The sequence below is a fragment of the Glandiceps talaboti genome, chromosome 16, assembly GCF_964340395.1.
Source record: "Glandiceps talaboti chromosome 16, keGlaTala1.1, whole genome shotgun sequence".
Lineage (NCBI taxonomy): Eukaryota > Metazoa > Hemichordata > Enteropneusta > Spengelidae > Glandiceps > Glandiceps talaboti.
This window is the reverse complement of record NC_135564.1, coordinates 11,700,866-11,845,044: the sequence shown is the minus strand read 5'-3', so window position 1 is coordinate 11,845,044 and position 144,179 is coordinate 11,700,866. Positions and strand designations below refer to the sequence as shown.

At 35.0% G+C, this 144,179-nt stretch overlaps 8 protein-coding genes across 9 annotated transcripts in view; 5 read left to right on the top strand and 3 right to left on the bottom strand.

The window, feature by feature from the left end:
* Positions 1-3,266: 3,266 nt before the first annotated feature.
* Positions 3,267-6,550, bottom strand: LOC144447112 (carbohydrate sulfotransferase 11-like). Its single transcript, XM_078137018.1, has 3 exons — positions 6,445-6,550; positions 4,464-4,657; positions 3,267-4,082 (listed from the first exon to the last, which is right to left on the bottom strand). The coding sequence occupies exons 1-3, from the start codon at positions 6,548-6,550 to the stop codon at positions 3,267-3,269; spliced, it is 1,116 nt and encodes a 371-aa protein (XP_077993144.1).
* A 17,120-nt stretch (positions 6,551-23,670) lies between these two features.
* LOC144447111 (extracellular calcium-sensing receptor-like) lies at positions 23,671-33,149 on the top strand. The gene is made up of 4 exons (XM_078137016.1): positions 23,671-24,532; positions 29,080-30,161; positions 31,263-31,386; positions 32,014-33,149. The coding sequence occupies exons 1-4, from the start codon at positions 23,671-23,673 to the stop codon at positions 33,147-33,149; spliced, it is 3,204 nt and encodes a 1,067-aa protein (XP_077993142.1).
* A 6,749-nt stretch (positions 33,150-39,898) lies between these two features.
* On the top strand, positions 39,899-63,757 carry LOC144447110 (xanthine dehydrogenase/oxidase-like). The gene is made up of 30 exons (XM_078137015.1): positions 39,899-39,967; positions 43,191-43,248; positions 43,642-43,738; positions 44,122-44,230; positions 44,777-44,968; positions 45,207-45,338; positions 45,727-45,868; positions 46,053-46,151; positions 46,835-46,929; positions 47,363-47,459; positions 47,663-47,769; positions 48,594-48,763; positions 49,212-49,434; positions 50,833-50,935; positions 51,303-51,354; positions 51,713-51,839; positions 52,815-52,934; positions 53,934-54,155; positions 55,254-55,387; positions 55,734-55,908; positions 56,166-56,357; positions 57,237-57,323; positions 58,181-58,337; positions 58,649-58,749; positions 59,448-59,672; positions 60,782-60,856; positions 61,472-61,524; positions 62,125-62,305; positions 62,814-63,005; positions 63,575-63,757. The coding sequence occupies exons 1-30, from the start codon at positions 39,899-39,901 to the stop codon at positions 63,755-63,757; spliced, it is 3,969 nt and encodes a 1,322-aa protein (XP_077993141.1).
* A 1,580-nt stretch (positions 63,758-65,337) lies between these two features.
* LOC144447109 (monocarboxylate transporter 12-like) lies at positions 65,338-66,779 on the top strand. Its single transcript, XM_078137014.1, has 2 exons — positions 65,338-66,163; positions 66,511-66,779. Exons 1-2 carry the CDS (start codon positions 65,338-65,340, stop codon positions 66,777-66,779), a joined length of 1,095 nt encoding a protein of 364 aa, XP_077993140.1.
* A 4,436-nt stretch (positions 66,780-71,215) lies between these two features.
* LOC144447265 (uncharacterized) lies at positions 71,216-93,876 on the top strand. Of its 2 annotated transcripts, none has more exons than XM_078137178.1 (10): positions 71,216-71,326; positions 73,389-74,942; positions 82,380-82,673; positions 83,033-83,236; positions 84,466-84,542; positions 85,899-86,073; positions 89,739-89,844; positions 90,460-90,506; positions 91,212-91,737; positions 92,188-93,876. In XM_078137178.1, exons 2-10 carry the CDS (start codon positions 73,454-73,456, stop codon positions 92,462-92,464), a joined length of 3,195 nt encoding a protein of 1,064 aa, XP_077993304.1. In that variant the 5' UTR covers positions 71,216-71,326; positions 73,389-73,453; the 3' UTR covers positions 92,465-93,876. The 2 variants fall into 2 exon arrangements, with proteins under 2 accessions (XP_077993304.1, XP_077993303.1); XM_078137177.1 differs by having other exon boundaries at positions 82,377-82,673.
* An 8,526-nt stretch (positions 93,877-102,402) lies between these two features.
* LOC144447107 (kelch-like protein 24) lies at positions 102,403-106,268 on the top strand. The gene is made up of 2 exons (XM_078137013.1): positions 102,403-102,418; positions 104,467-106,268. Exons 1-2 carry the CDS (start codon positions 102,403-102,405, stop codon positions 106,266-106,268), a joined length of 1,818 nt encoding a protein of 605 aa, XP_077993139.1.
* Positions 106,269-109,630: 3,362 nt separating this feature from the next.
* On the bottom strand, positions 109,631-121,805 carry LOC144447032 (solute carrier family 35 member G1-like). The gene is made up of 2 exons (XM_078136901.1): positions 121,783-121,805; positions 109,631-110,747 (listed from the first exon to the last, which is right to left on the bottom strand). Exon 2 carries the CDS (start codon positions 110,681-110,683, stop codon positions 109,631-109,633), a length of 1,053 nt encoding a protein of 350 aa, XP_077993027.1. The 5' UTR covers positions 110,684-110,747; positions 121,783-121,805.
* A 10,812-nt stretch (positions 121,806-132,617) lies between these two features.
* The window catches only part of LOC144447744 (NAD(P)H-hydrate epimerase-like), a 103,103-nt gene continuing 91,541 nt past the window's right edge, over positions 132,618-144,179 (bottom strand). Inside the window, exons 2-4 of the mRNA XM_078137824.1 lie at positions 135,050-135,266; positions 133,977-134,235; positions 132,618-133,234 (exon numbers count right to left, since the gene is read on the bottom strand). Coding sequence (XP_077993950.1) covers positions 133,032-133,234; positions 133,977-134,235; positions 135,050-135,266 — 679 coding nt within the window. The 3' untranslated portion in view covers positions 132,618-133,031. The remainder of the gene's footprint in view (positions 133,235-133,976; positions 134,236-135,049; positions 135,267-144,179) is intronic.

Genomic DNA, 144,179 nt, shown 5'->3' with positions numbered 1-144,179 from the left:
TGCATATTTGAATCAAATTGAATACATATATGCCGGCACGCCAACTGACAGATCTTCTTTCATTCTACTATTTGTCTTATTCCGCCTCAGTCAAAGGAAAATGGTTGAAGTCAGGAAATGGTGAACTTTTTTCAATCGGGCCAACAAAAATAGGATGACCCCCATCACATTTTAAAACACAAAGACACCCCCCCCCCACATTAATCACATGCTGAATATAATTGTGACTCGGATAACAGACTGTTTGTTCCACATATGTGTAATGATAGAAGCCAGCACCATTATTATATTAGCAACAACAAATAAAAAAATTTTTGATTGATTTTCATATGTAAATACTGTTAATACTTACATTAAAGTGGCACAAGCCAGGTTTTATCATTTGTTTACTCAATGATACTCAAAATGTTTAAAATCTTACTAGTCAAAAGGCGTAATAAGACATTTTTAGTAATGCTCGCACTTTTCAGTTTCTCTGATTTATAAAGGAACAAAAAGTTACAATTAAATCTGCTCGAAGACAGTTTTCTGTTCAAGTTTGAAGAATCGTCCATTTTAAGTTTACTTTGAGATACCCAACCGTTATCATTCATATGAACGTTTGCGAAATGTTGGGAGTTATATGCCTTCGACGAAGATTTGTTCTAAAAGAGTTGTATTGAGACGTTTTAGGCCATAGTAAAGGTATAAACATCACTGAACTGAAGGGGTAGTAAGAGGTTAAAGTTCCTTGATGACGTGTGAATTTTTTCTACTGTTTATGGCTTACGAACACTTTAACATTTTGCACTGTTATTGTTTGAAATGGAAACAAAGTTAATTTAGAGAAAACAAATATAATTGTGTTTAAAAGTGGAGGTATATTTATACCTTAGCCAAAATAGAAAAACGCATTTTTTTGGTAGACAAGTATAAACGTTTCGTATGTAAGTTATAATACTAGTATGGCTAATTTTGGAATGTTATTTTCATGTAAGGGAGGTTTGGAAACACTCTCGCTCTACGATCAAACAACGAACATAGCATAAAACTCAGACATCGTCAATTATAAACGCCATACTTAAAACTTGTTGACTCCATGATGATGGTGAAACCAGTTTTAACATATACTGCTGAAACTTGGAAGAAATACAAAATACATGAGCATTGAGAGGGTACAGCTAAAATTTTGCCGAAAACTTATTGGTGTCACAGCAAACGTCACTAGTAATGCGGTGTTGGGCGAACTCGAGGAGACTGCCTCTTTTTATAGATTGTGATAAACGTTGTATAAAGTATTGATTAATGACAAAATGTTTTACAACTTGGATGAACAAGGTAAAATAACTTAGGCAAGCCATGTTCGTAGCATTTTACAAAGGCATAGTTTTAGCTGTGCAGGGATGGCTCAAGAGATTGGCAACCAAAAATAGTTTCTATCATTATTTATGTCTAGAGTCATTGAAGTAGCATAATAGGAATGGCATACAAATGTACGAGAGGGCAACACTTTAACAGTTCACAAACTTTAAGTCACTCTTACAACCACAGAAATTTCAGCTTTGGCACGAATCAGATTTTCATGTGACAGTCATCTGACATGTGTAAACGGAAGACAGTTGAATATAGAAAGAAATGAGAGCCTAATAAGGACATGGGCATTTTGTAATGAATGACGAGTTCCATTTCATTTTGACATGCTTCTTCTCTGAAGCCATTCGAAGACCGCAATATGAAATCGTTGGCCTTGCCAAATTTATTTCCAAAACCGCAAGACAGGGGAGAATAACAGTGTATTTTAAATCTTGGGTTTATAAGGGTTTTGAAATATATTGTCACGGTTGCGTACAAATTCAAACTAATTAATAAAATTATGTGACCTTTGAACCTAATCGTTTTTTAGACGAGTGATCCAGTTTATGTAACAAACTTTGATAACGTACATAGTTCATCGACAATTTGCTTTAGTAAACTTACTGGTTTACGTCAAATTCCAAAGGCATGTTTGTTCATGTTTGTACATGTCTTGCCACCGTATAAGTTTAGACAAGGGGACTGAGTCCCTTTGTGCCAAAGACAATCACTCCGAGATCTGTAGAGAAGAGAAAATGTTTTCGAACCTGTTGGCGACAGCAACAGACCACATGATTACTCCAGGTCCCCGGAGACATGGATCAACCGTTGAGGGCACTCTTCTCATCCCTTTCCACAGGAGAGGGATGATGCGGACACTCGACTCTCGGCGATGCGTTTTACTTAAGTTTAGTCTAAGGAGACACGGAAACACTTCATACATAATATTTGTAGCAAACGTACTGTGTTGAAATAGAGTGTATTTTTTATTCAAATATCACCAATGTACATATTCATTACTACAGTGGCAAAATGTTGATTTTTACCGTTTCAACCCCAATGTCACCGATTGGAAGACAATGTGAACTAATTGAAAGCAATTTGGACATAGTTAGAGTAACTTAGGGTACAACACTCGGATTCATAGGGATATGAAACCATGTTATTAAGTGCATTTTGTATCACAAAGTTATATCAAATCCAACAAATCAAAATCACTTTTTTAGAAAAAATAACGAAATTTGACTATATTATGTGCTATAAGCCTCTCGTCCGAGACAAAGCCATCTCTTTGAAAGGTGGCATATTTTTAAATCAAATCAGTATTTTCTTAGCACCTTCAAATAAATCTCAAATTCATCAAGAACAAATACACTGCGTACGATAAACAAATTCTTGAAAACAAATGAAAATAGCCACGCAGTTCAATTTTCGTGATTATGCTAATTATACTATTCCTTTAAACGATGGTCATGGTCACGTGATGAACCGACTCCCAGCATGCCAACTTTAATATGAAAGTTGACGACGCAATTGGTCAAGCAAGGTAAGTGAATAACTGACTATTCTGGGCTGGGTGGTCTCGTAGAAGAGTCCCCAGTGGTGAGAGTCTCAAATAGCGATACTAACTACTAGTAGATGTTGTTGTTGTTGGTTATTGTAATATTGTTAAATGACAGTTCTAGACGTTATTTGTCACGGTGATTAATTAACTGTTCCGACTATGTAAGGTTTGTGTTTGTTGTGAAGTGGTGGACGAAAAGGGTCACGGTTGTGACTTACGTCCGAACGTCAGGCATTCGTAAAACTTAAATACTCCAATTAATTTATCACATGGTTTAAAATCAACACCAAAGTAGCACCAACGTGTGTATAGTCCAGATTATGACACCCCCGTTCATCAAATCCCATTCTAAAAATTCTAAAAAGCTACACTACGGGATCTTGATATCCGGTCTCTTTAAGTAATCTGGAAATTCGTATCCGAAGATTTTAAAGTCCATCTCGTACACTTTGTATAAATTCATCACCTGCTGAGATGAGAGCTGGCTGAAAAATCGTTCAATTCTTGCGGTGCTTGAACTGTTGGTGGCGATCGGGTCAGATTTGGGGTAACTATAATTTGCACCCATCTTTTTCAAAATGTGTTCGGAATCTTCGACCAGTGTTTCTAAATGTCCGACATAGTCGTAATGAATCTCACACGGACAGCACATACGATACATCGGTTTGAAATGAGGATCTAATTTATCGATTTTCTCGTCACTTGAAGCAGCAGCGACAATAAAATCTACAAAATTAGGAAAATCTAATTTGTCCGGTCGTTTTCCTGTCAATTCTTCTATCTTCGTCAAATGTCTCTGGATGAAGTCTTGGTCGGGGTCGTGTTCGATTTTATCGGAGAAGCAAGAAATGACACGGGAGAATGGATGTCGGACGAACATAAAACTGGTGGTGTAAGTATTGATAATTTCGTCTCTTTCTGGTTTTGTTTTATATTGGTTGAGATGTTTATAATGGAGATCGATTTGTCTACGGAAATCCGGTGTTAATTTTCCCTTCAGAGCCATAAATGTTCTCATCCAGTTAGAACTTCCAACTTTAAAGATCTCGCAGAATAACGTTTTATGGTCTGGATCGACGAGAGTTTTGCCAAACGCATGAAAGAAGCACCGCGTCGTTGTGGAGTACGTTGCACAACCATCAGCAAGGAGCTTTCTCCTTTTCTCAAATAATTCTTCTCTTGAAATCTGCAAACAAAAATCGAGATCGACAAATTTAAATTATTGAAAAATATATTGTAGATTGTATTTGATGTGGTTACTACTCGTCACCTATAGGCCTGCATTCCGACCGTTGATGGCGCTCTAATACGCAAGCCTACTAAAACGTACAGTAAAGACTGCCACCAACGTTTCGAATTTGTACTTGGCTTATGGAACATAGCTCAGTTTGTAATATTGTTATTCAGTGGCAAACTAAATCCATGTTTTGCTGACATGTCATTTTCACTTTCTTTCTACCCTCTGTTAAACTTGTCCGTTTTCATAACTCTCAAACGTGACACCTCGCGAAAACATACCAGTAATTTAGTCAGGTCTACCCCTTCCCTTTCCTGTGATTATTCTTACCGGTATTTCACTTTTCTGTGGTGGTGGTGGTGGCGGCGGCGGTTGTTTTGGCTCTTCCTTCACTATTTTTACATCAGTTTGTGGTTTAACGTCAGATACAGTGTCAGGCTGTTTTTTAGGTTCTTCGATTGCCCTTATTTGATTGGCTCCACCAACATCTTGTGTAGATAACGATTTGGTTGTCTTTGATTCGTCTTAGTAGTCAAATAAAGAAGTAAAAGATATACTAAAATTTTCAAAAATGAAACACATGCAAGTTTAAGGTGCCCTAGCTGTAACTGGAACAATTTTTGAAAATGTTTTGGCACATAACTTATACTAGTAATGTCGCACACCAACATTGTATCATTCATGGATGAACGTATATTTGTAGCTGTATACACGATAAATCAAATCAATTTGATTGTGGGGGTCAACCCAACAATAAGCGCCCTCAACGGCGATCACGACTTCAACCTATTTCTGTACTACTTATGGATAATATCGACCACTGGTTAACATGTAAAATATTGGTAAATTATTGGTCAATTACACCAGTACAGTGTTGTCATGGTGACAGATTGAAAAGCAAGCTTTCGCTTTAACTTTTACAAACCTGTTACTACACTACCTACAGATAATATTGACCACTAATTAACAGATGCAATGCCTTTTGTACATACTTGACCATTTTTAGTGAATATATTTTGGTTCTTTGATGAAAAAATATCCCAGTTTCAGCTAGTGGTGGTTTACACCACATTGAATATTGTCCTAGACTGCAGTATGATACACAGTGTCGTTCAGCCACAATAAGTCCTTCGTTAGTTCTCATTCGTTAGTGGTCTGAGGTTACAGACTAGAGTTGTCCCTACACGAATTACAGACGGCGTACCGTCCCTTGATGATATGGTACTGTAGAACTGTATGACATCTTATCGATTCTCTATTATGTCCGAGATAATTGCAAGGACTCATCTTTACATATTGTGACGTCATAGTCAAACGGTGACGTTTAAACAGTTCAAGTTGTATTAATTATGGGAGAAATTGTCCTACTAGTATTATGAAGTATTTGTGGCGATTGGTCAAAACTTGGTCTAGCTGCCAGACTCGTGTCTATTGTCCCTCAGCTTTGTAAGGCGCACGAATTGCGCCCTGAGGGGCGAAGTCGCGAGGGACTTTAGTCGGGACTAGTCCCTCACTTCTCGCGGCTTCGCCTTACAAAGGGACGATAGTCACGAGTCTGGCAGCGAGACTAGTCAAAACCTGGCATACGCATGTCGTATCGCTCCGCCCTAACTGGCCTGAAACGTGTGAGGGCGCCCGCCACACCGTACCTTTCTGATTAGTATACATAGAACGGAAAGAAGATTTTGGGAGAATTACTTTGAAAATGCTGTCTACTCTAATCCTATTTGACTCCTCTCTGTCGGTTCTTGTTGGACACAAAATCTTAATAGTATAAAAATTGTTAATTTGACATAATATTTTGGATCGCCGATTGTCTCGAAACAATCACGGTGTTTTACACCTATAAACTTATCTAAGGTAAAAATATTCCTGTTAGTTCTCTTAACATCTTTAACAATCAAATCAGAAATGTATTTAGTATCAAAAAAGAAATTATGGTCTCAAGGTTAGGCAATACTCTCGCGTCTGTCTTTTTTTCGTGTTTGTCCAACCCATGCAGTCTGGACTGCAGATCCAGGGGAGAAACACAAAAATACCCCCCCCCCCCTACTTCAATGACGACAACAGCAGAGCCAATCATGAACAATCAAATGACATCTGTCCCACATACACACTTGCTCTAAAGTACTAAATAAAAAGAGCAGTAACTGCCATAAATACATGTAGTAGATTGAGTGACAGGTTTGTTGAGGATAAAAAAAATATAAGAAATGAAAAATGGCTTCGTCGCACCACTTTAGACAAAATGTCCGGACCAAAAACACTTCCCGCCTTTTTTGGCCTCGAACTAGTACTTTTATCAACTTACTGTCGTATGGCTCTGGCACAGACTTGTACACAGTCAGCACACTAACGATGGACACGGCACATATCAAGAAATACAGTTTAAGTCTTCTTTGACAAAGTTTCACCATGATTGTGTTACAGAACTTCTACTGTAACAGTAAATGCAAAAACAAAGAAACGGCTGTCAATAACCCAAGACGAACCCTGTAAAACAAACAAACGTAACAACAGAATTAAATTCTTTTATAGAGATGCATACTCCAATAGATAAAAAATGTGAAGGCATTATATGTAATTGCGATTGCTGTTAAATGTATACCAACGACATTTTGAGATGAAGACATTTCTTTCACACATTTCTAGATATAAACAAATCACAAAAGTGCAGGACACTCAATCTCAGTGTACATTACCAGGCTAACAATGTAGGTAGGTTAAAATGATTATCAAAATGACAAACTTTACCTAAAAATGATTGTGTCACAGTCGATAGGTGACGTCACAGACAAGTAAAAAATTTCCTGCTTGGGCATGTGGTTATGTAACGTATTGTATTTTCATGTGATATTCTATGTGAGGACCACAGTGGAAATAAGTTGTTAAAACTTGTTTGTGTAAATCATCCTCGGTAAAGGTATTCAGTGATGTATCTGTTGTATCTTGCATGTAAATGTGATAGCTGTATTGTATATCCTTTTCAGTGTATGGTTTCCGAATATTGTTTTGCCAAATAAAATTAACCAATCAAGCAAGCAAGAGTCGTAGAGAATAATTGAACTGTTTGCGATCAACTGTCTGTTAATGTATTCATAAATATGGACACGTTTATCATCAGTAATCATAAAAACAAAATATATACGACAAATTCAAGTTGAATGAATCCATTTACTTCTGATCACCTGACATACAAGATAAAGTTACCATTATTAACTTCAAGAACATACAAATATAATTATGCAAATAATTACATTGAGTGTGACAGGAAATAAAAATTTAGAATAAGCATGACGAATTCCCAAATTAATAAACCCGAACTGTTTTATTCTGTCTTTTTCTTTCAACAAGTAATTATTACATGGCTCTGAACCAGAACGCTAGATATGTCGCCACATGTTACAGGCCAATCCGAGCTACCGATTACAGTTCATTTCAGAAACTGTTCGGGTTCATTATTGTAACTGTCTGTATTTCTTCGGATTAAGAATCAATTAGCACTGAATGTAGCATCCTGAATTCAGATCACGTGACAACCGTTTTCGTTTCTTAAACCATGGAAGTAGAACCAACTCCCCTAATACCCCTATGCTGAAATACAGTCTACATATGATCACTAATTTGCAGAAATCAACACTTTGACGCCCGCATGTCTGCATCAGACAAAAATGTAACAATAGTCTGTGATCTTGCTGTTTTAATGCGTGTCGAATTTGCAGTCTTTTATTGGTTTATGCGAGTGAACACAACACGGAACGGGTAGTATTTATATTCAAGATAGACAAGTGACGGATAGTGATACTGATAGACAATATTTAGTTTTACAGCTTGTTTTACTATCGAATTTTTAATCAATTGGTTTACAAACGTGACTGCATTAAATTTTCTGTAAAAAATAGTTCATACAGTTTATACTTTACTACTTTATACAAGACAATCATGACGATACGATATTTTCATATGTAGAACAATTTTTCTGTGGTACGCGTACATAACAATACTGAGCAGATTGTCAATCAATTAACCATACTATGGAATGGTAGGAGTTCAACCAAACAATTCATGTTACCTATGCCACGTCAGGAGTTCATTCTGTCTTTCAATGCAGTGTCGGTGTAGTGATTATGTAACGTGAATCGACTACAAAGAAACAAGTATGGGTGCTGTTATTGTAGACCAACTTTACAAATTCAAACAATACCCGTATAGAAATATTTGATGCCATGTACTGGGAACACGGATGGTAGAAGGAAGGTCCTTCTATCGACATTTTAGCAAAAACGTTACAAAGAAAATCGTCATAGAAAAGTTGAGAGGTTGGAAGATTGTTTCATGATTTGTCTCAGATGTTTAGGAACTGAGTAATGACCGAGAAAGGAGGCTATACACACATAACATGTTCCAGCAGTATTTGGGCGTGTCTAGTCGGTAGGACCATTAGCAACATAACTCACACTGTTTACTTGTTGAGATTGTTGACGTTTTCTTGTAATTCTCTGTACATTGAGGTTAAATTCCCAAGAATGAGATTCACATAAGCACATATCGATACTTATAAATCGGCCGTAAACACGACACTCAGGTCGTTCATATATTACGTAACATTTATGTGCTTGACTATGCTCAAGGCGAAACATAAAGGCGACGCGCTGAAAATTCCGGCAAAGGGCAAAAGCCGAATGAAATGAAATCACATGTAATTATATGATCTAAGAACTAACCTGCACTTTCCTAAATGTACTATTTTACTCCTTCCTTCACTCAGTAAAACGTACTCAGCTGAGCCGACAGAACGACATCACTTCACCTACCACTCACAACAGGTGACTCTAAGTGAAAGTAGTTTGCATATCGTCGGGTCGTTATGAAAAACAACTTGATGAGGGCGCTATTCCCAACTCACCTCGTCCGTAGTGCCGTGGTGTCGAAAGTTGTGTAACGATTTTCACTGCATACTGGTATACAGAAATAGGGTTGTACCTAGCTGCAATAATTGTAGCGTTTGATGTGATTTCGAGGTTTTTTCGTCTGTTTTTGTGCGTTTTTTCGTTCCGTCAAAATCGGCAAATGTAGCAAGGCATGCAGAATTTTGAAACGGGCAGTACGTTGACCCATCGGTCTCGTCTATTTGTGTTTGCGTTAGAGGAATTGTAGCGTTTGATTCGGGTTAAACTTCGGAACGAGAAAAGGCACAAAAACAGACGAAAAAACCCTCAAAATCACATCAAACGCTACAATTATTGCAGCTAGGTTGTACCTTCACTATCCCGTAGACCATCCAGTCTATGATTATCCTCTGAATTCTGTGGAATCAGTTCCAATATTTCGCTCGGATACGGTACAATCTTTTAAACGGAAAACGTTAAAGCAATATTACCGGGTGTGATTTTTGTGCAACGAAAACTATGTAATATTATTTTAGGGACGTAATTTACATTATTGTTGTAATTTTGTTTACATTGTAATATTTTGTTTTTCACTTTTAACCACGTAAGTTGTTATTTTTTGTCAACTTATCCATTGTTTCTTCCTTTTTGAATATTGAAAAGAGCACTAGGGTCGCAGTGTAGTGCGCCTTTGTAAGAAATTATATTATTATTCATTTTCAGTGGAACGACAATACTTTGGCCAGTAAGTTTGAAAATTCTCATTCTTAATATATCATTTATTGTGCAATGCAAGCACAATATCAAAGACCATCCACTATGACAATATACATGTACTCCGTCGTATTACCAGATCTGGTATCCGAACACAGACAAGTAAGTTCCGAGCCAACTCAGTGGAACTTTTTTTTTCCAAAAATATTTTGTTAGGTACAATAAACTTATTTTTGCTCGGTAATACCATACACCGCGAACAGTATCGAATCACATGTGGATAAATGTACCGTTGTAGCTTTATGCACGATAAATCAAATTAACATATTTTTGGACCTGCACCCAACAATCAGCTCGCCCTCAGCGGCAATAACTATTTCAACCTGTAATTCTATACTGCTTATGGATAATATAAACCAATACGTTTCCAGTTCACATCTAGTAGTCAGATATGGACGTCCGGACGCATATACTACGTGAAACGGTTGGCACGAAGACTCGCATTTTTTTACCGCCACGATGTAACATTTAAGTGTAATATTCATTGACCATAGTTTTGAAAAATTAAACTGTTATCCGTGATAATGTTGAATTTTCTTCAACGTGACAAGTTTTACAGTTAAATCATCTATATAGTGCCATTTCATTAGTCTGGAAGATCATGTAAAGTACGTCGTGACGGGACGCCCTCACGTATCGGCCAATCCTTTCACCTTTCAACCCTTTTAGGAGCAAAACGAATACGGGCTGAGCGACACGACGCATATCTTACGGTCAAGTTTACAATAGTCTCCCGTACATATACTACTGGGCAAATGAACTGTACTTTCAAAAATTCAAAAGGAAACCTTGCCTAAACTTTCTTCTGAGAAGAAAACAAAAAAGTTCAGAGATAGACAGAATAAAATTGTGTAGATACTGTGACTAAAACCGACTTGATTATTACATCAATTATGAACATTCCTAGTGACGTCACTTTTACCATTTCTTAATCATGTGATGTAATAATTACAATTTGAGTTCAATATTCTTTTTATAAATTTGTACCAAACTTTCAGTTCAACGACACTTCTTCTTCAGTAAACTACTGATCATAAGGGCGTGACATTTGTATACGAAATAAATACATAATGTGTGTATACAATGGGATCTTGGCAATATACAACAGGGGAAAGCAGGCATGTGATTGATTGATCGAACGAACGAACGAACGATCACTCAATCAATCGATCGATCGATCGATCGATCGATCGATATATATATATATATATATATATATATATATATATATATATATATATATATATATATATATATATATATATATATAACTCGGTGAGTATCAATCTGCTAAGACAGTGCTCTATACCGCAGTGGCAGAGCGCAATAGTTTATAGTTTATAATATATATATATATATATATATATATATATATATATATATATATATATATATATATATATATATATATATGTTCAGGGTAGAAGAAAATCAAGTAGGGTTTTTCGTCTCTACAAGCCTGTTTCTTTTTATTAGGCCTAATGCGCTCCCGCCGATTTCCAAAGTTTAAGTGTTTACTGAGTGTTTTCATGATCGTAAAATTGGTGGTTCCAGCATTGACCGTGAGTTTGTTTGCCCGACACCAATCAAAAACCTTTTTGAAAGTTGGAATTTATCAAAGTGAGATAAATACAGTTGCCTTCCATTACTGTTAATATTTGCAAACGCCGAAACTCTGGAATTTGTAATATCGTTCATATATACATTAAAAAAATATAAAGGGATCAAAAATAGATTCTTGTGGGAAGCCATAATGGATTTACTTGCACGGGAAACTTATATATATGAATCTGTGGATGATGGTTTCCATATTACCGTATGTTAATATTTCATGAGAAGGTCGACATCCTTTGTAAATAGCAACCATATCAGATAACACTGTGTGTTGGTTCATAACTTTTGAATACACCGTATCCAAATGCCTAAGATAATATGTTTGAAATATATTCCTCAACACATAATTTGTGGCAATTGATAAATTTGATTGGTGATGACATCATCATTAAACCTGATATTTGGTATATAACAGGTACCGCTCCTATTTACATCACTGACATGCTCACACCTAGGGCTACTACTCATAATTTAAGGGGGGGGGAATAACATATTGGAAATTCCAAGAGTTCATACCACCAAATACGGCTTGCACTCTTTTTCGTATCAGGCACCAGCAATTTGGAATAAACTGAGTAATGATTTAAGGATGGCTGATAATGATCTAGCGTCTTTCAAACGTAAAATAAAGCAAGGCAATGTCTCTCAACCCATGTTTTACTTGTAATTTAGTGTTGTTGGACGACTTAATACGCAATGTGATTTCCATCATTTTATATATCAGCTCTAGGTTTTAATGTTGAATGTGTCTTTTGAGTCTTTGTTGTTGGTTTGTTTTGTTTGGTATATAAGTTATTATTGTGATGTGTATGTTATCTTCATGACGGCTTTACTGTAGTTTTTTTATTTATATTTTACATCTCGGATGTATTAGCACGTTTGTGCTACTTTTTAAACCGAGTATAAATAAAATAATAAAATTAAATTTAAAAAAAATTGACAACGAACGTTTTAGTATTGATATCATTAAGAAAATACAATGGCAAGATGACTTGATTAAAAATCATATCAAGGATAACGTTCTAGTCAATGTATTCAGGCACTTTGTCTTTAATAGTGTGCTTGTAACTGTGTGTCTTCTTTTGTATGTTCGTCATGTTTTTCTTTCCTATTTAGAAGTGAACAACCAGAAATTTGAATATGAAGTCTCAGGTGTTTCGAGGAGTTATAAAAAATGCAAGTCCAATTACCGTCATATGTCAACAGCATATTGTTGGAAACAAAATAGCTTATATATATAGTTATGCTTGTCTAGTTACTACTTCTTATATATCATACATACATACATACATACATACATACATACATACACACACACACACACACACACACACACACACACACACACACACACATACATACATACATACATACATATGAACCCAACATTATTAACATTATACATACATACATACATACATAGTCTAGGGGTGTACAACAGATTCTTACTACCTCGAAAAGGGTATTGAAAAAAAACATAGACTGACACATTGAATTGTGATTAATATCTACTGAATCTCTGACATCCAACAAATATTTGACATTGAGCTGCGTCGATCTAATAAGTCGCATGGAATTTCCGGGATTATCGCTTATTGTTATGTTTCCATGGAAATAAACAAAATATGTTAGTCATAAAGCGAGATGAATAACTCATTCTGCTGAAAACGACCGATCTTTGCAGAAAACTAATCCATTTCATTCACAAATATAGCAGCGTCCGTAGTGAACAGATCAAACGTTGGCGAGTAGCTTCACAAGACGTGATAGATGTAATGTTTTTTGTTTAATAGATGAAAGCTTTAAGAGAAGATACAAGGAAATTCTACGAATAAACACACTTTTTCTGTATTTCTGCAATAAAGGAATACATATAGTTATAAATATACGTTTAGTGTACACACTGCAGTCAAACAAGTTGTGTGCAATTTCTAGTTTCAGTAATTCAATACTTTAGAATAATTCAATTCATAAAAATAACAATTCCTGACGTCATTTTCTATACATCCTGTTATTGGTATAATGAAACTGGAAGTAAGACTGCTAGCTATGCCTATGACAAACCTAATTAATTGCTTGTTTTCTTGACTGGACCTGACCTGTTCATGTGAGTCAAACTCTTCAGGATAGTGTGATGCTGGACGCTGAAAAACACAAATATCAATTCAAGTTAGAATAGAGGCGACGATTGTACTACAAATAGCATACATTCTAAACTGTTATCTTTATAATATTTTTAGAAGCCAATCCAAATAGATTCAATCAACATTGATGTATATTCACATACTGGTTTACGCCTGCATTCTAATCTTCAATAATTCACTGGTCTCTTATTCAAGTGAGAAGACTGTTGACTAATTAATATTTTTACAAATGTTACGAAAACAAGAAGTTAACAGCATAACTTGAGATGTTTTTCTACGCTCGATAACAAATTAAACCGACTTTCATTTGAATGATCGGAGGTCAGACCTCTTTATTTTTTTAATCCGACCCTGAGAGATTATTTAGTAAATGATTGGGACAGAAAAGCTAACTTTATTAGTGGCAGTGTACTTGAGCTCGTTACAAAATAAGACAGTTATATATGACAAAGACTGACACATACTTAAACTGTCAGAACTGTGTTATATCGATATTGCAGTATTTGGTTCACATTGCTACAGTAACTGAGGCAGAACGTAATTAAAACACATATATACATGTAGAATCAATTATTTGACCGAGCTTAAGTTATAGAGTCTAATCTAGAAATAAAGTGTACGTCGACCACATTTTTTGCCTGTGTGTGTGTGTGTGTGTGTGTGTATGTGTGTGTCTGTTTGCTTATGTTTAGCCGTGTTTGCTGTATGCATGTATGTATGTATGTATGTATGTATGTATGTATGTATGTATGTATGTATGTATGTATGTATGTATATGCATGCATGCATGTGTATGTGAATGAATGAATGAATGAATGAACGAACGAACGAACGAACGAATGAATGAATGAATGAATGAATGAATGAATGAATGAATGAATGAATGAATGAATGAAAACCTTGGTATCAACGGACATGGATTCTACGAAAACAACAGAATGAACCCAAAACACTTCAAAATTAATCATAATAATTAATTTTTAGATACTAAATACATATTATAAAGTACTCACAGGACATTACCTGCTACATGTTATTAACTAATTAAATATTACACTCTTTTCCTTGTGTGTTTACCCGAGTGTCAAGTTTGTTTAAAGTGTCAAGGTTGTTTGGGAAGTATCTTATGCTATTGCCATTCAAATATGTAAACATTTGAACGTAAGACCGATCACTGTAGAATTTGACACATAATTTCAACACATAATTTTCAGCGCACCACACATATACATGTAAATACATAAATACATACATACATACATACATACATACATATATACATACATACATACATACACACATACACACACACACACACACACATACATTCATACATACATACATACATACATACATACATACATACATACATACATACACACACATAGACACACAGAGCCGGGGAAACCGTGTACAATTAATGACGTCACTATTACATATAAACCTTTTTTTGTGGGTATACGTAGGCATATTCAAATATTAAAACTTACATTACACTGTTGTAAAAGACACCTACATACAGAAACCTTGAAATTTGATGTAGAAAAACAAATGTTAGCACGACAAAAATACTGGAACACCATGTAACCGATACCATTTTTTACATATAAAATATAACACTTGTAAATATACGTAGGTGTATTCAAATACTTACACAGTTGTAAAAGACTCTATCAAATAAATACTTTGTTTTCCGTCCTTGAATTTCCCCGATTGAACAGTTGGTTGCAAAAGGAAAGCGTCACAGAAGCCTTCAAACTTGTAACAGAATAGCAAATTTCAGCTCAAAGAGTTATACATAAAAAAATATTGTAGTATAAATAGGGCAGATGTACACAAGTGACGATAACAGTTGCAATTTGATAACCTCGGCCCCACAATTATTCTCTTAGCTTTATTGTACATATGTCAAGTTATCAAATTGTGAACATGTCAATGGAAATGACTTACATTGAATTGAGGATGACTGATAGCAAATTAAGTTTGATATACGACCTTTTCATAAGATTTGTTCTAAGTATTATAGTACATACCCTAATTATGGCTAATCTTTGACATCCTGGAGAGAAAGGTCTATCCTATTGCATTTTGCACTGCGATAAACAGCATAAAGAGTGTATGCAGTGCAAGGGCATGTTTCTATATCCGTTGAACTGATTTCAACACTCCATTCTATTTAGTCAGGAAGTAATTTCTCGTTATTAGGAGTGATAAAACGATGACTTTAGCATTGAACGAAACACAATAGAATTAATATCGAAAGATTCGAAGTCATGCACATGTTATTGGTGTCTCATTTCGGACTAATGATGAATGTCACGATGGAATACTCTTTGTTATTTTCCCTTTAGTTCGCTGATATATATATATATATATATATATATATATATATATATATATATATATATATATATATATATATATATATATATATATATATATTTATACATACACACACACACACACACACACACACACACATATATATATATATATATATATATATATATATATATATATATATATATATTATATATATTGCATATATGTTCTTTATTCAAATATATTGCAATGTGACCCCTATTAAAGTGTGCTTGAAAACAGAAACAGTTGAATGGTTGAATACCTGTTAATTCTGAGGCACGAACAGCGTTAATTGGATATCCATCATATTTCCACGTTTAGCTTAACTTTGTCAAATGGCGACTACCATCAGAAGACACGTATATCAGACAGACGTGACATAATTGGCCTTTGTCATTACTTTATTACTCGCAAATCTGCTCTAGCTGCAACTGAGGCATTTTTTAAAATCAATATACCAACTACATATTCACTAAAATTGGTCAATTTCAAACATATGAAAAGTCATCGTATCTGTAAATTAGTGGTCACTGTTATCTGTAGGTAGTGTATAGTGAGAGAAAGCACGGTTTTGAATCTCTCGATTTGTTGTGTTGTGTTGTGTTGTGTTGTGTTGTGTTGTGCTGTGCTGTGCTGTGTTGTGTTGTGTTGTGTTGTGTTGTGCTGTGCTGTGCTGTGCTGTGTTGTGTTGTGCTGTGCTGTGTTGTGTTGTGTTGTGTTGTGTTGTGTTGTGTTGTGGACAAGCTTCGTGTTTAAGTAAGGAACAGATTCCATCCTAGAGATATGAAGAGTTCTTAATAGAAACCGACTACCATGCACTGTTGATGTCATTAGCTTGAATTCTAGCTCTTAGAAATACATTGTAACTGATGCAGAAATGCAGTAGACAAGAATGAAGTACTTATCATGTATAAAGGTTATACAGTAAAATAATTGTTTCCAGTATAAGGTCTCTAGCTCTTGAATCTAAATACATACTAGGCCACAACATCGAATACAGAATTAGCTTCAAATTCAAAACCCTAATCTTTAGAAACAGGGATATCACACGATCCACGAGTTTATTTATTTCTGTAAATGCAGTAATTTAATCAATTCATTATATAGCTATAAGTTGTTTACCTTTAAATTGCAACCTGTTACTGGGTAACTGGAAATGTGATGTTGCTTTCGGACTGTACACACACATATACCACGCTCACACATATATAGAATCATCTCAAGAGATAACTCGACAATAAACTCTGACGCTTCGACTTTTTGGAATAGAGTGATGCCACCTGGAAAAATATAAGTTGCGGGAGAAGAAGGTTGCAATATTCAAAACAGCCTGGCAGTCAGACTTCAGTCCTACTAAATGAGAAACCGAAGTTTTTTTTTTGTTAATTTCAAACTAAACGCAGAGCTGATTATCTTTAAAACAGAATAATGGTACGATTTCTGAAGGCGCAAAGGACATTTTCATCATTCTATGCTTGAAGCATTTTATTGTTCTTTAACTTATCGAGTTCATATGTACATGTTTTCTTGTGTGTGTTGAATATCCCTCGAGTATTATATAGTATAATGAAATATCTATGACGCTGAGAAACGAAAGATGAGAAATTTGGAAGATAACATACAAATCGTAGAAGTGAAGTAGTACTCTGATAACATCCCCAGTGAGCTGAAAGCATAACGTATTCCTGTAAATTACCTGTCATATATTCTCAATGAAATGTGAGTTTTCCTATATCTCTGCATTTCTTTTTAAACAAATGTATACGTATTGTTGACATGTATAAATGATTTATATTAATATCGTTGCTAGATACATTTACATGAAAGAAGCCCTTTCTAGATTTGAAATGTATTGACCTCGGTTTTCATTACTTCAAGAGAGTGCTATGTATAAGTATTGAGCTCATTATTAAAGCTGTGTGTTCACCAGTTTTTAGAATTCAAACGACGTATATGTATCTTATTGTTGACGTCACATTGACTCTCACTTTTGACCTAATTTCATGCATAATCAAATTTGGCGCAGAAAAGAGAATTGTTATCATTTCCCCTTTGCACCAAAAAACCCAGGAAATTTAAAGGTTGTTTATCTTTGACGTCTTCGGGATAGTAGACCAATCTATATGATTAGAATATCGATTATAGATTAAACACAACTTCTTATAAGACATCACTTCTGCACCAGCTGCAACTTGAACTTTTTTTTTAAATGTTTTGTTTTAGGTACAATGAATTACTCGTAATATCGTCCACAACGAAAAGTATTGCGTCAACTATGGGTAAACGTATTTTTTGTAGCTATATACACGATAAATAATATCAAATTGATTTTTGGGTCCGCACCCCAAAATCAGCTCCCTCAACGACAATCGCGATTTCATTTCAATCTGTTTCTGTACTGCGTCTGGATAATATCGACCATTGCTTAACATTACAATGTCTAATTATTGGTATTTTTTTCATTGAATATATTGTGGTTAATTGATTGAAAACTGATACTCCAGTTACAACTAGTAAAATATTAATATGACAGATTGAAAACCGAGCTTTCGCTTAAGATTTAACCTTGCCACTACACTACATACAGATAATATTGACCTCTTATGAACAGATACAATGCCTTTTTATAAGAACTTGACCAATTTTCAGTGAATGTATCTCAGTTATTTGATGAAAAAATATCAGTTGCAGCTAGTGCAGGTTGAAATGTTGGAAAAACCCCATTGAGACGAAGATGAACATTAGCAATTACATAACGAGACCACCAGCCATGAATAAAGGCATTCCACAATCATTAAGAAATTTAAACTAATTGCATTTGACGTTATTGTAAAGCATGTTCATAGTGATATTACCGGGTGTTCTTTACTTTAATGTATTACTTCAACGTTGGACAGGATATGGAAATAATACACAGCTCTTCTTTTTTTTAAAAATATTTAATATGATATTACTTCAACTGTCTAATTTGTCTGGCAACGAAAACTTTATAATTATCAACTGTACTCAACATATTGATATTGTGCGATAGACGCGATTGGTTTCACTCGAGACTGTGCTACTAAAACAAACGGTAACAAGTTCTCAAGCTAAATAGTACGTTTCTGCGACTTGATTACACAAACAACTGATACCACGTATGACATGGCAATTGGTTAGAATTAGCAAGACTAGGTTAATATCCCATAATATTCATCACGGGGTATGAAATACTATCAATATTTAATAAACGTTAGGTGTTTCCGTGTCCTCGAGGAAAATTATTTATTCACGCATTAGTCATTAGTGATCGATTTCTTAACGATGCCAGAACTACTAGTGGTAGTAAATGTTTCAGCATGAAACCAATTACACTGAGTGTTTTCAGATCTATTGAATTCATCACATTATGGTAAAATTGCGTTTGCAACCGGAAAAAATAACTAATTGTACGCCCTTTCTTTATTTGACTTTGAGTGTGAGGAATCATAGCAGGTCATACGACTCCTTATTAACAGAATTTAATTCCGACTATCAAAAGAACTTACCCTCTGTATGCATATCTTCTCTTCCTTTGAAAAAGAACTGATACAAGGGGAACTTAATTAAATGTGAAATGTAACAGATATAGAGAAAGAGACGAAAGCTCTCGGGATTAATAGATTAATAGGTTGGGCTTCAAGGCACCCGGCCCAAATGTAGGTGTTACAGAACAAAAAACCCAGCAACATCAAAGGGTTTATTGGTTGGGGGAAATGGTTTAATGACGTTATAAGCATACCTCTTTCAACTTTTCATACCTATTAATTCAGTTGTCATAAAAAAAGTTATTTATCACAGTCAAAATGTCAAATAGAACAATTTATTTCTTAGCCAAACATTCGTCAAATTACGTAGGTATGAATATACGTTATCAAACATTTTCATGGTATCTCTGATATTTGATGTGACATTTGACCTTTTCACCGACACAAAGTAAATATTCATGATGATTATATAATATTCCTTGATCACAGACACTCGCGTTGATTACTAAATAATTACCTATGCACCAAACAAATGCAACCTCTTAGCAATTAGTCTGCTATGATTTCTGTGAGTACAAAATGTAATCTGCAATTCGTAGGTATTTTCTCAACTTCATATCGTAGGTTTTTATCTATACGTTGATTATATAAAGTTCTGATCTTTGGGATGCAAATAGTGCCACTCTAAGACACAATACTAACCAGTATGCTAATAATGGCAATATTTACATCCCCAAGGTCAGAACTGAATAAGGCAAACAAGACTCCTTCGCGGGAGCTACTTTATGGAACAGACTGCAGCCTTATAAGAAAAGAATTTGCATCTCCATTTATATTAGCTTTTATGCTCTTAAAACTGTAACATTTTAAAGATTATAGCGTGCACGAACTTCTGTTGCATATGCTCTTTGCTTGTTTTATATGTTTTGTGTTTTGTATGTAATATTTAATTTTTCGATTGATTGTATACTTGAGAATCTTGCACGTCAAAGGTTATTGGAAGAACTCTTCTGGACACTGCACTGAATTAGTTATATATATATGATATTAGGTCCCTATGAAATGTCACTGAAGAATAGATGCGTGAGTAAATTAGATACACTTGTCCGCAAATGTGGACATGATTGAAAACTTTAGTCGTATGTTACAAAGGTTTTCTAAAATTAAACCTTTTCACCAATTCATACAATATTTAAGACACATATGATGCATTGATAAATGTGATGAAATGTCACAATATCATGTTACCTTTTGTCAAGTAATGTGTTAAGTATTAAATCGTATTTTACACTGATGGGGTAATAATGCTATCATTTACATAATTGATGCAGCATACACAACAAGGCTTGTTAATGGAAAGAAAAATACCTTGAGATAAAAACGGAAACTTGCCTTTAAAAGGTTGAACTTGTTTGTGGGGCAAATACACTTTGCTATCGTCAATGCATGCGCCGTTAAGTATATGAAATTTGAACCATGATGTATACATTGCAATGAGTCATTTGCATAACTACTAAGTTTTTGCAAATAAAATGAAAAGCTACATTAACAAGCTTAGAAGGACACTTATTGCCTAATATCATGATATGTTATTATTATGTTAATTACAAATTAAATTTAAAAAAAACAACAGCAATGAGCTTTACAGGAAAAATGTGCTTTGTTGTCTCTATGTATACACCAAGTTAAATGTAACACATGCATATAAAATATATTGCCTACTTTCTGAAAGACAGACAGACAGACAGACAGACAGACAGACAGACAGACAGACAGACAGACATATACACACATCGCCATTTAATTACCTCTCCTTACCAGAGGCAAAAAGTCCGGTCAGACGTAGTACACTTGTTACTGCTATCAAGTTGCATGTGATTTCAGAATATTTGAAATAGCACTTCGGTAATAACTCAACTTTGAAATTGTAGAGAAGCCTCACTGCACTTGATATGTGTTAAGACTTTTTGGAAATTTCCTGCAAGTGTTTTATGTGAAAACCTGTTGTGATAACATTACATTCACCAACATCTTTTTGTCTTGTAATACTTGTGGGATTGTAAGTTGACAGCAGTAATCAATACATGTGTACTGAAGGCAGAAATAAGCCTTACTGCAAATTTCCTTTAATTGCTTCCTTTAGGGCGATGCAAGCAGTACAGGCAAAGGGAAAGTGGGTTACAAGTAACTGACGTAGATTCAAAAATTGAATTGTAGGTGGGCAATTGTTTAGGGAATGAAAATTGAAAGATAAATAGCTAAACACGATGTTCATGCATAGGGTGGTTTGAATTTATGTTTACTGCGGTCCAAAAATGGACGCGAATGGTCTCAAATACATCGTACAACTATGTCATTTTTTGACTGGTAAAACCTTATTTAAATAATGATAACCTTAATGGACACCGTGTTACATTGCCCCAGGAGAGCAGATCGTTTGTGGAAATCAACATGGAAAAGCTTCTTATTATGATGAATGTCTTTTCTTCAAAGATTGATGCAGGAGTAGTGAATCTATTATTTAAAGCTGATTTATTTGAAAATAGTAGTAGTCTTGCTGTCTCTTATATGAACTTGTTTATACATTACATTGGAAAGATCAACTGATAATGACAATGGCAACTGATAAACAGATAATGACGAATATTTTATAGCACTTTATTTACAAGTTACAACACTATACTGAAAGCGCTGTGCAATTACCCTAGCATTGACCAATAATGACATAACTGTCCTTAAACTGAAAATGTGAGAAGTCCTTTGTTGTGAAATCGGTGACCTGGAGAGCGAGTTTATAAGACGACAATTGATATCACGTCTGTTGGGAAAATAACACACTCTAATTATTGTTGTGACGGATCCAAAAGATTGTGAACGTTTATTTTGTTATTATACAATGTAGAGTGGTTCTGAAGACAATTTACAGATACTATCAATAAACTGAATATAATCGATACAAAATTACTTTTGAAACATAGTGTGTGATTATAGCATATATGGGAAACATTTTGGCGCCACTAACTTTGATAATATTGATGGTCACAACATTTGTTTGCACATATGGAAATAACTTTGGAAAAGAAACATTAAACAACTAGTGAGAAAAGAGGTAGCTTGCATAAATGCTAATGAAAAGAACGAAATGTTAAAAAAGCTATTTTTTTAAAGAAAAAGCTATACGTTGTGTAATGTTTTGTACTTTTTTTAAATGCAGAATATAAATGATAATCTGAAAGCAAACAATGCCAGGTTTTACATTCGGAATATGGAAACAGTAAACTTAAGGAAGAAATTATTACATATTCTCTAAAAACAAATCGCGAAGGAGAACAGGCTTCATATTGAACACCTGGTACCTTTTTTGTCTTTGTTACCAAGGCAACTGTGTGTCTTGCATACATTTTTGTACAGGGTCATTCCTAATGTGTTCAAATTTCCAATTGGGTTCACAAGCTCATCAATAAAGTATCATACATTTACTAATTATTCCTAAGGTACATTTTGTAATATGTGTGGGTGCGATGATGAGTAAAAAAAAAATCGGTAAATTAATATAACACAACTGAACAGACATGACAGTAGTTCTTGGAATCATGTCGATGTGGTATGGGCCATATATGCAACTAGGATGAAGTACATTAAAAAACAATCATCTTATCTAAGCATTTGATTTGTATGTTTATTTATGTGTTTATTTATTTCAACTAGTCATTTATTTATCTGTTTATTTAAGTGTTTATTTTTTGTCATTGTTTTACATTCATCAAAAATGTGGATCATGCATAAAAGTAGATTCAAAATTAACATCAACATAATATGTACGGAAATATGAAATTAAAAATTCATATTCACAAAATACAAAAGAGTAATTCTGGTAGTCAGCAATGGTCTGCAATATTTTGTATGTTTTATCTATTAACCAAAGATCGACATACTACGCATGCGTAGAATTATCAAATAGATTAGTGTCATTTGAAATTATACATATCAGTAGAGTGCGTACGCCTTGTTGGTGAACAATATGATAGTATGTATAGCTTTGAATACATTGGGAGAGTACATAAGGGCAAAATGATTGACAGTCCATTCACAATCATGCCTTGTGCGATCACGAGCCTGTTTCAAGTACTTGAGATGTGTTAAAAAGGAGAGACGTTGATCTTTGCAGCAGTGCATCATCAGTCACTGATAAGTGAAGAGGATAACATACTGAAACGAGAACGTCTGAAAAACAATATTTTTCATGATGTCCAGTCGAGATTTTCGAATTCTACTGACTTTTTTATCAACTTGTTGCCTAGGTAGTTTAGTCGATGGTGAAGTTAAAATTGCACCTACTTCGAACAGACGAATCTTCAAACCAGGTGATGTCATCATTGGCGGGATGTTTCCACTGCACACTGAGTTGATACGAGCAGACGACAGTCTGACTACAGGTCCAATAGAGGACACCTGTTCAAGTTTTTTCTATGAAGGGTATCGACTAGTTGAGGCGATGATATTCGCATTGGAGGAGATCAATAATGATCCCAATTTTCTCCCTCAAGTGACGTTAGGTTATGACATACGTGATAGTTGTGGGTCGGTGGCACCGTCTGCTGAGACAGCGGTTGATCTAGTAACGCCAATGATTCTCGGTGAAGAGTCAGTCAAAGCGGTGGTTGGTGCATCTCGTTCATCCGTTTCGACCGCTGCTTGCACCGTATTCGGTATGTACAACATCGCATTCATGAGTCACGGGTCTACCAGCGTCCTGCTCAGTAATAAATTACGTTATAAATCATTCGTTCGAACAATACCCAGTGATCTATCACAATCACGGGCAATGTCAGAAATCATTCTACGCTTTGGATGGGAATGGATAGCCACAATCGCCACAGATGATGACTACGGACGACCTGGGATACAACAAGTTATTGATGACGTGGAAGAGTTTGGTGTTTGCGTCGCATTCAGCCAACTGCTTCCGACTCACCCTTCGGAGAAGAAAGTTCGTGAGATTGTTGACCATCTACGAAGAGATCCCTCTATCAAAGTTATAGCCACGTTCATCCAGGCATCGGGCATGAGACTAATTCTTCAAGAAGCTAAGAGACAGAACATCACAGGTAAGAAAGGTGACGAGGCTGAGTGTAAGCTTTGTCCGTTATCTATTGTCAAGGACGACAAACATGCCAACATCGAATTCATAAACTATGTTTTGATATAAAGATAGTTCAAACAAGATTTCGTCTATGATCAGAGGTGGCTTTTATAGACGATTGTATAATTTCCCATCTATCTAGTCCATTGATTCAAAAACTAGTGAGAATGTGATAAGTGTATGTGTACAGGTAGTACGTCGTTTAATTACGTCACATTCGATAAACCAATGTTTTGATATTAATATTAAGTGGTTTATTTACCCAATCGTACAAAATGATTACAAAATAATGGTAACAAAAATCAAAAGAGAGAAGGGTAAATGGGGAGTCAAGAAATAGCTTACAGCTAGTCTAGCCTGATCCCCGACATTGTAAATTGCGAATGAAAACAATAAGAGGGTTCAGTCATTAAGATGACTGAAAACATAACTGGGAGAAAAAAAATATATATTGAATATATAATGTGAATGATTTATAGAATGAAAACCGTTTTGATAAAAAAAAACATGAAGATCTCAATTTTAATCAAACATGCCAACATGGTGTCAATGTTTCTGTATCTCCCATTCTGTCGTACTATAACAGCTGGAAAACTTGATCTCTGAACATAAAATTGTCTCGTACCACGATACCTAAAACAGACCTGACTTGCTTTTCGATTACTGTATTAGTTACTAAGTCCTGCTTTGGCTTCAACAACGGAGAAGATTATGTGATTTAGGCCTGCTGTAGACAGCTTGTCGGCGCCATGTCACACAACCCGTGGTTTTGAACTCAGGGCAATCCAACTTCCCTACTCAAACGTCATGCCTAAGGTGAAGAACCGTCGATGTTACAGTTCATATATTTCCTGTTGTAAAGAGCAACTACTTTGTTCGCGGAAACTGAAAGATCATTGCATAAAACAGACTCATATAAACACGATATGAAAAGCATTTCAAGTGTGAAAATGTTCATACTTTCAATACACTTACGATGTAAAATGTATATGAATATCTATTTCCACAGAGCGACTGCATTATTTGTAATTAGCCATATCCGCCCAAGACAACGTTTTAAAGAAATAAGCATTCGGTCGATATGACAGGCAATTAGATGATACAGTGCAGTTGAAAGTGTTAACATTACGGTGATATTGCTAAAAACTAATAGTACAGTTCAGGATTGGTGTATAGTTTATGTCCATGCTCATGGGACAGCGTTGTGTGGGTATATTAATTGATACACGAAGGCGAAACGTAGCTAATTATCTCAAACAGGTTTAATAGATTTCACTAAGTAGATGACCAATTACATGTAGTATATCATTTAACACCTTCATTGTTCTAAAGTGCATTGCTACCGCGACACATAGGAATATTGACAGTGTTGTTAATTTGTCATCAATATTTTGTAAAACTCCACTTATCTGAATTTTAATTATCTCATTTGTTTGATGACCCGAACACGCCACACATCCCCACTACTTCAGTGTTTAGTACAACTACTATAATATTGTATAGCATAAATAACTCTTAAAAACCGGATGTACTGAAATCTTATCAGCTGTTCAGTCATACATTGTTATTTAGTTTTATAAGACTTTTGTAACAAAACATTTTTTGTGATTTCAATATCAAATACCAAGACATGTTCACGTTTTAAATAACATGAATGTGTTGATGTCATACGCAACGGCACCAATATTGTATGATGAATGGCCTAAGAATTGATGGTATAATAATTAACTAATTTTACCGCTGATCAGTCTGGCTACATTCTTCTTCGATGAATGTATTTAATCAATTTATAAAAAACGATATATCATGTTAATAGTCTATTCATTAAGTTAATTTACTACAAAATCATTAATCGACTTTCCAGTCAATTATCAGGCGTTTTACAACGGGGTATTCATCAATAGCAAATATTTCAATTTTATCATCTTTTCAAGATACAACTAAATAGATCATTATTCTATGTGCACCAATTAATGAGAACAAATATCACCTCAAACATCACCTCAGCAACCTTTTTTTCTTCTTATACATGAAAGCCATTATAACAATTTTGAACCTAATTCTTGACATCGAATTTATCAAAAGGCGAGATGATTAATCGTTTTGAATGTAAACAAACTAGCTAATATTGGCACCAAAAATTATTGTGTAAAAAAGCGTCATATTACAATAATAACTTTAACGATATTGAATGAGCAATATAATAATTGATTGAATACATATCTTAATAGAATGTTATTATACAAAGGCAGACAAACTGATGAGGTCGACTTGTCATTTTTAAACGTCTAACTGTTGCATAGACATTAGAACTGAAAAGCGTTTACAGCTTACCTAAGGTACAGGTTTCCTCTGGCAAAAGGTTCGGAGTATTGAAACATGAAATTAAGACCAGACACCCGACAAGAACGTCATCATTTTCAGCACTTCAACTGACGTCATATTTTACTGATAAATATTGGTGGAACAAGACATTTGCTTGTCTATCTATCTATCTATCTATCTATCTATCTATCTATCTATCTATCTATCTATCTATCTATCTATCTATCTATCTATCTATCTATCTATCTATCTATCTATCTATCTATCTATCTATCTATCTATCTATCTATCTATCTATCTATCTATCTATCTATCTGTAACTAACTATCTATCTATTTATCTATCTATCTATATATATATATATATATATATATCCATATCTGTCTATCTATCTGTATCTATCTATCTATCTATCTATCTATCTATCTATCTGTAACTAACTATCTATCTATCTATATATATATATATATATATATATATATCCATATCTGTCTATCTATCTATCTATCTATCTATCTATCTATCTATATATCTATCTATGTCTATCTATCTATCTATCTATCTATCGATCTATCTATCCGTATCTGTCTGTCTATCTATCTATCTATCTATCTATCTATATATCTATCTATTTATCTATCTATCTATCTATTTGTATTTGTATTTGTATTTGTATTTGTATTTGTATCTGTATCTGTATCGCTATCTGTCTTTGTGCATACGCATCTGGTTCTCTTTGTGTGTAGCATCTGTCTCAGTGTTCATGTATGTGTATTTGCAACTTACGGTGACGTCAATGAAACATCTTATTCATTCGTGTATTGTCACATTTAACCGTATACCTCTTAATTAAAAATACATTCGCTTGGTACATGGTACAGTTGCGCTTTGTCAAAGTTTAGCTTCTCATCCTTTGTAAATTATCTTGTTTAAATATTGGATGAGTATAACATTGTCAATACGGTTCCTTAATAATTCGTTGTTGCAAATTGAATATTTAAATATTTAAAGAGATTGAGTCTTTAAATATATAAAGATATATTATCTTGACCAGAAATATTCGACGTCGAATTGTGATTAGGATCTTGTCATTGCTGTGTCTCCATTAATTAGCTGACAAATGTACGTGTATTATAACTATGTTTACTTCTTGACGATTGTAATCTGGCATTAGAAATAAAGTGCTCATTTCCAGAGATTTATTGATGACGTATGTCTCTTCAAATGCATTGAAGATGTAAGAAAGGATAGTCATGAAATGAAGGAGTTTGATGATATCATCAGCGCATTGGATATACTTCAGTCACCAGAAACAAACGAGAGAGAGAGAGAGAGAGAGAGAGAGAGAGAGAGAGAGAGAGAGAGAGAGAGAGAGAGAGAGAGAGAGAGAGAGAGAGAGAGAGAGAGAGAGAGAGAGAGAGAGATTTAGCATATTCAAACCCCTTTAGGACTTACAAGTGGAGTATAATAGGGAAATGAAATAAAAACCAAATATAGATAAATACTAACACTAATTACTGCAAGGATTATAAGGGAAAATAAACAAGGAGGTAAAAATGAAATTGTGTAAACGTCTCATCGGTAGAATAGTTGTTATGCAATTCGTTCAGCTGAACAACATGAGTGCATCTCATAACACAGCACGAGTTGTGAAACCTTTTAGTGTCACATATATATATTTCGTAGTATAAATAATTGACTCGAAATGTCAAATTCATTCTGTTAGCCAAGCTATTCTGGGAAATGTTTTGTGACGTTCCATACAACTGTATGCTAATGTTTTAATGCAATAAACATTGATTTTGAAATAGTGTTTGTAGGCTGCAAATATTAGACAATACTCGGTAGCATCGTGTCAAAATGTAAAACCTGTAATAACATTAGTTCCATCACCACCTCATCTAATTATTTGTGTGAAGTTATATGTGTCTTTTGTTGAAATATAAGGAGGGTAAGAATGTTATAAAATGGACCATGTTTATAAAATGACTGTTAGAGACCCTGTACAACACAGAATTGTTGTGGTCCTGTCCGATGCAGATATTGTGACCCTGTCCAATACAAAATTGCTGTAACAGTTAAAAGAATGTCCAAGTATTAATCCTTCTGGTTCAGTAAAGTACCCGTTGTAATTTGTACATCAGATTGATATTACCACACAATACATGTTTTCTATTGTCATTTCAGATCGAATCTGGTTAGCATGTGAGACGTGGTCCGACAACAGCGACATCGCTCGTGATGTATATGACTTGGTAGATGGCACCCTGGGTATTGTACTATCTAAGGGAGAGATACCAGGATTCGCTGACTATCTTAAGACTATATCACCTTTTAAAGAAAAGCATCAAAATACATTTCTACAAGAATTATGGCAGGAAGCATTCGGATGCTTGGCACCTTTTAACGAGAACGAGTCTCGCTCAACTGTAACTACAAAGATTGATGGAAGATCGCTATCAACTGACATTACCAAGTCTAGTGTCACTACATCTACTATAAGTAGCCCCGGTGTAACTCCCCCGAGTGTCACTACCTCTGGTGTAACTACCCCCGGTTTATACGCAACCACTCCTGGCATAACTACATCTAGTGTATCTACACCTAATATAACTGTCCCTGGTGTCACTATCACTACTAAAACTAAGCCTAGTGTATCTACCCCTGGTGTAACTGTTGACACTAACACAATAACCACGTTGAATCAACAGCCGAGTGCTGAGACGACAGATGAGAAGACAAGTAATGACTCCAACGTCATTGCTTCAAGTGTCGAATTTGATCCTGACACAACGACAGATACAGCGGAAGACCTGCACACCATAGAGAGCAGTACAGCATCTTCAGATAATTTGCCCGTGTGTGCTGATAACCATAAATTCGATGAAACGCCGGCTTACAAAGCTTCCAGTTACAGAATTACGTACAACGTATACCTAGCTATCCGGGCCATATCACAGGCACTTCACAATCTCGCTAGCTGTGACGTACAACATGAAAACACAACACATTGTTTTGATATTCACAACTTTCAACCCTGGCAATTATTGAAATACATCAAAGAGGTTAATTTCACCGGAACTGACGGCCTTCACTACAATTTAGAAGATAACGAAAAGGGAAAGGGGAGATATGACATTAATAATTGGCAAAGAAGTGGGGACGGTGAAATGAAATTGATTCCTATTGGTATCTTTGACGGAGGCATTACTGGCAATGCACTGCAGATAAATGAAGATTTGATACTGTGGAATGACGGATCAAAACAGGTATGGAGATATAAAGATGGCTTCCCATTTGTCAATCTACACGAATCTAAAAGCAACTTTTGATGAGACTTACAAAATAGTGCAGTTGAATGGATTCATTCAGACTGTAGGCATCCGTGCCCTCTACTCTCAGCTATATTCTATAAAGTCCCTACGTCTATGACAGTCTCCATAAGTAAAAGTGTCGATAATTACTCCTTGTAATCACGGTGCAATTACTGGTTTTCCCTGATCAGCTGAACACCCACACAACTTTCAAGCATTCAATGTATTTGTTCCATATTCCATGACTTTGTACAAATGTCTAATTTCTTAAATTCAGACATATTTAATGTTTCATAATTTCAGAAAGCTATAAACAATGGCCTCTAGAACTTGTACACGAATCACAAAGTTGAACGAAATTCTAGATCTGACACTTTCTTCAATATTTTGAACATTTGAATCGTGTTTTATATAAAGTCTTAGGGAGCCTTCAGTAATTACAAGAGGGGAGGGCCGGGGGGATTAGGGGGGTGAATCACTTTTTAACAAATGGGTCTAGAAGTAACCACAAAAACAAAAGAGTGGGAAAATCGTTTCCCTGACAGTGTCTACAGTGTGTAGAAACACATAATTACAGGATGTTTCATTTTATCATAAGGATATCATGTAATAATCGTATTTATGCATGCCGCCCTCTCTAGTTGCCATGTGCCCGAATCGCGCCAGTTGCTCCCATGGTGGTGCACTCAATTTAACAAAACGACCTCTGACAATTGACTCGTTTCGTTGGGCAGTACCAAAATATAGAACAGAAGAAAGGGTGTGCTCTCCTTTATATAAACACTATATAGTACATGTGTCGGTTAACTGCGAAACGGCATTTTTAAAAACATCTTTATAGAGTGCCAGTTACATTTGACATCTCTAAAAAAAAGCCCGATTAAACATTCAAGTGTGCCGCAATGAACAGAACCAACACATTCCATTCGCTTGAGAATGTATGTAATTCCTTGACATAATTCCCACATATGCACCACATACACCACATACATAGAACGTGCGTCTAAATATAAACTTCATTAGGTTCTAATAATATTCACTGGAATATCTTCACAGGTTCCCGAGTCAGTATGTTCCAGGCCATGCCCACTCGGAACCAGGAAAGTAATTCTCGATGGACAGCCTCCTTGTTGTTTTGAATGCATACCTTGTGCTGACGGGGAAATATCTAATACTACAGGTATGCATACGTAGCCATGGAAACGTATCAATTACAGTAGTTCACGGATGTAGTCACTTAGAGACATTATACGAACTTATTCAAAATTAACATATCTGTAATTATAATTCCAACAAGCGTCGGCCCTGTCGTAATTGCTTTACCACTCAAGTTAAATGATTATCTTCTCGGTAAACGGTTTTTTAAATATAGACAATACATCGACCGGTAATAATGGGAATAGTTTTGTAGAGACGCTTTCAATCAATAACCATGGTAACAACAACCTTCAGAGAGAAAAAATATATGCTGGATAATTTGAGTTTCTGGGGCACGACTTTTTGTACTTTGCGAAATTGTTGATAAAAACCCGACATATTATCATCGAATTGGAGATATTCTCACTTAATTTATATCATATGTTACCATGAATTATGAATATATGAAAATATTACCCTTAGGAACCGTCAAATCAAATTTGACAAAGTTATCAAAACTGCAACGTCATACTAGTTTCTAACACACAGTCAATGAATTATGCAGCAAATATTAAGCAATTTGTATACTATAGTCAATATCAGTATGTTGGGTATTTCAAATTTAATGTACTTAGTTGATTTTTTATATTCTTTTTTTTTCTTCAATAAGGTGCTATATATTGTACGGCGTGTTCTGTGGGTTATTGGTCAAATGCCAACAACACGTTGTGCGTCAAAAAACATCGTGATTATCTGAGATGGTTGGAGCCAGCTGGAATCGTCGTCGAAGTCCTGGTGGTATGCGGAATTGCATTCACTCTGGTGTCTACTTTAGTATATATATATCATCGTAACACGCCAATTATCAAGGCATCAAACCGTGAACTAAGCTTCTTGATGCTGTTTTTTCTCATCTTATGTTATTTCGGATGTCTTGCTTATCTCGGCTTGCCAACTCAATTCCTGTGCATGATACAAAGTTTAAACGGCATTGCTTATACCGGCTGCGTCGCAATCTTGTTTGTCAAAACGTACCGCTTACTTTCAATTTTCCAGGCTCGTTTAGACTCTGCTCTCAAACGTAAACAGTTAGCTGGGATTCGTCTACAGTTATTCATGGTTTTCATATTTGTCGTCATTCACGCTGCATTAGTTACTGTCGTTCTTGTGTTAGCGCCGCCAGTGCCAGAACAAAACGATGCAATTTCAAAGACATTTACTTACATACACTGTAAGCCAACATCGATAGGTCTTGCAATAGCGTCAAGTTTGTACACGTGGTTTATGTCTGGCGTATGCCTAATTCTCGCTTTCCGGGCTCGTAAACTTCCGGACAACTTCAACGAAGCTAAATTCATTACATTTGCAATGCTTTTGTATTTCAGTGTCTGGTCTATATATTTTCCAATATCATTCTGGACTAACGGTAAACTTAAAGCTATGTCGCAATCTGTCGTTATTTTGGTGTCAAGTACAGGAATGTTGATGTGTATTTTCTTTCCGAAACTGTACGTGATTATGTTCAAACCACAGTTGAACTCTAGAGAAGCAATCCACAGAAGCACAATGAGGCACGCAGAAAAACAAACCACGCGTTCAATAGAACTCTCCAAGTCACGTCGCATAAGAGGAGTGAATCTAGCCTCGGATGACGTTATTATGAGATCCGAGTTAGTAAAGCCACCGAATGTGCAACACGAAGATTTAAAAGTGTCAAATTCAGAAAGGACAATATCAAACCTTGATGGAAATAGAAGTAGTACAGCGGTGGTACACTTAGACCAACAGATAGAATCTACCACATGAATCATATTGAAATCAGCCAGATACAGTTTCACCGGGGTGGGGGGGGGGCAGAAGAATTGGTGCATGTGTAACAGTAATACTTTATTTGTATAAGCGAGGTCTGTCATGTACACACATATATATACTACAAATCCAGAATGGGTATAGGCGGCATGATGTTTGTTACAGCTGAGATCAGACTGATAAAATATTTTTTTACGGGACTGATATTGATAGCGTGCACACATCCATCTTTGCGACAATTACTTACTTTACAATGGCGTGTCGTTTGGTAATCATGTACTATAATTTCACTCTGAATTTCTTACAGCTTGAATGTAAATTTCAAAACAAAATATGTTCACAACCGTCATTACAGAACCAGGTCGAACAAAAACCAAAAACAACATGTTAGTTCATCAGTATTGAATTGAACTTTTGCTCCAAACACAAACTTGAAAATTTTACCCGAAATTTTCGACTGCACATTTCAGTCTTTGTCAACAGAATATTCAGTACACGTGACCTTATGAACTTGTGAGCCTAATAAGGGGTCTAGGTGTGGAAGTTTATATCGCCCACCGTCTCTGTACAATGATGGCTGAAGTGCCTGGATGCACATGGCTTCCTTCTCTCCTCGTTCAAAGTAACAAGTTTAAGTGGCTAAGATTTTTACTTTGTTTATATATGTCGATGAATTTACATTTGAAGTTGTTAGTTCCTCGACCAAGAATTGGATATTTAAAAGCAATTTTATTTTTTTTTCTGGTGTACATACTGTAAACCTAGATATTTTCCCCACTAGAAATTTTTGGTATTTTACAGTCTTCAGCTGGTTCTCAAAGACTAATGTTTACTAATTACCTCAACTGGCACATTGTGTTCATGTACAAGTAAGCATTTTAGTCACTACTTATTTTGTCGTTTTTGATTTCAAGCGAAATAAGTGTAAATAAGTCTTTCGCGAAAATTTCCAGGTTTACTGCCTGAGTAGTTCAATACTTTACCACTTGAATTGAGAAATAGACCTCCGCTGTCTTCTTTCACAGGTGGCTGTCACCAACATTTTATGACAATGTTTTAGACACTCTTGTTATTAATTGTACGTGATCACACTGTACAGTTTTGTATGTCTATATCGTCTGTTTTCGTACTATCTTATACAGTGGGTGCCGGAGAAGACTGACTTTGGCCAATTGAGATATCCTCTTTAAAGAAATTTTATTGATTGATTGATTGATTGATTGATTGATTGATTGATTGATCGATCGATCGATTGATTGACTTGAATTGAAAAAAAAAAATCGTTTCAGAATGTTCATAATGTTGTCAAAATGGCCATAACTATATGGACGAGGATTAGGTATTTATTTTTGATTTTTGATTTATAAAACAATTTTGTCATGGCTTCCTCGATATGAAACAACATTGACTAAGTTTGTGTTTGAGCTTTAAAAATGTGTAAAAAGATTGTTACTGTATGTACAATAACAAACATTGTACACATTAGTATATGCTTTTGTGATGTATCGAGTTACAAATAAGGACTTGGCACAAATTGTTCCACATTGATGTTTCAAGTAGGGAGCCATGATAATGTTATTTATAAATAAAAAATGCAATTGTTGCTTGTGTCTGCCTCTCGCAAAGTTGATTTAATTTATATACACTCACTACTGTGCAGTGTTAACATTATGTACATATATTGTATGTATGTATGTATGTATGTATGTATGTATGTATGTATGTATGCATGTATGTATGTATGTATGTATGTATGTATGTATGTATGCGTATATGTGTGTGTGTGTGCGTGCGTGCGTGTGTGCATGCATGCATGCATGTATGCATGTATGGATGTATGTATGTATGTATGTATGTATGTATGTGTGTATGTATGTATGTATGTATGTATGTATGTATGTATGTGTGTGTGTATGTATGTGTGTGTGTATGTATGTATGTATGTATGTGTGTATGTATGTATGTATGTATGTATATGTATGTATGTATGTATGTATGTATGTGTGTATGTATGTATGTATGTGTGTATGTATGTATGTATGTGTGTATGTATGTATGTATGTATGTATGTATGTATGTGTGTATGTATGTATGTATGTATGTATGTATGTATGTATGTATGTATGTATGTATGTCAAACATGGCCGGTGGATGCTTCTCATGAGGGGATCATCGCCTTTACCAGCAAAGTGCAATTCTTGCAATTTCTTATCAATCTTTATCAGCTCATTACCATAACTAACTAACATAACTAAGTGTTTGCTTTTTGTAATTACATCTGATAAGCCTGAGTTGCCGCTGGTACAGGTACAATAGGTCAAGAGTGAAATGCTGTCGACCGAATGTGTGCAAGTACTATAATGAGTGTGTTACTCCGCCGCGAGGCACAACTGGCTTGGGTGAAGGTCACGATTTGGCTTGGGTGACAGGTCACGATCCGATCGCGATCATACCATTAGGATGTGGTATATGGCATCAGATATGGGAATTTGCTATTTAAGTACCTCTGTGCTTAATTTTTCAAAAAAAGTATTTAACTAACTATGGAACGAGAAAAACTGTAGTTCCGAGTGCTGGGTTACTTTCAAGGAGTGAATCGTTTGAGTCAAGGGACGTTATCAGCTGTTACAACTTTTATCATCCTATTACAGTTGACATTGCAAACAGATTTAGAGATTGTCAACAACCCAACTTGCCTATTGATTAACTCGGGTTATCCGTAGTTTGGTTTTACCATGGAAGTATAACCCACGTTAAACTTCAATGGTTTTACCGAGGCGTTTCCGACATGGCAATAGATAGAACAGCCAGACTAAGGAACAATAACCAATCAATAACGAATATTGAGTTCAAGTGCTGCCAGCATTGCGTACGATGGGATCATAAAATCTAGGTAGTTTTAGTAAGGACTACAGTTGGTATGAAGTCGACGTATATCGTGTGCATAGACTTCGGTAACAACCAATTTCTAAACAAACTTCTTCAACTATGACCTTAAACCACCATCGTTTCATCAGATAAACGATACATTCAATAACAGTGACACCCACCATCAAGTACGAAGAATTCCACGACAAGGTATGTAAATTTGTAAACTGTCGGCAGTCGCTCGCGCCTTTTTGCTACGTTTTACAGGACCGTAGCCTGACCAAATTGCCAGGGGGATAGAACTTTGTCTTGGTGCAATCATGCATTTAAAATTTAGAAAGGTGGCTAATTTACATATGTGAACTTGTGAATAAATCTACCGTCAGTCCAACTACAATATTGGTGTACCAGATAGGAGACATGGACTTGAATTTACAGGCATTTGCATGCAATTTACATAATATATATTCAGCATACGCAATTAAATATCATATGTAAGGCCAGAAAAAATAAAAAAGCTGGTCAATGGGCTACCTAACCCATCACATTGGGTAGGTAGATCGATGGCCGATTTATTTTTTCACAATGCTTGACAAGGATAAAACAAACCATATTGAAAAATATTTCAGGTCGAGTTTAGATAGAACTTATTCAGTCATCTCGATACTATCTCATGCAATTTGTCTGCATAGCTACAGTTAGGAAATGTACACAATTTACGGACCGTTAAACAAATGTTGTTGCTCCTCTCAAAAAATGTTAAGCCCCGCCAAATGAAACGCAAGCATTATTTTAGCCATCCCTTATGTCACCTGCACTACAGTGTAGATATAAAATTATATGGTACAATGATATATGAAATAAAATAATAGTGATAGCCAACTACAATAATACTCCGAACGAGATTACTTTACACAGAATGTGGATTTTGCATACATAAGGAGATGTCTCTAATTAGCTCTAACCTGTACAGGGAGGTACTTACCCAGCCACCTTCCATCTTTTTTTTGGGAGAAAGACAATTATCACCTTGATTGCTAATGTTTGGAAGAAGTCTACTCCAAAGGTGAAAAAAATTGAAAATAAGACAGTGTAGGAGTCCATTTAGAGGCATAAAATATCACAACATAATTTAAAGTCTTACAATGCTTGAATATGGTAATAAAATACCAGAATTGAAACAATTATGCTATGCATTACATATTATCTGGAAGTGTATTTTGTTGTGGCAAAGCTGAAAGATATTTTGCGGATGTGCACTTGATAAATGACTTCTCCTGAAGTTTGATTTGGTTCCAAAAAATCCCGAATAAAGAGCAAAACATTTTAAGACTTTCAGACTTTTGATGGCCCAATGACTCCCAGGGTCGTAAACTTTTGCTCAATTCTTTTTAGTGCACATTGGATATGCAACAGCTTATACTTTAATCTCAATTCATGCTTGTATGCATCATTAGAGCCAAGTAAACCACTGCATAATTAAGATATTATATAATTTGGAATAGACTCAAATGTATATTGTTAAATGTACTATTCATAAAATATAAAGAAATATCCTTAATTTTGAAACAAAGTGTGCATTTTACTGACATGCGAAGCCCGCATGATGATATATTGCCCATCACCAAAACAAATTAATATATGGGTAGACTATAGGTTGAACAACTTTTTCGTTTTTTCTGACCTAATGTCGTATCTTTCAAAGTAGTTGCCGAAAAGATGTCACATTCAAAGGAAAAAAAAACTTGAAAATAAAATAAAAATTTGGATGGTGCTTTCTCAAATAAGTAACGCAACAAACTAATCATTTTCTTTACCCAACTTCCAAAAAATTTATGGCCCTCCTTTATGTCGGAACCCAAGGTGAACTCAGTGGATTCTCATTGTTATATTATTATAATGGAAATTGAAGTTTGGATTTTGATATCGAAGGTACAGCTCTGTTTACAAATTCAAGGCCATCCTTTCCATAGCAAATTGTCGCTTCAAAATGAATTGCGGAATTAAAGCTAGTTACATTTCACCACAATAATCAATCATTCAATCGGTCAATCATTCAACCAAATAATAAATCAATCATTAAATCGATCGATCAAGCAATCAATCCGTTAATTACACGCTTGCTCCTCCCTGTGGTTAAACATAATAAACTTGGCGGGCCTATGTATGTATCTTGTCACGAGGGATTTATTTTTTAAAAGCTGACATTGATAATATATTCTTGGTTGGACAAAAAACCTGAAACTATCATTATGGCGGGAAGATGTGAGAATGCTTTGTGTTATACATAGGTCTGAAAGTTGGCAAGTAAGTAAGTTGGTAACTTCATACATGGACCTGCCATGTTCCACCTAAGGGAGCGATCAGTTTTTACGGCCGCGGGTGGGCCGGTGACTTTTTGTTCATGTTGTACTTAAAAATAGTGACCCCTGCAATTAAAGTAGCTCTTTTATTGGCACAATAAATGTATTTTAGTGCCATGCATAACAATTCTTTTCCCATTTTTCAATCTGACATTTTTAGAATTGTTTGTATTGGGGTACAAAACAGATTTCATTATAAAAGACCTTCTCTCATCACCCCCACCCCACACTAAAAGAATTTAGTTTTTACCCTACATTGAACTATTGATCTCAACCATAAATCAATTTGGGACTTCTAATGGAGATGATTGTAGTTATCATACAATAGATGTACAAAAAATATATAGGAACTAGACTAACTATATACGTGGACATTGAATATCCAATATCTAGACACAGTCTGGGTCAGGCACTTTCAGTCACAATGTTTGCCACATATTATTTCAAATTATCCTAAATTGGTTATGTTTGTGCACAATTCCACATGTTCAGATCAATGAAGGAACAGATTTTAGAGCCAGTCAATCTTAAGGTATTTCACTTCTTATGTGTTATATGTACAGCTACACAAGCAAGTTTTTCTACCACAAGATGACACAATGCAACTCATGGCATGCAATAGCGAGAAGTCATTTCTAACAAATAACTGTTGCTTTAAGGTGGCTATGGTGCAGTGTTGTGATGCCATACCGTATGCATTGGATGTATCAAGAGACAGAGTTTTTGTTATATTTGAATGTATATTTATAGCTATTTGTTTATGGTTCATTTTATGCACGTACATTTTTTGTTTAATAACTCGCACAGCGCCCGCAAGCGGCAGCATAGCGGCTCAATGACTAGTACGCATGCGTGTCCTATATACCATGCGATGTTTTTTTTGGTGGTTTTACCCAAGGATGCATTGTGGTACAATGACTACGCATGCGCGTTCTATGTACGAAGTGCAATCTCCACGCTGAGTGCGCTATCTATGATATCATCGTGAGGCAGCCGCTCACAAATGAATCTACCCAGCTGTGCGAGCTTAGGGGCTTTGGCCTAGTTATGATATTAAATGTATGAACATAAGTTAAGTACAGGAGCGTGGCTCATGATTTTGTTTAGTTGAAAACAAGGTGACCCCCTTTTATTCACTTCATAAAAATGATGACCCCCCCCCCCCTTCTTTGAGTCCCAAATTAAGGTGACCCCCCCCCCGGCCGTAAAATCTGATCGCTCCCTAAGGGACATGTACATGGGCACCTAATTACCATATCTAATTAGCAAATATTCATGTACCCCTATATTTGTGTGGGCTCCATAGCTTATCTGCCGGCGAACAGGGCAAAATAAAAATTAGGCAAGCCAGCTTTGACCTCTGTCTGACCCTTGCCTCTGGTTGGCCAATGACACACACGTGATCATTATAATTGATAGAAGGTGTCAAGCTGTTGATATATATGTTGATATAAAAATACAAAACTGTAAATATAGTATATTTACACTGATTGTACATAGGTGAAGACTACCGCCATGAATCAGAAAGGACACCATGATACAAAGAAATCATCCGGCCTTCTGTTTTTCCTGAATGGCAGGAAGGTAGGCATATTCTTTACATTCAGTAGTTCTGTATAACTGGGATTACAAAACACGTAGATGTAGCTACATTTGTTCAATTACCATTTATATGGCAGACTATAAAATGTAGCAATGGTGGTAAGATTTTCGTTGAGTGAGAAGACGTTTTGATTCAGCTTTCACGATTTTCGTTTTGCTAGTATGAAAATTTTCACTACATATTGAAAATGAAATATGTTTGGGGCAAACTGCTATTACATCAGTACTGTAGTGGTTTAATTGTATCTACTTTGGAAAGGAAGAAGTAACCATTTTGATGACTCAAAAATGTTTTATCGTAGGTCAAATGAAATGTGCATCCACTATGCATGAGATTTGCAATTATAGTACATGTAGATATAAAATCTCGAGTTGCCTATTCACTGGCCACATTTGGTTGTATCTCTAGAATTCCTGTGTTGACTGACATATGCTTATTTTGTTTCTGGTTACTGATAGGTCAGTGACAGTCTTAATCAATTGGGTAGATGCTAAAACTAAGCATCCACCAAAGTTGATCAACTCTGCCACTGACATCAGTGACCAGTAACAAAATAATCCTGTACGGCAATTTGTTGGGGCGACTATGATGAAATGGAACGTCGAGATTTCCTGGTTGTGGCGTTTGATTAACATGAACTGTAGACAATCTGATTAAAATCCGATGTGGTGAAAGCGGCTAGATGTCCTTATTTACCTCTATTCATCGTGTTGTGACGTTTGTTTTGTTCGGCGTGATCGCTTCAAGGCGGCGATCACTCCGAACAAAACAAACGTCACAACACGATGAATAGAGGTAAATAAGGACATCTAGCCGCTTTCACCACATCGGATTTTAATCAGATTGGAACTGTAGACAAAGGCATGTACTCTGCAGTGAATTGATAACCGATCATAACAAAGCGAGGTCTCCCTACCTGAAATCATTTACGCCGTGCTCTTGAAAATAACCTTGTACTTGGAAGTACATGTATTCTTTTGATTACAGAGATCATGAGGGGAATATAAAGTGATTATCATGGTATGACAAACTCCAGCCATTCCTAAATTACAATAAAGATCATGAAATATTTACTTACATTAGAATTCAACTCAATTTCTTAGGAATGCCCAAGGTAGTGCGACTAGCCTTTACAGCTTTACCTACACGAATCATTATCATATTCTGTCATTGACTCGGTTGCACTCTGTCATTGTGAAAGCATCTTTGTTGAAACCTTACATGACAATACCAAGGTTATAATAGGCGTCATTTACCGCAAACCAAACACACCTACTCAGGAATTTCTAACCAGTTTGGCAGACTGTCTTGATAATTTATGTATAAGTAACAAGAAATGTGTCTTATTAGGCGATTTCAACATTGATGCAGATAACAACAACAGTGTGTTCACTGATTACATCGCAACTCTCAATGAAAATAATTTTTACCAAGTTTTAGATACACCGACCAGGGTAACTGCTGACACCGCTACATTAATTGACCATTGCCATGTAAATTTTCGTGATTATTTCATTGAAGCTGGCACTATTCAAATTGATATAAGCGATCACTATCCCATTTTTGCTATTTTCAAGGACTTACGTCATGTATTCAATACCAAAACAGCTGATTACAAGTACGACTTTTCCTCTTTTAATTCAGCCTCGTTTAGAGCTGACATGGCCAATATTTCCTGGAACGATGTTTACAACTCAAATGATCCAAATGTTGCATACAATACTTTTTATAATTTGTTTCATGATACGGCAATTAAACATGTACCAATTAAACGCGTTTCAAGGCCTCGAAAGCGTTTACGGATAAATCACTCTATCTTGTTATCAAAACTTTATCATTATGGGATTAGAGGGTCGACTCTTAATTGGTTCAAAACTTACCTAGAAGGCCGAAAGCAATATGTTAATATAGATAATTGCACTTCAAAAGCCAAAACAATCCCTTGTGGAGTTCCACAGGGATCCATCCTAGGCCCACTTCTCTTTTTAGTTTATATCAATGACATCAGCAAATCTTCTGAACAATTCAAATTCAGGTTATTTGCTGATGACACCAATTTGTTTTATTCAGAAAAAACACATAAAATTGACATAGATACTATTAATACGGAGTTTAATAAAGTGCATACCTGGTGCAAGTCTAACAACATCATTTTTAAAACGACCAATAGAAAGTGCAACATTGAGGGCGCTTTATCTGTCGGTGATCTGCCAATACAAAATGTTCCATCAGCCGTTTATCTCGGGGTAACTCTTGACCCCTCACTAGCCTGGAAATCCCATATTGATACAGTCATTAAGAAAGTCAGCCAAAAAGTAGGCCTTATCTCATATTTACGCCATTATCTCCCTAAATCAACTATGTTACTTTTGTACAATTGCTTTATTCTTCCCCATATAATGTATTGTATTGAAATTTGGGGCAATGCATATAAAACTCACTTAGACCGCATTTTTAAATTACAAAAAAGACTCGTTAGACTGATCACCTTTTCTGATCCAAACACACCTAGTGCTCCTTTATTCCGACAACTTGGCATTCTTAACATTTATAAGCTTTGTAAATTCCAAACTTGTGTATTTGCTTTTGATTTAAAGACAGGTCATTATGCTCATTCAATAGATCGTTATGCTACCTCTATATCACATTCATATAATACACGTCTTGCCACTGGCGACAACTTCGTTATTCCAAAAGTAAATTTAAGTACAACTCAAAACAACATTTATTACTCTATCGCAAAACACTGGAACGAAACTCCAAATCTGATAAAATCAATAACCTCAAGAAATTTATTTAAAAAGTCGCTTAAAAATTATATTTTGTACACAGTATAGTGAAAATCCTGTATCATATTTTTTCTTTCTAATGTAAGTTTCAGTCTTTGTTGACACTGTAAATATATTTAATGTATATCTAATGTATATAAGATGGCAAAATTTACTGCTTTCATTTAACAAGTGTTTGTATTCAGGGCCAGAGACTCGATTAGTTCCACTAGAACTACCTCTCTGGTCCTCACCAATCATGTACATGTACATTTATTCTTGGTGAAATAAACTTATTATTATTATTGTTATGTACGACTGCATAATCACAGTCGTAAAATTGGCAACAAACACAATCACACAGAGAGATTATTTATTGGAATTAAACCTAGTCATATTTCGTCATTAACTGTCATGATTATTTATTTCTCGCCAGGTACAAGAGCGACGAGTGAATACTCAAATGAATTTAGCAACTTACATTAGAGATGTCGGTATCCTTTTATATCTGATTAGTCCAATTCAATAAATAAAACTTCTATATCTCCTATATAATATACAACTAATTTATTCATTAAACAACCAATCAACCAACCGACTGACCGACAGACCCATAGCCCACCATACCAACCAACTGGTCACCCACCACAGGTGTATGTATGTATGTATGTATGTATGTATGTATGTATGTATGTATGTATGTATGTATGTATGTATGTATGTATTCATTCATTCATTCATTCATTTCTATACATTATACACACTATTACTAAAACGTCTACGTGCACCTACACAGCCAATCATAGTCACATGCTCACAGGTACGCCGACTCAGACATGCTGACAATCGCACATATAGTAATTTGGTCATCTACTTTAATGTGTAAGCCGGTTTAACAGGTACAAAGGTCGCCTGTGGTCAAGGAGGATGTGGTGCTTGCACAGTTATGTTATCAAGATGGAATCCGTTAACTAAAGATATAACGTAAGTATATGCCATTACCCATGTATGTATGTATGTATGTATGTATGTATGTATGTATGTATTGAATTGAATTTATTTTCACCGGAAACATAAGGTAATAACATTACAGAGAGGAAAATACAAATACAGTAAAAGAAAATGCTCTGGTGAGGACCATGGAAATAGTTTACTAGAAACTAATCTAGTCCATGGTCCTTATCCTGTCAAAATATAGAAGGTAAAGATACACGGCGTACTTATGATAAATAATTAATAATAACAAATAATATAGTAATAATATAGTATGTATGTATGTATTTATTTATGTATGTATGTATGTATGTATGTATGTATGTATGTATTCATTCATTCATTTCTTTCTTTCCCTCTTTCTTTCTTTGCAGTCATTCATGTGTTTACGCGTGTTTGCTACCAATCTGCTATGTACATGGTATGGCTGTGACTACCGTTGAGGGCGTGGGTAGCACAAAAGACAGATTGCATCCAGTACAGGTAAGTATGTTTTACCTAAATACTGATGTCTTGGCAGTACAATGGGTGAAAACCTACAGATTACAATACAAATAGATAGATAGATAGATAGATAGATAGATAGATAGATAGATAGATAGATAGATAGATAGATAGATAGATAGATAGATAGATAGATAGATAGATAGATAGATAGATAGATAGATAGATAGATACGAAGAATGTAACAAGCGAATACACAAATGTTATCAATATTGATTATAAAGTCGAAAATACTATCAGAAAACGGATGAACGTGAAACACAACTTGCTTTTGGGTTTATACATTGAGCGGCAACGACTAACGCTTATACTGCACGTGCTTGAATTTTCTATAATTCTTTTATCGTTTATCATAGTTTTGGATTACTTTGCACTTTGCTGAACTGATGTGTGTTGATGTAACATACATTAACATATTCTCTCAAATACACACACACACACAAAACACTTAGCCAGTAGTATGTGCTGTGATGCAGTTTGATTAATTAAAATAACATCATACCTCTCTTTCTTGCACCTCATAAGGACTACATTGTACGTAACCATGGTATTCAATGTGGGTTTTGTACACCTGGTATGGTTATGACAATGTATACCCTGCTACGTAATATTCCCAAACCTACGCAGGAGGAAATAGAGTCGGCTCTACAAGGAGTGATATGTCGATGTACTGGATATATGTCAATACTTCAAGGATTTGAAAATCTCTGCAATAAGGTATGGAATGACGTCATTTATTATCAATCATTGGATAAAAGGGGTGGTCAAAATGACATCATCAACGGATTATTTCAGGATTTGGAGAATTTTTTTTTTCAATTCTAAAAAACAATTATTTTATGGTATTGAGGAGCCGGAAGAATCGATACTCGAAACTTTACCTTTCTCGTTATATTTTATAATACACTACTCCTTCTGTACATAATTCTTTTTACAAAAATCGAATCCATTTCAGGGAGACGGTTGCTGCAGGATAATAAAGAACACAAGTGTAGGAGAAGTCAAGGGAAAAAATACTCCCGGCTTTGATTCCATTTTATCCGTAAAAGACCCTACTCAAGAGTTAATTTTCCCGCCGGAACTTATGGTAAGTTTCAATCAATGGGGTACTTGCAAACCCGCCATACTGAATGGTGAATTATGGGAAATATGATGGCAAACAAGCAGGAATCACTGTTGTAAACAATTTTGTCACATTGTTTGCAACCCAAAATATCTTGTCATGGGTACCAATTAAGACCCTAGTTGGACGGTATCCTTCCGATTACCCCAGGTTACATATAACTGCAGATAGTCTCATAGTCTGATCATGCTGACATTGGATTACAAGTTACTCATTAAACTACTGACCTTTGAACCCCTAAATCAAACACTTTGACGCAAATTGTCGTCAAAAGTATATCATTAAATTAGAAGCTTATCTGTTACAGCATATACTAGTATATCTTTAAATTTTTTGAATATTTTTTATCGAGATTACTGAAGCCTACCAGAACGAGGAAGTTGTTTTCACCGATGACTACATGAAGTGGTTGAGACCAACAACTTTGGAACAACTAAAAACTATGATTAAGGAGTATCCAATGGCGACATTCGTTGCTGGATGCAATGCCATGGGTAAGATACTAGTACATAATGTTGGAGAAAAAAGTAAATATTTATTTGTAATTTTGTAGCAAAAACATTGAGAGTTCGAGGCTCAAACTTACTAAAACAGAAAATGTTATTACATACATAGGTTTTGGCACGGCGACTTTGTGTACGTCTTCTACTGTTCTGATCTGTTTGTCTCATGTACAAGAACTCAATCAAATGTCTATAACTGAAGATGGTGTTGCTATTGGTGCTGTTGTGTCCTTCAGTGAAGTTATCAATTTCATCAAAAAGCTGACGTTACCAGGTGAGTCACTGGTTCACACGATTCTCTCTTCGTCACGCATACTTATATTTAGTATTGTGTCACAAATATTAACACGAAATCGTTGCTATATCATCATGGTCATCGTCATCAAAATTCAAGATAGCGAGTTTGCAAAGTCGTCATCACCACCATTGCCACCACCACCACCACCACCACCACCATCATCATCATCATCATCATCAGCATCATCGTTGTCCACATTGTCGTCAACGTTTTATAACCATCGTCACCACCACCAGCACCACTGCCACCATCATAACCACCAACACAACCACCACCACCACCACCATCACTATCACCATCACCATCATCATCATCATCATAATAATAATAATAATAATAATAATAATAATAATAATAATAATAATAATAATAATAATAATAATAATACTTATGGCAGGGTCACATTCTTAAACACCACACTTAACAAGGGTAATTTGTTAAGCTGACTTCAAAAAATGTGCAGTCATTTTATTAACATCAGTTTCCATGATAAACAAACCACCATATGGTAATCAATATCACTACTGTAAAGCGCATGTGCACAGTCGGTCATTAAATAACCTATGTTCATTTGGTGCCAGTTACAATGCCCTCAAAGAAATGAAAGTTCAAGCCACCATTTAAGTGTGCTTAATATTGATTGATGTACATTTACATAGATGTTTACTTTTCAACAGAGGAGAAGACTAGAATATTCAAATCACTAGTTAACACTCTGTATGCAGTAGGTGGTATCCATACACAGAACACATCGGTAATGTATAGTCTTACTGTACATGATAATACAAGTGTTAGCATATAATTATCCCTATGTCCAACAATTACATTTAATCATTTGAACATTCAGTTTTATTCACTGTAGTGAAATGTATTTCAACTTTCAAGATAAGACACTTAATCAATTTGTTTCTAAAGTGTTTCTTTGTTCTTTTGATGTGACGAAGGGTTCAATGAAAAACAACCATGTTTTAGCCTGTTATTAGATCTACTCAGAGAGTGTGTGTGTGTTTTAAAGATTCCAAATCAATGCTTTGTCAATTGCACAACGATATTCCTTTAGTAGGATGGAAAATCCTTATCTTCAAAATAAAAAGAAACCATTTCTCTCGACTGTAAATCTTTATATTCGTCAATATTTTGGAACTCGCCATGTATGAGTTTTGAGATTAACATTTAATTAATTGCAGACATTTGGTGGTCATATTGCAACAGCAGGAGGGACTTCAGATATCATGCCACTATTAATTGCATCTGGATCTATGGTTACTATTTTAAATGCGAATGGTAAGGGTTTCACTTTTCAAAAGACTTCTTTTACATGTCACTAGCTATCAAATCCTTTTGAACATGAAACAATTTGACATGCTTAGCACACAAAATACAGCACAGAACGCATCAATAGGTGCTTCATGAACCTCACATCATAGCCGTGTACTATAATGTTATACTGAACTATGTTTTTTCCCTTTTCTATTTTACAATTTCAGGTCAGGATCGGCATGTTTCTATTGAATATTTCATGAATGGCATAAATCGTTGTACATTAGAGCCCGGTGACATCATCACGTCAGTATTTATTCCAATATCATCGGCGGTATGTTAACATTTTTGATATTATGTAAAAAAAGGTATACTCTATGCAATAGTTGGTAGGTAATTGTATAAGTAGGCGAGCGATGGTGATGATGATGATGATGATGATGATGATGATGATGATGATATTATGTAAATAAGGTATACTGTATGCATAAGTTAGTAAGTAATTGTATAAGTAGGCGAGCGATGATGATGACGACGACGACTATATATTATGTTAAAGTGAATTACTCTCACTAACCAAACAGGATGTGTATGAAGGAATTTTGAAAAATTAACTTTATCCGTCCCTATGGCATCTAACGATTATGTGCAGCAAACAATTTCATCCAAATCTAAGGTTTTGTTACATGGATATACGGTTATTCAATATTTTGTCTGCATGTCACTTCACATACCAAACTGTGTTCCTGTCCAATAGCTGTGAACATAACTTACATTTGAATGTCTTGTTTCCTAATGATAAAGCATATCGTAAGCTCTCCTGCATATCACCCAGCAAACGAATGAACAACCAAAATATTTTCCTTAGTCAAAGGAGTAGGATGGGATGTGTTTCATACACGATGACTTGTCAGCACAGTTAATTTCTTCAATCAACCGTGCAATTAATTAAATATCATAGGCTTTCGATATTTCGACAACTGACAGCTACCTTCATCTGGGATTGAAGCCATGACCCAAAGTGTCAAGACCTTAGGCCTAAGGTGGTGTAAGTGTAAGTTCATCTGGGATTGAAGCCATGACCCAAAGTGTCAAGACCTTAGGCCTAATGTGGTGTAAGTGTAAGTTCGAACATACACACTGACTTGTTTATTGTAGGAACATTTCATCCAAGGGTATCCAACTGACATTGATTGTGTTGTGAATGCTGCAATGTGTGTCAGACTACAAGATAAGACAAACTTTGTCAAGGAGCTCAAGCTCTGCTTTGGTGGAATAAGTAGAAGAACCATCGTATTAAATGAGATAACATCAGCATTTATTGGAAGGTAAATTTACTATATTGACTCACATACATATACGTTTCACACTTATCATTCTAGAATTTATCTGGCTTCTCAGAAAGTGTATGTCCAGCACAGAATTGTGAGTTAATGTGCTACAAGGCCATTGACACTTTTTTATTTTATTTTTATGAATGCATTACTTCTAGGTAATCCAACACCACAATTTGGAAATGTGTTTTGTTAATCTTGCACCATGTATACGTAAACACTTAAAAAGGCAATGTGCACTTCCACTTGAGGTTTAATTAGTCAAAGGAACACAGATCTTAATGTAGCATCTTTCAGTTGTGTTTCAGGGTTGCTAAACATTTATATTCTCTAAACATCTAACAACAGAAGCTGTTCATTTAGTAGAGTCTAGAATCAAAATGTGTATTTTAATTACAAGTTAATCATTGTGACAGTAGGGCCTACTCTTTATTCTTGACAGACTCTGGGATGAAAGTCTTTGCGAAGATATAGATAACAAACTAGACAAGTATGGTACTGACGAATTGTCTACAGAAACAGCATTCAAACTCGCTATGATGAAAGGGTTATTTTTCAAATTCTACCACACCGTGTGTGCTAATGCAGATATTGAAGGCATTTCTATCAGTACAGATCAATTACAGTTACAGAAAGAAGTAACAACTCGATTACATACATGGCAGGTATGTCAGTAGTAATAATGTCATACTGTGCTACATTCTCATTCATTCTAGCCATTTATATTGGAAATTATATCTGTTGAGAATTGTGTCCAGTTAGAGGTTTTTGAAGAATATGAAAGCTAAAATCATACAAACTTACAGTTACTTAGCAGCAGTCTTTATGATGCCGTTGTCAGTTTTTAACTCCAATGGTTACAGCTAAGAGGAAACTCTGATAAAAGGTGCCATCTGTCAGGTGTTTGTACATGTCCAGCCATTTATCTGTCAAGCAAAAATCAAACTACTTTCAAGCATGGCACAACGGTGATATACTATTATAGTTGGCATTAGGATGTTCCTCTTCCTTAATTATATCAAAAGAGACTGAATAACAGCCATATTTATCATACCTATGGACATTTTGCCCAATAGCTCAGGTCTATTATTCTGCCATAGCATGAAATTTGACCAAGACAATGAAATCGAAAATCACAGTCAAACATTTAAAAGGACGCTTATGATATATTTCTGCTGTAAAAAGCTGGTATTTCGATTTGAATTCCTGCACCTAATTGACAATCAAGTTGTTTGTCAGCGGGATGTCCCATATGATCATACAAGTGCAGTCATTATGTAGATGAACGCGTGCTGATAACATGAACACATGAGTTAAAGCGGCCATATGGATGAGGATTGGGTATCTATTTTGGATTTTTAATTTTATCATGGCTTCCTACTTGAAAAAGCAACTTCAAAGAACATATGCCAAGCCCTTAACGTTGTCTGTATCTCAGTAATTGCAAAGGATGAATAAATGTGTGAAATGTTTGTAATTGTATGTACAACAATAACAAACAATGTATTGGGATACGAACACAGACCTGGTCAATGTTTTTCCACATTGATTTTTCGAGTAGGAAGCCATCATAAAATTGTTTTATAAATTAAATATCTAAAATAAATACCCGGTCCTCATCCGTATGGCCATTTTAACGTAAACACACAAATAATACAGTTCACAGTCTCGATGTACGTAATGCATCACCAAAAATACTGCGAAAAGTACCTCTAATAAATTTTGACCGGTCAATGTGGTGACAGAAGAGGGACGGTCCTGTGTTTGTAGGGAGAGAATGGAACACTAATTATGTAAATTTGCCAACCTATTAATGTCAATTTTCATTACATCCCACTGATGAATAACCAAACTGGGCAATTGAGCGTAGGAATTTTCAAATCTTAATACCAGCTTTTGCAGCTCTAATCATAGGTGTGGTGAGAAAGATAAACGAATACCACTAGCCCGGTAAACAGGGTACGCACGTCGACAGACTTGTACTATCTGTCTTTAGAATAACGTCACCATAGGTATGACAAGTAGTTATTGACTGTAACAGTTGATGTTTTCAATTATTCTAGGATCACGTTGTTGGATATGTTGGCAAACCAATACAGAATGTTTCTGCTCAACAACATTCTACAGGTGAATCGGTATATTTGGACGACATCCCACCGAGACGAGGTACACCAATCAATTAAGTACACACTGAAATCGTATTTCTAATGAAATATGTTTATTTTTCGATCAAGAAGCTTACCACTGGATTTGTACTAACTGTTACTGCCCTCTTGGGTTCTTTTTCATTGTACTTTGTTAGCTATTCTTTTCTCAGACTCTGCCTCCTTGGAAATGACTATCACATTTGAGGAGATGAATCATTGTTTTGACCTCTATTAGATCTCAGACCACTAACTGAGATTAGATATAGAGGGCCGTCTAATAAGCAAACAAAAGGGTAGCTTTACACATGAACCTGGAATGTTAACACTGTGTAGTCGATCGACGATATGTGTTCATCAAAGTATTCTTTAACGTTTTATCTACGCAGACGAATTATTTCTCACTTTGGTAACAAGTACTCGGGCTCATGCAAAATTAAGGTAGGGTATGATTAGAGTTCTCTCTCTCTCTCTCTCTCTCTCTCTCTCTCTCTCTCTCTCTCTCTCTCTCTCTCTCTCTCTCTCTCTCTCTCTCTCTCTCTCTCTCTCTCTCTCTCTCTCTCTCGGGTTAGGAGCAGTTACAAAAGTTTTACTCCTCTTTCCCTGGATGTAGTCTATAATGCTAAACACTAACACTAAATAAATTACATTTAATTGTCCTGACAGAGACGTCTTTATTAATATATATAATTTATAGTAATAGTTTTCCAAAAGTAAAGTTTTCAAATTCTAAATTCAATTCCTGTTAAAATAACTGAGTGTCAAAATAGATTTCTTCCATTATATTTATTTCCAACAGATCCGTAGACACAGACAGAGCTCTTTCTGTAAATGGTGTTGTTGGTTTTGTCAGTGCCAAGGATGTACCGGGTAGCAATTTTATGGGAATAGCCACTCAAGACGAAGAGATCTTTGCAACAACAAAGGTATAGAACACTTTTAGCTTTTAATTACTGAATTGAAATTCAAACCAAACGACAAGGCTGTGGAGCTAACTAAGTCAAACCAAAATATTAATTAAGAAATGTAACATTAGCATGGAAAGTTTGATAATGATTAAGTCTAACCATATGTCTTTCTTAGGTATAACTAGAAAAATTAACCCATGCTTAGTATATTTATTCAGTTAAATCAAATCCAATGAAACTAAGTGTTTGCCCCTTTACATGGACATAATTACTGTTACAGTGTACAGTGAATGCCGACAGGAATGGAAAGTGTTACCATTCAACTCCAACTCGAGTAAGATGGTGTCACATTTGTTATCCTATTTTCTTACCAATCACGGTTAAATTATATATTTTACATGTATTAGCAGACAAGGAGATGGGATCGCTTTTGAAGTTTCTGAGCCACCATAGCTACCGCGGTTTGCAATTATAATCAACATTTCATATGTATACTGCTTACCAGTATTATATACTTTGATTGTTGTTTTGTACATCTTGATGTAATCATATACACGAAGTATAAATGACACTAGCTATATCAAGACACGAATTCGTGGACCAACTGGGGGTGTTTAGTCACACTAGTGAAAAGATCGTCTAGTAACAAGGATGTAAATATGAGTCAAAAATATTTCTTGGCAGCGAATCCCAAATTTTCGCTGACGTCGCGTTAGCATCATGAGGGTGTCCTGCAACTAGTAGTACATGTATGTACATAGTTATCAGAGGAATACTGGTTCGCTACTTAGTTAAATACTTAAAACCTTACGAACCGCATTCTGTTTTTTCCTGGGATTACAATGATGTAATGAACACATAAATAGTTGAATTATAAGCGCTGTGTGTGTTGTAATGTGAAATACAAGATATTTAAAAAAAATTAAAACGAACATCCAGCTCTTTTGATACAATTGTGAATAGAGTTTTGTATTGCTTTTTTATGTTACCTAGGTAAGCTGTGTTGGCCAGGTTATCGGTGGCATTCTAGCGGAAACCAAAGAAGCGTCAAAGCTTGCAGCACAACTTGTACATGTTGACTATGAAGACCTGAAACCCATTTTAACAATTGAGGTGAGAAAAGTACAATAGAGAGATTGTAAAAGATGGAAATCGAAAGGAGCAGGCAATGTATATGATAGTGTCCGAAATAAATTGCACATCAGCACTGTATCCACACAATGTAATGACTTAAATGAGATTTGTCTTATCAAATTCTTTGGAATTTGCGTTTTTTGCTTAGATTTCGCTATTGAAATTGTGATTGATTTGTTAAACTTTTGTTTTGTGAAAAAATGCCAGAGCTAACTTTAAAATAATCAACAGAAACACAAATTTTCAAGAAGAAAGATTTTTGACACAAAGAACATCAAAACTTTACAGCAAATCGTAAACATGGCACAAGCTAAATATATGGTCGCACTCATTTATAAAACAACACAACCACAATTAAATGTACCTCATTGGACAGAACATTTGTGTGTCAGAGACTTCTCTCCTCCAAAAAGAATACGTATACTGTTTTTCAGGTCCTTGTATCGGACACAAAGTCTTCTCCTGAAACCATGTTGTGAATCACTGAGTATGTTAAGATGGTTCATTATGCGGTGGTGAACTATATATGTTCTAGTAGTTTGCATGGGATTGACGCCAATGAAACGGGTCTATAAATAGCTGGATTGGATGTATCTCCCTTCTTATAGATTGGTGAGATAAATGTTAATTTTTTCCAGTCTGAAAGGAGTAAACCTGGAAGATTTTGGTAAAGATTGGTGCAATATTGTGACGCCATTCTCTAAAGTACTGTTGCTGGAATGTGACCAGGGCATGTAGCTTTGTTGACTTTAATGGATTATAACAGTTTCAAAATGCCTTCAGTATTGACTGTTATGTTGTGGATGTAGAGACTTTTGTCCAAAGGTGGAAAATGATGCCTGTTTACTATGTGGCGCTATACCAAATGTTTTGTGTCTTTTCGCTTTACTGAATTTTCAAAATGTATTGTGTAATTTAACAAAAGTACTTTAAAGTGACTAATTCTGTTTGGTTACATACTCGCTTTTCTGATTTTAGGAAGCAATCGATGCGAATATGTTTTATCAACCAGTGTTAGATCTTGACAGAGGAAACGTTGATGAAGCCTTCGTTAACTCGGACGAAATACAAGAGGGCGAGGTGAAGCTTGGAGGTCAGCAGCACTTCTATATGGAAACACAAAGAAGTTTAGTTATACCAGAAGGAGGGGATGGTAAAATGGATGTAATCTCATCAACTCAAAATCCATCTTTGATTCAGGTTGGTTGATTATGATAAGATTGACACTTTTTGTGTTTGCTTGCCTAATTTTCTTAAAACACATTCCTCAACAACATGTAACATTATTTGTGACTTTTCTGTAAATATATGTTTGCTATGCGGTGTATATCTGAAAAATATTGCATAATCCGTAAGTCGTTAACATGATGTTGGTATATATAGATATTTTATTCTTCCATCCCCATCCCATTTTAGTGCCATATACTTGACTATAATGTTTAAATAAAGCACCATCGTATCATTAAATTACAGTCACGTGAGTCAACCACACTTTAACTAATATGTGGAAGCTTGGCACTGTCTGTGTCTTATTCGGGGGGGGGGTGTGCCATAGATTATTTTTTAAAGTGGCAGTGGGGAAGGGGTAATCCTGTTTCAAAATTTTGAAGAGGGGTCGGTCATTGTGTTTTAGATTGTGATGGAGGAACATGTTACATTGTCTGAACTGTTTGTGGTATTTGCTCTTGTCGCCATTACTTATCTACGTTCGTTAATATTGGCCATGGATGACAAATGGCTATTTATTTTGGATGGTTAATTCATGAAACAACTTTACTAGGTTTTTATACTGAAATAACATATACCAAGTCCTTGTTTGTCACTCAATAAATTGCAAAACAATGTGTGAAATATTTGTTATTGTACATGCAATAACAAACTCTTTACACAGTTTTTAGCTTTTTGCAATTTATTGAGTTAAAAACATGGAACTTGGTCTATGCTATTTCACAAAAATCTAAAATGAATACCAATTTGTCGTCCACGTGGCCACTTTAATATTACTTCACCTAGAGTGACGTTGAAAAATGCTACCCACCACACCATACCTACCGAATACAAATTTGTTACTTCAATCATTGAAAATATGAATTTTACGAATAAAAATGCGGGTTGTTGTTTTGGTTTCAACTCGTGTCCTGCCATATCAGGCGTTATCTTAACAATACGCTTTCCTAATTTTATTAATTGGCACTGGCATTGATGATATCAAAAAGGCATGTGTCCTTCAAAGCTTAAAATGAATAGCTGTTAAATTTGATGAGGTATTTGAATAATTAATGACTATTTGTTTCTCAGTTTACAGTTGCTCGTACGCTTGGTATTTCTTCAAACCGCATAAAGACGAGAGTCACTCGACTTGGTGGGGGCTTTGGTGGTAAGGAATCTCGGTCCCTCATACCTGCTATTGCGTGTGCGGTTGCTGCCAACATGTACGTACATCTTTCCTAACGAATACAAATATATGAAATAGACTTTTGTGTGTGTGTGTTTTTTCAATGGTGTCAAGTGACATTGGCACTATGATTTTTACCCTTTCAATGAAGCACATACGTACACAGTTCTTGACAGCTTTGTCTCCTATACATGTAAACATGTACACACTCTGTTGGTGTTTGTGAATGTAGCCTATTAGCATAACGTTTCAAGTTCGTGTCTCACCAATTCACAACCTGAGCTGACTAAAGACTAGACTGAAGTAATAGTGTTTATCTTACAGCCCCAATTATATAGCTATTATTTCAGATAAGTTGTAAATTGTTGTTATTTATAATGTAGGATGAGAAAACCTGTACGTTGTGTTCTTGAACGTCAGATGGATATGACAATAACAGGAGGAAGACATCCAATTGTGGCCAAATATAAAGTAGGGTACAAGAAAGACGGTAGCATTATGGGACTTGCAGTGACGATCTACACTAATGCAGGGAGTAGTGAGGATTTGTCTATAGCTGTAAGTTCTAAATTCTGTTTTCAAAACTTTACCAATTTAACACTGTTCGTCTGAAATGGTTGCTCCCACAGGAAGATTAATGACAATGTGGATTGTGCAGCCCAGTTGGGTCAGAAGAAATCCCTAAACGGCTGTAATTCGCCTAAATATGGGGTCGAGACTGATGAGGACAAGTGCCATGCTAAAGATTTTTTTTCCAATCTAGTGAAAAGTATAATCGCGTTAAAAATTTTACACAAATCGCTTCCATATTCCAGGTTCTTTTCTGCATAGTTACTGCTATATGGCATGTGTACTGTATACCTGCTATTTGTATTAGAGGATATGCTTGTAAGACAAATTTGCCGTCTAACACTGCCTTCAGAGGATTTGGCAAACCGCAAGCTATGTTCATCATGGAAACCATTATCAGTAAGATTGCATCCAGGTGCGGAGTACCTGAACACCAAGTAAGTACAATAGACATCACTTTAATAATGTCACACGTCAAACATCGTCATAGAGAAAACATTACTACAGCCCATTTCATGTTACTATTTACTTGACTCTCTTTGATACAACCCCCCAGGAACCAATAAGAAACTGCAACTTCTACCGTTTAAGCGCAGACCACTACTTTGTTCTATGGAGTAAGATGGCAATATTTTGCTGAATTTTGTCTACGTTTGATGTCTGCATGATGGCAAGCTAGTTCATCTTTTTAGACCAAAAATAATCTGGGTATCTTAGTGTGTCGCATGTGCAGTGTTGCATGGGCTGTATTGATTTAGGATGAAATAAAGACATGGTGGGGGTGGGGGGGGGGGTGTTAAAGAATTTGATAAAAAAAATCATTACAGTCATGACACAATTGAACAGTTCATTATCCTAATCTTTTCCTGGTTACAATTTGACTACAGGTTGGCTGTATTGATAGGGTAAAATAAAGAAAGGGGTGTATACAAATCAGTTAAAGATAAAACGCACATTATTATGGATTGCCCTTTTTATGCACAAACTAAATACATAACTGCGGAGCCACTAAAAATAAGGGATGTGAAGAATAGACATGAAACTTTAGTAACTGGAATGCATTCATCTGACTCATTGCAGTGACAATTCAAAGACCGCAAAAGTTTTTTTTTTTGTCACAGTCTTAATGACCCAAGAAGAGCCATTCTTTATGTACCTAAAATGATCTGAAATTAGAGTAGAATTTAAAAACTGTGTGCTTGTGTGTGTGTGTGTGTGTGTGTGTGTGTGTGTGTGTGTGTGTGTGTGTGTGTGTGTGTGTGTGCGTGTAGCAAATTTGGTACTTTCCATGACATTCTCCTTCTTCGTATAAACAGGTCAGAGAAATGAACTTCCTCCGAAAAGATGTTGATCAACCGATTGACGATGGACTTGAAATCGATAAATTGATACTATGTTGGGAGGTATGCAAAGAAAAAAGTGACTTTAAAGAACGCCTACAGCAAGTATCAGAATATAACAGGCAAGTATATACAGTAGAAATCCGTTAACCTGGTCTGACTGGACCAAATTCTTCCTGATGTTGCTACATTTCACCGTTTGGCGCCACACAAATCTTGCCAACAGTGTTAATCTTCTTCGTCTGCTCTTAGACTAATTAAGTGATCAGCAAACCGAAAAAAGATAGAAATGTAACGTAGATTGTTGTCGTTATAAAACAAATGTTCGATTTTGGCGAGCTATTTGATAAAATTTAGCAATGATTTGTGAAAATGTTGTCACATGTGTCATGATATACGATAAAATGTACTGGTGGTAGCTAGTATTAAGTATTCGTCGACTCAGTCGATACTGTGTGTCAGGTTAACTGTACTATATAATATAACTATATGATCATGTTTTGTATAGTGTACATGTGTGTATTGCTTTAGATAAGTTACTGAAACAGGATGACAAATTACAGATAAGTACGATTCAGCAAACCAATGAGCCGTAATCGTTCATGGATTATAAGTTACATAATCGAATGTGAACTGCCATGTTTCAACATATTTTGTATAATGACACTTTTGTTGTTTTATCTATTACGAAAACTTTGACTACATATGTTGTAATACCGTGACCAATATGACAATGAAGACGGCTACGTGGTGGTGGGGCTGCTGCTGCTGCTGCTGCTGCTGCTGCTGATGATGATGATGATGAGGGTGGTTGTGATGGTAATGGTGGTGGTGATGATGATGATAATGTTGCTGTTGCTGCTGCTGCTGCTGCTACTGCTGATGATGATGATGATGATGATGATAATGTTGATGATGAGGGTGGTGTTGGTAGTAATGGTGGTAGTGATGGTAATGGTGGTGGTGATGATGATAATGTTGATGTTGCTGTTGATGCTGCTGCTGCTGCTGCTGATGATGATGATGATGATAATGTTGATGATGAGGGTGGTGTTGGTAGTAATGGTGGTAGTGATGGTAATGGTGGTGGTGGTGGTGGTGGTGGTGGTGGAGGTGGTGATGGTGACTGGTGATGGTTTTCGTTATGGTGCTGCTGGTAATTCATCCATCCATAAATACATATAATTAAAGTTTTCTATCCTTCCTGATAAGCATTTCAATATTTCTTTTATACTCACAGTAATGACCCTGTTGACAGGATACCAAGTGTTTAAGTTATTGCATATATTACCTTTATTAGTTTCCATGTGTACGATCTACTATCTATTAAAAGTTATTCGTTTATTCCAAATTCGAACTGTACATAATTATACACTTACAATTCTGAGTTGACTACACTTTTAGATGCTCAAGATGGAAAAAGAAGGGAATATCTATAATTCCAACAAAGTTTCCGATAGGACTGCCAGAAGCAAAATTTCTGAATCAGGTAATCAGATTATTTTGTTAACATATCTTGAGTGTGTAAGTAATGGAAAACATGTTCACTTATTTTGTGTCCAAACATCCTACCAAACCAGAGTGACTATAGAGTTTCAATTATGTAACACTGTGTTTTTCCCAACAGACACATAGTTTTTGGTTACACATTACATGTAAAAATAGAGACACTGATAGCGCGCAAGCATATAAAATGATAGTTTATCTCACAGTGAGTACAGATCGACATCAATTTTGGATGAGACAAGGAAGATTTAAACACAAAACTGTGCATGCTATCAGTGTCTTTATTTTGTTTGAATGTGTAATTGTGATAAACAGAATTGTTGCATGAGATTTATTTTTTAAAAACCATCGTGCCGCCTAATTCTACAAAACTTTATAGTCTTTCCAGTTTTGTAGTAGCATAGGTTTGTTTACAGTTGTAATTGAAATACACAGATTTGATGTATGGTGTTTCATAATAATACTCTTTTCGGTAGTAAAAATACAGTGACGTGGTTTATTAAACAAAAAGCAACTGCTCCTTTCTCTATGCGTCACTTTTAATCACGTACTTATCATCGTGGCTATCGCAAAGCTAGCTAATATGTCACGCATGTTGAGCCCAGATTGAAGAACGTTGCACCAGCAATACACAAGCTTTGAGTTCAATTGATTTAAATGCTAACACACCAATTCTTCCAGGCAGGTGCTTTGGTGAACGTCTACACTGATGGATCTGTGTCTGTCAACCATGGTGGTGTTGAAATGGGCCAGGGCTTACACACTAAAATCATACAAATTGCTAGCACAGTATTAGGAGTTCCAATGGACCGTGTCTATATTTCGGAAACAAGCACTCAAATTGTTCCAAACACAACTGCTACAAGTGCAAGTTGTTCTACAGACTACAATGGTATGGCCGTAAAGGTAACATATATATTAAAATTGATATTCAATGTGGGAAGACTGTAGTTTAGGTACACATTTATATTCAAGTTGGGATACGTTTAGGTTAATGATTGAGACGGGAATTCATAAGTGTACATGGTTTGTATCGCTTTCAATTGAATTATCTTCTATGTTTTCAAACGATGAACTGTAGCAATGCCAGTAAAATGTGTCTAGCCAGATGCATTATGACAACAATGTATCTATCTCTCTAGTCCGTCAAATACCTTAAAGGCAAGTCATTGAAATTCGTATATCTTAAATGATACAATCTGTCGTTATCCAGCAGCAAATCAACCTATCACAGATTTCCTTTATACTATCAATGTTGACTACTTTCGATTTCCAACATGGCTGCTTCCGTCACTGAATTTAACTTTTGAAGTTGTTGAAAGGTGCTTCTGTATAAAGATGATGACATATCTTGAATAGCAAAGCATTCACAATATTCTCAGTGGTAAGGACGTGTTTGTGATAAGCCCTACAGGTAGGGGAAAGTCAATTTGCTACCTCGACACAACGACGCATCCCATTTGACATTAAGTTGCTGATGGCACCCAATCAGCTTAAACCGTTTGAAGGCGATCTAAGATGTATGACTATCCTTCAAGGCGGTTGGTAGAGTGATAGATATCTTAGTCATAATGCCTTGATTAATCGAGATGGATGATGGAAAGTACCAACGTTAGCAAAATTTTGGCGATAAAAGTCAGTTACCTCAGTATGTCGTCTGACTCAACAAATATCTTACTACATTACTAGTATTGCTGCGTCTGTGGGTCTCCTGCTTAGCAGAAACCTTACTAACATTGCTACATTTATCATCTGGCACGTCAAAAAACACTACAAATTCATATTGCTACTGTAACATTGTTTTACGTGAGTTACACATCCTTATAAGAATTGGTAAAATGTAATAATTTTCTTCATCATGGTCAAGGCATACGGTAAACATACTTGTTATTACGATTTTTGTTGTGCCAGGCGACGTTCCATTCATTATGAAATGGTCTCAAGTCTAAAAGTTTCTTTTATATTGAATATGGTTCGATCCTATATTTTTTTAATGTATAATTTATTTTCCACAGAGGGCATGTGAAGAAATAGTCAGAAGACTTCAACCGTTCATGGATGAAAATCCAAATGGTTCATGGGAAGATTGGGTAGGTTCATACTTTATTTAAGCTATAACCCTAGCACGGACAATTACTGCACGTGTAGAGTACTGTAACAGTATGATGCGAATTGTGCCCAAAATCGAGTGTATGCCTGACTGATCCTGATTGTGCAGCGTTACTGCTATTATATTATAAAAAGTACATATAACATCTTTCACACTCAAAAAAAGCCTCAGAAATGAAAGAAAAATTATTTATTTTGAAAAACGTCTAAAACACTTGGCTCGGCAATTTAACATTTTGAACCTTACACACACACACACACACAATTTCATCATCATCATCATCATCATCATCATCATCATCATCATCATCATCATCATCATCATCATCATCATCTACCCTAGCCTTCCCTTAGGAAAGGTAATGCCCCATCCTGTATCACTGCAAGAACTTGTAGCTCTATGTATTCTACCATTACAATAATACATTTTACCATTTGATGTTCACAGTCATAGCAAGTGTTTTGTGAATACTTCGATAACCGGTAGTATTTCTTTTAACGAATTCAAAAGCAAAATATCGTTTGTTCACAATCAAGTTAAATGCACAAGTTAAAATCAAATATAATTAGATATATAAAACATATATATTTTACAGGTATCTTCAGCATACAAAAACCTAACCAGCCTGTCCGCTACGGGATATTATGGGTAAGTGTACTGTTGAATTTTCCGTAGGATTTTTGACGGTAAAAAAATAATAGCAATGTTTTTGTATATCCATTAGGCTGTATAGTTGTATGTCGGTCTTACTGTTACTATTACATTTTATCATGTGGCTCGACTGAAATCTTACTAACATTTTCATTTTATTTTCTTTGTATGAACTACCCGGCGTTATCTTAACAGATTGTCGCAATATCATATACGTGCTAGCAATTGTACTTCAATTTTTGAAGCACCAGCCGCAAAGATGTAGCAACGTCTTCATACGATATTTGCTGACACTTTATGTTTGTGGTATACAAAAAGCTTTTTTATTCTCAATGTGACATTTGTTAAAGATACTATTTGTATTTAGGGGTACAAAACATCCATTAAAAGTAAAATCGATTTTGTAGGATGTCAACTAAAATGGCTCAACCCCCCCCCCCCCTCATTAAAAGATGTTAGTTTTTTATTCTACACTTAACTATTGTTTAAGTGATATTCTAGCATATAATGAATCAAGATAACGGTAATTGTTTGACAATACACATTCATCGTATACATGTATGACTTACATTATCCCCACGTGTCTTCTAATCTTAGAGCTGAGAAGCTGAGCCTTGATACAAAGACTCTACAAGGACGGGCAGTCCTGTATTGTACATATGGTGCAGCGTGTTCTGAGGTTGAGATTGATTGTCTGACAGGAGAACATCGGGTTCTACGTACAGACATTGTGATGGATGTCGGTAGATCTATAAACCAAGCTATAGATATTGGACAGGTACGATAAACTCATAAATGTATTCTATGTATTAAGCTGCACTAGCCGCAACTGGAGCATGTTTTGAAAGTGTTTGTTAGATGCAATGACCTACTCCTATTACTATACACCTTGAACAGTATTGAATCACTTACTTAGCAGTGCACAGAGTATGATGCAATATATCCACTCAAATAAAAGTTTGGGTCCACACCCAAAAAACCCCAAAAATAACATTCCTGTACATGTATTTAAGATATGAAACTTCTACATTGTCGTTGACTGTAATTGTAGCAATTAATGTCACAACAACATTGAATTTCACCTTGTCTGTACGTACATGTAAAGTCTCAGTCTTTCTGACATACCATTGAAGGTGTGTAATGTACATATCCGTGTATGCTTGTAACATGTTACAAAAGTGGACTTTGAAGTTTCAATTCATGAATAAATTATGGTCTTGTGTATCAAGCAAGGCATGCAACTTCTGCTGGTAATAATGTATTAAAGCGGTCATTTCGTCTCCTAGATTGAAGGGGCCTTTCTTCAAGGGTATGGATTGTTTATGACTGAGGAGATGCGATGGTCTGATAAAGGGCAATTATTAACTTGTGGCCCTGTCTCCTACAACGTACCACGAATACGACATATTCCACGAGCATTTAATGTGAATTTACTGCCTAATTCTGAAAATCCAGAGATGATGGTGTTTTCTTCTAAGGTCAGTATGTATACATATATACTCATCAGTAACAAACTGCATATGCTACATTTTAAGATAGCAAGATTGAATGAATAAAGTTTCCTGCCATGTTTTGTTCAAATGAAATGAATTAGTGTGCCAACATGCATATATCAAATGCACACGTCCAAAAATTGGTGCCCGCATGTCTGCGTCTAGTTGTAATTTGCCATATGTACGCGATGTCAGAATTCAATAGCGTAGAAAGTCCTAATCAGAAACAAAGTTTCGTTTTTGTTTGAGTATCCTTGTTACTGGCCAGTATTTGGTATCTTGGGACCCAGAGGCGTGTATGTGAGTGAATTGAACGATTGCTCCGCTGTAATACCTGAGTTCACAGTAGCTTTTTAAACACCATTTGTCATCATATCGTCTTCAATACAGCCAAAAACATCATATGGTCTATGTACAGCAAAATGGTAAACAGTTCCTACAGTTTTGTGAATGAACAGTATATGAAACTATTATTTGAAATACTAATTTGTAATGTTTCGGATTAATATATGATGGACCAATGAATGGCACACATTCCTAATGTATTCTTACAGGGAATTGGGGAACCGCCACTATTCTTATCAGCTTCAGTGTTCTTTGCCGTCAATGAAGCAATTCGTGCTGCTCGCGCAGAGATTGGTTTGGAGGAAGATTTCAACTTGTCTTCTCCGGCAACACAGAAAAATATTAGAATTGCATGTGGTGATCAACTCAAATATTGCCATGGTGCCAAGTGACACCGTGAATCTAAAGGATTGATGAAGTTATTGAAGTTATACCAGAGGGGGCAGCGAGCGTGTAATTGGTCGATCGATCGATCGATCTATTGATTGATTGATTATTTGGAGCATGATTGATAGATTGAATGATTATTTTTTGTGGTGAAATAAAATTTACTTTTTGTGTGATATTGATCAATTGACTGATTTTTGTGGTGATGTAAAACTTTTTTCCTTCTTTCCCTGGTTAGTTTCTGAGTTCTGGGTAAATGTATAAGGCCAATAAAATTGATCTTTATGTCCACGCCCTAAACTCAGCACTCCCAATGAATGATGAAACTTGCTACTACTTCAATCTACCTCTAATTAACATATACAATGTATAATTATTCGTATTTTAACACGTTTCACTGAATATATTGTTGGTTGTCTGAGCGAAACAATAATAATCCTGTTATAAAAAAAAAATAACCAGTGCAGTTTTAACAAATAACAGTATTTGGAAATTCCTAAAAAGTCAAATTAGAGATGATAGAGAAAGATATATATCACTTCATGATTTATATCTATTGATAAAGTGCATTCATGAAAAACAACTTGTTTAGACTTGTTTGCTTAATTTTCACTTGAGGTCAATGACTCCGCTCAATTCGTAAAAGGGGCGAGATCAATAGATCAATGCAGGATAAAAAAATTAGACTTAGGCCTCAGACACCCCCCTACCCCGACCCCCTACTAACTAAATTGGCCAAAATTGAAAAACAAATTCAGAAGCACATCAGTTTCTGTAGTTAGGACTTCTATAGTACAGACACAGAAAATTTTACATCTCCTGGGAATATGTTAAATCGAGTATCCATCACTGAGTGACTATACTATGAGTACAATGTTGTCAGCAGATCATAATATTATATTTCCTTGGTATTAAAATGTATTTATTTTCAAGGCTATCATTTTGTCAGCACTATACTGGATAGTATATAGCCAGTACAGTATGAACTTAATTAGTAATCATCTAGTTCTGAAACAGCTGTAGTTTATTTTGCCATGATATGGGGACATAATATTTTAGCATTTATACCCACATACACTGACAATTAGTCAGGAAGTGTGAGTAAATATCAGTAAATGTTGGTTAATAAGACATGTAGACTGTAGTTTTTGTTTACTGATGTCTATTACAACCACCAGTAATGTATTTTTTCACAATGCTGTTGAGTTTTATTCACCTATTGACTACGCTCGTCATAGGCTACGTGCTAACCATGTCTCATTATGACGTCATAAAATCCCGTGGTCTAGGTGGGACCGGAAATACCCGAAAACTCTCGAAGTAAATCCGAAGGGAACTGACTGAAAAAAGGTCATTTTAAGGTGTTTGCAGACGCTTTTTAAAGTTTAAAAACCAGAATACGTTTCACTAACATGTCGTCTAGCAAAATAGCAATAGTCATTGTGAGCATTTTGAATCACCTTTAAGCTCTTGGAAGGGTTACTCCCAGTGCGTCAGCTATTATTACCTTTAATTTGTTGGACCCAATACATTTTATCTTAAAACGTTTTGTATTGTATGTATAGGATGTGGATATGGCCTTATCATGACACCGCAACTTGGGATCATTGCGCTTTACATACAGAAGCAATACAGTGTCGCAAATGGGCTTGCAGTATGTGGTGCTGGAATAGGAACTCTAATATTCACTCCAGTGTGGCAACTACTCATCCACTCATATGGATGGCGAGGGGCCTTTATTACATTTGCTGCCATTAATGCAAACTTGTGTGTCTGTGGAGCACTCTTCAAAACACCGGATGTGAAAATAGCAGAGGCAAACATTGACATAAGGGGGAAGAAATCTGTTGATAAAGGTTTGCCTGATACAGGTGTAAAAGAGGAACAGTCGCTTGACAAGAAATTTTCCTTGAGAAGATTGCGTAGAGTATGGGATTTCGATCTCTTCAGCACATACCCATCATTTTCAGTGCTCACATTTGGATATGTCTTTGGGATAGGTATCGGTTTTTTTGGAGCACCAGCACATATGATAGCGCGAGCATATTCTCAAAACGTTGGTTCTGAACGTGACATTGCCTTAATTGGTTCAATATTTGGCATTTTTGGGCTAATAGGCAGACTAATGCCACACATTATTTTACATTTGTCATGTCGTGCATTAACAAGTTTCAGGCTTTATGGATTGTCGCTTCTGTTCCTTGGAATAACCAATGTCATGAGTTCTTTGGCCGACTCCTACATCACAACCTGTATATATGCCTCACTGTTCGGGTTGTTTTCTGGCATGTACTTCACATTACGTCCACAGTCGATGAAAGATGTTGTGGGTTGTAGCAAGTTAACGGCTGGGTTAGCTTTAAGTTCTCCGTTTGCCAGTTTAAGCGTGTTGATTGGCCCACCACTAGCCGGTAAGTAATCTTACTAAACATTGATTGTAGCTAATTAAATGTTGTCTAAAAATGTTCATTTATGCAAATTATTAAAAACTATTTTATTATGAATCAGTCTCAAAACACTTAGCATTAAGAGGGAAATGAAGTTTACAGAAGTAGATTAGTCCTGACCACCTAGTCGCGCAACAAATTTGCAAATATTTTACATGAACAAAAATACCTTGACAAACTGAATCTGCCGTGTGAAGATCGCAAAAGCGTGAATTATTCCATCCAAGTTACGGCTTATTGCCACCTAATTTCTTGGATTAATATTATATATATGTTATATATAACTATACTCAACACATAATTCGTTGCAGGCTTGATATATGACACAACCAACGATTACAATAACTCCTTCTACTTTTATGGTGTGTGTTCATTGATTGCTGGTCTTGTCTGTCTCCCATTTGATTCAATTCTTCGACGGTACCAGACGAGAAGTGGCAGAAGTGATGATGTTGGTGTTTATGGTAAAGCAGTTGACGAAGTCTGTGTCAGTGACAAAGTAGTAAAGGTCGAAGAAGTTGAGATTGAAAACATGATTGCTGGTGGATATGACAACCCAGTAGAAGTAGAACTTGAATAGGGGTATTGCACAGATGCTTGAATATTACTTTAACTTTTGGGATAAAGTTTTAAAATTATAATCTACAATATTGCCAACATAATTAACCATCTTAACAAAGATCTTAAATCACTGATAATGTATTCATTTCAAGCATAAAACCTAGATGATTACTTGACTTTTGAAAATTAATGAAAGCTTATTAGTTTATGTTTATCTTTATTTTGTCCATAAAATTAATATTTTGAATTATTAATTCTTATAACAAGTTTGTATGTAAAATATCAATATTTTGTAATTTAGACTGACCCATGACTGTATAGCCTAGAATAAACGCCGAACCTCTGATCATGCGCCTATCAACACAAAACGAACAGCTTAGAGGGTCTAGTGACACGGTTATGGGGTCGTTCACTGTTGAAACACAAAATCAAGGATGAAATGTCATGTCACGGTATATTGTGCTGTTTGAGTATCAAAAAAGATGATGAAGTTAGAATAAACATGAGAATGATGCACAATCTTAACGTTGTCGCTATAGCTGTGAAGATTTCATGATTGCATTGAATTGTGCAAGGTTTTTATTTAATTTGATTTGACACACAGAATTTCGATGCTCATCGCGAGTCACACTTCTGTTCTTATTTTCGACATGCTATGTCTAATGTAAGCATCGAATTATCAATGTGCCTAATCTAATCATTATATTTATATTCACATGAGAGAAGTTCAACACTGCTATTCTGGGCCTGAGAGAGAATGGCATGCTACTTCAACTGTATAGCATCACCACGTCTTGATTGAGCTATTAATATTGTACACTCATACAAATATTGTTTAAACACATATACGTTATTTAGCTTATAATTGTATAAATGTTGCGCATTATAACTTATATACCATTAAGTTACACGAGTCATGATACGTAGTTGTTGATTTCCTGTTCCAAATGTTGAAATTCATTATATTTTGTTGAAATGCATAAATTAGATATGGACATTTAGCTTTGAAATTTTGTTGTTGCTTTATTTTGTTTTGTTTTGTTCCGTTTCGTTTCATTTCGTTTCGTTGTGTGTTGTTTTGTTTCGTTTTGTTTTTGTTTTGAGAGGAGCGTAGTGACCGAGAGAAGGGGGGGGGGGGGGTCCGAGAGGGTGGAGTCCATTAAAAGTAAAATCATTTTTATATGATGAGAACTAAAATGACCCCCCCCCCCACGCACAAAGTAAAATAATTTAGTTTTTTATCCTACATTGAACTATTGATCTTTCCCCTAATGTAATACTATATTAATATTGCGTAAATATTGTGCGTTTAATATTTGATGTAGTTTAACACGATTAGTTTTATAATAAAGTCTTATCGGTTTTCTTTTTCATATGTAATAGTTTGTGTTGAAAATGCTCAAAATTAAATTTGAATATTTGGTAATGAGATCTTGGATTGTATTATTCGTTTCTTTCCTGTACATTTGTCGTGTCATGCAATATACATGTGTGCAAATATTAAAGTCGACAAGAACTATTATACAGCAACGATTTGAAACTCCCAGTTTCATTGCATATATCAAATTAATTGGTATATATATGAGTAACTGTAAAAGAAAGTTGTTAGAGGAAATATAGCAAATACAATATTTAGTTTAAGGAAATGGCTAGTGTTTAATATATATTGAATCAGAAAAAAATATGACTATTGCCAAATAAATTTATCTTCAGACTGCACAAGCTGTATTTAGACGATGTTATAAATATTGACTTACTTCTCAATATTGTACAACATGAGGTGGATTGAATCATCAATAAGTACGTTTGTGTGTAGTTGTACACGTAAAGCGGCTAGAAAACATGACGAATAAGCATTTTACGGTATGTACCTTAAAATCAATGCTTCTATCGACCAGACCATGTTGAATTTCCACAGAAAACGTAATCATTTACAAATACTTCTAAGTTAAAATGTATCCAAGTCACAAGATTTATATAGCAGCTACGGGAATACAGGTTCACTACTTAACCAACAAGAATTAAACATAATATGAGGTCAGTTTGTATCTGGTTAGTTTATGTTCGGAAATATGATTCCCTATTTTTTATTATATTACAAGTGTGCTGCGCATTGCCATTGAGCTACAGAGCACACTTCCGGTCAAGTAGTTGTCAATGTCATAGAGTGTTTTCGACGATATGTGTTAACGCCAGCTAAACTTGCCTAAAGATTAAGGTGTGATACAATTACCACTAGTCTACGGATAATACTTCCATACAAAGTTAAAATGCAATCAATTACTGTAACTTCCTTTGAGGGTAATGAGATACAATATATTATTTATTTCTCAATACTCGTCTTCCTTCAGCTGATGAGGAAATGTCATTTCACAAGGGGGGGGGGGGTCTTGTCATTACAACTCAAAGATAAGTAGTGACAACACCTTTAGATCAGATTCAGAAGTATTATCTGTTGCCTGAAGATGTATTGGAGAATTGATATAATTAATAATACACCAGCACTGGTTAAATGTAATGACAGTTCTAATATACACCATATTTTGGTCATTGGAGTTCTGGCCATTTTAAATGAAGGCACCACAGATTTGGCAGCCAGGACTATTAAAATGTGGTCAAGGCTACAGATCGCATTGATACAGATGGCAATAAATGTAACCAGCATCCTGGCCTATTTGTATACAGTAAAACATACCATCCTGGCCTATTTGGTATACTGTAATATGTTTTACTGTATACCAAATGGGCCTGGATAGTAAGTCTTGATTTAGACCAAATGGGTCAGGATGGTATGTTTTACTCTATACCAAATATAGGCCAGGATGGGAAGATTGTATACCTAATGGGCCAGGATATATATATTTTCTTGCAAGTAGATATAAGTTAGCTTTGTTTGTTCATATGTTCATGAAGGAAAGAAGGCAATTTAAGAATTTTGGAAAATTAGAAGATGAGTGAAGTTATGGGGCACAAAAAGTAAATGTTGTATTCTATATTGTCATATTTTTTGCAAGAAATCACTGTGTTGTTGTAAATTTATTGAGAACTTCCAACTTCCAACTTCCAACTTCCAATTTCCGACTTCCAACTTCCGACTTCCGACTTCCAACTTCCGACTTCCAAGCATATTGATTGATTGATTGATTGCTCGATCGATCGATCGATCGATTGATTGATTAATTGGTCGATTGATTTATTGATTGATTTATTGTTTGGTTGAATGATTGATCGATTGAATGATTATTTTCTGTGGTGAAATATCATAATTCAAAATCATTATAGTATTTCCAAAATATCCAAGACTATGTAGGATTACTTCAAGCAGCGGTAAGGCACTCAAGATGCTGACCTCAATATATGTAGCGATGTTGCATAGACATGCGCATTTCAGAATACAATACGATCTATTGAATGTATTTTATCAAAGCAAACGTACACTACTTTTCCTATAATCACGGTTACTCATATCTCTACATTTCAAAGCTTATATAACAACAGTAAAAATTCTACCGATATGCTTTATCAAATTCCAATATCTCATGCAATACCGTATCAGTGTTGCACATGTGCGCCCTCAAATTATAAACGTGACAAACTGCTGATTTCGTTTTATCTTCTCATCAGATGTACAGCTATTAATTAAGATTGGAAGAACATTTTTATATTGTCTTTTTAAGTTGATGCCAGTTTCTGCATCCACTATTTTTTTGCGAGACTGCACAATTCTGCGATTTTTTTTTCTAGAATACATTAAAAAAAATTTAGGGTCAGCGTGAAAAACTAGGTGGGGTCGAGGTAACCAGAACCAAGCAATTCTTTTTTAGGTCTTAGCTTTTGTCTTTTATAGTTGTTGTTGTTGTTGTTGTTGTTGTTGTTGTTGTTGTCGTTTGTGTTGTTGTTGTTGTTGTTGTTGCTGCTGCTGCTGCTGCTGCTGCAGCTGCTTTTTGTGTGGTTGTTGTTTTTAAATTTGGTTGCGTTCGATCGGTTGCTTAGGTTAAGTTTGATACACTTAGCTTTGGTAACTTCGGAGCAATTGTATACGTACAGTTTGACGCGGTTTTTTTTTTTTTTTTTTTTTTTTTTTTTTGAGGGCTTTTCGTACGCTGTTCAAAATATATTTATTATTGATATCTCATTCTTGGTCAACATACTTAATTTTTAATTTGCAAGTATTATATTAAGCCCGCGATTTAACTCGAGCTCTTGCAGAGCTATCTATCCAGTCGGAGAACTTTAAATCGGTAATATTATACTATTTGAATATACTATATACAATATCTGTTATTTTTCTAACTTTCTTCTGAAAATGAGTGTTAACATTTATAATTCAGATAATAAGTACCCGTAATCATAATTCAATGTGTTACAGGTGTATTACAGCAATTTTCCACGGCTTGGAATTTCCCTTCTGGTATGCGAACGAGCCTATAGGCTGCCCGTTCTGACGTCATAACATGGCCGAATGATAATGAGGAAAGAGGCTGCCGTTTCGTGTTTTGACTAAAATTTTCGATTTCGCAACATTTCTAGCCGTGGTGCTTTCTCTATATCTGTGTAAAACGAAAGGTAAGACATGTTTTATCATTTTGTTTGAAAAAATCTAAGAACAGAAAGGGGTGAAGTATTGTAAATCCTCTGTGCCCGTCGAGTACGTAACGATGAAGGTACAGTCACTCGCACTGTCGACAACGAATACAACTTGGATCATTGGATGCTATGGGAAGGAAAACAACAAGACGGGGTGAATAAACGTTTGTCAATGTTTTTTAACCACTCTAGTGGTCGACATTTCTTAGAACAATTTATGAATGAAATTAAAAACAAAGCAAAAATCATATCTTCTTCCATTTAGGTTATTTTGCAAAAGAGATCGCCATAAATAGTGTACGACTGTACGTGTGTCTTGGCCAACGTTCGACTCGATCGGGAGTTCGTCTCAAAACTTATCATTTCAAAGTGTCGACATTCATTTATTTGTCAAGTCTGTGTCGTTATATTTTCACAGCAAAGTTATGTCTTAACCAAATGTGAAGTAAACTAGTTAATTTCCTATGTAATTACCCTGGAAAATTTTACTTTCCTATAATCACAAGAATATTTTTACAAACCTATCCTAGCTGAGTGTACGGCTTCAGCAATATGGATCGTTCGGGAAAGCGGGAAATCTTCATCGGAAGTGGTTTTCTACCTTGAAGGCCTCCTGTCGTTTTATGATACGATTTTATCTCAAACATGTCGGTACTATCCAGATTTTTTTTCTTGATACTCAATTGTGTATCATAGCAGTTATATATTTTTTCAATCTAATTTTTTTTAAAGTCACTTGTGTGTATGTTCTAAGGACAAAAGTGTTAAATGTCGTGTTTATTGTTATTTGCTAAGGACACGCCTTAGATGGTAAGACGTGCTGTGTTTATAACATCGCCATGTACATATGTATTAATATCCAACTCTCTTGGTTTGATATGTTTTCCTCGTACTAAGCCAATATTTTATTTTTTATACACATTGATACCATATTAAAGATTTCCTGTATATAAATTTGAGGATTATTTTCTTTCATTTATCGAGTTTCCTGTACATTTGTTTTCTTGTGAGCTAAAGTGAAATCTTAATAAATACAGGTTGTTCAGAATCAGAATAATCTTGTAAAATATAATCGTACATCATCTATCGAATAAATTATGCTATATTTTAATTTTACGTTTCTCTATTTGAAATAGTTTATAAACAGGGTTCAATCTTACCTACGTCATTCAAATTCATGTTTCAAGGAAAGTGGTAGTCATGTATAGTTCTATTTACCTTGAACCATGAATTTGATGTGGTAATTCATTTTATGAAAAATAATTTCATCAACAACTCACTACATGACTGTTTGAGACAAAATGTGTAGAACAATAAGATTGTGTGTTTGTTTTAATTTTCAGATATTTCCATTGCACCTATATTTTGTACTATACATGTTTTTATTCATTCACCTTGGAACATGAATTTGATAGGATATGAATTCAAATTTGTCAAAATACAAATCTGAGGTATAAAACTGAGACATCATGTTAATAGTTCCAATTTCAAGACAAAACAAACAGTAACAATATATTTTAAAGTAGTGAGACAGCGACTTTTTGAAGTTCTCAGGGTTGTAGCTAATTTTAAAAGTAGACAATAAAATGGGAAAGTAAGTGTAATATCTACAAAAGAGACCCATGAATCTGCCCAGAAATGGATATATAATTGAGTCAAAAAATGTTTAAACAGATCCGTGATGATATAGCTGGTAATCATTACAGAGTAGCCAGGTTTTTTTTGCTGGCTATTGGCCCCTGTCTATATCCCTTGAACTTCTGAATATTCAAAAATAATGTAAATTGTATTTATTGTTGATGTTTATCCGTAACAGAAACATTGTAAAACCGTCAGGCCCCTTTGCCATGCCTTAAAACATGTTTGTCTCCTTCCACAAGAGAGGAAAAGTGATAATAGCATGCTATGCTAGAATGTTGAACAAAAAAATGATATGACATTACAATTCACAATTTGATGCATATGATTATGAATGTTATTCTTGATGAAAATGATGCATTTTCTGATATATATAATTAATGATATGCTTTTTCTCCCCCAGGTAAACTAACTATGGGTTGAGTTAAATAAGACTAGAATAGAAAAGAAGACCAAGTACAAGCAACAATGATGAACCTTGAGAGAGAAAGTATCAGGGCATTGACCAACGAGCCTGGAAGTAAGGACAGTAACTTGGTTCATTCAAATGGGAGGTATTGTAACCAATTCATGGACATGATCGGTTCAATGGAGGATTTACGTGTCGATGATTCCGACAGAAGAATGGCATTCCAAGGGGCTTCTCCATTACAGATTCCCTTTCCCACATTCAACGGGCCTCCACAGAGTATGCCATATTCCGTGAATCTAGACATGGCTATGAACAATGATATCCTGGATTTATCCAAGCCACTGAGAGGTTATCCTTTACGGAAAGGAGTCTCTAATATCAGTCTGGATAGTCTAAATGATAACTACATAGAACCAAACAGTGACGCCTTTAGGTGCTGCTCCAGGGGGAACTCATCCACTGAAGGAAGTCTGGAAAATTTACTAGAATTGAGGGAGAGTATTCAGGACTGTAATGAAACAGAAGATTTTTCAGATTTTGAAAGGTGGAATAATTTTGTAAATCTGGCCAAAAGTCAAAATTCAACAACTTCGTATGAGCAAGACAGAATGCAAATAGTGAAAGATGAAAACACAAATTTAGTGAACCTGAATGACGAGGAAAGTGAGACAGCAACTGCAAAAGATGCACTGTCTACAAAGGGACCATTGCCTCTTAATCCCAATTTTCACCTGCCATTGAAGAGTAGAAGTGTCTCTGCACAAATCCATAATCAGTTGTATGGACCAGTGATTCACTCAGCCCCAGCTATGGAAAATGCATCTACTGCAAGCAACTCAACAATGAGCTTCGCAACGACAAATTCTTTAAAATCTGATATGACAGCAAGCCCAGAGAGTTACGATATGCTTTACAAAAGTTTTGAAATTGCCGCCATGATTGACCAAGAAGAACGAAAACATGGCAGAACTCTGACTGCCTCCGTACCAAACATTGAAATGCTGTCTCCAAAATTACAACGACTTCGACAAATCACACGAGAGGTAACTTCATCTTCATCTCCACAACCAAATTTCTGTTCCTTTGCTGAAAACTTCAGGAGAAATGAAGAAATTGAAAAACCGGAAAGTGAAAGCAAAAAAGTTACATTTGCCGATCTGGCCAAACAAAGAAAACAACTTGAACAAGAAGATGTGAGGCCGCAATCTCTGCCTGTAAGTTGTGGTCAAACGCAGCATTGGACAGAGTTACTTAGCTCCACAAAAACTCCAGACTTTATGAAACAAAATCAACCACCAGACACACTGTCACCAAGAAGACCACAGTCACTTCCAATCGGACTTCGGCATGTTACAAAGCCATCAAGTAGGCCATTTCCAAAAGAATTTACTCCTGATAGTTTTGGATCTACAAATTTTGAACCACCACCGCTTTACACACCTGACTTGGGTGTCTCTAGAACATACAGTGCTCCTGAAGGATTTGCTAGGGGAGATAAAGAAAAACTGGTGGAAGAAAAGTGTTATGATAGTGTTGACAATCTAGGTAAGAATTTGTTGATAATTTCTAAAACAAAATCCCATGACACATTCACACACAGACATACACTACCAGTAACATACCCAATATAGTTACTCTATACACACACACACACATACACACACACACACACACACACACACACACACACACACACACACACACACACACACAACTATCATTTGGTAATACAAAAATATACTCACCTGTACTGCACAACAGGACAAAGCTTACCCAGGGGAAAAATGACAAGTAGATTGTAGACAAATAGACAAGTATTAATTGCTCCTACCAGATAATAAATACCACTAACTCTCAAGACTAAACTTTCAACAAAACTTAATGATATAATAACAATTCAGGAAATATATGTCAGTGATGTGTATTGCCAAGAGGGAGGGGAGGGGGAGGGAGTGAGGAGTGTCATATAATAATTTCCTCATATTAGTATTATTATTACATAAATGACAGATACAGTTGCTTTGCCTCAAAGGCCCATAATTCATAACAATATTTATTGATGATACTGTATACAATTACTTGCAACATTGGTGGTCCAGAGCCTCAGAGGCAGATCTCATATTACCTAATTTAGTTATGACTAGTCCAACTATAATTCAAATTATGAGTTATACATCAAATTAATATTTTCCTCCCTAAATAATTTACAATATCTTGATTTGATACAATATTTATGTAGCCTATACATGTACATTAAGTAAAACTGAGACATATAAACCTGTCATTGTGTCCAAAGTTATACTGTCATATTATTAAACATATGCCTCATAAATCTAATCAGTTAAAGTGTCACAAGCATCTAGTTTGTAAGCATATTACTCATTGACAAGTAAAAATAATTATATAAACAAAATCATATTCCAGTAAATTGTTAATGTTGGTGCATGTCTTCTATAACATTACTATTGTCTTCTTTGTATTGTTAGAACAATTGATTACATAGTACGGATTTCATGAATATTTTTTGATACATATGATAAATTACATCATTGGATCATTTAGTGGTTATATCTTGATACCAGGTTTGAGTTCAGTCAATTGCGAGTGGTGGTTAAATGTAAGTGTGCTTGCAATGAACAACAAGTACATATACAATACTGCAAGTACCTTTTGATTAAAACCCTGTGTCCCTTTAACAGCATTAGACTAGGACCAGTCCCTTGAGGTTTTTATTTTATTTTGTTAGTCACTTTTACTAGTTTCTTTATGGAAAATTTCCCTTTTTTTTATTTTTCCCATTTATTAGTCATCTCCCAAGAGTACACATTCTGATCTTTATCATTTCACACAAAAGGGCACAGTTGTTGGGTTTTTCAAAGAATTGTTGTATTTAAATAAAGAACAAAAAAGTCCAGAGACCTAAGCAAGTCTAGGCAGTCTTTTAAATTTCAGTATTCCCTTGTGACTAAAATAGCAATGAAGTGAGATGGTGCAACTATTTGTTAGTAAAATTGGAGAGAGAGAGAAACTGTGAAAGCCCTATACTGTAAATTATAAACCACTGTGTACATTTTTTCAAGCAGCTTGTTTTTCATGTAACCATATTTTGTTATCTTTTAGTAGTAGCTTGAAATGTTATTTTCATTGTATGAAAAGGGTGAACAAACTAGAGAACGCAGTGACCCACAGTGATGTCATTTACTATTTAGGGACAGTTCACTGTAGTATGCTATAGAGAAAGTCATAGTAGTACTAAGCACTGTATCTCCACAATAGATGAAGTGCAGGAGTTGTGACAAGGCATTTCAATAGCTTTTCACCTTGCCTTTGGAAAAAAACAGTAAGAGATAGATTTGGTTTAAATGGTCTTCCATGGAGTGATCAGTAGAGTCCCACTGTGCATTGTGAAGCTTCACAAGAAATTAGACCACTACAGTATACTAGTGATAATACATGTCTGCAGTGTTTCTGGCAAGACCTAAACTGTCACATATACCTGTCAAGGCCAGTGATCTTTAGAGAAAAAAAAAATACAGATAAAAAAGTATTCATTGATTTAAATAAGTACAAACATTTAAAAAAGTGAAATGGACAATTTATACAATGTAATATACAATGCAATATTATTATTTGTTTACAAGACCTTAGTGAAAAAATAAAATGAGATCCTAGCTGACCTAAATAACACACTGCTGGAAAAAAATGCAAGGTATTAAATACCGTGCAATGTGTTTCTTTTCATTGTAACCATAATGTCAGGATTTCAATACATTTTCAAGATCCAGTGTATATTTTATACAAGGATCGAATTTATTACTGGATACATACTAACAGTGAATTTGTTTACCCAGCTAACACTATGTTAAATTGATCCCAAATTTGCCTCCAGTGCTAATCACCAAATCAAATTATGGTTGGAATTGTTTTGTATATACTCTACAGCATTAGCACCATTCGTTAAATTTATTTTTATCCATGGACCATTCCATTGAAATTAACAGTATAAGAATTTTAATGCTGAGGAAAGGTCGATTTCTGAAATGCCAGTTTTATATTTTGATCCATGGACATTTTGTTTTGCCACATTAGTAGCATACATTAGAATGAAATGAAATTATGTAATAAAAATGAACTCAGAAAATTAATATAAAGGTGCTAGGTGTAAAGAAATGAATTCAATACCACTGAAAAGAAAATTTAAATGAATTGACCTCGACTTCATTGTATAATAAGGTATTATAGTAAATTTCAATAGTGTCTGGAGTGTCAGTAGTTCGTTCAGAGCCTATAGCTAAGGAGTGACAACCTCACCTGGCCCCAGGATGAAAAAGCCATTGTGTTTGCATACTGAATATTAATGAAAACCATAGCTACACATATTTCATTAGCACTAGCACAGTACATACACACCTGAATGTGTTTGAACATAATTTATTGCCTAGACAGAATAACACAGATGCCATCAGTTAATAGAATGATTATTTTTAGATATTTTGTATGTATTTATTCCATATTTATTCTCTTTATAAATACATATTTATAATGGCTATATCTTAGATGTTTAAAAAATTTCTATTTCCCAGTATTTGTAACTCAGAATTTCAAGAAGGCATGTCAGTTTAGTGGAGAGTTTATAATTATGTGAAAATTCTAGATAATATGGGAAACTGGCAATGTTTTGTATTTGTGTAGATGGTATTGATAGATTTACATTAAAAACATCAGTGAAGACTAATCTGTACAATTCTCTCTCTAATTTCATAAAATTTATTGGTTTTAAAGTAGTTTTCAAATAATGAGATTAAAAAACGATATATTAGATGTACTTAAATCTTTCACTTTTAGAATTGATAGCAACATAGAAATAATTTTCTCTGTTGCTCATAACTAGATAACAAATCTATGAAAATTATGTGACATTTTTTAGAACTCCAAGTTCTACTTCATATTATTGTGATGACATTCTATCCTGTTAAACCAGTTATTTGGTTCACAATGTTAAACATTGACCCGTTAATGTCATGGATAATACATTAAATCTGAAGTTTAAAAAAGATATGTAATAAAATAAAATCATGAAATTGTACACCAATGCCCTGACATAAATTTTTGATGGCAAGTTGATAGTGGGTGAAATATGAAATTAAATACCAAATATTATGACGTGTAGTTCATGATCTGTAGCAAAGATATTGATGTTAAGTATTAGATGATACAACTTGATACCAAACACCCTGACATAAATGTATTATGATAACACATATATTCACTCGTCAAATTGAGAATAGTGTAATTAAACACCACATACTCTACTACAGTGTTTTTGCTATAAGGGTGGGGAACCCCAGTACTCAGGGAGAAATGGGTAAAAATGGCCGGTGTTTCCCCATAGAGTCAATGGTAATTTTGTTTGGGAATCCAGGAAAAATGATATGGGAACCCCAGTAGATTTTACCTACCTATCGCCCTTAGCAAAAACACTGCTACTAGACCAGAATAATTTAATTCCATAGACCAGAATAATTTAATTCCTTATTATGAAAATACGATTCAGTATTAACAAGGAATTATCAAATTGAATATCCAACTTGTTAATTCCATTACAGGAAGTGTAGTAAGTGAAATATGAAATTGAAAACCAAACCTTTTGGCATACAATTTCACTACACTGCAATTACATTTTTTCAGTGTATTAAAATTATGAAATTAAATGCCAAGCTTTCAATCATATATTTTATTTTTATACAGTAATATACATAATTTTAGTAGTACTTTCTTCGACATGAAAAACAAGAATTTTTTTTTGCATTGACACAGAGATTACATTGACATTGAATAAATCAGTAGAAAGTAAGAATTACAAAACATACAAAGACATAAATTTGGCAGTGGTTATATGTTATTGATTATTTGAATTGAACATGGCCTGTTTTTGTATATGTATATGTGGTACTCTGAGGTGATGGCTGCTTGAGAGATTTATCATATTTTGTATGTAGTGGCTGTGTTAAATCTTTGATAATGTTTGCAGCAGTCTTAACTGCATTTGATATGAAAATATAATATTTTTTTCCAGACTGTAGTACAGTAGATAACATGGATCAGTAGCTTTGGAATGACTGTACATGTACTGTACATAATGAGAGTGTATAATATGATTATTCAGATTAACATAAATTAGTATTCATTGTCTGGCTTAGAATATCAGTCTCGTTCCAGTGACCAGTATATGACAGGTTTTTGTGTCCTTAATCTGTACTCATGTATATAGTCGTGTTCACACACAATTTGTTTGTAGGGTTTGTATTGAGATTGGATAATATTGTGTTAACATAGAATTTGTTTGTAATGGGCTAGAATTGAGATTGGATAATAGTTATAATAAATTTGTTTGCAGGAAGCTAGAATTGAGATTGGATAATATGAGGTTTTTGTGTTAATTAGTATTAAGATTGGGTAATAACAGAGATTGGATAATAGTTGAAAGTGCAGCAGAAAACACTGTAAGCAAATGTGCAAATACCCCTGAGTACCCACACTTGAACTCATGTGGCATGGGATTCTGTTATTATTATATATATTTATCTGAAATGGCAAATTTCCATAAAAATCATACAGCGCAATCACACGATTTTGTGTGTTGGCGATCATGTCCTCATTTGCATATCATTTGTTTGCAGGTATGCAATAATGTTTTCAGTAATTTACTGCATTGAAAACACCACGAGTATGCGCGCGCACCAGTACAAGTAATCTCTGGTACATAATATCATGTAATAATAACAGTTATGTGTTAACACAGAATTTGTCTATCTCATATGGGGCTAGTAAATTAAGAGTGGATATTAAACAGTTATACATTAACTCAGAATTTGTGTATAGGGAGCTAGGATAATAATATATGTGTAACCTTACACCACAGTCACTGTAGGTAATGATAATTTGAATTGACTACATGTAGGAATACGTGACTGAATCTGACATTCCTACATGTATGACCACTAGAACACAATTACTATGCACACACAGAGACATATACATTATACATATACATATACATATACATATACATATATACATATACATATACATAGAAGTATGCACATACACAATTTTTTAATATGTAATTTATATGAAAAATGTGTATTACTATTATGTGTCACATATGCATGACTATTTTGTACATGTCAAATGTTATCTGAAGAATGGCATGTTTGCATGTGAATTGAAGTACATGTATTTCAATCTGTAATGTTTGATTGTCCAAATTCATTTAGTATTTGATGTTGTGCAGTGCTTCTTACATGTAGTCTAAAGTGGCTATCCATGCCTTCGAATCTCAAGATTTCGCTTGAGAAGAGATTTGAAGCCACGGATAGCCTCTAAGTGCTATTTACAAAAATAGTGTGTGCCCTTGTGAACCTTGTAAGCCTACTATACAGGCTTTAGCATGTTTTGGTGTGTATCATGTATGCCAAAGTTTTTACATAGTAAGCCTCCTCACAATTTACTTCAACTGACAAATATTGTGGAATTCTTTATTTTCACTGTTTTTTCTTCTTAGACATAACTGTACATAAAAAATTCCAAACCAATGTCTTTACATCTATCTTAAATTGCCCAGATAGGTGGAAAGATGATTCAAGGAAATCAAAGGACTAAAAATTAGATTCTGAAAAAAAAGAAGAGTTTTTCACTGTATTCATTGTCACTAAGATAATCAACATTATCATATCCATGTACGAGCTGAAGTATCCATTCACATAGTACTAAACTGTAACTCATCTTTTTACATCTTTATGTGTTCTGATAAACATGACGTACAGAGGTCATACCTTCTCAAAAGTGCTGAAATTGAAACCACTGAGTCCGCACTCAGGCATACAGCTATACATGTAATTTAATGTAAAATCCTAAATGAAAGTCTGGGAAATCTTGTTTTCTCAAGACTAGAAAAATGAGAGAAAGTCAGCCAGAAATGTTCAAAAATGTTTCTCTTGATTAGTATCTAAACTTTCTATTTGACAAAATGAAGTCAAATGAAAATCTTTTCAATGCGAGAAAATGTTGCATGACGTATACATATTACACTAGTGATCTCAAAATTCCAGAGTAACTTACAATGTATGAAGCCATAAATATATTCCTACATGTACTTCTGAATCACTGCTTTCAATTTCACTTCAGTCTGTAGTACTTGCAGTAATTGTTATTTGTACTTTTAAGGCTTTATTGTCTTGAAGTGTGTGTGTGTGTGTGTGTGTGTGTGTGTGTGTGTGTGTGTGTGTGTGTGTGTGTGTTTCATAACTTTCTAATGCTAATTCTAAATGTGGTATCATTGGATCTACAAGGTAAAAAATAAAAACATATCCTAACTCTCTGTTCTTGTTCTGTTTTTCTGTCTTCACTGTTTTCCTTCCATCTCATCTGTATCCTCACACCATTCAGCCATAACAAGCTTAACCAATGCCTGCTTTATTAACAATAATGGGTTTGCTGGGACATGGAGTGAAGGTTTTTACAAGCATGCTCAGCCGAAGATACCTCGTCTCAACTTCACAATGAGCACATCTAGACCACAAGTGCTTCAGTCTTTTGATTTTCCTCCTCCACCAGCTGGTGATGAGGTTATGGGTTATGACGATGATTATGACATGTACCCCGAACCTTGTATGCAAAATTGCTGTTCTTGTTATGCTCAAGTGACATCTGACTTTGATGACGATGTAATGCATGTTGACAAGAGCACAGAGGTATATAGTCCAGAACTAGCCGAAACAGGTGATCTTATCAGATTCGATGATTTGCCCATTGAAATTTGTGAATCTGTTGCCGTGGCAACACAAACAGAATCCATGACAATAGAAGAAGGGACTCAAACAGTTAAGAAGAAAGTAACCATCGCAATACCTAACAAACATGTTGATACTAAGAGAACTTCAAATAATAAACACAAAATAAAAACACGTCATTCTTCAGCAGATTGTATTAAAGATGTAAGTGATGATGTAAAGCGGAGAAGGAGGTCTGAGGAACTTCATCAAAGAGCTGATGAAAGTAACAAGAGCCCATTAGTGAGACCACGATCTGCAAGTGCTGGTCGTCGGAACTCCAAGACAGGACACTATCTATCAAACACAAACACACCAGTTAAAGTAAGACAAAGTCTAAGAAATAAAGTACTGGAACAAGACCTACTTGGAGAGGTGGTGTATGTACAGAATAAACCATTGAAACCAATATATATGGTGGATGCAGAATACAATCGAAGAAAAGGTAAACTTTATTTGAAAGTGTCAAGAATTATTTCTGGACAGTTTTAGCAATAAAGTTATCCATGGGAAATGTATGTGTGTGGGGGAAAGTACAGGATTCCTCTAGCACTGTGATTTTGAATCTGTTCATATTTTTTTTTTTTTAACAAATTTTGAAAATAAAATGTATTTTTATTCTGTATTTGTTATTCACTGTGATTGTCAATTATTTTCAGTACTTAACCATAATGAAATGAAACTCTATCTAGTGGTAATGTTGAAATGATCAACCCAGGAAAGGAACTCATATTTCCCTCTTTTACTAACTCAAGAAAATTTTACTTATGAAGAGAATTTTAATTTGAATTGTTGTGTTTTCAGGACTGCCTCCTCCCCCAGGCCCACCTCCAGCACCATTGTCAATATCGCAACCAATACTTCCAGCCACCAATACACTTCCACCAAATGTTGACTTCATGGATCAACCTTCCTTCTTTGGTTGTGATGATGCTCCCGTTAATATTCCATTGTCAGCATATGAAGAGATGGAAAGCTATGTTGAAGTTAATATCTCTCAAAAGAAAGGTAACGAGAACATGACAAATATTATTTCAGGCATGGGTCAATTGAGCTTAAGTTATGTTTACGAAAAGACAAAAGAAATAAACAAACAAATAATTATTAACCAAAACATATATAAACACTGACAAACATGAATGACGTGCAGAGTAATTACTTATCAATGTCAACAGTATTTCTATGCAACACGAATTGCTGTACAGTAACAAAATGTTTTACTATATTTGAAACGGTCACTGGTAGGGACCTATAGATGTATAGCCTCATTCCTTCTCAGTGATTCTAATGAGAACCATTTCTATATAGCCAGGTTATGTACATGTATAGTGAGTGTATTTTAATTCTGGTGATTACTCTGCTGTTTTATATGTCATATTTGTCAGTGTTTATATGTATGTTGTTGTTGTTGTTGTTGTTGTTGTTGTTGTTGTTTTTGCCTGTCTGTCAGTGTGTGTGTGTGTGTGTGTGTGTGTGTGTGTGTGTGTATTTGTTTATGTTTGTTTTGTTGTATACATAACTAGCTAAGTCTGGGCTCCCTGTTCATAAACTATACAGTTGATAATTAAGTTGGGAGGTGTAATTAGGATTACTGTGAGTCATATCAACATTATAACTTGGTGAAGAAAAATACAGTTAATCTAAAGAAAATCAACATGAAAAAGGTTCTCTTGATTATCCAGTTACCACATCATGTTCAACAGTGTAATATAATTACATGATTGAACAACAAAAAATCACAGGAATGATAGTTTATAGTCAATCACATGATTACAGGAAAAAATTATGTGATGATCTCATGAGTTATATAGGCAATTAATCTGGAAACAATCATGTGATTAAGCATTTCAATTTCTTAAGGCAAACTTTGATTCAAAATCGGTAGATTATTTGAGAAAATGATGCAATAAGTTGATTAGGCTTTCTTTGTCAGCCATTAATCTTGTATGCTGTTTTCTATTCCAATTAGATGTTAAACATTTTCCAAATTTATAAATTGATAGCAAATTTTATATATGATTGTAAAATTGTTCTTTTTGATATTGTTTCAATTTTTTTTCCGTCAGGCAAGAGATAAGTATAACTTGTATGTAGGGAGATAAGCTCAAGATGAGATATAGATTGTGTATGACCTAGCATGGATGGATGGATGACATGTGCATGTATACATGTAAGTCAGCTAGAATTGGTTAGATTTTGAATGTTTTGTTTGTTTGTTTTTTTGCAATTCTTGACAGGTTTGGTAAGTGGTATGAATTCTGCAGTGGATCTTATACTAGAACACTTTGGCAAAAGTAGACAAGCTAGTGAAAAGGTAAGTCATCCATCATTCTAAACCAGAGTTCATAGGAAGTACTCCAAATTACATGTTATACTCCACATAGGTTATCATTATTCAAGCCCAGTCCTGAAATTATCCATTGACGTCAATGGTACTCAAATTTAACTGTCTTTTAAAACCCATGCTTTGTGCAGTGGTCTCATAAATCTTATATTTGTCAGTGGTTTCTTGTTGTTTGTCTGAGTATAAATGTTTGTACCTCAAATTACCTAGGATATATCCCCCCAGGGTATTTCACTGTTTGTATGCTGCATGCAGGTTAGATAAGAAAGGCCAAAATGTCTCACTTCCAGACAATCTTTTTACAGTAGCACAGTGTAGAGTGAGCTAGTACTCGTCAACAACTCAGGAGTCATACACAAATCCTGATATAACTTAAATACAAAGCAATGACTTAATAGTCATTATCATGGCCAAATCATAATGTGACGTAGTTCCCGGTACCTGAAATAGAATATTACTGCCTAGGCACATCATAAAATAAAGAACATATGATTCTTGGTCAACATCATAACTTCCGCTTCAAATGCGTCCCGTGCTTCACTATAGACGTTTGTGAGAATACGTTCTATTTTGACCCGCTACCATGAGGTAAATTGCTATGCAGGTACTAAGAATTGAAATGTAATTATACTGTATCAAAGATGATATATTAAAAATGAAAAAATACTTAAATTATATATGAAACTATAAATAAATGATTTATGAGGTTATTCTGATTTCATCATTCTAAAAAGAACAATAACCTTTATCTACATTCCAGTCACAATTTCAAGAAATCATTATCTCACTGTGCATATCAGATATTAATTATTAATTATGCACATCTGTCCTTTCCTTGAACCCCAACCAGGAACAGCTCTCACTATAGTTCCAATATTGGCATAGCAGCTGTACATATAACTTTGTTTGTATTTTTCATGCACAGCTACATAACAACTTGTCCTGTCATTTTTAGCACTCCTGGATTGAATAGATTAAATAGAAATATGGGGTATCCGCATTCATTCTAATAATTGCATAAGTTTGTTGTGATAAATGATTGCATCACAGGTGCACAACTATAACTATATACACTCCTGAAATGGTGTGGTCATATGGTGCTATTTAAGATATCAGTGTATAATTGTATAATACATTAATTTACAACCAGAAACTGGATCATATTTCATATTCACATTAATTTTAGGTGAAGCTTGGAGATTCGTACTACACTCCTGATATTGAGTGGTCATAATGGTGCTAAGATATCAATGTATAATTTTATACAATTTACAACCAGAAACTGGATCATATTCACATTCATATTCATATTTTCATTAATTTTAGGTGAAGCTTGGAGATTCATACTACACTCCTGATATTGGTCATATGGTGCTAAGATATCTGTGTCCAGCTATCACCACAGTATTATCAGATGGACTTCAGCCTCACATACGTAATGTTATCGTTGGTAGAGTTAAAAATACTCTATGGAATGTTGTACAAGCCACCACAAAGTTAGGTATGTATGATATATCATAACAATTACATGTATGCTATTTCTAGCTACCAGTATACATGGTGCAGGTACTACTAGTGGTTAAATGTGCCTGCAATATGCATTTAACAATCGAGTATAGTTGTGAATTTTTAAAATACTGTAAACCTAGATATTTTCGCCACTAGAAAATTTGCCCAATGACCAATTTTTACTAATTACCAGACTGGTACATTGTCTTCATCTTCATCTACAAGCAGGCATTTTAATCACTACCTGTGTTTGTGTTTTTGTTTTCAAGTTAAATGAGCAGAGATAAATATTTAGTGATAATTTACAGGTTTACAGTTACATGTAAGTGTGCTGCTAGGGCCAATGTTTAAGAAAATCCTGTGTCAATAAAATGCCCTCACACCCCCTCCCCCACCAATGAAATAGCCAATAATAATATCTACCCCCTGCTCTTTCAAGTTTCAGTAGTATCAATCGCGAACTCAACATCGAATATTTCTTTCTTTTTTTTTGATCGAGGACATGTTATCTGAAAATGTATTTACAGCTGTGATCGGGTTCCTACAAAGTAATGCCTTTACATGTAGTTGAATATACAGTACTATCAAAGTTTTCACTATTTCTGGCAGAATAGAAAGTCTTCAGCAATTTGTATGTCATACGTAGACACTGGCTAGTTGTAAATAGTTGGTAAGAATGTTACACTAGGTGCACTGACCCCTGATAACAAGTCTAATGCACCCACAATGTGGTGTTTACGAGGATATTTCTACTGCCTCGGAGTGATAGTCCATCAAGTCTACCTACACCCACAATAGGGTGTTTATGAAGACATTTCTAAAACTACCCGCGAGTGATGGTCCAACAAGTCTATGCACCTACAATATGTTGTTTACCAGCAAGATAGGTCTATACTGCCCTGGAGTGATGGAGTACATTCAAATTGCTTGATGTAAATTTTCATTAGCATACAATGTAAATATTATTCTATATAGTATGATCAGGGGCTGTAGGGGTATAACGTGTATTTATAAGTCTTTTGAGGGTAATTTTTTACAGTATATTGAAAAGTATCTGTATTATTCTCTACTATTGAAAGTATAAATGTATATTGACCCATCACCTGCTCACGGCAGAACTCAAACCTGTTGTTTCAGCATAAAATACAATTTGATGTCATAATTTAGTTATTTGCATATTAAAATGTCAGGAAAACCCTGTTATGCCTTGTGCTAATAATTCCAGAATACGAATTTTAGTTTGTGTCAGAAATTGAAAAGTTTATACTACACTAACATGAATTTTAGTTCTATCAAAAATTATGCATGGGCATAAAAATCTATGAATAGTTTAATCAAGGTTGTATATTTTCACTGAAATGACAAAGGAATTTTATCAAGTCAGCATCTAGCTACCACTTTAGTAATATTTTAAAGGCTCTGTAGTTCAAAATTGGGAATAAAATTTGTGTGACAAAGCTATGACAATCGTTTGTCCTAAAGAAATACTCCTGTATAATCCTTGTCTTCACTGGTAAGATAGTACTAATGTAACGACCTGGGATTGAATCATAGGTCTTTAACGTTGGTTTTCAATATCAAAATTTATATATTATACTTTGTCAAAATAATTTATTGTGTGCCTATGATGGACGTTGTATGTTACACTCAAATTTTATTTGTACCAGGCTATGTTTTACTAATTACTGGTATGAAATTTTTTTGTGATTAGAAATTTTCATTTGTTGGTCAATTAAAGGTTACCGATGCATGGTATAAACAAAACAGGGTTGTCGGTGGCCAAGAGGTTAAACCATTTGCCTCTTACCACTGCAGTCAGGGTTCGAACCCATTCAGGGTTTGGTTAAATTTACCACACTGTAAGTAAGAAGAGTGTCGTTCAGTTTGACTCTACCGTACAATGCAGGTTTTCCCTGGGTACTCTGGTTTCTTCCTAGATCCTGCACTAACACTGAACCAAAGGAGCAGGGACTAGCTCCCATTGGTTATCCGAGAAGTAAATAAATGAAATAAATAAAATCAAAATCAAACTATTTATTATCTATCACTGAGGCTAGATCACACATTCAGTAGTATAGCATATGTCTTGTGGGGTAATTTTTCTTGTTACCTGTTTTCAACTAAACTGATATAATGGTCCGTGAAATGAGACTGTGCTTTATATTATAGTTAAATGTCAAAATACGTGCTAAGTTTTAATATAGAATATGACTTAAAAGTCAGTTACTGGTGTCACTATCAAAAATGAAACCGATCAGCACAGTAGCCTGGAATCTCATTTCCTGTATGACAGGAAATCAAACACCCAGTAGTCCAAATGGATTCCTAGCTAACTGAGCAAAACTATATACAAGGTTAGCAGACATTCAGTACATCAGATTTAAACTATAAGTTTACACCATGAACATTCTAACTGTGTTGTGTTAAAGTTCCTGTCTAGCCAGAAACTATGATTACGGATAGCAACTAACATCTGTATTGGATAAAAGGAGATAGATTGTCACACCAGTTGGCACTATGTTCCCATGGTCTCCCTTTGTATGATAGTGCCCTCTTGTAACCCCATATTATACACTATGAATACTAAAACCTCTAGTTGTCTGAGCTCCTTGCTGTGGGAGGTCTCAGTCCGTTTACTTATGTCTGATGTTGAAACTCATTCAAGCATACTACATGCAACAATACATTTGATTGTGCACAGTAAGATACACATTTTAGTTGTAGTTGTGGTAAAAAGGTTTTAAAAGTGTTTTCATTTGGACATTTAAAGGTCAAAACTGTGAACCCCATTGTTCAGGTCACTTAGTTCCCATGGATGAAAACTCCTGATCTTTGGAAGGAAAAAAGTCACTTTTTTTCGTAAACAAAAAAATAACAGTGAGAATTGTTAGTGGTTAATAGCTGCAAGTTTTATTGTCATTAGAAATAGTAGGTTTTTATGTTCACTTCAATTGGTGTTGTGGACCAAAATTGGGGACAATAACGGAAAATAAAAGTTGCCATCTGCCTATCATTGCCAGTATTATCAGTTAAGAATTGATCTTGTGGAGTCATGATGGGCGAATGGTTAGAGTGGTCGGTTTGGAATCTGCAGGTTGCATGTTTGAGCCCCATCAATGTCATTTGTTTATAAGTGGCTAAAGTCCTTGGGCAAGGTTTGAACCATGACTGTGCCTTAGTCAACCCAATTGTATAATCGGGGACCTGGTACGATAGAGATTGCAATGTGAATGTTTTAATCCTATACGCTTATAAAAGCTGCAATGAATTGTATGCTCCCCAGGGAGTTGAGGAAGTATAAAGGGCCGTTCTGCCGCCATAGATCCAAACCAGGGGTAATAATTGTAAAGTGCTTTGAGCACCCAGACTGGGTAGGAAAGTGCTATATAAGCACCAACATTATTATTATGTATTATTATCTTAAGAAGTGGTCTTATATATAGCAGGGATATGTTGTTGTCATATTTAGGTGTTGAAAGTATTTTCCCAATAAATAAATGAGATCCATTTGTAAAAATTAACCACCAACAAACATGTGTAGTGGTGTGTAGGGTTTTTTTTGGGTTTTTTTTTTTTTTTTTTTTTGTAGGGTTTCTTATGACAACATACAGTATACATGAACTAAAAGGGAAAATATTTTGATATGATTCTTGACAGGTCCAGGCACAAGACAGTTACATGAAATTGTATCACATATATGTCAGCAGAGCTACCTCTCAGAACCTATGATGAAGTTTAATTGCTTTGTCTTTGGACTACTCAAGTAAGTGTAACTTTGATAAGCTTAGCAAACATAAAGGGAATATGTCTTTGTTAATATACATCATGAAGTTTATCTCATTGTTTTTGTAAGAGAAACCATATTGAATTGGCAGTAAAGTGAAACTGAATTTATGAATGCAAGCTGATTGTGTTGGTTATTTGTTTGGACTTTTGCAGAAATTTTGTTTCATAAATTTATGTTGTGTAGTTGTATGCCTAGCTGACTGCCCTGACTTTAAGATTGTCTGTCTGTCAGTCAGTCAGTCTGGTTGCCTGTCTGTCTGTCTGTCTGTCTGTCTGTCTGCAAGATTGTCTGTCTGTCTGTGTGTCTGTGTGTCTGTCTGTCTGTCTGTCAGTCAGTCTGTCTGATTACCTGTCTGTCTATCTGTCTACTAGACTCTGTCTGTCTGTCTGTCTGTCTGCCTATGATTGTGACCACAAGAGATGACTTGCTCCTGCGAATGTATTTGATCAGGAGACTGTTAATATGTGTATCCCTGATGTAATACATAGTTGTCTTGTGTGTAGTAAAAGTGTGGGAATTAAGATAAAGGTATGTACTTCATACTGTGAACTGTTACTCTAATTGCTAAGTTTTGATATAATTTTATTTCAGCACTAATTGTTTGGAACTGTGGCTGCAACATGTCAGATCAAGGATAGGTAAGTCATTTATTTATTTATTTATTTATTTATTTATTTATTAATTTATTTATTAATTTTTTTATTATTTATTCATCTTTCTTATACAGACTACATTTCAGCTTGCTATTGGCTATTGCATCATGGGAATCAGCACAAATGATGTATTCAAGTTGCACTAGTGAATATTCATGAGAGCCGTTTTATACTGTTAGGGTATAGGCACTCAGGACTCATGAATATTCAGTGTGCAACTTGAATACATTATTTCTGCTGACTTCCACAATAGCTAATAGCAAATAAAGGAACAAGATCAACTTGATGTTTTCTGAAGTCACAAGTAATTGAAGGTGATTTAAAAATCATGAAATGACTCTCCAGAACCCATAATTTATAAAAATGTCATTTCATGGAGTGGACGTGTTCCCCTTTAATTTACTTTTTGACACCTAATTTTCCTTTAATCTCGCCCTCGTCTTAGCAGTGTCTTACTTACTTTGGTTTACTTACTATGTGTATTCTGAATGCAGGCTTTGCAACCTATATGTTCAGATCTGACTGGTCTGGAATTCTGCTCTGCTTGAATTTAGCCTTGTAGTTATGTACTTGATATCTAAGTTGAAGGTTTGAAAAAAATTAGGTGCATATGGTATCAATTTCTACGAGTTAGAAATTAGTAGCTGTGTGAGTTAATATCTGTAAATGTCTTCTTTAATTTGTCTGTAGATACACTGGAGACCTTATATGAACCGGAGGCATTCCTGCGTCTGGCAAGCACTGGATTAAAGTCATTATTTGAAGACCTATTGGTTGCTGTTCAACCACTGGCAGAACTACCATTCAGATTAGACTATAAATTTGAATACAATTACATAGAGGAGATGAGAGCCAGGGAGCAAGGTAAACAGAGACTTATGGAAGAACATGAGAAGAAGTCCTTCTTTTCACCCTTCCAACTCATGAAGAAAGTGACTCGTAAGACATATGAGAGAGTCACTACCAAATCACAGTCACGATGTGCACCAAATGATAGTCTTTCCTCAATGGATGACAACCATGGAGGTGGGTCAGGAAAGGGCTGGACTGTGAACTGGATGAGGGGACTTGTCAGTGCTGGAAACACTCAGGATGTTAAGGTCCCATCCACTAAAGAAACACCCCCGAGAGTAACAGACAGGAATGCGACAAGATCTAAATCTGATCAATTCAGGGGTCTAAGTAAATCACAAAACTGGAGTTTGTTTGGATCTAGGTATGTTTCTGTGCACTTAATTTCACTTGATAGATAACAAATATTATACTGCCTGACATCTATTATGAAATAACAGCGTTGTTCAGTTGTGTGAACTGAAATGAAACTGTCTGTTTCATTATACTGCAAACTCACTTTCTACATAATTATGAATACTAATTTGATATTGAAAGACAAATTTTGACATCACCAGCCTTCTTCACCTACCAGAAATTTTCTTTGGGTATAAGTATACTAAACAGTCAACACAAAGACCATGAACACTAAAAGCAGTTGCTGCGAATTGAGTTTTACAATTGTCTGAAAAATTTGACAAAATGTTTCTGTTACATATAAATATATATAAGTTGTTGTGTTTTACTACTAAGTTCAAGTACGTTTTATTTTATCTATCGTCATTTTCATTTTGTTCTTCATCCACTTATCAGCATGTTTATTTTTTTTCTCCAGTTTTTCTAAAGCTTTAGAAGGTCTCATCCCGGATACTGGTTCGCTGTCAACACACTCCCTTCTGACTGATCCGCTTCATCCATTCAAAGCATACCGAAAATGTGTTGGCTCTGAGAAAACTATACCTGCATATTTTGCTGAAGAACTGATGGGGCCAAGACCTGACCCAGCTGGGGCATCAGACAGTACTGCGTCATCACCAGTATGGAATTTCAAATGCCATCAAACAATCAAAAATGACATCATGGATGACAGCCAGAGTAAGATGTTTGCGTAATTTAAAGAAATCATTTTTGAGGTGTGGTCTGTTTCCATACAGTCTACTGTCTACGCTAACGTAAGACATGACTCAGAGATACTTTATGATTCTATAGTGTCTTTTGTAACTGAGTGTTCAAACTGGCATTATGCCCTGATACTATTTGAGCAAGCAAAAGTTTCTGACTATTCTAACATAGTAGACTACAAGTTAAGTGCAATTCGTGTTAACCTGTCAGCAAACCTGTGCATTGTGTTTTGTCAGTGCGAAATTTAACTTTTATTTTGGTGCTGCGTTTTTTGTAAATGAAAAGGAACCAGTAACCTAGTAATAGGTATACAACTACTAGGTTTATTCCTTTTTGAAGTTCTTCAGAATCAAAAATATGTTAGGAAAAATGTACATTTTAGGTTACCAGTCTGAAACTTTCGCTTCTCTGATTAGAAGTAAAAGCTCTAAAACTCTTTTGACAAAAACACTTGTTAATGTAATATATTACCTTAAAGAGTTTTTTCTGAGCATTTGTAAAATCAGTAAGTTGGTCCATAAAACTTGAGATGTGTTAGTTGCTTTGATTGCAAACATTAAGAGAAGGTTTCATAAATATTTATACACTAGCATAGCACTATAAGAACTGACAGTGTCTTTGTGATTGAGTGGTTCAGGTGTCTTTAGTCGGCATTGTTAGTAAATACACTCACATAAAGATGGTCTTTTTGGCTAGTTGTCAGAATATATGGTCATTGTGTAATGGGAACAAAGTCGCCTTTCAATTGATGCATAAAAGAATTAAGTTATACATGAAATAGACTGTTGGTGCTATGCCAGGATTCCTAAATAGTGAACAGTCAGAAAACAACGTTATTGTGATTTTAGGTTTGAAGTCAAGCTGTGTCGACAGTCTTTGCGTTTTGTTATCATTGCTAACAAACAAATGGGCAAATTAATGACACTAAACATTTAGGTTTGCAGTAACCATGGTAATTACGGTGGCAAGACATACGGGTCTGTAGTATCTATAGCAACAAAACATCTGGTTTTGCAGTAACTATGGTAACAAACATCTAAGTGTACAGTAACTATGGTAACACATCAAAGTTTGCAGTAACTATGGTAACAAACATCCAATTTTGCAGTAACCATGTAAACATAAGACCTACATTTGCAGTAACTATGGTAACAGTCCTTTGTAATAAAAAAATTCCATACTTCCCGAAATTCACCGACATAAAATCTAGTATTTTAATAAATGGGAAAGAATTTACGTTCAGGAATTCCATTTATCAATATTCATATTGTCAAATATTGATTTGTTATGATAATTAGGTGAATAGATAGTATAGAATACTGTTCACTTTTGTCTGCTGTAGTGAAATTGAAGAGAAAAGGGATCAGAAATTGATGCAAAATATTCCATTGTGTCAACAGCTAGGATAGTATATTGGGGGGGGGGGGGGGGGGTAAATGAAATTATTTAGAACTACAGTCATAGACATTCTTAGTGCCTGTGTCAGAGTCATGGAATATTAGTCTAGGTTGTATCCTAGTCTAGAATACTGTATTCCATAGTCTAATTTATATCATCGGGAACGTAGGCATAATACCAGATTTGACATTTGTAAATGTAACTTAAACAAAATCTAGAGAGATGTATCTATTGCTTTATTTATGTGTGCATTGTAAGTTAATGTGTATAATGTGTGTTATTGTTTGTTTTTGATAGTACATACCACGCAAGAATATACTTGCTAGGCGTTGTACAAAAATGTATTTTGTGTGCTACTGTTGTTGCTTTAATAAGTCGACATCGTAAGTTTTGATTATTTTGTCTGTTTACAGAAAAAATCAGTGAAACTTTTGAACTGGCTGGCAGTAGTTGTTAAATGTTGTTATTATATGTAAGTTTTTATATTCTAGTGAAAATAAACAATTTATTTGTTCTGTTGTATAATTGTCTAAGTATAAAGAACTCTGTAGATTATACAGGATATAAAAAATGCTTGAGTTAGAATTATGATAACAATTATGTCTAACAATTTTCAACAAAATAGACAGAGGTTTACTTTAATCATGAACATGTCATTTTTTCATGGCAAGGTGTCAAAGAGGTGATATGGATGAGAATGGCTTTATTTGAGAACACTATAATTTGTCATTTTAGAGAAGCAAGTCAGAGGTTTTGGGGGAAGTTTATTTTAAAGATGAAAGTCAGATTTGGTTTAAAATTTATGTTTGAAAAACAGGTCTTGCAGAGGTTTGAAAAAAAAATGGTTCTGAACATCCTATCTTATTCTGTAAAGATCCACTGATAAGATAGTAGTTATCCAAGACTGTGGTATTCAAACATTGCGGTTTAGGGACAAATAGGATTTATTGGAGGATTATTCTGTTTTACATCAATAACTAAACTACTTCATTTATCACATTTCTGAATAATTCTTTGTCTGACTTGCTCTTTTAATCTGATTACTAGACAAGTTGTGTATTATCAGCAAGGATCATGTGTGTTTGAATTGAAATGGTGTTCTTTTGAAGTCATCACTTAAAACCATGACATGGACAAAATAAAGACAGTCTCATCCTCATTAACACTTGTAAACTAAACACAACAAAAATTTTCATTCTAACAGTTACAAAATACATTTTTCACACTATTAGATATTCTAGTGATCAACTTTTTTTAAGCCAGCAAATTCATTCACAGCATTTATGAATTGAAAATCAGCGATGTAAACTTCTGAGGTTTCCTTTATTTTGTTCACTCCTTCAATGCTTATTTATGAGTGATAGGTTGTATATAAATATTATGTAAATGTTGTTGTCACTGTCCAAGAGATTGTAACACTAAGCAAGATAATTTATATTATTGTAATATAGCTAGATGTCATTATTATTATTATTATTATTATTATTGTAAATTAACAAGTTGTTAGAAGACCACACTATCAAAATTTACGGTTTTACATATTTTCATGTGTGCATGATTCATGTTTATCAAATCATGTTTCGTTTAATGTACTTAATTTACATATTGCTGCCATTTTAAGATAGGATCTAGAGCACAAAAATTGTTAAAGTTTTCAATGAACTTGCCATTTTAGTACCTTTCCATGACAAATTAACTTTGAGAAATATATGCCATTATGTATAGTACGGTAAAACTAAAGCAACACAGTCCAGAAATCTGCATTTTTGGGATTGTCGGTAGCCAAGTGGTTAGCTCATGTGCCTCTTACCACTGCTGTCTGAGTTTGAACCCTCCCAAACTCCACTGGGTTTGATTTGAAATTACCTAGATTTGTAATGTAAGGTCTTTCTTAGTTAACCCCTACTAAACAATGCATGATTTGCCCTCGTATTTGGGTTGCGTATTGCTTTACACTTCAGCACAAATGGTGGCCACATTTGAATTTCCAAATTTAAAGGTTCATACATTCTAGGAAAGTCTTCAAATTCGAAATAAATGTTTACAGGTCATGGAGAACGAAATGAGTCCCGAAAAAATAAATTTTATGAAATGATCCAAAAGATTGAATTTAAAAGTCCCACTGTCCAAATTTGTGTAAGAAAATTCTATTGTCACTGACTTATGGTTCATGAGATGTACTACGAACTATCCCTATAATGTGATATGAATGCTAACAACAAAATGTTCTCAAAATTGCTGTAAGACTATATCGTTATTTCGAATAAAATGTATAGTTTTTGCTTGACATGATATTAGATATGATGAATCATTTAAGACTTGTCAAAGATTTCAACCTGTCAAAGATAAGATGAATTAACGTATAGTGACTCATTGTCTGTAAACAATGTCATTGATATTCTGTGTAATCTAAGACTCTTACAGCATTATAGCAGTCATTCATTAGTATTATAGACATTCACACTGTATTACAAAAATGCATTCCGGTCATTTCCTATACATTCTCTGCTAAAAGGACAGCATGTCAGTAAGTCTAGCCAGGCAACATGTCACTTACACATACTTATTTTGTTCATGTATTTACTAAATAAATTTAAAATTACTCATCTATGGTGACTGTAATATTCAAAATTCAGCAGTTCCAGTCACTTTTATTTTTGGGGACAAATTCCTTTGTGGTCCTGTTAGCTCACTTTTTAATTTCCCCAAATAAAATAAAACAGACATGAATATTATCTGATTGATAAAACCTAGGGAAGAAAAATGTGTTGATTTAATCGGAACTCATTTAGTATGGAAAGCAGTATCTACCTGCTTCCGTTTAGCAGTATGTAAATAGATTTGTCTCACAGGAAATAGCAGCGGCTATGTCTTTCTTTTGCTGGCAGTAGTTGCCATTAAAACAGTACAATGCAAATCAGTTACTGAGTCACCTTGTAGTCGCCAAGTGTGAACCGCCGAGACATAACTGATGTAAAGGGACCTGGGTTCTGTACGTTATTGCAGCTGCTTGATATAACTACATAAATCTCTAGATAATTTCATAAAGTTGATACTCTAATTCTTGCCATGATTCATTCATTTTACATGTGGTTTGACTCATATGAAACTGGATAATCTATGACATTGAAACCCTGAGAGTGTGTGTCGCTGCCAGCTAATATATTTCATGATTCATATTATATAAAAAAATTGCCAAAATTTTGATTAATATTTGGGGGTCATCTACTGGGGGTATGCCAAAATTTGGATCAATTTAAAAAATAATCATAGGACAAATGGGACACTGTAACATTATTCTGCCATCATGAATTAATCGATGATCTATTTAGATTTCTATCACATCTGAAATATTAGGTTCAATAAAAATCATCCGAGCCCCTAACCATCTGGACTGTGTTGCTCTTAGTGGTATATCTTCAATGAATTGAATGAATTTTACTGTACAATTTTATAGTGATTTCAAATTTGCTGTTGGTTGAAATTTTTGTAGTGGGAAAGTCAGAAACTATGGGATTAAAAGTTGGCAATGAAAGGGAAAGGATATACCTTGTGAATTTAGCAGAGGCTGTATGTCACTTCCACCTAAGTTCGGATAGATGCTAGCCTGTTTATGGCGTTGTCGAGATACATCATTAGCCCTCATAGACGAGGGCTAGGAGGTATGACCAGCTAACAATGTATCTAGACAGTGCTGTAAACATGCAGACTAGACGAGGGCTAGGAGGTATGACAGCTAACAGTGTATCTATAGACAGTGCTGTAAACAGACTAGACGAGGGCTAGGAGGTATGACCAGCTAACAATGTATCTATAAACAGGCTAGATTGATGACAACTCTGTACTGATAAGTGAAAGTGAATGAAACAATGTATATTTTGTCTTGTTTAGCATCTCAGTTTTATTTAACCCTCTAAGGTCTTGGTTTCTGTAACTCAATGTAATTTACATCCTAAAAATAGACTGTTAGCCTTTAAAGGGTTAAAACAGTGTAAATTCACAAGGTTCATCCTTTCCCTTTAAAAATTATAATCAGTAGTTTTGAGTATATACCTTAAATTACTCATCTACATAAATACCAACATTGAATACTATTGTCTGACACTCCCTCCCCCTTTAATGCTTGTTCAGTTTCATTTCAAATTGTAATATTTATTAACATGTCATTTACTGTACATTATTATTATTTATTTATTTTTTTTTTTGCCAAAAGTACTGTTTGCAGATAGTAACTTTGTACTAATAACTAAATATATTTTTGTTAAGGCATAATTTAATTTGCTTGTAAAGTATTGCAATATTTACATTAATTTATTTACTGTAGAGTTCAAAACTCTTTGTGTTTGTACTGTGTACAATATTGTTTCGATAATCAGAAAGTAGACACATGCTTCTCTCTCTAAGTCTTCAGTTGACTCCCATGACCTATTTAAGTAGTGCACTACCATATATAACAAAATTTAATGATCAAACTCCTAAATTTCATATGACAAGACTTGACTTGGGTCGAGATACATTATGCCCAGGTCAAATCACAGGTCAAAGGTCACATTCCTGTGGCAACAGACAGTTAATCATGTAAATGGAGGTGCATATATCAAGCCTGTCCTAGGTCTACCAATGTTTTGCATTGGCAGGGTCAGAGGTCAATCAACAGGTCATAGGTCACATTCCTGTGGCAACATAAAATAAATAACAGCTTCTACAGAATGTGTTCAGCCTGCTCTCAATGTTACATCCTCAGTCTTAAAAAGCACAGTAGCTGTAACTCTTTGCTATTTTCCCCTTGCTATTTACCTGTTGAAAATTCACCAAATCTTTACATTTACTCAAAACTGTTGAATTATGTTTTTGGTTAGCTAAATTTAGTACCTCTTAATCCTGCACTAACTGTAACTGGAGTGTTATTTTTTCCATCAGACATCCAACAATCTATTCACCCAAATTTGTGAAAATATCAGTAAACTGAGTAATTAGAAATTGTGCATATCAAGGGTCTATTTTTGCAAAGTGACATGGAACTTCTCGCCCACCAAACCATAAATAAATACTATCACATGACTCATTAACAATATGTTTGGTAGTGCACTACATCATACAAATTTCATTCCAAATTTTGCACATATGTATATGTACAGCTTTACATGTCAACTTATGAACTTAATTGTAACAATTCTGTTTATGAAATCTGTAATTAGGTGAGATATTTATGCATGTGAGGCTATTATTTTTTTTCATACGTAATATTTCCAGAAAATCACTACATTTAGATACTTAAAAAAGGCAAGAAAGGAATTATTTTTTTGAAATGTGGAAGTTTTGTGGTCCTGGATGTTGAAAAGGGACAAGGAAATGTCTGTCATGTGGTTTAGTTTGGTCATTTTAACATTACGAAAGTTAAATCAATTCCTGTTTTGAAAATGCATTTTATTGACAACTATACAAGGAAGACAGCTATATTATATACAAGGAAATTCATGTGTGCCATACAATCCATGGTGTAATATTATTCCCAGGAAATCTTGTTATATGTAAAGACATTTTTTGAAGTAGAACATTGCAAAGATGTATAAAATTAAAATGAATTTTATTCAAAGTTATGTCAAAACTTGCAAAAAATACAAAAAGAAAGTGAAATTTTTAAAAATTATGCTCCATTAAAAAAATAAATATATGCAAAAGAATTTAATACAATTTTTCCCAAATTATATGTAATTGCAAAAAAGTAAAACTTCAAACTTGAAAGGGAAAGAAATTTTAACAAAGTTGAATCTATAGAAAAAAAAAACCCTCACTGATTCAGTCAGTACAATAGATGGCTTCCTGTGTATAATTAATTGGTGTTAATAATTCATTGGATTACTCATCAAGACATTTGTGCAGGTCAATGAATACTGCAGCCTCAAGGCAGTTACAAACTACACTGTGACGTTGTCTTGTCATTGGTTAATTATGCCACTGAAAGGCATCTTTTAACAGACTGTTTCCATTCCTGGGTTCTGAACCCTGTTAAAAATAATCATGTGAAACTAACAAATTGATATTGATTTAAATTTAAAAGAGCATATTGATGGTTATTATCTGATTACTAATTATTGTTGGAGGATCTTGAAGGAATCATGTCACCCCAAGTGGGTTAAAACAACTTCGTCAAAATCATCCAATAATAGTGAAAGACTTTAGCTATGTCAGAGAATTATGAAAATAATTAACAGACTGTGTGGGTCAAGATAAATTTGTGTACGTACATGTATGTCAAAACACACTCAGAATATATTAACTTATTGATAATATTGACTATATATAAATATATAGTCAATAATATATGAATATACAAAAAAATATATATGGGTTTATAGACCACAAAAATCAGTTTAGCAGTCAGCAGTGAATGGGTTTAGTAGTAGTGCAATCTGATTAAAATCGGATGTGGTGAAAGCGGCTAGATGTCTTTATTTATGTTGTTTTGTTCTGGGTGATCGCCACCTTCAAGGCAGCAATCACTCGGAAGAAAACAAATGACACAAAAGGATGGAAAGAGGTAAATAAAGAATTTTCAAGCCGCTTTCACCACATCAGATTTTAATCAGATTTGGAGTAGTGATGATTTGTAACATTGTGAAACCGATCACAGGTCACAAGTGTCTGTGGTCAGGGTCAAGGGTCAGTAATAGCATGAAAAATATGTTTGCTGTATCATTGATCATATTTGTCTTATCATGGAGGCCGGTCTAGGTTTTCAAAAATTCCTTGTATGTAATATAATGTATACATATGGTGAGAAGTGAATGACAAACATTCCTGGAGGACTGATGATGATTCATTGGAATGGCGAGAGGCCAAGAAAAGTAAAAGTTAAGAATTTGATGACAGTGTGAGGCACACTTGAATGTCTTCAGCATTGATAGTCTATATGGTTATGTGTATGATTTTATATGATGACAAATAGTATGTGAGAGTTTTTGTAAATGTTGGATGGAGATGTGTAAAATGTTATGTTAAATAAAGAATCATATTGCCAGCATACTGAGTGACATGAGGGTTTTTTGTGAAAAAATATGCATTAGGGAATGTGTAGGTGTTGGATGGATGGCTTGCTATATGTCACAGGTTTGTATCTCTGAGAAGATAGTTGTATTTATGAAGTAAGTTATTAGAAATTTAGCCTGGAATCCATGCGGATTTGGATTTTAAAAATTTGCTTTCCCAATCCACATGGCTATCAGGATTTTTTTTAAATTCTGAATTTAAAATTGTGAGCATTTTTGTTCTGGATACATATGAAATAATAATTGGATTGCATTTACTATGCCATGGTACAGAACTTTAATTTGTTATTCACTCCTGATATGTGAGAAATGATAAACAATGACCCTGCAGTGAAATTTAATATTGACAACTATATATAACTATATTTTAATCATTCTTGGTATGTACTACTACTACAGTAATATAGTCTACATAGATGTCATTTTATTATTGAGTTGTTAGTACAGATTGATGTTTTGGCCAATATAATCAATGGAACGTTTTACAGAAATTTACTCTGTGCGTGTGTGTAGGAATGACGTTTATATCAAGGATAATTACTGAGGACTGATGAACCCACATGAACTCAAAAGAATTTTTGTATCAAACTATGGGGGCGCCCTTTACAAGGTAGCTTTTTTTTTATTATATTTTTTCATGTGTGAGTGTCTATTCAGGTAATGTTTTCCGTTGTTTTCCATATGGTCTCTGTGATATTGCCGTGGTTTCTTCTCATTACATATATCCATTGCAGATTGGAAGAACAGTTTTATATTGTCTTTTTAAGTCGATGCCAGTTTCCACATCCACTATTTCTGGCGAGACTCACAATTTTCAAGATTTTATTAATTTTTTTATACGTAAAAATAAACTATAGGGTATGCGAGAAAAACTAGATGGGGTCAGCCTACTCATTTGTTCAAGTTAATGTAATTGTTGATTGTATAATTTAAAAAGCCACACTTATTGATATAAATGTTTATTTTATGTATTTGATACTTTTATCAAACAATCTCACATTTCGGTAGTGAATGATAACTTTCATAAAAAATATTTCTCGGAATTTAATTGAAGTGAAGAAAACTGAAACTTCTCTACATTACATTTAAAATTGAAATCGAAACTATGCATTACACTTGATAGATGACTCCCAGAAAACGGAAATTATGACTGCACTGCACTATTTTACATTCATGGCAAATAATAACTCAGTGAACGAAATTATTGTAAGATGCCTGTGTGTGAAGCTTTTTAAATTGGAAATAAATATGAGAAAAATGTCAATATTTCTGAAAATAATGGGACCTATAACAAGTCATATAGCGCTATCACATTGTATAACTGACGTTGTGTAATGTGTAGCATGTGTAGTGCTAATGCTATGCTAGTGCACTCACTGTCATGTCACGAGCGTGCCGCGTACATACCATGCATACGCTGCGATTTGTTTACAATAAACAGCCTTTGACCTTAGGTGACGTTGCAGACGTAAACAACCAAAATGGCGGACCGTCAAGGTAAGAGCTCGCTCCTCACTAAAATAGTGTACATTTCGCAACTGATTGTGATAAAGCAAACTTAATACACCTTTCCGGATATACTATTGTGCAATACTTTACTATAAGAAATGTTTGAAGCCCTTCCATACTAATGTTCTGATGCAAATCGACTAAACTTCAAAACGCAGATTGGAAGTGTCTCGTCACTCGTGTGTCGTACGTCAACGAGCTGCACTAGTACCGGGTGGCATACGCGAATGTTGGCGTAGCGACTAACGACGTAACGTATGTTACATGGCTAGTCATAGTGCAATGTGCATGGCAATGCCGTTTTATACCGTCTAGCCCTTTAGGTTCACATACAACTTAAAAGCCACGGCGATGTTGTTTCGGAGTGTGAACTGTGCCAAGGCTAGTCCTGCTTGCAAACGGAGGAATTCGGGACTCGATTCTGACAATTGTCCCTCCCCCTCCGTCCTGCGAAGAGCCAGCCGTGAAATACGGACTTACAAAAAATGCCGGTAACTAAGGAATAAAATCGCCCAGTGGTCAAATATTAGCAATAAATCTATTATTTAGTCGGTTTACCTCATTTTGACTGCAAAAGTCCTATAGCAGATGACCAAAACTATCAAAATCGGAACTTTTCAAATTCTATCGTAAATTTAATCACTTCTCCTTACGTACGTCGGCGCAAGTGTCTCTGGGTAATTATTCATTCACTCGATGATATCAAATGTGGCGGTGTTACGAGGGTTACTTGAATGTTGCAGTTCGCACTTGAAAAGGTCCGATTTCGACGCTTTTTGTGATCTGAGCAGGGAATACTACCGTCAGAGGAATCGAAATGGCGTAGATATTCGATCGGTTGCAAATATTTGATCGGTCGGTAGGTAATTCTTTTGCAATTGGCGCGGGTACATTTTGCTGGCGGTGTAGTAATAGGCAAACTCTATTGCTCTTTGCATGACGGTGTTTAGAGTCAAGTCAGTAATACAGACTCGTGCACCGTCATGGAAGCAGGACTATGCCAAGGCCAGTCATTGTAATGTTTCGTTGATGACCGGGTAACTATGGGTCCGTGCCAATGTTTGCAATTTAGACAGCTCCGTGTGGTCGGTCGTTCATCTCACATTTACAATATTGTACACGCCATTGTTATATTTACCATGCCCCATTTTCCAGAGTTAGGAAGAACAATAAACTGGTACAACGTACGGTAATGATCTATTCAGTGAGACCACGGATGTCGACAGAATCGATGATTGTACTCGTCAAAAACAGCGTCCACTCATATTACAAACGATACAATTACAGGTTCCATTTATGCATAGACTGTACACGGAATGGTACCTCTTTATATTCTTCACCTTACTAAAACCAATTCCTTAGCTTGAATACAAATATCTCTATAGTACTGCTGGTCAAAATGGTTCGGTTGATTTAGACAGAGCATTGTGTATAGCCTATAGGGATATATATGTGAGAGAAGCTACCTTGTTGATGACTTTTACTCTCGATGAAAATACAAATGTACTCATAGCCAGCCTTGAATTATTAATATCATATTTTACTTTTGCTCCTGGTTGCTACATTGTTTAATGAATTTGCTTGAATTGAAACCTGGTAGTTCGATGTCAAATCTACCGAATTATTACCATGACATTGCTACTAATCTAGTAAGTCATTCAGATATGTAAGTTTTTTTTTTTTACCAATTTCACATAATCATACTCAGCTACCTTATAGTATTCATATGAAATTGCAAATAGTGTTATTTAAAGTGCAGTATATACGATAGCTAAACCGTAAAATCTACCTGAGTTCTCAAGGTATTTTACCACTATTCCCCAGCTTTTCCTATGTGCAGATCCCCCTCGCCCTCAATTATTGGGGTACCATGTTCCCAAACCTTATCAAAAATTATAAATAAAAATAAAAATGACAATTTACTGCACAGAGTAATGCCTTATATTGACTTGTCAAATAGACAACAGAATTTGTGTATTGCACACTTCAATGGTTTCCTGTATCACTGACTCATGCCATCTTACATTTTCTTTCAGAGTCTCTGACGATGGCCACCAAAAGTTCAGTGGACACACCATCTGAGCTGAGACCAGCAAGCGGAGATCGGAACAACAAATTGGAAAACGTTGGGCTCACAATTGACAAAGACAAACAGACTGCTATGTTGCAACATCCTGATCATGCTGGTGAAATTTTACAGAATTTAAATGAACTACGTCAAAGTAGAGATTTTACGGATATTACAATTTGCGTTGAACGTGACACGTTTCCCTGTCATCGAGCAGTACTAGCCGCAAGCTGTCTCTACTTCAAAGCCATGTTTAAGAACGATCTTCGCGAGCGGCAACAAGATCGTGTTACATTAACAGGTTTGAAGTCTGCGATTATCAAAAACCTATTGGATTACTCGTACACCTCAAAGTTACTGATAACAGTTGATAACGCCCAGGATTTGCTGTCGACGGCACAGTTCCTACAATATGAACCTGTCGTACATGCATGCTGCGAATTCTTGAAAACTCAAATTCACCCATCTAACTGTCTAGGAATCGAATCCTTTGCTGAAACTCATAGTTGCTTCAATCTGGCAGCCGAAGCAAGATCATGTGCCCTGGCCAATCTAGTGGATGTGGTCAAACAAAGTGAATTCCTTGAATTGTCAGCTGAGAGACTGATAAGTTATGTATCAGATGACTCGTTGAATGTAAACACTGAGGAAATGGTATATGTGGCTGTTATGGCATGGGTACGTCATGATGTTGAAAGCCGTTGGTCAGAATTACCTGCAGTATTGCAGAATGTTCGTCTTCCATTGATTAGCCCTGGATTCCTGCTAAATCATATCGAGAGTGATCCTCTCATAGAACACTGCAAAGACAGCAGAAATCTAATAGAACGAGCTAAGACCATTCAAGAAACGGTGTGGCAGGGTACAGATATGAGGGACCCATCACTGAAGCCTAGGCCGTCAATGATGACCGAGGTAATGGTGGTTGTTGGTGGTATTAATTCACAACGGCAATGGATGCGTGATGTGACGTTCTATAACCCAATTGAGAAGAAATGGGACTCATTGCCAGCTTTGCCATTTCCACAAACTGACTACAGTGTCACAGCATTAAGCAACAATATCTACATAACAGGTGGTTATGAAAATGACGATGCGGTGCATGATGTCTGGTGTTATGAATCTGAAACCAACATTTGGAATCTTATTGCACCCATGCACCATGCCAGATTCAACCACGGCTCTACATCAACTGATGGAAGAGTCTACGTTGTTGGAGGTGAAAATGATGAGGGGGATTTACAAGATATAGAAGGCTATCACCCCCTTGAAGACAAATGGGACTGCCTTGGGTCTATCTACCCAACTGAGAGTAACTTAGCCGTGACGGGAATCAAGAGAAATCTATTCATTGTTGGATGGTTGACGTATGAGAAAACCTGTGCTATACAGTGTTACAACTTAGACACACAAGATTGTTGGGTAACGAATACTGTAGAGCTGAACCGACATCTGTTTCCCATCATCAGTTTGAATAATCATGTCTATATCCTTGGTGGCAATCGCATCAAAGACGTGCAGGTCTATGATCCAGAACGTGACCACGAGTGGAAGGTCGCTGATATGATATCGAAGCGCAATCATCCAAGTGCTGCTGTTGTGGATCGTAAAATCTATGTAAGTGGAGGAGAGCTGCGACATTACTCAGACAAAATAGAGATGTATGATCCTGCTATGGATTGCTGGACTGCAGTTACACCTATGCCAAAGGCATTGTGTTTCCATGGTTTCGTCAGCATCCATAAGTATATAGGACCTCCTTACCTTTGACCTGGTTGTCACAGTGACAAAAGAAGGCACTTATACCTTGTAAAGTTGACATTAATGACTTTTGATTATCATATAATCCTACCATAGTCTTTGGATTATTATATAGTCCTATGGTAGTCTGTATTATTATATACAGCTATGCTTGTAATTTTTATAACTGTATAAGTGTGTTACAGAAGTATACTAAAAGGGACTGTCTCAGACTCGTACATAACCTCAAAATGCACATTTATTTTTGAATACATTAACTTTTTTTCTAACCCTGATCCTCCTTGTAATCCTAGTAGCTATAACCGAAACCATACTTGTCATAATTTTTGTGTGTGTGCAGGACTAGCTCCCAGCAATTTTCTTTTTTATGTAGACGAATACACACAGCAATACAACCACTTTTTCTACACAAATCCATGCAGGTTTAGGACTACATATGCGTGCAAGACAGTGAACCATCCAGACTTTTGTTATCAAAAAGCTTTCATACAAGAAAGTTTGAAGAGATTTAAAGAAGTGTGATTTTCATGGACATTGCTTCCCAAGGTACTCTCTACCTTAAACTGACACAGGCTGAGTTTATAAACTTTTTACTCAAGTGAAAACATTTAAGTAAAACCACATTCCAGTATAATATTAAAATATCGTGATTGTCTTCTGACATTGTTAGAACAGTTGGTTGCATATTAGAAATTTCCTGAACATTTTTTGATATGTAAATGTGTATCATAAATTACATCATCGGATCGTTTGTAAGTTATAAAAGTTTTATACAGCCCTCGTCAGATAATTTTTAAAAACATTAATGTGAGTCCACCTTAAAATGAATTACTCCAGTCCATCGCTTTTTATACTTTTAAGTAATTTAAATTAAGGTTACAGTCGGTGGAACTTGATTTTGTTCAAAGCAGAACTTAGATAATTTAACTTTGTGCCTGAATATTGGTAAGTGCTTTTTATCAGAATGCAGTTATAAGGGAGATTGTAAGAATGAATTACAAGTGGACTATGGCGCTATAATTAGTATAGTTTGCTAAGTCAGTTTTAACTTAAAACCTAGACTGTAAGATATGTGATGTCACCCTGCCCTCACTGGCAGGAAAGTGGTTGAATGATGTGTGAGGGCGCCCCATCAGGGTGTAGCTTACAGACTAGTTACAACCCAGACATGGTATTATTTATGTGTTTATTCTAAGTACAGAGTATTATCAATCAGATTAAAATCCGACGTAGTGAGCCGGCTATTTAGTCATTATTAGCATTACCTTTGTGTTTTGCTTGAATATTGTCCTTTATGTTACATGTTTATGTTTTAGTTTTGGTCACCATCATGCACTCCTACATCTGACAGACTCCCATAGTTGGTAACATTCAAATCTCACACATTATGTAACCCACTGAACCAATGAGAAATGTATCTCACATTGAAAACTTGTGAGGGCAGTACATCAGCACAGTTTATGTGAACAAAACTGTAGCATAGAGTAAAGACAATGATGTAGTTGTTAATGTTCTGATTGGACTGTTAACTGTAAGGTGGATTTTGATTGTCTATGCATAAGTATAAGATTTGAATGTTAACTCATATATGGTAATCAGTCAGATGTAGGAAGGAGGCACTCACTCTTGGAACAACAAAATCAAAACAAATGACGAGAAATGAAGGGAAGAAAGGTAAATAAAGAAATCAAGCCATCTTCACTACTACATCAGATTTTAATCAGATTGAGTATTACATAAGTTTGATTAATGAACTTTCAGAGATGTATTTATAATTTAATTAAATGCTCTTGTTAATTCTACATGTACAGATATTTTATTTTTGATGTTGTTGAAGAAAGAAAATACATGTAAAACCAAGTATAATAGTTTGTACTTCTCTTACTTTATTCCCTGTCTGAATCCCAATGGCCAAAATACTCCTTTGATAAAAAATGCAAATACCAGAACTTGTTGTATTCTTACTTACCAGCAATTCACCAATCTCATATATTGTGCTCACCTGCATCTAAAGACCACTGTTGGCATAACACCAAGTCCTTCTAGTATGTTTACACAGTATAGAAGTAAGAATACATGCAAGATGACAAAGAAAATACCATTGCTGAACAGGGTAAATATTACTCACACAGACTTTACATACATGCATACATGCATACATACATACATACATACATACATACATACATACATACATACATACATACATACATACATACATACATACATACATACATACATACATACATACATACATACACACACACACACACACACACACACATACATATATACATACATACATACATACATACATACATATATATACAGCCATACATGCACACACACATTCACATGCACACATACACACCAGTTATAAACATACTGCATTTATCCACTAAACAGAGTAACAAACCACCATTAATAAATACACACCTGTTTTATAAATTACATATAGGTCTTTATAATCATCATCATTAACTGTAGCTACATACATGATATTTCTATATACATTTATTAGTTCACTTTTGGTCCTTTAGGTTTGAAATCAACTCTCAAAAACTTTAAATTGATCGTTACTAGGGAATCAAATAGATTGAATGCATATTTATCTCATATACTACAGAGTGGATGTCACTAATTTGTAAAGTTTAAAAGTTTACATATACACAAATGTACTACAATCTGAGTAGCATCATATTTCAGCACCAATCAATACATCACAGCTTTAAGACTACTACATCGGTGTAATATACAGTATTTTGATATTTTAAAATTATTTAGATGTCATTATTGCTGTAAAAGTCCTATTTTCACATCCTGACCGTTGGTGGCGCTCTACTACGTAATTCATTTTAGATAGCGCCACCAACGGTTGAATGATATCTCCTATCGTTTTGAGCAAACTGGCAGGATATGGGGTTTTTTTTCGTTTCTGTTTACAACATTTATACCCCCCCCCCCTCAACGATGATGTATTCCACAACATCGCTCCGATTATGATTTTATTCCATCAAAATACAAAATGTTTTTGAGATCTATTTGGATTACTGAATACAATTATTTTACAATATTTCTCACTCAACTGTTACGACTCAGTAGAAAAAAGATCTAACCAAAGGATCTGGTCTCATGAACAAACATTTAGAGATAAAATCTATCACTATCAGGTATCCGCACATTTCATTATGATTTTAAAAGTTTCTGGTGCTTTTGTTGGTAGCTTATTATTGGTCATTATAGAGAAACATATACTGCCTTCTGTACAGAAACAAAGTTATACTGAAACTGAGTTGTAATAGTTGATCAAGAATTCGATTAAAGTCTGAGGAAAATTTATTGCGAAATTTGACGTAATTTACATATGCTATTTAGGAATTATTATTGCCATTCAAAGCCTTTTGTAATTTATAATTTGTATATGCATGTACTCCATAAACGATGAGGGCGCTTGATAAGACTAAAGCCGCCCCAACAAGTTCATAGGGTCTAACTTCGTTGTGCAAAAAAGCAAAGTCAAGAGAGTATGAACAAACAACCTGTATATTTATCAATATCGCTACAGTTGCTGCACTTTCTAACTGTAAACTCCTGTATAGCGCCCCCATCGTTAGACAGTTTAGGATGGCTTCTGCAAAGACGATTCCTAAAGCTTCCTTGCTGTAAACGAGAAGAGGCAGTTCTTTTATAAGCAGGCAAATATAAGATATAACGAATGCGAAAACAGCTCTATAGAGCATCATAACGGATATCTCGACCCTGGCAGCGACGATCCTCCCCATCACAATCGTCACCGAATAGAAAAAGGCGCCCGCTATGGCAGCTGTGTACGCTATCACCTCGGCGTGGGCTTTAGCATGACCAGGTTGACTCCCAAATATGAACGTTGGTCCTGTAATTAAAACTATACCGATGACGTTTATAAATGTACTTATAGCATCAACTAATTTCCACTTTTCTCGTAGAAAACAGCAAGCAAGGATGGGTGTGATAATAGGATTACTACCGCTGAAGATGGCATTGATGTTGCCGACAGGTGCTCTTGATAGTGAATAAAAATGCAACATTTTGGTGGCAAGTCCTGGCACTGAATTCGCGAGAAGCAATATTTGAGTTTTGTGATCTGGCTCAAGAATATCCAGTCGGTAATAGATAATCGGTACCATGCTAATCAAAGCTAATATCACTCCCTCGAAGAATATAACTTGAAATTCCGACACGTCATAATCTGTTGCCAGGGCAACTAGTCCACTTACAATCGCGTAACCGGCGCCATGTAACGTTGCCAAGGTAACACCGACAATTGATTGGAGAATCTTAGCACTAACACATCTAAATCTTCGTTTCTTCTTCCCCTGAAGTTCCTCTACACTTGAGAAGAGATAACGCGTGTCACTAGCTGTCATTTCATATTCTTCAACCATTGTGAGTTGTCAGATATGCAAATTAGCTGACGGAGTTGTGGCGAAACTTGATTTATGAACAAATCTGCAAGGAAAAGAAACATACATGATAGTTGTATTTACGTACACTTCCTTATGTTAAAAGTAACTTTGTAAACGTTTTGATTATCAATATTATTGTTTCCATAGCGGTAAAGGATGCCTTAGAACAAAAGAAACTAAATAAAATCACTGCAAAAAAACCCTAAAAATCAACCAAAAAACTAAAAGATATAAAATGATAAAAACTTTCTTTTAAATAATTGAATAAACTAGTAAGTAAATAAATATAGAAAATAAAACAAAAGTTACAATCGACTGTACCTCATGAAAAAAATACACACGACCTCATCACAAAGAATGCAAGTCAACATTAAAATAATAACTAAAATTCATAAAAGCTTACGTCGAAATTAAACTATACATTACACATACAAAGTATATTGCAAACCCATTGTCACAGTTCGGCCGTACTTTGAATTTGATGGTTATGACGTCATGAGGACAAATTAGATAATATCTCAATCACTTTATGTGAATACTTATTCCACTATTTGGGTTACGCAATTGAACTACACATGGCATTCTATTTCCTTTATTTTTCCATAATGCATTGCAAAACAACTAACAACTTCCGGTTTGTTATAGTTCTATAGTTGTAATACTCTATTGTCCCATTTCTAGATCTATAACACTGTTTACTGTCTTCAGCTGCAGATTCCAATATGACGCCATGACACTGCCATTTTAAAATAAAACTAAGATTTGTTCATAGCATCATGTTCAAAAGTGTTCACTATTAAAAATTAAAGGGTTTTTCATTATACACTGTAGTAAGCTTGGTTATTTTTGCTTGCATATATGTCTTCAAGTTGTCTTTTGTTTGTTTTGCTCGATCAGTCGTGTTCGTTCGTTCGTTTGTTTGTTTGTTTGTTTGTTTGTTTGTTTGTTTGTTTGTTTGTTTGTTTGTTAATGTGATCATTGTCGTGATATGTATCTGCCTTTTCATGACAAACAATTTATTCTGAACTCTTCACCTATCATGAATTAAACACTGAAGTTAATGACTATTGAATAGTATAGCACGTAGGTGGCCATAATGTACCACTTCACCCATTGCTTGCTTCATGAAGCGGTAAGCTCAATCGATCAGTCGATACTAGAATGCTATCACTATTCCGTTGAGGTATGTAGCAATCATCGAATGTAGGCGAACAATCGGACATTTTTATTACAATAAAACTACACTTTAATTGAATATTAACGATTTTTGCTCTTTGATTAGCCAAGACATCAGCTATGATTAGGACCTGTGATAAATACCACAACATTGAAAGTTAAACAACTGCCTGTCAGTTAACTATAGAACGTTTACGAATGAGATTTACATTAGTAATGAAAATAACGAGACATTGATTGCTACCCATTATCAGACCTTGTCCTCATTTCACCAGAGAAAGTAAATATGATAAAGATATATCTAATTAATTACTTTTCTCAGAGAGAGAGAGCGAGAGAGAGAGCGAGAGAGAGAGACAGACAGAGGGAGAGAGAGACAGACAGACATAGAGAGAGAGAGAGAGAGAGAGAGAGAGACAGACAGACAGAGGGAGAGAGAGAGATAGCGAGCGAGGGAGGGAGGGAGAGAGAGAGAGAGAGAGAGAGAGAGAGAGAGAGAGAGAGAGAGAGAGAGAGAGAGAGAGAGAGAGAGAGAGAGAGAGAGAGAGAGAGAATAGATCGGAGGATGAGGACGGGACAGAAGAAGGAGAGGAGGGAGTAGAAAAGATAGAAAAACAAGTAGGCAAAAATTAAACATATTGACATATTGACGGAAGGAGAAGTCAATGTTGAACGATCGTGGACAAAAGACAAACATAGGAAATGACATTGATACATGTACACAAACATAGATTCGTAGTCAGTCAGATAAGTAGGCAGATAACTTGATTAAAAGAATGAATATTTCATGCATATGCCAACGTACATTCATGTCAGAATAGTCAGAAGAAAATCGTCTCAGGAGGATTTATACACAGTACTCACATGACCTTTTAGTCATCGAAAACATAACATTCGCCTACGACAGGTTAATTTCAAATTAAAATCAATAACGTATGAAAGATGCAATTGAAGATGAAATTAACCATTAGAGGAAATATGACATGCATATATGATTTGCTTATCTACGTATCTAATTGATGGGGATATGGGAACACCATTGTAAGCTTCGATAGACTAACTCTTTGACAGACTTGACGTTACATTTCATTGACAATGGTTGTTATAATATGACTAACTTTTATTGAAGTTGAACCCACGTAAGTTCATATGAGTTCCCTTTTCTAAAGGTAACATGCCTCGATTTAGTGACAGTCATAGCCATCCCATCCCACCCCTCCCCATTCCCATTCCCAAGAAAGAGGCCAGCATAGCATAAGTACGTTCTGTGTACTCTAACTATCACAGGGTCGATGTTTATCGTATGCTACGAAACTGTAATGCATTCTTCGATTTTGAGTGAACTGAATTTATAGTAGATTTCATTTGAAATATATCGGTATCACGTGTCTTGATACATCATTATACATCCAAGTGGAGTCTTCACAATGGGATATCGATCGATTCCGATCATGGTAGATGTCTTTGTCCTATACAATGTATTGTTGTAGTCTGTAAATTCATCGATCACTATCGAGTTTATCAATGAGACTTTTTTATGAAGTTCCTCATCAGGAATTTCAGCCTCCGGTTTTCAGTTACTTTTATGTAACACACAGAGGGACAATGTGGAATTGCAATGAAAAACAACTAAAAAACAGTTTGACTGTGAAATTAAATTAGCATGAGATAGCTATCGTCATTCTTGTAGAGAAATTCCGAAACATTGGCATAGTTAAATTCGTATGTACAGACACAAAGCAACTGATCAACCGGAACAACATGGCGGATGTCACCACCAATTTGTCACAGCTACTTATGACAGAAATGTAAGTTTCCTTTCCTTAGCAGGTGTTGTCAAGGAAATGCTTAATATGCAGAACGTAAATGATTCTACACTTGGAAAGACAATTCTGTTTCATCTATAGTATCAATACCATAACTATACATCAATGCATGCAGTTGTCCTTTTCTTGCTGTTACCTTCCCATCAATAGCCAGACATCATAACTCTACTCCATAATGGAAGTTAGTATTTAGAATTATAGGGCACAGAAATATTTGAATAACAATTGCTACTTCCTTGAAATTGACTTTTTTAAGGATTGCGAAATTTAGTAGTATGTTTTGTGATTTCCGCAATTCATTAAACGGTCGTGAACTTGGAATGACGTTGCTTGAAATACATCATCCGGAACAGGACACGTCAATGTGAAAATCACAAGCTAAGAATATTTGATGTAAAAAATATCATATTCATTGTTTACTTTTTGGCGCAATGCTAATGTAAAGTGAAATAAAACAGTATCATATATACCAATGTTTGGTCAAGAGACGACGCAAATGATCCAAACTGATTATTCCATAGATTTTAAATTTAAAGAAAAATATTTGCATAGTCAAGAATTTCTCTCCTTCCTTCAGATCGCTTGAAGTCCCATGAGTCCAAATGCTCCACTGCATAAAATTGACCATTTTGAAACTTTGCCCCCAAAGTAAAAAAAATATATAGCTATGTTCTCTTCTTGAAGTCTTTATCCTCAAAAGTAAACGGATAAAACATTAAAAAACCAATGCAATTAATTTCTATGTATGGAGAAATTAATGTTTGAATCTGGACTAATTCTAAAAATCACACTTCCATATTTTGAATTATAAGCTTACAAATCATATTCAATGACTAAAATTATACGGCTAACACAAATTTTCTTTATCGTGAAATATATTGACTTAGGAGGAAATTGAAATTATATATGGAAACAGTCTTACCTTGAGAAGCTAACAAGCCGTGCGAAGGGTGTAAATTCTTGTAGACGAATTAATAGAAAGTAAACAAATATTGACCAACAGTGATAACCAATCTGAGATGAGATGGCGTCACAGATGCACACTACCAGCGTGAGATGTAAGAATGGAACTCTGCAGTATCATACAACTTGGCCAAATATAACAGAGCTAGTAAGAATTCCTCTCAGACGAGATATGTCTATAATACTTTCATAAGGAAACATAAATGACATATAGTCTATCCAACGTTGTTACTTATAAGGCAACGAAGCGATGTCATTTTTCACTATGCCACTGAGGGATGACTGTGGACTCCATCTAATATGTTTGTTTAAACGCAAAGGTGATTACGGGAACTTAAAAACCGTTACACTACCATCTAGGCTGTGGCTTGAACATAATATCTTTTGTCTAAACGGCTTTAACTCAATAACTATCAAATATGTTTAGCAATGTACAACTATCCGTTGCTATGACAACTCATAAACCCCCTAAAGACGTGATAAGATAATTGCCCTTGAATTGAAAGAGAAAAGCATTGAATTTTTGACGTTTTTCGATTTACGGTGTAGTGCAGGTGAAAATTCTTCTGATGATAGTATTTGTTTTTCTACGTTGCTTTGTGTGAGGCATTAAAATTATACCTACTCTTCGCTCAATTTCTATTTTGATAAGTTGAAAATTGAATATTAACTTTATTTGATGATATGCCGGCCTATGTACTTCATCGAATGATCGATATTAAACGCCCCACTTTTTCCTGTGACGTCACCGTTGTCATCTACTAAGCATTTATTTGAGGCTACCCCAAATTATATATATTTAAGCTATTGAAGTGAAACTATCGCGTATATTTTTCAAGATCACTGAAGCAAAATGATGGTATTGGGATGTTGTATAATTTTAATCTGTGAATGTTAATGCACTTTTCTCGCCATACATTAATATAATTCAGTGTTAACGTATGTAATTATTACAGCTGACTGTGTACGATTTGTTGACTTAATCAATCATTTAGGATTGTCTGTCAGATATCTATCTAGTTTCTCCAACGCGACTTGGTTTTTGTTAAGGCAGCACAATGATTACCAATAGTGGAATATGACATACATAATATAAGTTGGAAAAGGATGAAACACACACACACACACACACACACACACACACACACACACACACACACACACACACACACACACACTCTCTCTCTCTCTCTCATATAATCAGACAGACAGACAGACAGACAGACAGACAGACAGACAGACAGACAGACAGACAGACAGACAGACAGACAGACAGACAGACAGACAGCAAGATCGCAAGACAGACAGACAGACATGAAGACAGACAGACAGACAGACAGACAGACAGACAGACAGACAGACAGACAGACAGACAGAGAGTCAGGCGGGCAGACGTACGTACATAAAAAACATACACACATACATACATACATACATACATACATACATACATACACACACACACACACACACACACACACACACACAATTTGACATTCATTTCTTATAACATTTATGAAATATGATTTTCTTTTTTTATATCGTCATGCCAGACTTAATTCTCCACTAAATCCATAAGGGTTTACTTTATGGACTACGCGCACGTTGACTGGGTAACGGTGAAAATAATGACAACGCCGGCACATTTTAGCAAGATTTGGGATTACAAAAAACTATTAAATACTTTAAATTCATACACTTAATCCTGCTATATATCATGCAAGGGATACAAATAAGAGCTGACTATATCAATTATTGTTTTTTTAATGTTTAAAAGGAGATATAGTGGGTAGTTATTTTATGACGTGGAGACATAATATTTTTGGTTTGAAATCCAGGAATATCATCTGAAGCGAATCCATTACGAAATGATGCTTAAGTCTTAACAGTAAAATTCGTTTTGTAACCTGCGTTTATAGGTAATGATTGATCGTTGTTTTTATGTTGAAATGCTGAAAACTGTAAAAGTCTAGTTCTTATTTGGTAATGGCACAGAAGACTTCCTGTAACGATTTATCCACATCATTTTCTATACAAATGTAACGTCTTGAAAATAAGACCGTTCACTTATTCAAAATCTTATCCACATCTTCAATGTACAGTACAGCCCGTTTCAAGTTACAGATCAGCGGTTCTGTTCCATACAACCACACAGAAACCAATAAAAAATTGCACCTTATACATAGACTGTCGACAGTCGCTCGCGCCTTTTTTTCCTACGTTTTATCTAAACTCAAGTCGGCGCAACACTGTCGCATACTGATATCGCGGGCCGAACAAAAATTGTAGCATCAGACGATAAAATATAGCAATGTTAATAAAATTACTTGTAGCACTAGACGATACAATGTAGCAATATTATTAAAAAAATTACTATATCGCACTCTTACATCTTCAGTTTATTCAATCCATGCCCTTGACAGTGATTTTGCTGACAGTAAGTGATTGTGGCCAATGTAATGACAATACCTAGTTTTGCCATATAAAACTTTTCCATTATCACCCTATATCTCTTCCTTGGACGTTCTTCGGTTGTAGGTGTGTGTGTTGCATAATGTAATAATTCCCTTCTTCCAAGATTTAAAGACTCTAGTCGTTTTGGATTTAATCAATAGGTATATGTATCGTGGATAGGAATAGTCGGTTTCACTTAAATCACGATTTCCAATTCAATTCACTTACACGCATTCATGGCTGTATTTATACGATCGAACGTAGTGTCAACAATAAACTGAATCGATAGCTACATTGATTAGATGGCCGTTGTATAAATTTCAATTAGTTCACCTTCCTGTACTGTAACCCTTTAACCCATAATTGTCGACAATTGATATTACAATACTAAATGTATATGGTAGTGAAAACTATCAACGAATAAAATATAGAATGCTAGACTTGGTTGTAGGATTTGGGGTTTAGTATGTTAGTATATAACATATTGTTAAAATGTCTGTATGTATGTCTGTCTGTCTGTTGGTTGGCCTGCCTGCCTCTCTCGCTGTCTGTCTCTGTCCCTGTCCCTGTCCCTGTCTCTGTCAGTCAGTCAGTCAGTCAGTCAGTCAGTCTGTCTGTCTGTCTGTCTGTCTGTCTGTCTGTCTGTCTGTCTGTCTGTCTGTCTCTCTCTCTCTCTCTCTCTCTCTCTCTCTCTCTCTCTCTCTCTCTCTCTCTCTCTCTCTCTCTCTCTCTCTCTCTCTCTCTCTCTCTCTCTCTCTCTCTCTCTCTCTCTCTAGCTCTCTCACCTAGCACACTATCTGAGATACAATCATAACGATCTAGTATATTCTTTACGCATAGGCCTATGCGTGAAAAAACACAATTTATGTTTAATGTGTCTAGTGATTATTTCCTTAGTGTGATCAATAGACATTATATAAACATAAATTATATTTCAAATCATTTTGTTCTAGATAGACCATAGTCTTTAAGTACACACTAGATGGTTACCATTGTATCACAACCTCTTTAAAAGTGCCATAATCATTAATCGAGGAATTGATAATTCCAAGTACTTTCCACACACTTTGTACTGCATCGTTTGCTATTTCATATCTAGATATCAATACATACGTGTTGAAATATTTACATTAGACTCATAACCTTAGCAACCTTACACACAAAGTAGCTAGACTTCGTCACGAATTTTGATCAAGCCTTTTACTGATATTAGTGAGCAGACTCTCTTCATTAAAGATATTGCCAAGTGGGAGTATTTTTTATTTCTTATTATATATAGCTGTCATTCCCAAAAGCACTAAACTCTGACCAAGACTGATAATTCTTTTAAGAAACACAGACACAATTCCCCCATAAATTATCGGTTGTATGATAAATTTCAAAGAGCATAAAAATATGTCTTCCTCCAGCATATATGATCATGTGGCCATTTTAGTCCAAAGTGTCTGCCGCAGTGGATCACCTAAGTGAGAAACGCATTGCGGCGATAAAAAGTGCATTGCTTTTGAGAACTACAAGTCAAGTATCAGGGGACATCTGAAATTGCCAGATAAACTCGGAAAGCTAAATTGTTAAGGTTAATACAAAATTCCATATCCCGAATTTACGAACAAAAGTTCACAATTGCAACATGAAGATATGTGACTGTGTCTCTGGAGCGTATTTTGCGTGGAAACATCTTGAAGAACGTAACGTAACATAAGTTTTTATCAAGCTGACAAAATTATGTAAAAACCGAATTGACAGACATCTGATCCGTACATACTCTCAAGAATCGATGCTGTAACATGCGCTAAGAAGACCGGAGTACAAGAAGTGGTCGAATTTGAAAGACCGCTAGTGACCCATGTTGACCTCAATTTGCATACAAAGGGTAATATTAGTTTTATATTTTCCATAGGGCACTATTACTGTACTACGAGAGTTCTGTCGATAAATTGCTTTGATTCTGGGAATAACACTTACCAGAGAATTATAAAATACTTATTTCCTGACCTTATTATTCAGGCACTTGTAGACATCATATTACCCCTCGTTCTGTTATGTAGCAAATATTCCCCCTCAGCTTTTAGTCTTGGGAAAATAGTTGCTCCGAACCCGCACCTGGGGTAATGATGTCTACTAAGTATCCTTATAGACAAGCAATAAGTGTATACTAATAGAATATAGTTTGAAATCGAACTGCTCTGTCAAAAAATAATGCATTGGGTGGGATTTTCATTTTTTTGTGTGAACTGAACTTGTCAGTCTTAATAATACAGCAGTATGCCGTCATCTCTTTGTACGATGACATTAACGTTTTTGTAGTGTGACGGGGTACAATGAAGTGAGGCCATGCTCACTTTAATATATCTAATTAAGAATTTCAATAACTGAGCAATGGGCATTAGATTGAAATAATTAATGTTTTGAAATAAATAGGTGAAATTATATAAATGAACCATTTATTCAAAACAAGGTATGGTTGGACATGATTTAGTTTGAACACAGTAAATGTCATAATAGCTTGACGAATTCGACAATATACTTATTATGTCCACACTCATAATAGTCGTTATAAGCGGTTTTCATACCATTATGTAGTCATGGTTACTGCCTACATTACTAACCCATTTCTTCTGATTCTTCCTTTCTCAGTTTGTCTCTTCGATGTGTATATCCTAAGCTTCCTTCCGTCCTTCCTTCTGTCTGTCTGTCTGTCTGTCTGTCTGTCTGTGTCTGTCTGTCTGTCTGTATGTCTGTATGTATGTATGTATGTATGTATGTATGTATGTCTGTCTGTCTGTCTGTCTGTCTGTCTATCTGTCTGTCGGTCTATCGTCTGTCCGTCTGAGAAAGCAGATACCTGTTTGTTCGTTTGATAAAAGGACGGTAAATTTTAAATTTCTAGCGACATGTATCTCGTTTTTGCAGAAAATCATATTCATATTGTTTCCTTAGCTTTTAAGGCCAAGCAATAAACACTATATATTATTTTGTACATCTACAGTTCCTTCTTTAATTCACCAATGTTTCTATTTGTTAACTTCACTCTCGGGTTTGCAGTGTCTGCAATTAAATTATTTCCAGCCAATACATTAAAAAATGACACAAAATTCTTTTCAAGGTGGTTCTAAACCTTTGTACACAGCCTTCAGTGAAATGACTGATTCTCCTCGCTTTATTACGAACATGGCTTTTTTATTTCCATGGGAATTCAATAATGGGAAAGAATCCCAAAAATTCCATGACAATACAACAGCAAACTGCACTCCTTAGGTCGATTAAATCGAATGTCAGACAATATGTTGGTCAATTGTCTGATATGAGTACTAATCATATGTTGATTCAACGTTCTAACCAATAGCCACTCTTTTCAAGATGGTTCGAAAATTTTGTATACCATTTGGCACTCTCCTTTTAGTAGTATCAACAGTTTTTAATAGATTCACTCTGATCTTTGACCATTTAAATTTCGCTAGCTAGCAAGAAGGGTCTATTGCATTCCAGGTTACTGTCCTTTCTCACTGTTGTACGAACATTTTAATTTGATCGTCTAAATAACTTTAATTCAATGTACGTACGTACGTACGTACGTATGTATGTATGTATGTATGTATGTATGTATGTATGTATGCATGTATGCATGCATGCATGCATGCATGCATGCATGTATGTATGTATGTATGTATGTATGTATGTATGTATGTATGTATGTATGTATGTATGTATGTATGTATGTATGTATGTATGTATGCTTGGCTGCCTGTCTGTGCGTGTGTGCGCGCTAGGGCGTGTAATATATGCATGTTGCATGTGTGTCTGTGTTTGTCATTGGCTTGACACAGATCACTAGGCCATCGTCTTTACCTCTAAGATGTCAAGAATGACGAAATGTAGCGTGACGTATACAAGGAAATGAGGTAAGATACATCCATTGATAGCGTATTATATTCCCTAGTTACATAGCCGACTTGAGATGACTTGATCAAGTATATGACATACTAATCACCAATGGCGTTTCAAATTCTTGTCATATGGTATATATATGCATTGTCGAACACAAAGTTTCTTATTCAAGGTATAAAGAACTAATAAAAGTTAACATTATTATTAACATATTTATTTAACACATAGCGAATTCATATGAAGGCATACAAATATATATTTGTACCACAACACATACCTGTACATTACACACATATATAGACACAAAAGACATTGAATATGATTGAAAAGAATTCAAGGAAACAAAACCAAGTAAACACTTTTCGCATAAATAAACAAACAAACAAACAAACAAACAAACAAACAAACAAACAAACAGACAGACAGACAGACAGACAAACAGACAATCAAACTAACAAACAAACAAACAAACAAACAAACAACAAACTAATAAGTAACTAATAAGTAGCTAACTAACTACATTGGAAGTAGCTGACTAACTAACGAATTAACTAACTAACTAACTAACTAACTAACTAACTAACTAACTAACTAACTAACAAAAAGAACGATACATGAAGCATCCTGTTAGCTGAAACAGAATATCAACAGCATAGCATTCAACAGGGCATAGAAGCCTATACTTTCAAATTCAATCATTTTATAAGCAATATTGCCTTCGCCACTATACCTGTACAACATTGAATTAATAGAGTAACGTAAATTACTTACTTCAACGAATAACTTTATTTACAGAGACTTCAGCCACAAATCATGTTCTTCTCTGCCCTAGCATTGCACATACAGGAGTAACAGTTGTTTGCCGAGTCCGGGCCACGTAAGACATTCTTAATTCTAGATACGTTTGATTAATTGAATACGGGAAGTGTCCACTTCTATTAGCGCTCCTTACTCAAGTGATGAGTGCATGACAAACCCCGACGTATTGGACGGGGAATACATGTCACTGCCTTAAATGATAGACTTCTCATATTGATTAGAGGTATGATGAGTTTATACGCCCGAGACAACGTAATAAACACAGTGTACGACAGGATGGAAAAACGCCAACGTAGTATGGTCACTGTAATGTACTACGGGCTTCATACTTTGAACTTTAATTATCGCAACAGTATTGAAATTTCATATTAATATAATTGGACAATCCGTAATATGTTCACCACCAACTACATTTCCAAAGAGTAATTTGGCCATCGAACATTGTCAGGTGTCATCTATACAGTCAACTTTCACATTATTTTCTGTCTTTCATTGGACAAAGGTTAAATGTAAGTGTGAGAGAGAGAGAGCGAGAGAGAGAGAGAGAGAGAGAGAGAGAGAGAGAGAGAGAGAGAGAGAGAGAGAGAGAGAGAGAGAGAGAGAGAGAGAGAGGGAGGGGAGGGAGGGAGGGAGGGAGGGGGAGAGAGGGGGGAGAGAGGGAGAGAGAGGGGGGAGGGGAGAGAGAGGGATGGGGGGAGAGAGAGGGGAGAGAGAGAGGGAGAGAGAGGGGGAGAGAGAGAGGGAGAGAGAGAAAGGGAGAGAGAGGGGGAGAGAGAGGGAGAGAGAGAGGGAGAGAGGGAGAGAGAGAGAGAGGGAGAGAGAGAGGGGAGGGAGGCAGGCAGGGAGTGAGGGGCAGCACAGGCAGGCATGTACATGTATACAGAGACAGGGACAAAGAGACACAGACAAGAACAGAGACAGAGACAGAGAAAGGGAAGGAGACAGACAACGATAGAGGAAGACAAATTAAATCGTACCGTATCGTCAAAGCAAATTTGAAAGGAAACAACTCTGAAGTGATAAAATGTTCGGCAAGTCCTTTCATGCAAATACTTCGTCGAGCTTGTGCGAGATTGAGGAAAACTCGAAGTTCTTGCATCCTAAAGCTATCTAAAAGTGGAACTTCAACTATCCAAAAAGTTTCGTAGCAAACTTAAAAAACTACATTGAAGGGAAAACTGTGTCCACCCACATACATATCACAATCTCAAACACAGCTTTATGCCATATATTCAAGACAAACAAATTGACGATGTATTGATGTAGAAAATTGATATTAGATCGTGGACATTGTAACTACTTTCTTTTGACAAATGAATGAACGTAACCTTTACGTAATTAGGCATAAAATCATTAAGCTTAGAAACTTTATTCTTTAAGACAAACGTACTAACGTTAATAGTCTCCCCGTTTGCGGTCGACCCTTGGTATTTCACTCCGTTGGTTATGTGCGTCATAACGGCGATGATCCATTCGACAAATAAGGAAGAATCTCTCTTGAATTCAAGTCTCTAAACCACAGTCGATATGATTGGTTGCTCCGAGAACTGCCTAAAATATGAATCGTTCTGTATCTTTATCAAGGTATCAAATTAATAGTTATATTTTTGGATATGTAATATGGCTAGGGATGGAATACTTCGTCACCTTTCATCCCAATACATCCGAGGTCAAATTATGTAAATCTCTTCGCTGACATATGTAAATACCGTGCGTTGATTCACTTGATTGGTTAATGGTGAGTTGTTGCGTCTTTCTTACCCAACCCGATCACTTCTAACGAAAATATCACAACTAGACATCAGCAGTAATGAAATTCTAGTTTGACAATGATCACCCTTGAGTATCTTATAACTAAAAAGTGCTACCGACCACGGCAACCTTATTTCCGTTTTCAAATTACTCACTGTTTGGATGACGACATTCTGCGTCCCAGCAAATTAATCTCTATTATAAAGTTATGAATTATTTCTATATTCATTAAGCAATAATAAAACAATTAAGATCAAAATATTCTATCATAAATGAGTCACAATATGATGAAGCGTGTCACTAAGGATCTCCACTTTTCCCCTCAGACCTATTTCGTGGCTTGCAGAGAATGACTTAATTACACTTTCCTGACGTTTCAAGGCTTTTTAATATTCAAACTCAAAATGATTGCTGGATCGGCTTTCTGTGATTCAATTTCATTAGTGGAATAACTGAATGACAGCAATAAGCAATAATTTACTCAATGTGTATATTTTTCTGACATGGCTTGACACAACTATTTTATTTTTGATAACTGATTTTTCTCCATTTGTCGAGAGTAAAATGTGCATGTGTTATATTTATTCTAATGAAGCGGTGTAAAAGACCAGGATATTTTAGATAGGACATTTAGTTATGCTAGTCCTACCGATAAATGAGTACTAAAGATAAAGATATTCTAGAAATTTGAAATTATGACTTGCGAATTTAAGTACAGGGTATGATTGAACTAAATAAAAATGTTCAAGATAAAGAAGAACGAAGAGTATAAAAATAATTTCAAACTAAACCTTTATTCGCACTTGCCCTATGTTTAGTTAATACTAAATATATGTAAAGAATTGGCAGAAAGGTAAGTGTTATGAAGTATAGAGCGAAAACGTGTGTACACGTGTGAATATATATATATATATATATATATATATATATATAATATATATATATATATATATTTATACCAAAATAGTGACTAGAAGAGATGAAACAGTTCAAAAGTCGGCCTTACTTCCAATCCCAAGATGTGAAGCGATGAGCAACGTTGACTTGCACACCTTTATCAGGCTCAGCTGTTACTATAACTACATATATATACGAGTGTAGGAATATTGATGTCTACAGAAAGGTAAGTCTTACATGTAAAGTATAGAAAGAACTATCATTAAGGCGAAAACGTGTATGTGAAAATATACGAGTGTAAGAATACTATATCATTAAAGCAAAAACGTGTGTATGTGTTTGTGTGTGTGAAAATATACGAGTGTAGGAATATATTAATATCGATGTCTACAACTAAATCTATATGCGGTATACGTGTTTGGAAATACAATATATATATAATGGTGGTTTGAAAATTTATATAAAGGAAACAATAGGCTATATACAGACAGGTAATGGAAAAATGGACATGGAAGTGTTTATTGTTCGCAACGAACATTGAAGAAGGAGAAGAGTAGAAGAGAGGGAGAATGGGGTTGATCGAAATGACAACGACGACGACGACGACGACGACGACGACGATTATGATGTAATGATAACGATCGATGATGATGATGATGATGATGATGATGATGATGATGATGATGATATTGATATTCAAAATTTAAATATAACGTCAAGAACGCAACATCTGTTTATGTTTGGGCATTCCAAGCTATTCCTCCTCCTAAAACTTACAACAGTTGCGTACAAGTATAAGCAAACGTGACGAGAAATGCGGAATATAGCCATTGGCGGCGCTGTTTAACATCCGGGCATTTATTCTGAAGTGGTCGGCTGGTGACATGGAGTGACAGGCTGTGTTCATCGTCAAAAAAGTAATTAATTTCAAATTTTTGAATGCGCATAACATATATCTACATATAGGAAGACATCGGGCACAAACTGGAATAGTTTCAAACTCAGTGTACACGGTGGAAAGAATAATTTCGAAACGAATATAAGACTGAGGTGAGTTGACAATTTTTTGAGTCTGTCGTCTGCAACTTTAGGGTGTGTAGTGCATGTAACTCAAAAGTGTTGTGACAATCGCCATTTGAGTGTCAAACTGAAACATAGACTAAAATTCTTCTAAAAAATGAAAATAACAATGATACGGAGGTAAAACAGAAATATGCTTGATTCGTTGATGCAGTTTTATGTATATATCTTTTACTGTCAACGAACTTTTTTTTGTATCTTCAAACTTTATACTTACCTCCTGAAACTTCGCGAAAGCAAACAAAACTACACCAGCGAAAGATAACAAAAATAACTTTACAACTTTCTCCGTGTTATTAAGAAATTTTCTCTGGATCTGGCTTCAAGTTCAAAATGTCCAGTCAAGCCACTGGCATTGAAAGTGTGTCCGCACATGGCTAAATGGACAAAACAGGATGCTGAGTATCCAATTTCAGAGAAACATAATAATGTTCTTGACATTGACATGGCTAAAATATACAAAATTGCATAAGGATGCGCATTAGCATTGACAGACACAACTTCTGGTGAAAGGAACTTTTTTACTTCAAATAACTTGCTGTGGGAATGTAGAAGATAAATTCAAAGAACTTACTTACGAAACTAATTGATTATTTCAAGCTTTTGTGTACCACATCATAACACAAAACACAAAACACATTTTGTAAAGTTCTTCAGTCAACTTTTATTATTTCCACAAATGGATACCAAATGATTTATGATACGCCATACTATAAAGCTAGTCAAAACTCTTCTGTGTTTTTTTTGTGATAAAAGAAATCAAAGTGAATTCAAACCTGGACTGTGAGAGTTGGAACTTGCTAACAAAATCAGAATCACTCTGAATTGAAAAAGAAAAGAAAAAGAAATTAGATTGTAAAGACTATGTACATAATTTAAATAAAAAGTAAAATGCAATCTCGTAATTGGCAAGAGCTGCACAAAATGTTTTATTTTCACTTATTTTACCACTACAATGTTTAACTATTTGTTCGATTATATTGTGTGATAATAATGGAAAATCAGGAGCTGTCATAAACTATCACAAACACTCACAAAGTGAAACTGTACATTTTCATACAAGAAAACATTCCTTGTAAAGGTGCGTTCACTGTGACACAGTAATTATGCGATTACCTTTTTATTAGTGGCTGTCTCGGAAATGAAAATATTACGTTTTAAATTTTTTTTTAAATTTGATATCAACTGAGGCACATTCTATGTTATTTAAGTTGTCGTCAATTTTCAGTAACTTTTGCTTACTTTTTTGTGACATGTAATACATGTGCTTTTGGAAGAGTAATGAGTAAGTGATCATCTTAGGGTGAATGTCCTAGCTGTTATCATTTCAACTTATGTTTTCTTGAAGAAAAAATCAAAGAGATGGGCGATTATTCCAGAAGAAACTGACAAATTCCACTTTCAGCTACTATGTCACCTACGTGACAACTTGAGGTGACATTAAATACACATTTCACTTTCAAATGTTACATTTTGAGATAAACCCAATCTTACAAATTTCACTTTCTGAGCATTTTAGTTACATTTGATATTAACCCTTACTACAAATTTTATTTTTTCAAACTTACATGCCAAGATTCCCCGGCACAAATGCTGTAGGTTCGAAATCATTTCCATATGAAAAGATACCTTACTTGAGGTGTGAACTGACTGTCAATCGGTGATTGCTCTGAAAAATATCAGTTTGCCCAGGTTTCAATCCCACAGGTTTGCGAGGGGTACACTTTTGTTCCACTTGATCGGTAGTTTATTTAGTCTCTGGTCATAAGCCATTAATTTGGTAATGCGTAATTTGTCCGCGTTCAGGGGATTAGCCTAGATACATGGTTTGTGCCGGCCAATCCCGCCATGTATATGATAATTTGAGATTACCCTTTTCTGTATATCTTGTGCAAAACACGGGCCTGTAAAAACAAAGTGTTATTCCCATGAATACAACACAAAACTACAAAATTAATTTCACTTCTGAACATCTGAGTGAAAAATAAAAATTGTGAGGCAGTTACAGATTTACAATTGCATGATAACCTATCTTTAAACCTATATGTTATCATTCTATATAACTAAACAAAAATGTGAAATTGCTATAAATTTCTTGAATTTTGCTAAACTAAAGTTTCTAATTTGAAGCAACTAATATAAAATACTTAGTACTGGCAGCTATCTTATGTTATAAGTTTTAATACTAAATTGATAAAAAAAAATTGCCCTGCAAATTGAAAAACAAAAATCAAAACAACATATTATATTCTATTCTTACAAATAGTAAAGATATTTCACACCATTATAATTTCAGAAAATCACAATATTTTGACTTAGAGTGGAGAACACCGCTAGAGACAGTCAGTAGCATGGAACTGTTAGCACCAGAAGCTATAAACACAATTCTGGCAGAGGATATTATCTGGAAATATCAAATTTTCATCCACCGAATGGAAGATTTGTACAAACTTGGTAATTTATGCAATCCCCCTTGTCATGAAAAATCAAGCAGGCAACTTTGTCAAAATCATTTTCCTGCACACTTGTTCAGTACAGTTTATGTCAACATTTGGGGCTAAAAACACTTGCTTAGTGTCTTAGTACAAAACTTTCATTTTTGTGTGGAAATTTCATTTTTGAAAGTTCTTCTGGATTAAATGACATCTCTAGCTGTGTTCAACACTGATAACAATTGTAAATACTGAATTCTTAGAGTAATTATTTCTTGAATTTATAATCAGGGAAAAAGCCAACAAGGCAAAGTTATGAATATTCACAAATCTCCAATAACCATGGAAACAAATTTTTATCCTAAAAATGTTCGTTAAAATTAATGTCATACTATACTGTTAATACATCATGTATGATGAATTTAGTTCCAAAGTCAATTAGCCTACTTGGGTTAATACAGAAATTCCCAAAACCGGGGTAAAAAATTACTAATACTGCATATATGGGTTATAAATAAATCATCAAAAACTTGCAAACAAAAGACAAAAGTAGCACTTCAAATTGGCCACTTGAGGGCCAAATCATATTCACAGTAAACAAAACATATGAAAAATGTTCCACATATTAGTTGTAAAGCAGCAGATAATATTTCAACCTTTGTACTATTTATTCACGAATTCCAATCTGATTAAAATCAGATGTAGTGAACTTAGCATGATTTCTTTATTTGCCTCTGTTTCCTAAGTTTATTGTCGTTTGTATATGACACAATACCATAAGAGATCCCATTCAAATCTTGTACAGAGTGATCTGAGGTACTGTACCTGTATGTTTTAGTATGTATTACACATTCTCATTCGTTGATTAAATCCACTCAGTGTGTGGGATTTGAAAATTAACTCCTATGGTATTGTGTCAGATGTAGCAACAAGGTGCTCACACTCATGGAACAAAAAAGAACGTAGGAAACAGCGGTAAACAAAGAATTGATGCAAATCAGATTTTAATCAGATTGCACAAAGTCCTACTTTATCAAGTATAATGTGAGACATCATTGTGATGGACAATCTTCAAGAGAAATGCTCCAGAAATGAAGCGATAGCTACAATCCATGATAAATGACACAGGAGTTTAAAAGCTGCATCGGCTGCAACTGGACCATGTTCTTAGAAACAATGACTTACTTCTCAATATTGTACACCATGAGGTGTATTGCATCATCGATAGATAAACTTGTGTGTGGCTGTACACATAACATGGTGAGAAAACAATGAATTAATAGTATGGACCCTAAAATCAGTGCCTCCTATGGACCCTAAAATCAGTGCCTCCATCAACCATAATGATGAATACGGACATAAAGTGTGATGATTCACAAGACATACTGTAAAACAATGCGTGATATCTGAAATTGCATGACCGAGCTTGTGCCTCAGTATTGAGTATTCAGTTAGCACTAGCATATACATGTATAGGTACAGAGGAAAATCAAGCGAACTTGATGCATGCTAGATTCAAAGCCAAGCTTTTGCTCAAGATTTAAACGTAAACATGTCATTACACTACCTATCATATGGATAAATTGAACTCTAATCAATAACAGGCACAATATATTTTTATGTGTAATTGAACAACTTTTAGTTACCATATCTTTGTGTGCTTGATAGAAAAAAGGCCCAAGTTGCAGCTAGTACAGGTTTGAGTTTACAAGTGAAAGCTTCTATCATTGATGTAGACTAGTATCCTGAAATATTAGTTATACTACTTGAAGAATAAGTGAAGTTATCGCACACTTAATGGAGATTTGTCATGAATAGATGTTATATGTACACTAACACTGTCTTTGGAAGAACATCTTGAAGTTCAAGATCAAATTCACTAGTCTAAGTCACTCTAAGACCATTATAAATTTAGTGAAATCACTTACTTTCTGGAATTATGTAAGGTAAAAAGATATTTATTTCACACATTTCAATATAGACTTGATGATAAATGGCGCCATCTAGTGGTAGGGTAATTCATGGTACTGATTAGGTGTCACCAGGGGAGGCTTGAGGCACCTTAAGTTGTTCAAAATTCCTCTTGATCACCATGTGACTCACATCAAAAGTGTCCCAAGATTGTTGTGTATTCCTGTTTTTAAGGAGGGGGTGAAAGGGGAGGTGGAGAGGGAATGGGGTTTAAAAAAGCTACTATTTAATTTATCTTGGAAGTAATGAGACCTGGGGCCTTGCGATGATTTGATAGGTTTGTTGCAATGCCCTATAAATATTGTAGGACAACAGCATGTAATATCCTGGTTACAAAATTAATGATACAAACACAAAGCACAGCATTTTAAACAAATTTCAAGGAAATTCTACTCATATATAGCCTAGAGACAAGTCATGTGGGGAGTTGGTGGCAACTGCCCCTTCCCACTATGCCTAGCATAAGGCCAATGGTTTTTAACTTTAAAGGAGTATCAGTCAGAGCCGGCATAAATTCTTATTGGGTTTTTAATTTACTCACTGTGAGATGACATAAATAATGTCACGGTGAGTGGTGCAGTATGATGTCAATATATTCAATGATAATATGCATATATTTTAGCCTCATGCCAAGAGTAGTGGGGAAAGGGATAGCTATAGCAAAATAACAGACATGACTTGACTCTAGACTAACTCATAAGGCATTAGTGAACAGGTGTGAATATCTATGGACATCGATAGCTTAAATTTAATACCACAGTAGAATGTCAATTTTTTTCAATACTATTGTGCGACTTGTAGTACTTAGAAAGCATGATGACACTACTACTAAGTTAGCTACCCATTAGCTATATGTTGTTCCTAACCTACAGATTGATAGGTTACTGAAGACTCATGAAACTGAAGGTTAAATTTTCATCTTACAACTTCCTATCCCACAGTTTTACTAGGAAGTTTACAAAAGGTGTGAATAAAAGTTCCCCAAAACCCAAATCATGAATTTGAAGTGCAAACCTGTAACTATGAAGCTGTTGTCAAACAGCGCCCCTTGTGGTTAAGCTGTGCAATCTTTTGTCTTTCTGATGTAATCATAATACATGTAATATCAATGCAGTAGGTAATCAGTAATATTTAACATTCATTTAACATAAACCAATGTACTGATAGCGAATACGGGGTGTGGGGTATGGGTGGGGATGGGGTGACTTGGATTGAGTGCCTCAATATCTTTCCTGATAATGTATTAACCTGAAATCGTGACATCGACACAAACCATATAATCTAAGCAAGTACAGAAATACCGTAAAGTTGAGACCATAATAAATTCATCAACAATTTACATACACTCTGTTTGATATCCATGATTAAAAATAAAACAGGTTGAGTATATAACTGGTATCTTTAAGATAAGTCAAAACTTTTCACCAAATTGCCACTTCAAAATATTAACTATATCATACATGTCTCAAAAATAAATTAAAGTAAAATATTATTTTTCTCAGTACTTCAATAACCCATATGGTATGGTGATTAACCCCCAAAAAAATTATGGCATAAAAATGCAACTTAGTTGTCCTAAGAAAGTAAAATTGCTAATTCTACCAGTATAAAGGAGAAATTAGTTTGGACAAGGTAAAACAGACACGAACTAAAATCATTATTCTGACATTTTGACATTGATAAACCTTCAATGGATTTTGATAATTACACTAACAGTATGGTGACATCATTGATAGCTAACATGTACTCAGAGTCAGACCTGCAAACATTTTGGGTTTACCAAACATGAATGAATGAATGTATGTATGTATGTATGTATGCATGCATGCATGCATGCATGCATGTATGCATGTATGTATGTATGTATGTATGTATGTATGGATGGATGGATGGATGGATGGATGGATGTATGTATGTATGTATGTATGTATGTATGTATGTATGTATGTATGTATGCATGTATGTATGTATGTATGTATGTATGAATGAATGATACTGGAAGACCCAGTATTTTATATTTGTAGACTTTCAGTGTACATTTTATTTTTCTTGACTTCCAGTCACTGAGTGTTTACACTATCTTGACTATAGGGTGATTACAACCAATTAAAAGACACTGGTGCATTTGCTTGAATGACTGTGAGTTACTAAAGGAAAGATTTCATGCAATAGAAGATGACATTAGGTAAAAATAACAATATACTGATACAAAAACAACAGTGAGTGCCTCTGATGTAGTTTTAGGTGACATTTTTATCAGTTTGTTTATTTGAAGTTATAATGTAACACTAACAGTCATGCTTGATTGCTTTAACATGTAGCATTCTATCAGTAAACAAAGTCATGGAATCTGGTCCTGTGATATTTAAGCTTTGATAAGTTATCAACACTATAATGACATAAATGATTGAATGTCTTTGCTTGGAACTTTCCTCATTTGTGCTCACCATGAGTATGCAAATGCAGCAGTGTATTTTTCTCTGGCTGGGCTCAAAATTGATTGTTTTCTTTGGTAGTCTGACTGGGCTACCAATTTCAGAAATTGGTAGTCCAAGGATGGTGACCAATAGTCCTAAATTCCTGAAAACAGAGTTCCTCTTTTGGAAATATGTGTTAATATCAAAATATTTTCAAGTCCATAAATCTTTCATCTTTTAAATCATTGCATAATCAGTGGTAGCCTGAGTAGGCTATCAGCTGCAAATTATGGTAGCCCCATGACAATGACAAGAATTGATAGTCTGTGGACACACTGGCTACTGTTAATTTCGAGCCCTGGTCTGGGTCACCACTAGCCTCATTTATGTAATCCATTACATGCCACATAAAATCATTTTGGTTTGTGTCTGTTTTAGTTTGTTAAAACTCTTGACAATGTCATTCTACATTTTCAAAACAAAATATTCCACAAGTGATGAGTTACCATAAAAATTACGAGTGAATGTGTATCTTCAAAACTAAGTCTTTCTCTGTGTATACAAATAATGTAGCTACAATCGGCACACATCAGCGAATAATATACAGCCATTTCAGTACAAAGAAGTACTACATCCTGGCATTTGTACATAGTCACTTCAGCTCCATACAAGCCTCAGTTCCTGGGAAGTCTGGCAAATTGAGTTCATACTTCTTGGCAAGATCTGGAGGGACAAATCGTCCACCAAGATAGTGATACTTTCCTTTGAAATGTTGTGCACACTTCTTTGGAGCTGTGAGGGATACAAGCAGTTCTGGGTTGAGACCATCAGGGTTACCTTTCTCCACATCCCATCCTGTAAATAAATAATTCACTTTTAGTATATACTTTGCGTCTTTTAAATAAGCAGAAATTTCATCAAATTTTGCAAGACATTTGTATTTTATTCCTAACTACTATAATGATATGGATACAGTGTTAGGTGTAGGGAAAGACGCTCATTCAAAAAACGACAAAATGAAAAACAAGGTGATCACTCCCAGAACAATAAAATCGAAAATAAAAGACATACCCCAGGCACAAGCCAAAATATGGAATATACACTCTGATCATTTGATATCACGACAACGTGTGTCTAAGTCATTGGTTCTGATGTGTTCGAAATATGAGTCAAAACGTTCAAAATTGCCATTACTTTCCCATTATTTTTTACATTATTGCTGAGAGTATAATTATATTATTCCCCAATATTTTTCTTCATTCAGCAGCTTGTGACCTAAGGGGTCCTTGTCAATACTCGTCTAGCGACATGTAGTGACAAGGACCCCTTAGGTCACTCATATTTTCCTTTGCTGAATGAAGAAAAATATTGGGAAATACTATCTAAATATTTTAAGGTAATAGATGTAAATATGGGAATTGAACCGTATTCCCTTATCAGATTTTAATAAGATTGCTTGAAGTATTCAAATATTTGGGTTAACTTGCATCTCATTTACATATATTATTTTTATAATTTGCATCCAATTTACACATTATTCAGCAAATTTGCATCTCAATTACATACAGTATTCAAATAATCTCATTTACATACATACCTGATGGGATATCTATGCTGCATAGTGGTACTGAGATTTCTTTTAGGGTTTTAAGGACGTCACCAAATGGAGGTCTGACATCACCCTTAAAACTGAACCCAAATAAGGCATCCACAACAAAATTATATGACTCATTAATAAGCTGAGCATTGGGCAGATATGACAGAAATGGTATATCCATTGTGGCACATTGATGAGATAAGTTCTTATACAAGCTTTTTTCCGGACGCTTGGGATAAAATATTGATGGCTGATAACCCTGCGAGAGAAACAAGTAAAGTTATAAATGGTAATTGTGAGGGATTCAGTCCACACATTTCTGATAATATTTCTTACCTATTTTGAGGTGCATTGTGGGAAATGTAGTATCATACCCAACCTGTCCTATTGCTTGTAAGCATAATGTGGTTACCCAGCCCTTACAGGAAGACCAGTTTCTGATCATTCCATATTAGGTATTACAGCAACTACAAATCATCCCATAATCCTTTGCATCTGAGCATGCTCAGTGTGGAATGTAAATCCACCTTTTCTACACACAGTATTTTCTTACAACCCATTTCATGTTAGTGTTCAGTGGCTTTGTCTGATACAACCATGCAAAAACCAATAAACAACTGCACATGGTAAACTTTAAGACAGCAACATTGAATGACTAGTTTCTTGCAACATTGTGTCTAAATGAAATAAACTAACATGGCACCATGCAGACACCAAATACAGACATCAAAACATTGGCACCTACATGTCTGGGTCTTGTTGCAGTAATTTAAATAGTTTGTTTCATTTAAAACAAAATGTAGCAAGAAACTGCAATCTTGTTACCTTAAAGTGTAGAATGTGCAGTTTAGGTTTGTTATTGGTTTCTGCATGGTTGTATCAAAACAGAGCTAGTTAACACTAATATGAAATAGGCTGTAGTACTTTAGCTAAATCATGTTATTTGCTATACATGTACATGTGTAATATCAAAGTCTTTAAAATTATTATTTAAATATTTAAGCTGGCATAGGAAAGGGCTGATCTCACATCTTAAAGCCTACCCTTTTGAAAATCATACTGATTATACTCACAAACATTTTGAGATGTCTGGCACAGACTAATCCATCCCCTCCATTATTGCCAGGTCCTACACATATCAGCACCGTACCGCCATACTTGGTAGTATTAACAGGATAGGATTTAGCTATGGCCACAGCACAACTCAATCCAGCTAGTTCCATCAACTGATCTACACTAAATTGATATTCATTAAACAACTCAACATCTATCTTCTGGGCTTCCTCTTGACTGCAAGTAAAACAAACAAACAAATACATTTTAGAAAAAAAAATGTCATGACTGGAGAATGAAGTCACAGACTACTAATCCCAAAAATCAAAGCAAAGCAAATTTTCTTTTTCAAGATCCAGTGGGTGTAAATTTTTGCTGTTACTTGTTGAATTTTAATTTACTGAATTCTTTCTGGAAACAGATAAATCATTCTGATTAGCTGAATTAACTCTTTATTAGTCATTGATGGTACTCTGTACATAACTTGATGTCTGTGTGTAAACAATCATGAACTGGGTACATATGACTATGGGATTACTTGTTTCTCAGCAAATTAAATATGTGGGATGTTGATGGGGTTTGTCATTAGGCAATCATACTTGATGGTACTGTGTACACTGTCTTGATGTCAATATGTAAACAGCCAAGAAAGAGGTAAAGAGATGGTTTGTTTGTCAACAAAGTGTCAATATATGGGATGTTGATTGGGATTTATCACTAGGCTATGATAGTTAGTCCTCAGCCTCTTCAGGTCAAGTTCTTGTAAAGTTAATTGCTGTGTCAGGATTAGGGACAGAAACACACATACATACAAAATATTGTATATTTACCTACTGAGGTTGTGTATAGCTCTAGAATACAACTGTATGCTATCCCCCCTACAGTTTGTAAGAATGGTTCATTCCTCTACATAATTTCAACTGGTGTGCATGACGATCACATGGCCTATTTCTACAAGGCACAGATTATGACGGGAGTGTACTTTAATTGACCCAGCCACTATCTGACAATCTGTGCTCACTGCTCAAATCAATGTTGGCTGCCTTCAAATGCTATTCACTGTTGTTATTTTATGTATGCAAGACATCGCTCTACTGTCTTCCACTCTTTTTGACCTTGAGTCATTTCTTTTCTATTTCCTTAACATCTAAATCAGTTCTTCCATAAATGCATTCTTCCTTGATTCTACTTTAATTCAAATATTGGGATCTATTGTTAATGTATATTCATGATCTGTTGTATCCTAAAATCAGTGATAAATCAACAAAGTGATGGAAGAGTAAAAATTTCCACATTTTTTCAGTTTGACTCTGATGACAACAGAACATTCTAAATCAAAAGGATTTAACATTTCAGATTATAAACATCTCCATCACCTTGTATCCATAGCCACCCTTGTTAGATATACTTCTTTATTTACAGTCTCAGATTTCAACTGATTAATTTTGATAACATTTTCACTTATGAAATATAATATGTATTTCTGATATTTCTGAACAATTATTTACCAGTTTCAAAATTTACATTATAATATGCAAAAATACTTCTCAGCTGTACCGTAGCAAGAATTTGATGTCATTTACCCATGTTCTACATGTATGTGCATTACTAAGCACCGAAAGCAATATAATGCTTGCAAATATTTGAGTCAAGACTCAGAGAGGCCTATGAAATAACACCATAGTAACCATACTTTTTATGAATATCTTTTTGACACTTATTAGATTACTTCTAGAAATAGTTTATTTATTTTCAACAGCCCAAAATTGATGAAAATATCAAAAAGATAAGCTTAAATTTATATTTCAAAATGGCTCCAAGCGACAAAAATGACAATATCAAATTTATAATTGCTGCAAACTTGTTCACATGCATTCAAATGAAATCAAATTAAATAGGTTACCTGCTAGTGAATGAATTCTGGTTACAATCATGTACATGTATCAACTATGCTACCTTCTAACACCAGGTGAAATATTTTTATATAAAAATTTAAATGTATTCTTTATTTATTTAATAATTACATTTCACTGACCTTATATACACATTAATACTGTTATTGCAATGTCACTGCTACCCAAATATTCCACTGTTATTTCAGTGTCACTGCTAACAAAATATTCCACTTATTTCAGTGTCACTGCTACCCAAATATTCCACTGTTATTTCAGTGTCACTGCTACCCAAATATTCCAGTTATTTCAGTGTCACTGCTAACAAAATATTCCAGTTATTTCAGTGTCACCATGACCCAAATAGTGTTGTATTAATTTCACTGTCACCAAAATATTAGTTATTTTACTTGTTAGTGTCACTGACTAGCTAAATATTCCACTATTATATCAGTGTCACTGCTAGCCAAATATTGCAGTTCTTTTAGTGTCATTGCTAGCTAAATATTCCAGTGTCACTGCTAGCTAAATATTCCACTGTTATGTTATTTCAGTGTCACTGCTAGCTAAATATTCCACTGTTAATTCAGTGTCACTGCCAGCTAAATATTCCACTGTTATTTTAGTGTCACTGCCAGCCAAATACTCCACTGTTAGTTTAGTGTCATTGCTAGCAAAATATTCAACTAGTTTACACACTAAAGATATGTACACACCATTGTAAGTCAAGTGTATATTTGACTACTGAATAAGAGTTTGATTTATGATCAATTATGGAATGTCATGACATTTAATTAGATGTACACATGGTAATACTTAGTGTAGTGAAAAAAAAATATCGACCAGATTTCTCCTCAGGCAATTTCCTTGTGCGATGATGTGATTCCATTATTAAAAACAAAAGCAGGTCTCCAATTTAACATATGCTTGTGAACCATTTCAGGTCCAATTTTCTATTGATTTCCATTTGTCTAGCAGACTACTACCTTATAAATTTGGTAGTCTAGATACAATGTTCATAGTATTCTACATTATACATGTACATTTGTATGTGCTCGTAAAGGGATAATTTTCAATCCTGCACTGTGGGTCAATGTCTCAACATTTCCAACGTGTATCAAACCATTAACATGAATAGAGTCCCCAAAATGCAACTAATTAAAAAAATACAGTGACAGATTTCTTTCCAACATTAGGGAAAAAAATTCAATACGCCATAATTCTGAAATTCTGGGTCAGTGTCTCGACATTTCCAACATGTATCAAACCAACATTTTCATGAATACACTGACAGTCCCTAAAATGCAACTAATTTAAAAAATACAGCGATTTCTTTCCAACATTAGGAGATAAAAATTCTGTAATAATACTCTCTAAAACAGCAGTTTCATAGGTGCTCTCTATGAGCTCTGTGATCATGATACACGGTCAATTGAAATCCGATGTATTGTACATGTCACGATTTCTTTTTGGCTGTTATGTTTACTGTTGTTTCTTCTTTTGCAAGCACTCGTTACCTACATCTGACACAATACCATAGATTTTCCTGAGCTACACGAGAGCGCTGAGTGAATTCACTGAACCAAAGAAAACGCGTAATACACCAAAACATACAGGTACAGTACTTCAGAGCACTCTGTTTGAAAAGGGCATCAACACAGAGCACAGACAACATTATGTTAGCGTTATCGCTTGGTCATTCTCTTTCTTTAAATTTCAAATGTTGAGAGTTATAGTGTAAGCCGGATTCTGGTTGGCTACTCGTGAGTATGAGATTTGGTTCGGGAAAACATGGTATTGTGTCAGATGTATGAAGCACTTGCAAAAGAACAAATGACAGTATTACTGTCATAAACATAACAGCCAAAAAGAAATCATGACTGTACAGTACATCGGATTTCAATCAGATTGGATACTCAGTGAAAGTTATCTACCATAATCACTATCATCTTAATCTGGTCCCTATTTACAAAATATATATGCAGTGTAACTGGCCTTGGAAAGGTGAAACTTTTTAAAAATGATTTCATACATGTTTCACATTTAACTACTGCAAAGTAATGGGATATGGTACATAGATGTTAAATATTACACGTTTCCATCATTCAAAATATCATGATTCTTAAATGCTCACATCAGATAAGAACTAATGTTTAGGTATGAAAAACAGTTGTCTGGCAGAGATATAGAAAAAAGTTGGTCAAAAACAAAAGAATGATCCCATGTAACCCTGAAGATAAAACTGAACACTCATGCAAAAAACCTGGGATTGCAACATTGTCCCCTAACATCAACATGCATAATATCAAACTGTATTTAATGAAAGCTTTAGCATATACAGAATCATGAAAAGAACAGCTGTTTTAGAATTACAATGTATGATGATTCCATCATTTGATTGACATGCTAAGAGTGATGAGTTAATCCAGTACTGTTAGATGGTGTACATTTGTACACCAGAATATTAATGCCGTCTTATTTTTTCTATTAATTTCAAAATGTTATTTTAATACATGTAGCTATTTATTTCAGAGTATGAAACACTAAATGCATACTAAAACATATTCAGGGGAACATACATGTATTAATAATTACATTAGTCAACACAGTTATTGAAAACTGAAAAGTGTCTTTTTGTTGTTGTCAGTATACCCCAAAATATGCACAAAAGTCAATTTGAATTTCTTCTGATGAGAAGTTCACCAGCTGCAACAGCTGGTTTTAGTAGTGTTGTTGGGATAACATTTAGTGAATGCAGAATAGAATGAAATATCCACCATTAGCCAACTTCAGACCATTCGCCAAATCTTTATCCCAGGACAGTACATGTATGTACATAATTATGTACATCATGATTGTACATTAAAGATTTTTGTACATGCACATATATTACATGTACTGAATTCACTTTGTGAAAGGGAATGTTATATTCCCTCATTACTAGATGTAGTTGGCATTACTTCCAAACTGATAGCAAGACAATGATGTGTACGTACATATAACATACGTACATATGTATGCAGCATGACATTCTTTTTCACACAACTAAAACTGAGTGTATGTATATGTGTATGGAATGCAATTGAAGTTTGTTTCTTCTAAAAAGTACCTCGGGAACATTATGTCTTCGACAGGGGATGACGAATTAGAAATGCAGAGGCAGCTCAAGTCTTTTTATGCAAGGGCAAATTTTATTTTTCGTAAATTTAGTCATTGCTCCGAGAAGGTGAAATGATTTGAACGATTTCCCAACTAGACACCTAAGGTAATGGACCCACCAAGTATCATGGCAATTGGTTCTGCAGTGGTTTTTGACTTTTAAGTCACACACACACACACACACACACACACACACACACACACACACACACACACACACCAGGCAATCCCTATAGCACTACTGAACCTCAGTTCAGTTGTGCTAAAAACAAGTTCACAAAGACATCTAAGTAACACATGGATTGGGTAATTTGTGATGAAATTGTGGGGGAACATGCAAGGAATACACATGTATGTGAGGGTCTCACATGTAATCAAGAGTAACAGAAACTTCGAGTCACTTCCTTGCGAGTTTTTGAATTTCAGTATAATTGTACAATAATTGTATAACTGTACACTGAACTTTAAGTAAAACTTGATAAAATTGCGTGACTGTATGTATTACCAATAATTCTACAATATTTATCGAATTGTGTCCTGCATCGAAAAAGATTAAATAAACACAGGTTGACCACCAGTGTTAAACGTGATATCATTCCACAATGCAGAGATAACAGCTGACCCATCTTTAAATCATTGAAAGAAGATAAGCCAGGTAAGCACTACATCGGATTATTTGGTAAAATATGACGGCATAATTGTCACGCAATGATGGATAGCACATTTATCCTTTGTATGACAAAGTACAAGTGTTTTGTACTTCAACCAATTGCGATGCTCTTGCATATCAGTTTTTCAACAGTTATCACTTCAGGCAGAGATGTTTCACCCAGTAGAGGACCAAATAATGATCTTGCATATCAATATACAAGATATTTTTCAACATCTGAGTTTCAAGGAGAGATATTTGGCCCAGCAGTTGACCAAATGGTGATCTTGCATATATCAATATTATCGGGTTTTTTCAACAGTTTTTAGTTTCATGCAAATATGTTTCTCTCAGCAGTGGGCCAAATGATGATCTTCCATCTCAGTAGTGTATATAATTATAATATCAAAATTGTCCCAGCAGGTAACAACATGATGGGCTAGTGTGCACTAATATTACCTGTTGTTACCAGTTTTAGTTTCAGACAAAGACATTTTTTTCCAGCAGTAGGCCTTATCCATATTACAATATACAAAATATTTGACAAAACTGTACAATACTGAAACATTTTCATTTTTTCCACGCCACATGATACAAATAGTTATACAAGTTTTAGACCTTTTTCAGTCGTGGCTTCAATTTTATAGAACGAGCTTCCTTTTAACATTTACTCAGCTAGGACAACTGAATCTTTTAAACGTAATCTTAAAATTCATCATTTTAAGAAATACTATATGTGTGAGATTGTGCAACTTTTACTATCATTTTAGAATCATAAACTTTGTAATTTTTATTGTTTTAGTCACATTTGCTCATTGTTCATCATATTAGCCATGTAAATTGTTGCAATTGTTATAATTGTCATTTTTTCCATGTACATGTACATGTATGTACATTATTAGATTTGTGCACTTTTTTTAAAGAAATGTTATTTATCATTATTACTAACATTCTGTCCACGGGTGTTCAAAATCAAACCCATACATGTTGGATAAATTGTACATTTTTATGTATCGGTACAGTACCTTATAGGTGGATGAATATTGTCTATTGATAATGACCAGTATGAAGCAGCCCTCTAAGTGGAACACCACTGATTCACTGCAATATCTTGATGCACACCAGTTTAGTGTTCTCCTTTCCCTTAGTACATGATGACTCACAAGATAACCCTGGACAGTTTTAATCATTTTGACCCACAACAAGAAATAGTGTCTTCAGTAGTGCTAAGGTACACTGATAATAACTCATTACTATACAATGTACTACATCTGCATACAGCAACAATACTGATGTCCTCAGATTGTGCAGTGGATGCAACGTACATGTACATTTTTTGTACACTGAACTGCAGTAAACAGCGTTTTTCTTAAAATAGCAAACAAAGTTTGCAGCAAAGTCTGAGTTCACAAGGTGTTTCACAGAGGTTCCCCACACCAACTATAGTGCAAAATACTAGGAAATTGTATTAGACTTCACCCACTGTTATCTGGGTTCCCACACCTTGGCAAAAACAATGTATTTCTTTTGTATAATATATATATTATTAAGTAGATATTCTGCAACTGGACCATTTTTCGAAACTGAACATTTGATGAAGATTCAGTTCAAATGAGTATCAGTTATCCAGGTTCCCAAACTCACAGCAAAAACAAAGTAAAAGAAAACTGAACATAAAATATGAGAGGTTTATATAGTTCAGTTTATTTAACCAACATGATTACATCTGCCTTGAAGTTGAAGCATGACTAAATACTCTTAATGATAGCCCTAACTTCTAAGTAATTGATACTTGACTATAATGATTCAACAGTGAGCTATTAGCCCTTTTAAATGAACATATGTTACATGTGTTAGATAGCAACTCCTCAAATGATAGATACTTGAAGCATGAAGTGTTCTATCAATTAGATTGATCTATTTGAAGTGAATTGTAATCTAATTATTGCTTAGAACATCCAGATTATTGAATCAGATTTAATTGTTTTATCTTAATTTCCAGGCAAATCATTAGACAAACAATAATCTGGGTATTTAATGTGTCGCATGTGCAGTGTTGCATGGGCTGTATTGATTTAGGATGAAATAAAGACATGGTGGTGGTGGGGGGGGGGGGGGGTGTTAAAGAATTTGATAAAAAAATCATTACAGTCATGACACAATTGAAAAGTTTATTATCCTAGTCTTTTCCTGGTTACAATTCGACTACAGGTTGGCTGTACTGATAGGGTAAAATAAAGAAAGGGATTTAATACAAATCAGTCAAAGATAAAACGCACATTATTATGGATTGCCCTTTTTATGCACAAAATAAATACATAACTGCTACAATTTTACCATATATAAAGTATGGTTTTCATGCTGTATTTCACGATGAACTGATAATATTCATTCAAGATTGGCAAATTGATATGATAACACAGATGCATATAAAGTACAATCATAACTAAATGTCACATATAATGCATGTACATACATGTACACATAACAGTTATATCCACCTCTACACTGTAGGTTTTTTCCTGAAAAGAAATGTTCTGAAAATATAATCCCAATATCATATCATGAAGTGATTGGCCTCTGGACATCAAGGACACTAGACATAAAGCATCCAATATGATTGGTTGCTGGTCGCAGTATTCAACATGATTGGCTATTGCACATTAAACATCCAATGTAATTGGCTGTCAGAGAATTCCACATTGCTGTCACTATTAAACACTAACTAAATACTCCTGTATGCTAGCGAGTATAGCATTCAGTAACAAAAATAGTGTGTGGCATGGTTTGTTTTCTTTGCATAATATGTATATTATTAAGTAGATATTCTGCAACTGGACCATTTTTAGAAACTGAACACTTAGATATATATAATTAATATCGTATATCCTGTAAACTATTGAATTATCTGTGGGTACATAATTTTGTGGTATACACACTGTACTTACCTGCAACATTGTTAACAATTAATCAAGTTGATTATTGGGTCTCCTAAATGCATGTTAATCATACTAGTTGTGGATACAGTCAATCTCTAAATAACATACACAATGTCTAGAACTATTTTCTTAAGTCAACAATTTTTAGTGAATTATTGTTGCTTGTCTGATTGAAATGCTAATGCTCCAGTTACAGCATGCATGTACACATGCTTTTGCAATGATAATAAAAGGATGGCAGTTGCAAATTTGGTATATAAAACTGACATCAAATTAAAGATAAATAAAAATTTGGTAGAATCTTTTTATATATGTAGACACGAATTAATATTTTCCATCAGCATATTATCTAATGTTGAGGAGCTGTATCAAATAAAAAATTTAAAAAATGTATAATCAAGGGGAAATTTTTCCCTTGAAAATTCTTTACATTTTTCATTTAATAACACTTCACAGCAATAAATTTCCAGTCACAATAAATATTACATTTTTTATTCCCTATTGAAGGACT

What these genes read in the sequence shown, in the direction of transcription:
- LOC144447111 (XM_078137016.1), top strand. Translation starts at nt 23,671, where the DNA reads ATGTCCAGTCGAGATTTTCGAATTCTACTGACTTTTTTATCAACTTGT. An exon ending in TAAGAGACAGAACATCACAG is followed by an intron (nt 24,533 to 29,079) that starts GTAAGAAAGGTG and finishes TTGTCATTTCAG; the next exon opens with ATCGAATCTGGTTAGCATGT. An exon ending in GGAAATATCTAATACTACAG is followed by an intron (nt 31,387 to 32,013) that starts GTATGCATACGT and finishes TTCTTCAATAAG; the next exon opens with GTGCTATATATTGTACGGCG.
- LOC144447112 (XM_078137018.1), bottom strand. Translation starts at nt 6,550, where the DNA reads ATGGTGAAACTTTGTCAAAGAAGACTTAAACTGTATTTCTTGATATGT. An exon ending in TGTGCCAGAGCCATACGACA is followed by an intron (nt 4,658 to 6,444) that starts GTAAGTTGATAA and finishes TTGACTACTAAG; the next exon opens with ACGAATCAAAGACAACCAAA. An exon ending in CACAGAAAAGTGAAATACCG is followed by an intron (nt 4,083 to 4,463) that starts GTAAGAATAATC and finishes TTTTGTTTGCAG; the next exon opens with ATTTCAAGAGAAGAATTATT.
- LOC144447265 (XM_078137177.1), top strand. Translation starts at nt 73,454, where the DNA reads ATGATGAACCTTGAGAGAGAAAGTATCAGGGCATTGACCAACGAGCCT. An exon ending in GTAGACAAGCTAGTGAAAAG is followed by an intron (nt 84,543 to 85,898) that starts GTAAGTCATCCA and finishes CATTAATTTTAG; the next exon opens with GTGAAGCTTGGAGATTCATA. An exon ending in ACATGTCAGATCAAGGATAG is followed by an intron (nt 90,507 to 91,211) that starts GTAAGTCATTTA and finishes ATTTGTCTGTAG; the next exon opens with ATACACTGGAGACCTTATAT.
- LOC144447032 (XM_078136901.1), bottom strand. Translation starts at nt 110,683, where the DNA reads ATGGTTGAAGAATATGAAATGACAGCTAGTGACACGCGTTATCTCTTC.
- LOC144447110 (XM_078137015.1), top strand. Translation starts at nt 39,899, where the DNA reads ATGAATCAGAAAGGACACCATGATACAAAGAAATCATCCGGCCTTCTG. An exon ending in TGCTGGATGCAATGCCATGG is followed by an intron (nt 45,869 to 46,052) that starts GTAAGATACTAG and finishes CTCATGTACAAG; the next exon opens with AACTCAATCAAATGTCTATA. An exon ending in TACTATTTTAAATGCGAATG is followed by an intron (nt 47,460 to 47,662) that starts GTAAGGGTTTCA and finishes TTACAATTTCAG; the next exon opens with GTCAGGATCGGCATGTTTCT.
- LOC144447109 (XM_078137014.1), top strand. Translation starts at nt 65,338, where the DNA reads ATGACACCGCAACTTGGGATCATTGCGCTTTACATACAGAAGCAATAC. An exon ending in GATTGGCCCACCACTAGCCG is followed by an intron (nt 66,164 to 66,510) that starts GTAAGTAATCTT and finishes AATTCGTTGCAG; the next exon opens with GCTTGATATATGACACAACC.